At 36.5% G+C, this 121,896-nt stretch overlaps 8 protein-coding genes, 1 long non-coding RNA gene, 1 other non-coding gene and 2 pseudogenes across 16 annotated transcripts; 5 read left to right on the top strand and 7 right to left on the bottom strand.

Moving 5' to 3' along the window:
* The first annotated feature begins 2,513 nt into the window (after positions 1-2,513).
* On the top strand, positions 2,514-6,445 carry LOC110768159 (receptor-like cytoplasmic kinase 176). Of its 2 annotated transcripts, none has more exons than XM_088253906.1 (6): positions 2,514-2,783; positions 2,901-3,274; positions 3,671-3,806; positions 4,074-4,207; positions 4,326-4,449; positions 5,866-6,445. In XM_088253906.1, the coding sequence occupies exons 1-6, from the start codon at positions 2,732-2,734 to the stop codon at positions 6,312-6,314; spliced, it is 1,269 nt and encodes a 422-aa protein (XP_088110032.1). In that variant the 5' UTR covers positions 2,514-2,731; the 3' UTR covers positions 6,315-6,445. The 2 variants fall into 2 exon arrangements, with proteins under 2 accessions (XP_088110032.1, XP_021827534.2); XM_021971842.2 differs by having other exon boundaries at positions 2,516-2,783; positions 2,862-3,274.
* A 556-nt stretch (positions 6,446-7,001) lies between these two features.
* LOC110768160 (receptor-like cytoplasmic kinase 176) lies at positions 7,002-33,030 on the top strand (annotated as a pseudogene).
* LOC148294353 (small nucleolar RNA R71) lies at positions 18,309-18,415 on the bottom strand. Its single transcript, XR_015836153.1, has one exon. It is a non-coding gene; the product is annotated as a small nucleolar RNA R71 (small nucleolar RNA).
* Positions 33,031-33,570: 540 nt separating the features above from the next.
* On the top strand, positions 33,571-36,938 carry LOC110768135 (DUF2996 family protein). 2 transcript variants are annotated; one of them, XM_021971818.2, is made up of 7 exons: positions 33,571-33,841; positions 34,862-34,961; positions 35,627-35,705; positions 35,821-36,008; positions 36,115-36,187; positions 36,280-36,477; positions 36,648-36,938. In XM_021971818.2, the coding sequence occupies exons 1-6, from the start codon at positions 33,732-33,734 to the stop codon at positions 36,432-36,434; spliced, it is 705 nt and encodes a 234-aa protein (XP_021827510.2). In that variant the 5' UTR covers positions 33,571-33,731; the 3' UTR covers positions 36,435-36,477; positions 36,648-36,938. The 2 variants fall into 2 exon arrangements, with proteins under 2 accessions (XP_021827510.2, XP_088109046.1); XM_088252920.1 differs by lacking the exon at positions 36,648-36,938 and having other exon boundaries at positions 36,280-36,583.
* A 10,085-nt stretch (positions 36,939-47,023) lies between these two features.
* Positions 47,024-62,670, top strand: LOC110768161 (uncharacterized). Of its 2 annotated transcripts, XM_088253271.1 has the most exons (39): positions 47,027-47,407; positions 47,907-47,971; positions 48,494-48,593; positions 48,730-48,837; positions 48,975-49,091; positions 49,797-49,947; positions 50,395-50,642; positions 50,789-50,977; positions 51,732-51,808; positions 51,910-52,027; positions 52,472-52,555; positions 52,839-52,934; positions 53,126-53,227; positions 53,824-53,892; positions 54,666-54,761; positions 54,873-54,980; positions 55,155-55,268; positions 55,478-55,561; positions 55,703-55,831; positions 56,052-56,250; positions 56,371-56,511; positions 56,656-56,699; positions 57,065-57,148; positions 57,258-57,326; positions 57,420-57,496; positions 57,998-58,067; positions 58,806-58,955; positions 59,304-59,369; positions 59,462-59,606; positions 59,740-59,804; positions 59,917-59,982; positions 60,628-60,721; positions 60,927-60,963; positions 61,113-61,170; positions 61,256-61,366; positions 61,700-61,767; positions 62,009-62,075; positions 62,162-62,230; positions 62,407-62,670. In XM_088253271.1, the coding sequence occupies exons 1-39, from the start codon at positions 47,363-47,365 to the stop codon at positions 62,491-62,493; spliced, it is 3,867 nt and encodes a 1,288-aa protein (XP_088109397.1). In that variant the 5' UTR covers positions 47,027-47,362; the 3' UTR covers positions 62,494-62,670. The 2 variants fall into 2 exon arrangements, with proteins under 2 accessions (XP_088109398.1, XP_088109397.1); XM_088253272.1 differs by lacking the exon at positions 55,478-55,561 and having other exon boundaries at positions 47,024-47,407.
* A 1,099-nt stretch (positions 62,671-63,769) lies between these two features.
* Positions 63,770-69,802, bottom strand: LOC110768163 (protein NLP4). 3 transcript variants are annotated; one of them, XM_088253435.1, is made up of 5 exons: positions 69,213-69,802; positions 67,569-68,611; positions 66,471-66,518; positions 65,465-66,377; positions 63,770-65,087 (listed from the first exon to the last, which is right to left on the bottom strand). In XM_088253435.1, the coding sequence occupies exons 2-5, from the start codon at positions 68,460-68,462 to the stop codon at positions 64,201-64,203; spliced, it is 2,742 nt and encodes a 913-aa protein (XP_088109561.1). In that variant the 5' UTR covers positions 68,463-68,611; positions 69,213-69,802; the 3' UTR covers positions 63,770-64,200. The 3 variants fall into 3 exon arrangements, with proteins under 3 accessions (XP_088109561.1, XP_088109562.1, XP_088109563.1); XM_088253436.1 differs by having other exon boundaries at positions 67,569-68,551; XM_088253437.1 differs by having other exon boundaries at positions 65,465-66,374; positions 69,213-69,801.
* Positions 69,803-92,839: 23,037 nt separating this feature from the next.
* On the bottom strand, positions 92,840-96,670 carry LOC110768174 (catalase isozyme 1). Its single transcript, XM_021971860.2, has 8 exons — positions 96,394-96,670; positions 96,122-96,218; positions 95,159-95,436; positions 93,964-94,740; positions 93,720-93,809; positions 93,435-93,502; positions 93,262-93,355; positions 92,840-93,124 (listed from the first exon to the last, which is right to left on the bottom strand). Exons 1-8 carry the CDS (start codon positions 96,406-96,408, stop codon positions 93,065-93,067), a joined length of 1,479 nt encoding a protein of 492 aa, XP_021827552.1. The 5' UTR covers positions 96,409-96,670; the 3' UTR covers positions 92,840-93,064.
* Positions 96,671-98,047: 1,377 nt separating this feature from the next.
* LOC110768176 (uncharacterized) lies at positions 98,048-101,569 on the bottom strand (annotated as a pseudogene). The gene is made up of 3 exons (XR_015835779.1): positions 100,971-101,569; positions 100,776-100,859; positions 98,048-100,629 (listed from the first exon to the last, which is right to left on the bottom strand). The product of XR_015835779.1 is annotated as an uncharacterized LOC110768176 (transcript).
* A 142-nt stretch (positions 101,570-101,711) lies between these two features.
* On the bottom strand, positions 101,712-105,381 carry LOC110768173 (catalase isozyme 1). Its single transcript, XM_021971859.2, has 8 exons — positions 105,220-105,381; positions 104,948-105,044; positions 104,034-104,311; positions 102,984-103,760; positions 102,740-102,829; positions 102,453-102,520; positions 102,280-102,373; positions 101,712-102,142 (listed from the first exon to the last, which is right to left on the bottom strand). The coding sequence occupies exons 1-8, from the start codon at positions 105,232-105,234 to the stop codon at positions 102,083-102,085; spliced, it is 1,479 nt and encodes a 492-aa protein (XP_021827551.2). The 5' UTR covers positions 105,235-105,381; the 3' UTR covers positions 101,712-102,082.
* A 3,281-nt stretch (positions 105,382-108,662) lies between these two features.
* On the bottom strand, positions 108,663-110,856 carry LOC110768175 (uncharacterized). The gene is made up of 4 exons (XM_088253036.1): positions 110,746-110,856; positions 109,143-109,891; positions 108,948-109,031; positions 108,663-108,801 (listed from the first exon to the last, which is right to left on the bottom strand). The coding sequence occupies exons 2-4, from the start codon at positions 109,840-109,842 to the stop codon at positions 108,731-108,733; spliced, it is 855 nt and encodes a 284-aa protein (XP_088109162.1). The 5' UTR covers positions 109,843-109,891; positions 110,746-110,856; the 3' UTR covers positions 108,663-108,730.
* Positions 108,738-109,502, top strand: LOC148294352 (uncharacterized). The gene is made up of 2 exons (XR_015835780.1): positions 108,738-108,877; positions 108,985-109,502. It is a non-coding gene; the product is annotated as an uncharacterized LOC148294352 (long non-coding RNA).
* A 909-nt stretch (positions 110,857-111,765) lies between the features above and the next one.
* XEG113 (xyloglucanase 113) lies at positions 111,766-119,908 on the bottom strand. The gene is made up of 13 exons (XM_021971856.2): positions 119,473-119,908; positions 118,291-118,587; positions 117,935-118,140; positions 117,698-117,803; positions 117,046-117,302; positions 116,721-116,856; positions 116,067-116,161; positions 115,916-115,969; positions 114,861-114,974; positions 113,201-113,299; positions 112,967-113,086; positions 112,421-112,507; positions 111,766-112,315 (listed from the first exon to the last, which is right to left on the bottom strand). The coding sequence occupies exons 1-13, from the start codon at positions 119,624-119,626 to the stop codon at positions 112,148-112,150; spliced, it is 1,893 nt and encodes a 630-aa protein (XP_021827548.2). The 5' UTR covers positions 119,627-119,908; the 3' UTR covers positions 111,766-112,147.
* Positions 119,909-121,896: the final 1,988 nt, after the last annotated feature.

The raw sequence follows: 121,896 nt of genomic DNA, 5'->3' as shown, positions 1-121,896 counted from the left end.
AACTAAACATATAGTGATAAGAGCAACTTATAAGTGAGGTGGACAGTCGAGGGATCGGATGTGCCTATAGTAAGTACGTTCATCTTTGGCTGGCGGTGTTGGATTTTCGACGATGAGAGAAAATAGCATATGGGACCCAAGGCACCGGTGTAGTATCGGCCGAAGGTCCTCCGATGCTAAAGTTAGCTTAAGGGGAGGAGAGCAAGCTATCGACAATGCAAGAGCATAAGTGTCAAGTAGAAAGTCTTACCCTGTATCTAGGGTGAGAGGCTCTATTTATAAAGGGTGATGGGTGTTCTCTTGGTACTTAGTTTCGATGTGGGACTCGTGAGAGTGTCTTCCGAGGTTGACACGCATCCTAGCAAATATCTTAGCGAGGAATTCGAGAACGTCCTACAAGATGCCTTCTAAGGCACAGAATCAGCAAGGCATGCCAAATGCACTTGCCGGCCGTGGGCCATGTTGGGTGTAGAATCGGTCGTGGGTGCCGAAGGGACCTACCGATTCGTACGAATGGGCTCGCCAGAGCAGGCCATGGGGCCTTCCTTAGTATCATACCCCTTCCACGTGTCATGGCACAAGAGGCGGGTTAGATATGGTACAAACAGGAGTCCCCTAAGTTCCCGATTGAGAAGGGACTTCTTGGTTGGGGACTTGTACTTGTCTTTGGCATTCTGACCCAGACCCAGATATAGAGATTTAGCCATTTCTCCGTGATTGCCGATGATAGTCCTATAGTCCCCCAAGTCCCCGAATAAGGGGGAGCTTGGAATAGGGGATCATCTTATGGAAACTATTTGGCACTTCTTTGAATCATAGTAGTACCGCACATCCACAATCGGATGGACAAACGAAGGTTACCAATCAAACTCTAGGCGACATGGTTCGCAATATTTGTAGTGATAAACCAAAACAGTGTGACTTAGCCCTTATGCATATTGAATTTGTGTACAATAGTAACGTACACAGTGCATCCGGTAAATCCCCCTTTTCTTTGGTTTATACTATTATTCCAAAGCATGTGGTGGACCTCGTGAAACTTCCTAGGGGTCCTAGTTTGAGTGGTGGACCTCGTGAAACTTCCTAGGGGTCCTAGTTTGAGTGTAGCCACTGACCACATGGCGGAGAAAGTTCAAGCCGCTAAAGATGAAGTCCGAGAGCGCTTAGAGCAAACTAATGCAAAGTACAAGGCTGCGACAAACAAGCATAGGCACTCCAAGGTGTTCCAGGTCGATGATGTTGTCATGGTGTTTTTGCGGAAGCAGAGATTTCCCGTGAGGACTTACAATAAGCTCAAACCTCGCAAGTATGTTCCCTATAAAATCTTGCAGAAGCTTAACGATGAGGCATATGTCGTGGACTTGCCATCTTCTATGGGGATTTCTCGCACTTTCAATGTTGCTAACTTGTTTGAGTTTCATTCAGAGATGATAAGTTGTTGTATCCATATGATAACTCGAGGACGAGTTCTTTCCAAGAAGGGAAGACTGGCGTAGGGCTGGAAGAGGACGTTAGGAGGCTTCACAACAATGTTTAGTTATTTTACTTATCTTAGTTATTTTAATTATTTTAATAGTTCTTTCGTTAAAGCCACAAATCATTGAGTATATATCTTTTATTACATACAAATTATGCGTATGCAAAGTATTTCTTCATGTTAAGAACTACATGAAAAAAAATAAGTAACACAACAAAATAAAAGGAATGAAAATTCTTTAAATACCCTAATATGTTTCTCATTTTAACATTTCTTTTATTTATCCAACTTTGTTGTTGTTGATTAATTAAGGATCATTCTTCTTTACATTAGTCAATTGTATGGTATTACATTTAATTACATATGATTATAACATGGATGAGCTTTTCTGCGGGTCTGATTGGGCAGGACTGAACTGAGGGTTTATGGAGACTTCTAGGAGCTCCTAAATCTAAGAAAAGAGAAAGGACTCCTAGTGACTCCCTAAATTTTAATGCAGCTTTATTTTATAAATTTGTTAAAGCTTTAATTAATGCTAACTATTTCTTTTATAAAGATGGACCAATTAAAAAAGAGTTGCAGTATTTATGACTCCCTAAACTATGGAGTATGATTGGAGTTCAAATTTTATAGAGAGCTCTTAAAATAATTTTTGTGTATTTTTAGCTAAATTTTAACAAAAAAAATAGGAAGCATGACTGCTAATTGTGGAAAGACACTTAATGGATAAGCAATTAAGTAGCTTGAATTCAATTGTTCACATTCCCATTGTTGAATGAGCACGACAATGGGCCCCACCGCTGAAGAAATTCACGTATGGTAGTGATTCGTCTGTGTGACGCTGCCATTGACTTGCCTTTGTATTCCACTACTTGTTTATCATATTTTTGTAATAATTCGTTAACCTGCGCTTTCAGTCCACCTTTTGTTTCTCCTATCTAATAATTTAGCACAAATGTTGGGCAAGAAAGAGTATATTGATTAAGATGTGGGAATAAGAGAGTAAGCGACACAAAAAATATTGTAAGTGTGTATGTCTGTGAGTACAAGTCCAAAGCAAAAAAAGTCTCATATGCATACATGTTCTCTTCCTTGGCTATTTCTTCGTCGCTTCTCCCTCCCTTTCCAGGAACTTGACACACCCAGAACACCAAATAAATATCTGGATATCTGAATAGCAAGCTAGCCAACTTCAAGTTATCAACCTCACATCAGACAGAGGGAGAGTGATCATCAATCGATCCGTCGATCGCCATGGGAAATTGTTATGCAGCTCCTGTGACTAACCACAGCCCGTCTACCCCAGGTATATATATATTTACAAAGCCCTCTTGATTGATGCCTTTAATTGATCAATTAATTAATTGTGTCTATACATATGCAGCAACATCTAGAAATAATAGCAAGCAAAATGGATTGGCAGGAATCAAAAAGGCTGCCTGGAATATTAGTGGCAAAACAAGTAGTGGAATAACCGACAAAAATGCTAGCAAGGCATTAGGCAAAGGCAACAGCAATAATAATATTGAAGAAGAAAGTGCAGCTCCTGATGCAGCAGCTCCAAGTGAAAGTGTGGAAACTAAAGTACCAAAGTTGAAAGAGTTTAGTCTAGCGGAGCTGAAGAAGTGCACTCGAGATTTCAGACCAGACACAATACTGGGTGAGGGAGGTTTCGGTAGGGTTTTCAAGGGATGGGTAAACGAGGACACCTATGCTCCATCCAGGGTCGGCATCGGCATAGCTGTTGCCGTCAAGAAGTCCAACCCCGATAGCTATCAAGGCCACCAAGAATGGCAGGCAAGTTTTTATTAATTTATTTATTTCATTAGGGATGATGATGATAATATGGATACATATTTTATATAAAGCTATATATATTTTTGGCTACTAGCTAGAGTTAATTTGGCCGGCCAAGAAAAACTAATAATTTGTATTAGCATTAGTATGGCTTAATTAAGCGGTACATGGGAGTTTATTTTCTTTTTCTCTTGATCATTATAAAAAAAAAAGACATGGCCATAATAATTGAGCTCAAGAAGTCAATGTTGTTGACTAGTATAAAAACCCTAGCTAATATATATATATATATATAAGTGCATCGTGCACGTCTGACTTCAGTGATTGCATGCTTTAATTTTAAGGAAGCAAATGGGTCATGATTAACATTGTACATTGGTGTGCTGTGCTGTGCAGACGGAGGTGAATTTCTTGGGGAAGTATCGTCATCCAAATCTTGTTAAGCTGCTGGGATATTGCTGCGAAGAAAATCAATTCCTTCTTGTTTATGAATATATGCAAAAAGGAAGCTTGGAAAACCACCTTTTCAGAAGTAAGTAAATGATCTTAACTTGTAAACCAAATGTCTCATGTTCGAATCCCCACGACATCATAGTTGTGTTGTGTGTGAGAGAAATCTCTCTCTCCCATTTAGTTTAAACTATCGGTTCTAAAAAAAAAAATAATAATAATAACATTAATTGAATTGGGCATGCAAGTTTTTCGTCTATTGCATTTTCATTTGGAATTCAAAAAATTGCTAGCATTAATTAATAACACAATTAAGTTTTTATTTTTTGTTGATGCATGAATTCTGCAGAAGGTCAAGAACCACTTGGATGGGAATTAAGACTTAAGATAGCAATTGGAGCTGCACGAGGTCTTGCTTTTTTGCACACCTCAGAAAAAGTCATCTACCGTGACTTTAAGGCCTCCAATATTTTGCTGGATCCGGTACCCTCTCGTTGTCATTCTTCTTTTTTAATTTAATTTAATTTTTGTTAATTTTGTTTTGGTTGATTATTGATTTTTTTTCTTTTCTTTCTTTCTTGTTGGTAATTATGAAATCTAGGTCTACAATGCAAAACTTTCAGATTTTGGGCTGGCAAAGGTGGGCCCAATAAATGGCAACTCCCACGTAACCACACGCGTCATAGGAACTTATGGATATGCTGCTCCGGAATATGTCGCAACTGGTAATGTCACAACTTCTACCGTAAACGTTCTTAATCATTTGTTTTTTTTTTCTAGTTCCTTGATTCAATGGGAAAAGGAAACTCTACGTTGGCCTTGTCTTGGTCAACAATAGACGTTTTCCACACAAATATATTCAGACTTTAGGGATCACCTGATCTTATGGGTTAAGCAAGCAAGTCTTCTATTCTATTGCTGGCCAAGTAAAAGTCTTCAATTTTGTGACTTGACTTTCAAATGATTTTTAGTTGTACGAAAATGTCATACGAAAACCTCATGCATATCGTGTCCTGTCCACCATTACAACATTGAATTCACTCAAGTTCTTAACATTTTAATCCAAATTCATACCTATATCTACTCTTAAACTTATTTATTTTCAACAATTTTTGGATTCAAATAATCCAAATTCAAACTTCTTGGTAATATATATATATATATATATATACCTGGTGCAAAAATCTTGCAATGAATAATTCTTTGTGATATTAATGGCGTCATCCGTCTTATCACACAACTAGCCTATTGGCACACGCTAATGCGTTTGTTGATTGGCCTTTTTATAGTTTTTATTTCTTTTAATTGTTAAGTACATGAATATATATAAAGAGAGGAATGTGGAGTAGGGAGAGAGAGAGAGAGAGAGAGAGAGATATGAGGTGGAGTTATTTTTGTAATTCAGAAAATTGTTTATTTATTTATTATTATACCCTCATTATATTAGATTGTGGTATTTTAATATTTCTTTAAAATATGGACATTCTCGAAGTTTTTGAATGTTTTATTTTTAAGACCTTCTGCCTTTATATCTTTATATATAGAGATATAGATTAAAAGGGTCATTGAACATTGTTAAATATATACATCCCTCTATCATTTACTTTCATCTCAAGTAGTCAAAAATAAAAAAAGTATTATGTTATTGTACCTTAGTGGTTTATCGAAATTTCCTTCTTGCCCCATGTCAACCTGAAATTCTACGTACGTCAAGACTTTTTAAGTAACTATTTTTCTACAAGACTTTTCTTGGTCCAGAAATATGCGACAAGAAATAATTTCATCCATTGGCATAATTAAGATTAGGAAATTAAGAAAAGAGTTAATCTTCCTTAAATCTCATCACGCCCTCTTTCACATAAAGGCTAATTATCATTTTTAATTTATCAGAGGCTGATTATAATTTAAAAGCATGGAATGCCTATTGACCTTATATTGCTTAATATTATTGTCTTTAGTGTAGTTATTTTCTCTAATTTTTGTCCTTATTATTTTTCATCAAATCTTTCACGTTGGTTTTCGGATGTTGTCATCCCCTCCGTTGTATACTCTTATGGTGTTTGTTTAATAAAGCATCTTTCCAAACAACAACAAAAATTTAATTATTTTAGCTAACACAACACTTGTATGAAAATTGTCAGGTCACTTGTACGTAAAGAGTGACGTGTACGGTTTTGGTGTGGTATTATTGGAGATGCTAACAGGCTTAAGAGCCCTTGACAACAATCGACCCTCTCGTGAGCAAAGTTTGGTGGATTGGTTAAGGCCTTCTCTTCACAAGAAGAAGGAGCTAAAGAAAATAATGGATCCAGGGCTTGGAGATCAATACCCATTAAAAGCTGCCTGCCAAGCAGCTGAGCTCATTCTAAAATGCCTAGAATCTGATCCCAAAAACAGACCCTCCATGGAGGAAGTTCTCGTAACTCTAGAAAAGATAAATGCCATTAAGGAAAAGCCGAAAACTGCAAAACCCAATGGCAGAGGACGGCCAGAGGAACGTTCATCACCATCACCACATCATTATAACCATCATCTTCATAGGTCTCCAAATTACCAAAAGCATGTTGGCATTGGTCCACGAGGAATGTAGTGCCAGTGCCACCCCCGTCGAAATTTGTATCTCGTAATAAACTTTTATTTTTATTTTTTCTTTCTGGGCACTTTGTATACGGACCTATAGACGTTGAAATTTTAATGAAATAGAATTTCACAAATTTTTGTCAGCGGTAAGAAATTCAAGATTTGACTAGTCAAAGTTAACCCATTCAACTCTTGGGTCTCACATAAAATACATGTGGCGCATGACTCACAACGATAAAGATGAGTGCCGGAGATAGGGAGCATTTTTGCTCACCACTTTAACCATATGTATACCCTCACCACCAACCTCAATGCTTGACACGTGTCCATAGGTGTAATCATGATTCCATAAATACAAAGCAAAAGTTAACTATAGTTATGTCTATGGACACGTGTCAAGCATTGAGGATGGTGGTGAGGGTACACCTATGGTTAAAGTGGTGAGCAAAAATGCACCCCCGGAGATAATGCATGTCAACATCTAAGAGCTCTATCAACAAAACAAATTATTTGCCAAAAATGTCAAACCAATTGGCTCTTTGTTAGGCCATATAGGCCCATCCCGGCCCATTCAACTCTCAGGGCCAAAAATCCTGTTATTGGGTAGGATATAGGCCGACCGCTCTTTGCTGGCCCGGTTCGGCCCATTTTACAGATGACAAAGGGAGAGTGATCATCAATCGATCCGTCGATCGCCATGGGAAATTGTTATGCAGCTCCTGTGACTAACCATAGCCCGTCTACCCCAGGTATATATATTTACATAGCCCTCTTGATTGATGCCTTTAATTGATCAATTAATTAATTGTGTGTATACATTACATATGCAGCATCAGCTCCAAGTGAAAGTGTGGAAACTAAACCACCAAAGTTGAAAGAGTTTAGTTTAGCAGAGCTGAAGAAGTGCACTCGACGTTTCAGACCAGACATAGTAGCGGGTAAGGGAGGTTTCGGTAGGGTTTTCAAGGGCTGGGTAAACGAGGACACCTATGCTCCGTCCCGGTTCGGCATCGGCATGTCCGTTGCCGTCAAGAAGGCCAACCCCTGTCAAGGTCACCACCAAGAATGGCAGGCAAGTTTTTATTAATTTATTTATTTCATTAGGGATGATGATGATAATATGGATACATATTTTATATAAAGCTATATAGGTTAATTTGGCCGGCCAAGAAAAACTAATAATTTGCGTTAGCATTAGTATGGCTTAATTAAGCAGTACATGGGAGTTTATTTTCTTTTTCTCCTGATCATTATAAAAAAATACATGGCCATAATAGTTGAGCTCAAGAAGTCAATGTTGTTGACTAGTATAAAACCTTATATATATATATATATATATATAGGACATATAATCTAGAAGAACTAGACTAAAAAGGATTTTTAACTAGTTATAGACGGAGGACTTAGAGTTGGATTTGGCTTATGTGTATTTAATGACTTGAAGACTTTGCATGTGTATGAAAACTTTGCATGTGTATTGAATGGAGTGAAGACTTGGAAGAAGAAGGGAATTAGTTAGTTACGGAAGATGATAGAGGAGATGACTAAATAATTGACTTGGTAGATGACTTGGGCAACTAACAAATAAAAAATAGAGAAATAATGAATAAAATAAATTAATGAATAAATGCAAATTGAAATTAATAAATTAATCATAAACTTAAAAGAAAATTAACATAGGTGAATAAATTATACAAATAAAAAATTATGAGAGCACTAAGTTTAATTAAATAAAGAATATAGATTAATGAAAATAATTGGACTAACATAAATTAGAATTTGAAGGACTATAAAATAAACACAGAAAATAATATTAATTGGAAATATTATTAACTGTGGAAGCTTTGAAAACAAAGTAAGAACTTACAGAAATCTTAGTTCAGTGAAAGCAAGCAATGCCACGCAGGACACTCACACTCCACTCTCACTCACAACTATTGTAGTTGCCTCAGGTCTACAAACTCTGAGAGAACTTTGAAAACTGAAAGAAACTTACAATGCTTACTAAACAAAGCTTGAGCCAACTGAGAATGAAAACTCCTAACTTATAGCCTTGGCTTTCAAGAGAGGACAAAATAACTTTTGACTTTAACTTAAGTGAAAAACATTTAACTTAAACTTTGTCGGACAACTTTGACCGGAAGGAAAGGAAAGGCATCTGCTTTTACGAGGGTGAAAGGACTTTAACATCTGCTTTCGGCTACTTTGAATTGAAGGGCATGGGCAACTTTGAAAAACCTTTAACTTGTCAGGGCATCTTTTGACTGGAAGGAAAGGCATCTGCTTTCACATGGGTGAAAGGACTTTAACTCTGCTTTCGGCTAATTTAACTTTGGCAGAGGCATCTTTGACTTGGAGGGCTTCAATCTTCAGAGAGATCATAAGGATCTTGACTATCAGGCACATAATCGGACCATCTGGGCTTAGGCTTCTGACTAAATTGTTGACTGGGCATCTGGCTTGAAGAAGATTCAGACTTTGGACTGGCATCGTCTTCATCTTCATCCTTCATTTGAGAAACTTGAGCAAGGAGTTGTTCTGCTAATTCTGCTAATTCTTTCTTAGATTTCCCTTTGAGAGAGGCATTTGAACTGCTTGGAGAGGCTTCTTTGGCTTGAGTGACTGGCATCTGGATAGGTGGATAACTTGCATGGACTTCATTAATAATATTATTTAAAATGACTTTGTCCCACCATTTGACTACACAATGGCGGATTAAATGCTTAGAATCCCAATTGGCTTGATAACTCCATTTTAGAATCCATGGAATCTTGTATTTGGCAAAGAAATGAAGAAGCATGGGAAAGAATTTTTCTTGCTTAGTTAATTGGTGCTTTTGACTAAAATAATTAAATGTGGGTCGTAGGCCTTCTGGTATCAGAGCCGTAAGAGTTGAAAGAGTTGAGTCTAAGTTTGCTACTCATATCGCCCAAGTGGCTGATTTAAGTTTTCTGAGTTAGTGATCGGTTCATAATTGTATATCATTTTGTACCCTTCTAGCTTATGATTTGGTTATGTTTTTGAGTTAAACTTGTGCTTTTAATCCTTTTTGTGTTTATCTTTCAGCTTTAGGTAACAATGATGGCTTTTGATATGAAATGATGTAATCCATGCATGTTAAAGCCTGATTTGGATAAAGGGAAGAAGTGCTTAAAGACAAACTCATTTTGGCTACAGCCCCCTGCCAGTCCAGTTCCGTAGGTCATATTGCAAGCTTTGTTTCAGCAACCTACACAGCTCGGATGAGACAGAATTCTTCATGAAAGTTGTTCCAATGGGTGTGTACAATAACATATCCAAAATTCAGCCCCATTGGATAAATCTGGAGTCCATTACCTAGCAAACACAGAACCATGCTCAGGATGGATTTTGTCAGCGAGCAAAACGAGTTAGCAATTTGTTTTGGCCTTAACTTCCTCCTCCGACCTTGGATTGGCCCAAATGATATATGGCTGGAAAGAAGACATTCTGAAATTCAAGTTTGAGTGCTTAAAGTCTTAATTTTCTTAAGGGAAGCCCAATTAGTAAGCCCTTGAAGTTGCTGGTCATGCTGACCTCAGGATGAGCTATTGTTTCTGGTTGGAAGCTTGGTCATGGTGAGCTAGGCATGAGCTATTGAGCTTGTTGGAAGCTTGGTCATGGTGACATGAAGATGAGCTAGGGCTGCTGGTGGGATTTATTGGTGAAGTGCATCAACCAATTCAGATTTTATAATGCAAGTGTTGTATGCATTAGTGAAGTGCATCAACCAATTCATCTTTTATAATGCAAGTGTTGTATGCATTAGCCATATTGAATTCAGATTTATCACTCCCCTCTCCCTATAAATACCACATCCATTCCACATTCAAGACACAACAAATCCTGGAATTCACAACCCCACAATTCACTCCAGCCATCCTCAAACACTCTCAAAATCCCAAACACTCCAACAATCACCAAAACAACTCCAGCAAACCTCTCTTCCATTTCCCTACGAATTTCATCTTCCTTAGCCATCACCACTCACTCAAACTCATCCCAAATCACCTCCATATCCTTCATACATCTTTCTAGAAGTGGGGAAGCTCTTGGAGAAGCATTAGAAGTGGAGAAGCACTTGGAGAAGCCTTGGACACCACAAGAACTTCAGAAAAAGGGTTTTTCTACTCTTATTGCATTCATTATGTTTTCTCATTTCTGTTCAAGTCTCTTTTCCATTATGAGTAGCTAAATCCATAACTAGGGCTTCGATGTAACCTAACATGAATATTCTGGGTTTATAAGTTTGGAGTTTCAAGTTTGATTCATGATTCATGTTCTTATTCATTATGCTTATAAGTTAACATGCTTGTTTGAATGATTGATCACCATTAGAACTTGTTTGTTAACTATCTTGGTTTGAATTAAGAGTATACACCATGCTTTAATTCGAATTGAACTATGAATAGGAAGAGTATGTATGGACATTCGACAACAGGGATTAGATACATACTTGGTTGTTTAAAATGTTCTTCTATGCTTAATGGGTTCCTAATGCTTAATTTTAGGTTAGACAACAAATGATCAAATTAGGGAATTAGGAACACAAGGTTAGGACCAAACACCATGGCCTAATCATACTTTAGCTAGAATCAATCTTTGAATCTGAATTAGACTTGTTACTTGAATCTTTATAACCCAGAATTGAATTGTTATGGTGATTCGAATGCCCTAGTCTCAAAATCTGTTTTCCAACTCTTAAAACCACTCTTTGTTACATTTGTTTACTTGTTTTTGTTTGCAATTTCATTTTGCTTCTTTTGTTCAACAATCACAATCACTCTTGTTTTAAATTCTGTTTTAGACATAACCTCCTACTTTCTTGAATTTGGTAATCTAAGTACATAACTAGTTTTAACTTCTCAGTCTTCGTGGGTACGACCTCGTACTTGTCTTGCTATACTACTAATTGCCCCGTACAATTTCGAGTTAACATAATATTAACAACAGTTAGCAAGTCTCCCAAGTTTCTTTTAATTTAGTTAGTCTCCCAAGTTTCTTCCAAGTCTACTCCAAGTTATCTAATTCCTTAGGTTCCCCTCTCTCAAAAGTCCGTAAGGTGAGACCTTTTTACCAAACAGTAAGTCCCAGGTAGAGGCATGAGCGGTTAGGCACGAGAAGGTGAGAGAGAGAGTAGCCCATAGGTTCTTAGGTACCTTAGAGTCAGTCTTAGGAGTTACCCAAAAGTCTTTCTATTTTGGAAGTCATGTAAGAGTTTTTCTAATTTAGTCAATTAAAATTTTTCACGTAAGCAAAATGAGTCGTTTATTTAGAACCAATTCAATTAATTCTTCTAGTTCTAGAACCAGTTTAGGCCCAATTCCAGATATAGTTAATGAAGAAGTTTTAGAATTTGAGTCTTCTAGTTCAGAATTAAATTGTAATGATTGGAATATACCTAAAGTCCCTAATAAGGAAATTTATAAGCAAAAATGGTCAATTAATGCATTTAAGCAAACTATGCATATTAAGACAGTAGAACAAGTCTATGCCTTAGGAAAAGAACATGAAACATGCCAATTACTTAATCTTGATGCAATTAAGAAACATAGGCAAGAAGGCAATAATTTTCTACATATAGGATTAGTTCAAGTCGTTGTTAAGCCCTTAACTAAATTAGGACTTAAGTCTGCAATTTTATTAAGTTTAAGAGATGCTAGATTTAAAGATTTTGAAGAAGGAGTTTTAGGAAAAATTGAGTCAAGTCTATGTCATGGTCCAATACATTTTGATTGTTATCCAGATTTTACTGTAAGCCTTAGTGATCCGCATATTTTGAAAGTTTTAACTTTAACTATTAAAACACACGGTTATAATGTTTTACCAGGTACCCAACCTTTAGCTTTAATTTATAGAATTTATTACAAAGTCACAGGCACCAATATCAATTTCCAAGCTCTAAGCAAAAGCCCAAAAAATCAAACGCTTTTAATTCAGAGTCATACCCAAAATGCTAATATTATAGTTCCCAAAATGATTAGGTGGTCAGATGTCAATTTACCCAAAGAATGGTTTTTAACCACTGAATGCCCCCCTAAGCCAGTCCAACGCAGTTTAAATGATTTAGATTATATTCAGCCTTATTTAGATGGTACGATTAAAATTAGTTTTGATAGGCCAATTAAGTCAACAGTTCAATTAGAACAATTACCTACGCCTAGTCAATCTTTTAAGCCTCCAGCAAGACATTCTTCTGCAGAATCATCTTCAATTACAGAAAGAGATTTAGAAGCCGATAAAGCCTTAATTGATTTTAAAATTAATGAATTAAGAAAGGCCAAGCAAGTAGTTCAACCAAGTTACAACAAAGCCCCTACTGCACCTCTTGAGCCAGTACAGCCAGTACAACCAGAATCACCTACTAGGTCAGATATGCAAGATTCAGTTTTTGAAGCCTATGTTTGTGATGCCCAATTAAGAGTTCTTAATAAACCATTTAAAATTCATTGGTCAAAATTAGATGCCCATTTCCAAGCCCCTGAAAATGCCGAAAGAAAAGCCAAGTATCATGATTCTTTCCCCCAAGCTCAAAGAAAAGAAATTTTCAATGAGTGGAAAGAATATCTCAAAGCCACTAGGTCCGAGTCACCTTATTTAGATTTCGTAGAAGCCAAATATCTAAGTCAAAAGTTAATTACTTTAACCCAGGAAAAATGGGAAAAAGCCGATAATACTAAAGTTGTCAGTACTCACCCCCCAGTTGAAGCCATAGTAATCAATCATAGGAATGCCAAAATTACTGCAAGCCCTTACAAAGTTGCTGAGTCAAAAGATGAACCAGTCAAAAAGGTCATAGAACAAAATAATTATGCCAACACAAGCCTAATAGTAATAGGTAAACAATTAGATAAGATAGAAACAAAAGTTGATAAGTTAATTCCACAGGAAGTTACCCTTAAGCCAAAGAAAGAAAAGCCTTTAGTTCACTTTAACCTAAAGCCTGAGTCTGCACTTAAAGTCAGTCCAACAATGCGTAAAATAGAGGAAATGTTTCAAGAATTAACCCCAGTTAAACCCAAGCCCAATAAAGATAAAGATAAAGGAAGAGAAGAAGAAACCTCAGTTAAAGTTTTAAGTCTCGATGTTAATTCTGATAGTGAGTCAATTATGTCTTTAGAATCAAGCCAAAGCCTAGAGTCAGAAACTAGTAATATTTCTAAAATAGAAAAAGCCTTTAGCAATTTCCAAGTTAACCAAGATGCCCAGAGTCTTAAAGTCAGTCGTTTAACAGGCAAAGTTAATCCTACAAGTCTTACCAAAAATTGGTATCCTAAGCCTACGCCTCCAGATGTCTAGTTTGAAGAAAGAACCCAAAGCCAATTTTCAGTGTCTTCCGATAAGCTTTACGAATGGAATATAGATGGTTTATCCGAACAGGAAATACTTAATAAGTTACAACATATGTCTATGGTAGCCAATAGTTATGCCACTAATCATCAGTTAAGACAGTCATAAATAGTTTCCCTTTTTGAAACAAGTTTTACAGGAACACTTCGTTTCTGGTGGGATAAACATCTCACAGAAGCTGCCAAGCTTACAATAATTCATGCCTTTAAAACAGATGAAAATAATTACCCTATTTTAGATGAAAGAGTAGGAACAAGCATAGAAGACGGAGTCAATGTCCTTTTATATACAATAATTGAGCATTTCATAGGAACACCCAGTAGTACAACAGCCAGAATTCATGACCAGTTAAGTAATTTACGATGCCCTAAGCTAAGTGATTTTAGATGGTATAAAGATGTTTTCATTTCCAGAGTCATGCTTAGAGATGATAGTAATCAAGCCTTTTGGAAAGAAAAGTTTATTAATGGTCTCCCCAATTTATTTGCCCATAAAATTAGAACAGTCCTAAGCAATGAATCAGGTCAAATTAATTATGATGAGTTAACTTACGGTAATATAATCAGTACAATCAATCAAGTCGGTATGAAAATGTGTGTAGATTTAAAAACTGGAAAATCAATCCAAGCCGATAGTAAAAATGCCAAGTATGAATTAGGTAATTTTTGTGAACAATATGGTCTAGCACCGGTCCCGCCGTCTAGACAAGTCAAAAGAAGCCATGATAGACGCTTTAGTAAAAGACGCCATTATTCCCGAAGGAGAGATTCCTTCAAAGATGATAATGAATTTTATAGTAAAAGAAGGTTTACCCCTAGAAAAAGTAAATGGTCAAAAGGTTATTCGAAAGGTTTTAGGAAAAGCCCCCGACAAGGGAAAAAGAATTACCCTAGGAAAAGCACAGATAAAAGCAAAGTCAGATGTTACAAATGCAAAAAGCAAGGTCATTATGCTAATGAGTGTAAGGTAAAAGAAGCAATTAAGCAATTAAAGTTAGCATCTGAGGAAGAAGCCAAATTAATTAAAGTCCTAGAATTAGCCAACACTGAGTCAGATCCTATGCCTTCAGATAATTCACATGTCTATAGTTCAGATAGTCCCCAGTCTAGTGAGCCAGAAGTCCAATTAGGTTGTAAGGATAAATGTTGCAGAACTTTAAATAAATCAATTTGTGTCTTAACCAAGCAGGAAGAACAAGAAGAATTATTAATTGATTTAATTAGTAAAGTCCAGGATCCCGATTTAAAGTCTGAGTATCTTAAAAAACTTAGGAAAATCATAAGTCAAGAAGAGTCTAATTCCCCTACGCCTCCTAAGATAAGTTTTAATGCCACATTAGAAAGATTTAATAGAAAGAAAGAAGTCACCCTCCAGGATCTTCAGTTAGAAGTCAAATTAGTTAAAAAGGAAATTTTAGAGTTAAAGCAAATAAGCCAAAAATTAGAAACTGAGAATTATGCAATTAAACAGGATCTAATTAGTCTGTTAGAATCCAAAGCAGAGTCTAGTAATCCTTTCGGTAAGTCTAGTTCTGAGTCTGAGCCAGATTTATCCGATAAAGAAGAAAAGGTCATTAGTCTAATTAAGCAAATTAATTTTAGAAAATGGTACTCCAGAGTTAGTATTTTTATTAATGAATTTGAATTAAATACAATTGCTTTATTTGATTCAGGAGCCGATTTAAATTGTATTCAGGAAGGTTTAATTCCAACCCAGTTTTACAAAAAGTCAAAAGAAGTTCTAGGAACAGCGTCCGGTAAAGCCCTTAAGTTAAAGTATGAATTACTGTTCGGTTCATTTTTACACATGATTTTTCATGTTATTCACCCACTATTTTGAGTTAGTTCTTGACATTTTATAGCTTTTTACTCCTTTTTTGTGTTTTAATAGGTTTTACTTTGGTTTGTATGAAAATGAGCTAAAAGTGCATTATTTGATATAAATTCTGTTTTTGTTCATTTTCGTAGGTCAACTTCGTGGCCTTGGATCAGCATGTTCCGGTCCTTGGATGAGGTGATGATCTTCATAAGACTTGTTCCAATGGATGTTGACTACAACATATCCAAATTTGAGCTCCATTGGATAAGTATTGCCTATCCAACCAATCCAGCATGTTACCACAGCTCTGGAAATCCGAGTTGGCCAGTTTTCACCTCCACTTAGTGTGATCTTACTTCTACTTGTTACCATGCCTTTCGTAACAATATTTTACTTTAGTTAAGTGGAATTTTCTGAGAGTATATTTGTGAGGACAAAACTTCATCATGAGAGGAGACAAGAAAACAAAGGCAAAAGTGTGCCATGATGAAAAGGAGGAGAGAGAGGAGCATAGAGAGGAATCAATTGACTTTGGGGCAGCAGCTAGGCAACGGATCATTCATTCAGTTTTTATTACAATTTGCAGAGACTTTCTAAAAGCTGGGAGCTAGAGAGCTAGAGGAGGAAGACAAAGTCATCCAAGCAAGAAGTGGAAGAGATTTCCACCATTGAAGACCTTGAGCTTCCACCTTCACAAAAGCTGTAACTTCTTTCTAGTTTTATTTCGAATTTGTGTTTGAAATGATTATGAGGAACTAAACTCCATAGCTAGGGCTTAGGTTGAAGCCCTAAACATGAATACCTTATTGTTTTGATGCTTGAGTGTATGAATTTCTAGATATTGTTGATGAATTCCAATTCACCAAATTAATCTATCCTTGATGTATGTTCTTCTTTGATTGATCACCTTTGAAAGCATGCTTCTTGAGATTGTTGGGATTATGTGTATCCTCATGTTATCCTAAGCAATAAATGGATGAAGTAAGAATCATCCATGTGAATTGGTTTCTTGAATACCTAATGTAAACATCATGCTATTAGGATTCTTGTGATGTTCATATTCTCTTTGAACTTAATGGGTTCTCCTTGTAATTGAATCGAAGTACGAACCATACCTAGGTTCGGTTATGAGGAGGGCACAAGTATTGTAGCACGAACCATGCACTTTACGTATATTAGAGAGAATCAATGCGTCTTGAGCCACGACCCATGGTCTTGATTGCGAACATCTTCATCAACACGTTTAGAGTTCATCACTTGAGTATTCATGAACTTGGGTAGAATTGTTTAGGGTGGATTCCGAAACCCTAGTGTTTGTTACATTTTGATTTCACATCTTGATAATTCATCTCTTCCATTCTCATTTAAATTCGAAGTCCATTTACTTACATGCAATAGAAATAGATCACTTGAACCAAATCAAACCCCCCCCCCCCCCCAATGTGTGTGTGAGTTGCGTGTTAGACACGTTACGTGTCTTTGTTACTGAATTTTATTTCTTTCTGTAATTATTTTGGACTTTTGGTCCGCGCTGTGTTCTTCCATTTTCTGTGCTGAATCCAACCGTATAAAGAACGTGAATTTTGGACGTACGGTTGGAAAGTTATAGGCAAAACACTGGACAGAGGTCGAAACTGAAAAACAGAGAAAACGAATCTGCCCAAAAACGACCGGTCGCTTTTACCTGACGACCGGTCGCTTTTCAAGTCAAATTTTGAGTTTCGAATCTGCCCAAAAACGACCGGTCGCTTTTACCTGACGACCGGTCTCTTTAGCACTGTTCATAGGTGATAAATGGGTGATAAAAGGGTGATAGAAAATGCTGTTTGTGTTTTTGTTTAGTTTTCTTGTGTTGTTTCATTTCTTTTACACTTCTTTACTCATTTTTAGTTTCCATTTTGCATTTGTGCATTTGTGCATTTGTGGTGTGTCAATTAAGTGTTCTTTACGTACTCAAATTAGAACTTATAGGAAGCCGACAAGTTCTTCGTGGGATCGACCCCGTACTTACATAATCTATACTTCAATAGATTCGTGCACTTGCGGGTATTTTTAATTGGTTGTTTGCACATTAATTTGTGTCCTCTTAGGAGTGCAACAATTTTTGGCGCCGTTGCCGGGGAACTGGCACGGTTGCTTATATGTTTTGTTTGAGTATATTTAGAGTACTTAATTTTATTTTCATTTTTTTTCTTTGTTTGTCATTTCATTTTATTTGAGTTTGTTTTTGTTTTCTTCTTATTGCAGGAACATTTTGCTTATGTCCCTTCTGAATTTGGATATTTCATTAGATTGCACTGTAGAAGATATCCAAGCTCAAGCTTTGAGAGAAAGGAACATCCAACTAGCTGTGTCTACTCCATTGCCTTTTTCACTCTCGCCATTTTCATCATCACCAAGCTCACCAAAAGTCGAGTCACCTCCACCTTCACCAATGGCGGCAGCAGCTGCAAATGCGGAACTTACTATGCAAGAATACTCTTCACCGCCAACAACTGGACAACCATCTTGCATAGTATATCCCGCAAGCACTTTGGAAAACTTTGAGTTGAGATCGGGCATGATACACATATTGCCTAAGTTCTTGGGAAATCCTGGAGAAAATCCTAATGCACATATCCTAGACTTCGAGGAAGTGTGTTCCACAATAAAGATCGAAGGCATGAGTAGTGATGAGATAAGAATGAGACTTTTCTCATTTAGTTTAAAGGATACAGCAAAGGAATGGCTTCACTATCTACCTCCAAATTCCATCACAACATGGACGGATCTTGCTTCAAAGTTCTTACAACATTTTTTCCCAGCACAAAGGACAAATGAACTCCGAAGTCAGATTACAGGAATTCTGCAAAGGCCGGGAGAAAGCTTCCAGGATTATTGGGACCGTTTCAAGAAGCTTCTAATCACTTGTCCGCATCATAACATACAAGCTTGGCTTCTAATGCAACACTTCTATGAAGGACTTTTTGAAGCGGACCAAAATAATGTGAATGCAGCTGCAGGAGGAACTATAATGACCAAGACTCCAACAGAATTGCGAGCAATATTTGATCTTGTTGCTGCAAATGCTCGCCAATATAATTCAAGGCAAAGACCAGTCAGAAAAGGGGAATCCTATGATGTAAGTACCCTTTCTAGTATGGAAGCTCAGATTGCAAACCTAACCAACATGGTGAAGAAATTGGCACCGGGATCATCCAAGGTTTGTGCATTTTGCTCCACAATTGGTCATGACACTGAAGATTGTCCCTTGGCACATGAGGAAGCAAATGCAGTGGGCTCATTTCAGAGAAATCAGTGGCCTAAGAATGATCCTTTCTCACAAACATACAATCCGGGGTGGAGAAATCATCCAAATTTCAGGTGGAGTGACAATTCTAATGTTCAACAAGGGCCAACTCAACCACCTCAAGGGCCAACTCACCCACCTCATGGTCAACAACATACTCGCCCACCTCATGGTCAAATGCACTACTACAATCCACCACAACCACCACCTCAACCACAATCTACAGGAAAATCTTTGGAAGAACTTGTTGCTTCCATGGCTAGAAACACGGATAGTTTCATCACTGAGACAAAAAGCTACATGCAGAGGAATGACACCCACATGCAGAAAACGGATAAGGCCATTGCCAATCTAGAAAATCAAGTGGGGCAAATTGCTCAAGCTTTGAGTCAAAGGGAACCTGGTATGATGCCTAGCCAACCAGAGATTAATCCAACTGGGCGTGAGCATGTTCAAGCAGTTACCTTGAGAACTGGTAAGGTAATTGGTGAAATAAATGGTTCTAAAGATTTGATTCACAATGTTGATGACATGCAGGTTGAACAAGTGGCTGAGCCTAAAGAAAAGGATGAAAGCAACAAAGAGAGAGATAAGCAAGCAGCTTCTTCATCCGAGTGGATCCCAAAGCATGAACTTGCAAGAAGGGCAAGAAAGGAGAAGGTAAGTCGTGAACCTACTGACGAAGAAATCTTACGTGCTCCTTTTCCTCACAGGCTTATGAGTTCTAAAAAAATTCAACAAGCCAAGGAAATATTGGAAACCTTCAGAAAAGTGCAAGTCAATATTCCTCTCCTGAATGCAATCAAGCAAATTCCGAGTTATGCAAAGTTCTTGAAGGACCTTTGTACCAACAAGAGGAGATTCCAAGATCATGAAACGGTTGCACTAACGGAAGAAGCTTCTGCTGTTTTGCAAAGGAAGCTCCCTCCCAAATTAAAAGATCCAGGAAGTTTTACAATTCCTTGCATTATTGGAGATAAATTGTTTGACAAAGCTTTACTTGATTTAGGTGCTTCAATTAATCTGATGCCTTATTCTGTTTTTGAAGCCCTTAACTTAGGTGATCTTAAACCAACTTCTGTCAGCATTCAATTGGCGGACCGATCAGTGAGATATCCAAGAGGAATTTTGGAAGATGTACTTGTGAAAGTAAATGATCTCATTTTACCAGCTGACTTTTTGGTGCTAGAAATGGAAGAAGCTCCTATTCCGGGTGCGGATCTTCCATTGATTCTTGGCCGCCCTTTCATGGCCACTGCAGATACTGTGATCAATGTTCGACAAGGAACATTGACAATGACAGTTCAAGGGGAAACAATAAAGTTCAAAGTATATGATGCCTTCAAACTCCCCAATGATGAACATGAATGTTTTCGTATTGATACATTGTGTCATATTGTGCAAAATACATTTAATAGTACTCATGGTACAGATTCATTAGAAAAGGTGTTGACACAAAATCCTCAAGTTGCTGAAATTGTTGATAATGAGTTACTTGAGGCTGTGAAATTCCTTGATGCATGTCCAGCCATACCACGTAAGTACACTCCAAATTTTATACCTTTGCCAGTCAATACTGAAAAGCTTGTTCCTTCTCTTGACAGGGCACCCGAGTTAGAGCTCAAACCATTGCCATCCCACTTGAAGTATGTTTATTTAGGTAAAACAGAGACATTGCCCGTGATTATTGCTAGCAATCTCAATGTGGAAAATGAACAGAAGTTGATGCAAGTGTTAAGAGAACACAAGAGAGCAATTGGTTGGAGTATTGCGGACATCAAGGGCATAAGCCCAACAAGATGCATGCATAGAATTTTATTGGAAATTGATTCCAAACCCACAAAGGATGCTCAACGCAGGTTAAACCCAATCATGACAGAGGTAGTCCGAAAAGAAATTCTGAAGCTATTGGATGTGGGTATAATTTATCCTATTTCCGATAGCAAGTGGGTAAGCCCGGTCCAAGTGGTTCCTAAAAAGTCAGGAATAACTGTTGTAAGAAATGAGGAAAATGAACTTATTCCTTCTCGTGTCAAAACGGGATGGCGTGTTTGTATTGATTATAGAAAATTAAATACCGCCACCCGAAAAGATCATTTTCCATTACCATTTATTGACCAAATGCTTGAACGTCTTGCAGGTCACAGTTACTACTGCTTCTTGGATGGCTATTCAGGATACAACCAAATTGCCATCGCTCCTGAAGACCAACACAAGACGATGAAGTGCTCCACTTCATTGATGTACCTGCTGGGATGCAACACTGAGTTGGGAAGGTAAGTCCCTAAAAAAAAATAAAAATAAAAAAATTTAAAAAAAAAAAAAAAAAAAAAACGACCGGTCGTTCTTCCATCGCGACCGGTCGCTCTGCGCGAATTGCTGAAGATTTGATTCTGTATAAAAACGACCGGTCGCTTTTGCCTTGCGACCGGTCGCTCATTTGGTGTTTTAAAAAAAAATAATAAATAAATAAAAATTGAATCTGTGAAGAAACGACCGGTCGCTTTTCACAACGACCGGTCGCTTTTCGCGCAATTCTCTTATTTTGAATCTGTTTCAGAACGACCGGTCGCTTTGCACTTGCGACCGGTCGCTCGTTGCGTTTTTTTTATTTTATTTTATTTTTCTACAACCGCCTCTGTTTTTCTTCTTTTCCCTCTTGTCTCTTCTCACATTTTTCCCTCAAGTATTTCATCAATTCTTGAGAGATTTGCAGTTAGGGTTCCAAGCCGTCCAAGGTAAAGTTTCGTTTCGTTTTTTCTTGTTCTTCCTCTTTGATTTTCTAACTCTAATTGTTTTTCTTATTATTTTTTTTCTTGTTTCTAACTTGTTTTTCTTTTGAATTGTGGCATATTTGTGCATAATTGTGGTTAATTTTTTTGGGTATAATTGTGGCATATTATAAGTTTGGGAAGTGTTTTCAATTCATTAATGCACAATCAGAATTGGGCGTGAATGCTTCTTCTATTTCATAACATGTGATTACATACATACTAGTGAAAATGCGTACAGTAAATTCCTAATCACATGTTCATTGTTGCATTCTGCGCCCCCAGAGGCTTCTGCTAATTGCCTCTGTCTGTTCTTGCTTGTAGAATCTGCAGCAGCTCTACATGATCTTCGTTCCTTTTCTGCAGCATCTCTACATGCTGGTTGGCGCTGTAGAGCCGCTTCTGCAGGTCCGCCACCAGAGCTTTCAGGGCCGCCACTTCCTCACTCAGTGCCCCGCACTCCCGTGTTCTCGCCAGTAGGCGCATGCCCAAATTTGTGGCCGAGACCGCGTTGAGCACGGTTAGGTTGTGGGACTCGTCCACTGCCATCTGGTCAGACCTCTGCGCCACATGCAGATGATCTGCAACTGTAAGTCTGCTGACAGTCATGCCCTCCGGCATTACTGCCCTACGCGGCACCACCTCAGAGAAGTTTGAGGCCGAGCCATGGTGGTATGAGGAGTTTGGGAAGATATGGTTTGGAGGAGCCCGTATCTGGGCATTTGGTGGTGCAAGCGACAACTCAAGGTTAAGGTCATCAACAAGCATATCTGGGGATGCCATTGATTTTTCTGTCTGGGCTTTTTGATGGTTTTTCTTGAGTTTGCAGGTTGAAATGCAGGATGCTCCTTCTTTCAACCGAGAAGTGGTTTAAATAGCCATATGCTCATAAGGGAGCCGACACCACTTTGCATTTCCTGCGCAATTTGCGGTTGCGTCCGGTTAAAAGGGGAAGCATTTCTACTTTCGCTTTGCTTTCTTTTCCTCCCTGTTTTCTGGTGCATTATGTTTTGATTTCTTTTTAGTTTGTCGTTTTTGTTTTATTTCAGTTGGGGAAGTGTGATTTGTGTCTTTTTCGTTTGTCGCATTCCTTTTATTCCGGTTTGGGGAAGTGCGTTTTGTTTTTCTTCTTTGTCTTTTGCAACTTTCTTTTCTTTTATTTCCGGAAACGAGAAATTTAAAATTTAAAAAAAAAAAAACAAACAAATACACGGAAAGGGCAAAGACAACCAGGCACACCACTAATACATTAGAAATTATTCTTTCACCGTGCTCGGTGTCTCGACCATTGGACCTTTGAGTTTAGCCCTTTGGCTATCCACTTCCGGGGCTTCACGCACAGCCTCTTGGGGCTCATCACTCGAGCTCCCAAAGATTGCATTCTTAGCTTGAGCGTAACCACTCTCGCGGTCTGTTTTCTTGCGTTTTCCCGGTCGGTCTATGTCCTCCAGCTGCTTTCTCATGTCATGGGCGTAAACACTTACCATCTTTGAGAGATTTTTGTTCTCTTCCCGCAACGCCTCCAGCTGGTGTCGATTCACCTCTAGTATCCTTGCCCTTTCTGTTTTTAAACTTTTAATAATACTCTGGCACTCTTCCACCATACTTCGCTCCGCCGCCAACTGACCTCTTAGCACCTCCACCTCATGGGACTTCGCAATTAGGCGATGACCCACACTTGCGACTGTTGCCGAGCTTTGCACGCTTAGTGCCAGAGCATCGCTCACGACCCGGTTGTCATCCCTTGATCCCAGCACCCGTATATCCTTGGGAGTTACTAGATTTCTAGCAACTCCAAGGGCAACATCGTTGTCCAGCAGTATCGAGTCATTCACTGTCACGTGCCCCCGTGCAGAGGCAAAGTAAGGCATCCACACTGGTGCCACTGCTTGGCCCCGAGTCTGAGTCGGTGGAGCTAGGTTGAGGTCCAGCGAGAATGGGTAGGAAGAAGCCATTTGAACTTTCTTTTCTTTTGTTCTTTCTTTTCTCTGTTGTGTGTTTCTACGTTTGTGTGTTTTTCCCCAACTCTTTCTCTTCTTCTTTTATAGAGTTAGTTTCTACGTAACCCTAGACACGGCGCTTCTGCGTTTTGCGCGGCCCTTACGGCCTATCCCCTTAGGTCACCTCACCTGGTCCCCAACCCCTTTAATTACAGTTCCGCCTTTCAGCACTTTTGAGAAACGAAAGTCGTCACACCTTCCTATGAAGCCAATAATTCTGGCTTGGGACCGTGAGAGAGACCTCTGCTTGTCGACACGTCTCTCACTTTGTATCCCGTGACTCACAGGTGCCGAGACTTCAGGGCCCACTTTTTCTATTTTACTGAGTCCTCGCTCTTTGTGCTTCTGACTTGGTTTCTTTGTTTTATTTACTTTCTTCGTTTTTGGGCTTTCGTTTGGGTTGGGCTTTCTTTTGGTTTGTGCGTTTCTTTGGGTTGGATTTCTGCATGTGTAAGACTGTTGTTAGGGCTTACTGTTTTATTTGTTTCTGTTTGGTTTCGTTTTTGTTTTTGTTTTTGCAACCGTGTTGTAGTTGTTTTTCGTGTTTGTTCTTGTATTTACTTGCTTTATTCCCTTTAATTCTTGTTATAACGTTGTTGGTGCCTGAATTCTTTAACATTGAGGACAATGTTTGTTTCTAAGTTTGGGAAGGGATAGCAAGTCTTTTTCGTTTCACTTAAATTCTTACTTTCTTTTATTTTGTTTTCTTTTCTGTTTTGAGTCTTTTTTGTTCTTAAGTCACTTTCCGGACATATATGATGAGATTGTGATGAATGTTTAAATGACTTGATTGAAAATGCTTTAAAAAAAATAATAATAATTTGTTATTCACTAAATGGCATCGTTCTAGCATGATATGTTTGAAACCCTCTACGCACTTGCCATTTGTTTCATAATTCTCTAGTTGAGGGACTTGCATGATCCAAAGAATTGTATCAAGCATGAATTAGACTTGTATAACCATATAATGTGAGCTTTGAGCCTTGTGCTTCAATTCATGAGTGTTATACACATATTCTTACTTTTCTTGTCATCTGAGTTGTTGTTTGATCTCATTATTCATTGATTTGGTTGAGCACTTAAAAGTCACTCATTCTTGTGCAATTTGATTACATGACATTTGAGAAATGATATTAAGGCCCTCTTTGGACCGTTTGTGCCTTTCAAGCTAACCCTATGCATGCTTAAGCATGATTTTCCATTGTTAACCACCTTGAGCCTATATGTATGCCTTTTCTTTCAAGTAACCAATTATTACTTCTAGCCCTAGCCTGAAAAACAAGAATTTACCTTTCTAAGGAACTCGTGAGCTTTAATTTAGATGTGTTTTTCATGCTAAGTTTGGGAAGTTTGTTATTACATTTCGAAAAAAAAAAGAGAAAAAATAAAAATAAAAATGAGTACCTCACTCAAAGGGTGAAAGAAAAGAGAAAAATCGTGGTTAAGTGGCAATGGTTTCAAATTCAATTCCATGTTTCTTGGTTGTTCAAATGGAAGGAAGGAGTGTGAATCATAATTAGTGGAGGTATAAGGCTTTGTGGTCTAATTGATCACATATAAAAAATAATAATAAAAAAAAAAAAAAAGTGAAAATCTCAAGGGTGATGTTTCAAAGTCTTTTAGTCAACGATTATATGCTCTTACATTGTGAGTTCCTTGGACTTTGTTGTATCCATATCCTTCATTTTTTACTCACCTTACACCCTTAGCCCCATTACAACCTATAATAAAGACCTAAATTGATCCTAAATGTCATGTGGTTGATTTGCACACATTTTTCAGCTTTTAAGTGTTTAGCATCCTTCTTGAGATCATATTCATGCATGTTTTTCATCTTGCTAATTGTGAGTTAAGTCCCGTATGGTTTAACTCTATTCTCATATTTACTATTGAGTGATGCATTGTAACCCTCTTCCGAGTGATTCATTTGTGAGAGGACAACTTTGGTGAGATTTGAAGTTACATTTGTGCTTGGTATGATTTTTGAAGTTGTGTGAAAACTGAAATTGGAGAATGAGTTCCATTTGGCCATCACACTACTACACTTGAGCATGTTGTGTTCTGAACTTTGCTGCCTTGTGAATGATGTCTAAACTGAGTTTTTTCTTGTGAAAACTTTTGAGTCAGTTGCATAAGTCACTCTCTCTTTGGAAAGTGTTCGGAAAGTTTTGTTTCGAGTCTTGTTTTAATTTCTGTTTTGCTCGAGGACTAGCAAAAGATAAGTTTGGGAAGTTTGTTCGGTTCATTTTTACACATGATTTTTCATGTTATTCACCCACTATTTTGAGTTAGTTCTTGACATTTTATAGCTTTTTACTCCTTTTTTGTGTTTTAATAGGTTTTACTTTGGTTTGTATGAAAATGAGCTAAAAGTGCATTATTTGATATAAATTCTGTTTTTGTTCATTTTCGTAGGTCAGCTTCGTGGCCTTGGATCAGCATGTTCCGGTCCTTGGATGAGGTGATGATCTTCATAAGACTTGTTCCAATGGATGTTGACTACAACATATCCAAATTTGAGCTCCATTGGATAAGTATTGCCTATCCAACCAATCCAGCATGTTACCACAGCTCTGGAAATCCGAGTTGGCCAGTTTTCACCTCCACTTAGTGTGATCTTACTTCTACTTGTTACCATGCCTTTCGTAACAATATTTTACTTTAGTTAAGTGGAATTTTCTGAGAGTATATTTGTGAGGACAAAACTTCATCATGAGAGGAGACAAGAAAACAAAGGCAAAAGTGTGCCATGATGAAAAGGAGGAGAGAGAGAGGAGCATAGAGAGGAATCAATTGACTTTGGGGCAGCAGCTAGGAAACGGATCATTCATTCAGTTTTTATTACAATTTGCAGAGACTTTCTAAAAGCTGGGAGCTAGAGAGCTAGAGGAGGAAGACAAAGTCATCCAAGCAAGAAGTGGAAGAGATTTCCACCATTGAAGACCTTGAGCTTCCACCTTCACAAAAGCTGTAACTTCTTTCTAGTTTTATTTCGAATTTGTGTTTGAAATGATTATGAGGAACTAAACTCCATAGCTAGGGCTTAGGTTGAAGCCCTAAACATGAATACCTTATTGTTTTGATGCTTGAGTGTATGAATTTCTAGATATTGTTGATGAATTCCAATTCACCAAATTAATCTATCCTTGATGTATGTTCTTCTTTGATTGATCACCTTTGAAAGCATGCTTCTTGAGATTGTTGGGATTATGTGTATCCTCATGTTATCCTAAGCAATAAATGGATGAAGTAAGAATCATCCATGTGAATTGGTTTCTTGAATACCTAATGTAAACATCATGCTATTAGGATTCTTGTGATGTTCATATTCTCTTTGAACTTAATGGGTTCTCCTTGTAATTGAATCGAAGTACGAACCATACCTAGGTTCGGTTATGAGGAGGGCACAAGTATTGTAGCACGAACCAAATCAACCCCCCCCCCCCCAATGTGTGTGTGAGTTGCGTGTTAGACACGTTACGTGTCTTTGTTACTGAATTTTATTTCTTTCTGTAATTATTTTGGACTTTTGGTCCGCGCTGTGTTCTTCCATTTTCTGTGCTGAATCCAACCGTATAAAGAACGTGAATTTTGGACGTACGGTTGGAAAGTTATAGGCAAAACACTGGACAGAGGTCGAAACTGAAAAACAGAGAAAACGAATCTGCCCAAAAACGACCGGTCGCTTTTACCTGACGACCGGTCGCTTTTCAAGTCAAATTTTGAGTTTCGAATCTGCCCAAAAACGACCGGTCGCTTTTACCTGACGACCGGTCTCTTTAGCACTGTTCATATGTGATAAATGGGTGATAAAAGGGTGATAGAAAATGCTGTTTGTGTTTTTGTTTAGTTTTCTTGTGTTGTTTCATTTCTTTTACACTTCTTTACTCATTTTTAGTTTCCATTTTGCATTTGTGCATTTGTGGTGTGTCAATTAAGTGTTCTTTACGTACTCAAATTAGAACTTATAGGAAGCCGACAAGTTCTTCGTGGGATCGACCCCGTACTTACATAATCTATACTTCAATAGATTCGTGCACTTGCGGGTATTTTTAATTGGTTGTTTGCACATTAATTTGTGTCCTCTTAGGAATGCAACAATTACCAAAAGCCCATGTATGCCAAAATAAAATATGCTTTAAAACGTCTTTTGTCTTAATCCAAAATATCACAGATGAAGTAATTTTAGGTTTACCTTTTATCTCTTTGCTTTACCCCTTCCAGGTAGAATATGATGGAGTCACCTCAAGCCAATTAGGAGAAAAGGTTAAATTTGAATTTTTAACTAAGCCAGAATTACATAGTCTTAAGTCATTACAAAAGTTAGCTATTTCTAAGTCAGTTAAGTTAATTCAGAGTAAAACAAGCCAAGTTAACTTTTTAAAAGAAGAAATTAAATTTAAAAGGGTAGAACAACAGTTAACCGACAAGTCACTCCAGTTAGAAATAGGTAAATTTGAAGATAAGTTAAAAAATGAAGTTTGTTCTGATATGCCCAATGCCTTATGGCACCATAAACAACATGTCGTTTCTTTACCTTATGTCAAGTCATTTAGTGAAAAGAATATTCCAACCAAAGCCCGTCCAATTCAAATGAGCCAAGAATTAATGGAATTATGCAAAGCCGAAGTCACGGATCTAGTCAATAAAGGAATAGTTAGAAAAAGTAAGTCACCCTGGTCTTGTCCAGCTTTTTATGTCCAGAAAAATGCTGAGTTAGAAAGAGGAGCCCCACGCCTAGTTATCAATTATAAGCCCCTTAATTCAGTTTTAGAATGGATTAGGTACCCAATTCCTAATAAAAGAGATCTAGTTAACAGATTAGAAAAGGCAGTAATTTTTAGTAAATTTGATATGAAAAGTGGTTTTTGGCAAATTCAAATCAAGGAATCAGACAGATATAAGACTGCATTTGTTACCCCCTTTGGTCATTATGAATGGAATGTTATGCCTTTTGGATTAAAAAATGCCCCTAGTGAATTCCAGAATATTATGAATGAAATCTTTAATGCTTACAGTCATTTTTCCATAGTATACATAGATGATGTTCTTATCTTTTCCGAGTCAATAGAACAGCATTGGAAGCATTTACATAAGTTTTTCCAGATAGCTAAATCTAATGGTTTAGTCATTTCAGCTAAAAAGATCAAGTTATTCCAGGTTAATGTTAGGTTTCTAGGATTCAACATAAGCCAAGGCCAAATAAGCCCAATCAATCGAGTCATCCAGTTTGCTGATAAATTTCCAGATCAAATTCTTGAAAAAAGCCAACTTCAAAGGTTTTTAGGTTCTTTAAATTATGTTTCCGATTTTTATCAAAATTTAAGAAAGTTATGTAAGCCCCTGTTTGATCGTCTCCAGAACAATCCTCCTGCCTGGACCCCGAGTCATACAGAAATAATTAAACAAATCAAAGTTCATATCAAGTCTCTTCCATGCCTAGGTATTCCTTCAATTCATGCTTTTAAAATTGTTGAAACAGATGCCTCTGATATTGGTTATGGTGGTATTTTAAAACAAAGAATAAGCCTTGAGTCTCCTGAACAAATTGTTCCTTTTCATTTCGGTGCTTGGAATCAAGCTCAAAATAATTACAGTACTATTAAAAAAGAAATTTTATCTATTGTATTATGTATAAGCAAATTTCAAGATGATTTACTAAATCAAAAGTTTTTAGTTAGAGTTGATTGCAAGTCTGCAAAATATATTTTAGAAAAAGATGTTAAAAATATAGCTAGTAAGCAAATTTTTGCACGATGGCAAGCAATACTGAGTGTTTTTGATTTTGAGCTAGAATATTTGAGAGGTAGTGAAAACAGTATTCCAGATTTTCTTACAAGAGAGTTTTTACAGGATAAAAAGCCAGAGCCATGTCAAGTAAAGAAAAAGAAAAGAAAGACAAGCAAATAATGCAATACAGTCAATCAAGCCAACCAAGCCCAGGCCAGAATCAACCCAGAGTCCTGCCAGCAACCCTGATGCCCAAACAAGAAGCCAATGCCCAACTTGTGCCTTTTCCAGGTTATATGCCAATTCCAGTCAATAATAGATTTAATCCTTTAAGCCAGCCTTCTCTACGCCCTAATTATCAAGCAGTATTAACTTCTCAGTATGACCCTTTTATTGTCCATCCTCCTATGCCTTCCCAGAGTCAAAGTCCTCAAAGCCCAGTTCAAAGGTCCAAATATTTTCCTAAAAGTAATAGTAATCTTTTTTCTATTGAACCTTATTTAGAAAATTTGAATGACCCAATCAAAATAGCCAAGAAGTTTTTCCCTCCTAATCTTCATTATTTTCAAAGTCATCCTTCAAAGACTTTAAGATTTTATAGGGATATACTTTATGAAACCCAGTCAGCAGATATTAAGCCCATCAAAGATAAGCAAACAGATGCCACAATTTTTCATTCCCTTTACATACGTCAAATCATTAAGCCAGAACATTGGAGCAAAAATGTCTATGACCAGTTGCCACTTCAATCAGGCCTTACTTATAATTACGGAGATTACATTGATGCCTTTTATACAGTTTTATTTCATCAGCACGAAGATTTCAGTCATTCATGGTTTATGAATTTTGATGCCAAGTTCAAGCCCTATTTTCCATGCTGGTTTCTCCAATGGTGGAACATCAACGGACCCTGTTGGGAAATCATTATATATATATATATATATATATATATATATATATATATATATCAGTCCTAATCTCTTGGACCACAAGAGTCCAAGAGATTGTGGTCACCCACCGTTGAATATTAATCTAATGGTTCAAAAAAGTTTCTTAAAAGGAGTGCAAGAGTGAGTGAACCGTTGAATTTATATCCAACGGTGAGTGACCACAAATCTCTTGAACCCCTATAGTCCAAGAAATCGGGACTGATATATATATATATATATATATATATATATATATATATATATATAAGTGCATCGAGCACGTATGACTTAATGATTGCATGCCTTAATTTTAAGGTAGCAAATGGGTCATGATTAACATTGTTCATTGGTGTGGTGTGGTGTGCAGGCGGAGGTGAATTTCTTGGGGAAGTACCGTCATCCAAACCTTGTTAGGCTCCTGGGATATTGCTACAAAAAAAATCAATTCCTTCTTGTTTATGAATATATGCAAAAAGGAAGCTTGGAAAACCACCTGTTCATCAGGAGTAAGTAAACGGCCTTAACTTATAGACCAAATGTCTCAGATTCGAATCCCCAAGACATCATAGTTGTGTTGTGTGTGTGAAAAATCTCTCCCCCCTTTAATTTAAACTATCAATTCTACTATAAAAAAAATAATAATAATAATAACATTAATTTAATTCAACACACGTTACACATGGGCATGCAAGTTTTTCGTCTATTGCATTTTCATTTGGAAAGTCAAAAAATTGCTAGTATTAATTAATAACACAATTTTATTTTTTTGGTTGATGCATGAATTATACAGAAGGTCATGAACCACTTCGATGGGAATTAAGACTTAAGATAGCAATTGGAGCTGCTCGAAGTCTTGCTTTTTAGCACACAGAAAATGTCGTCTACCGTGACTTTAAGGCCTCCAATATTTTGCTGGATTCGGTACCCAGTCTTTGTCATTCTTCTTTTTTATTTTATTTTTATTTTTGTTACTTTTGTTTTGGTTGATTATTGATTTTTTTTTCTTTCTTTCTTTCTTGTTGGGAATTGTCGAAATCTAGGCCTACAATGCAAAACTTTCAAATTTTGGGCTGACAAAGGTGTGCCCGATAAATGTGAACTCATACGTCATAGGAACTATTGGATATGCAGCTCCGGAATATGTCGGAACTGGTAATGTCACAACTTCTACTATAAACGCTCTTAATCATTTGAATTACAAATTTTCTTCAAAGGAAAAGCTTATAAGTTTTACTTCAAAATTTTCCTAACAAGCAATAAGGCAGTCACTTTCAAATGATTTTTAGTTCTACGAAAATGCCATGAAGCTGTCAACATTCACTCTCTTTGACAATTTTCGTACGCAAACCTCTTGCATATGGTGTCCTGTCCACCATTACAAAATTCACCCAACTATTCCTAACATGTTAATCCAAATTCATACCTATATCTATTCTTAAACTTATTTATTTTCAACAATTTTTAGATTTAAATAATCCAAATACAAACTTCTTTGGTGTATTTATTTCTTTTTATTAGTTAAGTATATGAATATATAAAAAAGAGAGGAATGTGGGTGTAGTAGGGAGAGAGAGATATAGGGGTGGAGTTATTTTTGTAATTCCGCAAATTCGTTTTTTTTAAAATATGGGCATTCTCGAAATTTTGGAATATTTCATTTTTAAGGCCTTTCTCCAAAAATTAAAAAAAAGTAGTTGGGCACAATATAGTTCAACATTATTTATTGTACCTTAGTGGTTGATCGAAAACGAATAAATTGACTTTTGTTTCCTTCTTGCCCCATGTCAACCTGAAATTCTACGTACGTCAAGACTTTTTAAGTAACTATTTTCTACAAGACTTTTCTTGGTCCAGAAATATGCGACAAGAAATAATTTCATCCATTGGCATAATTAAGATTAGGAAATTAAGAAAAGAGTTAATCTTCCTTAAATCTCATCACGCCCTCTTGCAAATAAAGGCTAATTATCATTTTTAATTTATCAGAGGCTGATTATAATTTAAAAGCATGGAATGCCTATTGCCCTTATATTGCTTATTATTATTGTCTTTAGTATAGTTATTTTCTTTAATATTTGTTCTTATTATTTTTCATCAAATCTTTTACGTTGGTTTTCGGATGTTGTCAATCTCTCCGATGCATTCTCCTTGTTTAATAAAGCATTTTTCCCAACAACAACAAAAATTTAATTATTTTAGCTAACACAACATTTGCATGAAAATTGTCAGGTCACTTATACGTAAAGAGTGACGTGTACGTTTTTGGTGTGGTATTATTGGAGATGCTAACAGGCTTAAGAGCCGTTGACAACAATCGACCCTCTCGTGAGCAAAATTTGGTGGGTTGGTTATGGCCTTCTCTTCACAAGAAGGAGGAGCTAAAGAAAATAATGGATCCAGGGCTTGGAGATCAATACCCATTAAAAGCTGCCTGCCAAGCAGCTGAGCTCATTCTAAAATGCCTAGAATCTGATCCCGAAAACAGACCCTCCATGGAGGAAGTTCTCGTAACTCTAGAAAAGATAAATGCCATTAAGGAAAAGCCGAAAACTGCAAAACCTAATGGCAGAGGACAGCCAGAGGAACGTTCATCACCATCACCACATCATTATAACCATCATCTTCATAGGTCTCCAAATTACCAAAAGCATGGTGGCATTGGTCCCACGAGGAATGTAGTGCCAGTGCCAGTGCCACCCCCATCGAAATTTGTATCTCGTAATAAACTTTTATTTTTATTTTTTCTTTCTGGGGACTTTGTATACGGACCTATAGACGTTGAAATTTTAATGAAATAAAAACAAATTTTTATCAGCGGTAATAAATTCAAGATTTGACTAGTCAAAATTAACCCATTCAACTCTTGGAGAAATTTTTAAATGTTCCAGGTACACCACGTGTTTGGTGTACCATCCAATAAACATAGAAAATGTGGAATTATTATCCAACTTACTGCATTTCTTCTTATGATATGTGGCGGACTGCATTGGACATATTCCATATGTCTTCCGTCTATTGGATGGTACACCAACCACGTGGTGTACCGGGAACACTCAAAAATTACTCCAACTCTTGGTTCTGGCATAAAATACATGTGGCGCATGACTCACCAAGACAAAGATGGGCGCGGGAGATAACGCATGTCAACATCTAAGAGCTCCATCAACAAATCAAATTATTTGCCAAAAATATCATAACAATTGCCCCTTTGTTAGGCCATATAGGCCTAGCCCGGCCCATTCAACTCTCAGAGCCAAAAAATCCTGTTATTGGGTAGGATTTAGGCCGACTGCTCTTTGCTGGCCCGATCGGCCCATTTTACAGGCCTAGTTTCCCCAGGTGCTCAGTTCACTTGGACTAGAAGCTGAGGATTAGGAGGGTTATCCAAATTTAATCACTCGCACCTCGCGCCACACAGATCACCGACCCTTTCCACTTCCCACTTTCCACTGGCGGATTATCTCTCAACTGAATCCAATCCAACCTCTCAGAGGAAGAGGCAGAGGCAGAGGCAGAGCAGCAATGGCGGCCATAAGCTCTGTTGTAGGAACTGGAAGCGTGCCCCAAATCCAAAATCGTAGTGGCCTTGCACCTTTCACCCCTTTACATATCTCCTTATTGTCTCCAACCAGGTATTTTCTTCTTTCTAATTTCAACTTATTAATTCTGCCCTACTTAGAACAAGTATGATGCTTTTAAGAAGTTTTCTTGTTTTTAACTTTGAATTTCATTTGGGTTGGGCTAGCAAGCCAAGCCAAGCCAAGTTTGTTAAGTTCAGCCAACCAAATGCCTTGTACATGTTAGATTGTTTGAAATGAACATTATGCTTTTGTTCGACCCTGGTTGGCTAATCGAACCCAGAAAAGAAAAGAAAAATTGAAGCGATGTTAGTTGGTAGCAATGATCACACACCTGCACTGCACTTTGTTAAAAAGCTCCTAAACGATTATGAATATGCCAAGTTTGGGTTCTCCTTTGAAAATCAAATTATGTGTGAATGGGAAAATGATTAGTCAAAGATGACGGTTCAGAGTCAGGAATAGGTTGGGGAGATAGTTTCAAATCTAAAGAGTTGAGTTTTTGTGGGAATAGAGAGAAAATCAGATTCATAGTTTTAATTTCATGTCCTTAGTTTCCTTTTCTTCATAAAATTTCACGCAAGGGTAACTGATTATTATTTTTAAAATTAAATTAACTGAGTGAAAAATAGTTTCATATCTAAAAGGAAAAGAAAAAGAATCTGAAATAAGAACAGAGTGGTTACTGCCTTGGTAGTATTAGGCATGGATAACACAATTGTTAATACCTGTTAACAGATAGCAGAGTAGAAACTGGAGATGACTGTTTTTGACGAAACGTGATAACATAATTCGAAACCTACACAGTGTTAGCGGGCTTGTAACTTAGTGTCTATCATAATCATGTTCATGTCCAAATGGTGTTGAGTGTTTAACACGACTAATAAACTGGCTGTGTTTTAGTTCACCGGACTTAACCTGAACATAACATGTGTTGACTAGTTGCTGCTCGCTACCTATTTAACATGTTTAATAATTGTGTGGTGTTACTGTTGTGTAGAATGTTCCTTTATTATTCATTCAATTTAAATGATAACTTTCATTGATCTTCGGGCATTTTCTTGTCGGTGAAAGGCGTCTGCTTGAAGTTGGTGCTTGTAGGACATCTACGCCAAGTGCCATTGATGACAGAACTTCTTTTTCTTTATCCAAGCCTAAATTTGACAATGCCGGTGTAAGTAGGACACCTCAAATTTCCTTCTGTTGATGCATATTGTTTCTCAATCTTGCATTGTGTTTCCTGTGTTGCACAGTTAGCTGGTGTGTTTGGATTTTTTTGTACAGTTACAGTATGTCTATGAAGTTTGTGCATTTATGATAACATATGATACTAGCCTTGAAGCATCAAAAGAAAAAAGTAAATTGGCTTAATTCCCTAACCTTAGCACTTGTTGGATGTGGATCGAAGATGAACAATGCATTATCTCCTCTCCAAAACATTCTTGAAGAACTTTTGAATAGCCAACAAGAAAGAACAAGTTCCTCCTCTGAAAGCTCCTCTTCAAAATTGTTCTAATTTTGGTTGCTTTTGCTTTGGACCCTTGCTCAAAACAAAAGTACGAATTCCTAAATCCAACCATCCATTGACCCATCCAATCCACATTTAAATCTGAATCCTTTTATGCAACACATATTCTACCATCAGCCTTTACCCTTGTTGTTTATAGCCTTAATTTCGGGACCAACTAGTTTTTATTACCACAACCCTAACAAAAAGGAGGCAACAACATAACATAGTTTTCAATATGGGGTGATATTATTTAGTAAATTCCAAATCACTTGCCATAGAATGAAAGATTAGAAACTGTTTTTTCTCATGCTGTGTTTCATCTGCTTTAGCAGCACACGGTAAGTAAACTGGTCACATCTCAAAGAAATATTGTGTGCTCTGCTTTGCCAGAATCATCTACTTCTACTGGTAAGTTGTTCTATTTTCACAATTTATGGCAGGGATCATTGCCTTCTGATTATCTGACACATTATACGGCAGCTTTGGTAAAAAGTGAACTCTTTTTGCCCCTTTTACGTACTAGTTGCTGCTGATACAAAGGAGGTAAAAACAGCTCAAAAGGCGGCTCCAGCCAAGCCTAAAGTTGCAGCGAAAGCTCCTGTCAAGCCGTTGCCTCAAATGATGGAGGAGGATGTTATCCCGCAACTGAAAGCAATACTTGAAACTCAAGATGAACTCTCTGACATTGAGCTATCTTTTCAAGACAACAAGGTCAGCTATCTACTTCTCTGTCTTTACTAGCATTAAATGTAACCTAAAAGCCAATTATTACAAGTACACTACATTGATACTCGGGTTTGATTCGAAATGAATATAGCTGGAAGGTTTCTTTTTAAAAAAGGACATTCGGTATTCATTTTGGGCCTTCTTTCCCAGTGGAGTCCTCACAGGTACGTCTTGCAAAGTTTATTAAGGTTGTGTAGTGCACAATTAGAAAGAACGAAAAACCGGTAAAGTTACTGTCGCTTGGCAAAATGTGCAGGTCCAAAAGGGTTTTCTCTGTCTTCCTATGGCCAAGGAGCGAGTACTGTTGAGCCTTTTCTCGTTGATGAGAAGAAAATAACGGCAAAACATATTGTATTTTGGGTTGAAAAGCGTCTAGCAGCTCAAGGAATCATTCCGGTGTGGAAAGACTAAAACTCCTAAATGAGTTTTTGACATTCATTCCCGATGTTGTAAAGTAAATAAGCAATGCATCCCTTTTCTGTTTTTATGAAAAATGGATGAATAATTTCATTATTGGCTTAATTGTCACATTGGTATTTATGGGGATTGAGTATTCGGCATAGCTTGTGTAAACCATTTTTAATTCTGGCATTACTTAATTGTGACAATGATTATATATTGCAGATTGACGTCTTCCTGGATGCTGATTGACGTGATCTTCTTGTATTGGATATAGCTGATTCACTTGTTAACTTTTCATGTAAATCATTTTCTTGTTGTAAAGAGGTAGTGACCCTGTACAACTGTAATTCTAGTCCTTTGTATATGATCAGCAGCAAACTACTCAATTGAGGCAGACAAAACAAATTGTTCCCAGTTTCTACGAGTTATGACCTTGTATGCACTGCATGTAGATGTCTTGACATTTATTAATCGGCCCGAATGAAGGCCTTGGTTGATTGTAATTGAACGACTATCAATGTATGTTCTTCGTAACACGTTGAAAAATTTGGATTCAGTGACCAAAATGCAAATCGGGTACAAATTGATGGAAAGAAACCCTTTATAATTTCTCTTACAGTTGGAGTGCCAGTGCCACAAGCAAAAGTGAGAATGTTAAAAATATTATAACATTCAAAGCCCATGCTCCTCTTTACCCACGTGAAAGCTTAAGTAATGAAGTGAATCATTTAAATCCAGTAATTAAACATAATTAATTAAGAAATATGATTCCACATGCTGCACGCTCTTCTCCATGCTGGCCTGGCCGTGCTTTGCTTTGCTTTTGGAAAGACTGCAATGCATATGCATGCTCCCATTATATCATGCCTCAGTTTTCTTGTTTTTCTTTTCTTTATGAAATACGATTATAAAACTTCCCTTCCCTTGCCGTAGGCTATAGGCATAGGTCGGTGGTTTGTGTGTGATGGCTTGGCGCCGCATACACTAATCATTTCTATTATGATCAATAGTTTTCAAAGTGTTGATGTGAAATGTAATGAGATTTAGCATGTGGAGAAGTATACAATAAGAATTTAATGTAAAAAATAAAAAATCTCAGGTGTTTTGATTGGGTTCGGACTTTGAGGCGGTCTCTTTCTTTTATAAGCTTAGAGCAGTGTATGTCAAATAGGAGAGGGATAACTTTTCCACGTGTCATTGTGTTATTGGCTGAGAATAGCAAAACAATGCTATCCCTGTTATAGGTATAGGTCTTTAAGGTGGGCTAGTTTCATGAAAAGTGGATTGATCACTAGGGTTTGGTATTTTAATGGGATGGAGTCTTGAGATCCTTTTGGGATTAATTTTTAACATTTTAATTGCATTTACGTACCCTTATTTTATTATTATAATCAACGCAGAAATACATTCAAATTAGCTCTAAGTTACAACCCAAAATTCTGAACCTCTACGTGCTATTTAGTGGCTTCGTTAAAACTTTATTATAAAAAATTTGAAAACAAGAAAAATCTGGCCAAGAAAAAATAATACCACATGAAAAGTCCAAACATAAGCTCACATTTTATTACTTTATCATGTGAATGAGTTATTAGAATAATCACTCTGACTTTTGAAAAATAAAAAATAAAAAAATCACTCTGACTTTTGAAAAAAAAAAAAAAAAAAATCACTCTGACGTTATCAGTCTCATCTCATGGCCCAAGCACAAGATTCCAGTATTACTTCTTGGCACATCATCCACAAGTCCCATTCATTTTGGCCCATACAAAATAATACAAGTTTAACGTTTGTGTGGCATTCATTGTAGTTAATGTGAGCGGGTTGTTTCGTCCGTTTCTGAGGGCAGCTACTGTGATGGAGGTGGTGGGGTGCGAGTGTACGGTACGGTTCAGCCATCAACGTCGCTTGAATGAGATTGAGGGGTAGTGATGAGTATCGATAGTGACAAGTACACAGGGGAGCAATGGTGATCAAGTGATGCAGCACGGAAGCACGAGATCGACAAACATCTAAATCCAAAAAAAAAAAAACTGAAATTCATCATAGACTGGAATACACCAGAAAATAGAGAAAATTTCTAAATTTGATTATTAATATGAATAGACCGGTTAATACAATGTCATGAGTTGGCTTAAATAGAAAACCAAGAAATCCTAAAACCGTAGGAAACTTCTAGATTCCATAATATTTCTAAAACTTAACTAATAAGAAAAATAATTAAAATCATATCAGGAAAATAATATCATGATTGATAATTTATTCTAAAAATATAAATATAATATAAGTCTTCTCAAGAAATCAAGCAAACAGAAAATCTCAACGATACGCCTTCCTTCTTTTCCTAGCGTCATAATTGACGCTTAATTAGAATTTTCATCTCTTGCACGATTTCCTTCTAACTTTGAGGCACTTTATTTTAATTAATATTTCACACCATAAATGACCCATATTTCACGCGTGGACTGTTAAATTTTCGGCTGAACTAAACCTCAAAAACCTATATATTAACTATAAAACCTATTTAAAAAAACCTTAAAATCTATATACTATAAGGAAAATAATAATAATACTCCCACACTTCATGAGTCCGTCATGCTTTCAACATTGTGGAAGAAAAATATGACTAAAATAATGCGGGCTAATGTAGAATCTTTTTATTCTACATTTGTTAATGGAACTCTCATATGTTGCTTACATGAGAAATTATTTTTTTTGACACTGAAGTGACCGGACCCGTCCCGAATTCCTCGGAACTCGAGATGAATCATGTGGAATTTCGGAAGAGTTTCCCTTGAAAAACGAACATTTCCCAAAAGTTTTAACCTATCAAAACTCAGTTATAACTCAACCGGCAGCATGCACAAGTCAAAAACATGCAATTTACATAATAGGCCTCCGGCCTTCAAATAATTCGAAGGAGAATCACCAGCAATGTTCTTAAGTCAAATAATGCAGTTAAACGATGCCATTAATGAACTCAAACTAATTTTAGCATGCCCACCGTAATTAACATAAAATAACTTCCCAATTTCCATCAAGCGATGTTTAACAACCAAACACCATCGCAAGTAGATTAAGGACTTGGTCCAAATCGTACAACGATTCCAAAATGAGTTTCATATCTGTCTTGCCCACAATCACATTTTAACAACACTCACTTAGTCGAACGAGAAACAAATAATCAATCAATCAAGCCTCGTTTTCACACGAGCTTAAGGACCACCGACAAAGTTCCAAAAATAACTTTAGTTCACGGCTGCACCTAGGTAAGACCTCAGGCTACCTACGTACCCATTTGCGAGGGATCAAGCCACACGTAGTTCTAAATTACAAAAATCCAGGTTCAAATAACATACAATCAATTTCAACAATACTAATAAGTAAATTCTAGAATTATTCATCTCCCTTTACTTTAAATCATGTCATACCCATCATAATCTTTTTAAACATTAAACTTTCCCCGACATAATATAATAGTCCCTCTTTCCTCTCCCTGTTACTTTACTACACGCCGGAGAGTCCAACGTCACTCGTAGTAAAGTATCAGTAACCCAAGTATACGGATCCTTTATCACACGCCAGATAATCCAACGCTACGTGTGATAAGCTAATAACATAACCATACATGCCCACACATCGGATAATCCAACGCCACGTGTGGCAAGGTAACTAGTATTTCAATGAGCCCACACGATGGAAGATCCAACGCCACGTGTGGCCTAACCAAACCATGTTCTACACGCTCGGACTACTTTATCACACACCGGAAGATCCAGCATCATGTGTGATACTAACAACAAAGTCATATATGCCCACACGCCGGAAGTTCCAACGCCACGTGTGGGTACCATAACACTAAATCCCACGCGCGTAGACAACTTTATCACACGCCGGAAGATCCAACGCCATGTGTGATACTAACAAAAAAATCATATATGCCCACACGTTGGAAGTTCCAACGCCACGTGTGGGCCCAACAATCAAGGGAGGGTACTTAGTATAGTGCAACCACATATTCACATCATCATCACAAGGCCTCTTAACTCATATAAATCTTTTGCCCAATTATTTCATCAAAGAATGAATATCAATTTCTAAACATATATAATCAGTATTCCGAATAATTATAATCTCAAATATCAAAATAATAGAAATATTCACAATTTAGCGATCTGTTCTTGGAGGAGGTGACAATTGATATGTCGCTTTTCTTTTAAAATATTTCTCCATAATTGTTTTAAAATTAAATTTCAGAAATCAGATGATAAAGAAATCATATAAATATTATTGTTCTTGATTTGCGATAATAAATAAATAACTAATTAACTGACCACAAATACAATGAACTATAAAAATAAAAAAACTACACCAAAAAAAATTACACTATTAGGGTTAAAGACTTACTGGATTAGTCGTCACAATTCAGTGAAACAAAGTTGAATTCTTGCTGTAGCGTTGGAGAGAAAAAAAAGAATTGAATGATTGATGCAAACGAAGACTTGAAATAGAATAGGTTTAATTCACGCAGTGCAAAGTTGAAATAGAATAGGGTTAATTTAAGTAGTGCAAAAGGTTGTCTCCTTTAGCTTTTAGGTTAGTAGTTCTTTAATCAAGAAGTTATTAAAAAAGAGTACTGCTATTTCCACCCACCTGTCCTATTTCCCCACCCACCTTATCTTCAAAACTTTAAAGACAAATTTACCCCTTTGTAAATTGACTTCTCTATCCCTTAGCTAATTGTTGACACTTGGACTCATTTAACTCTAAGTTAATATTGCTAAGTCAAAAAAATAAAACTAAAAATAAAAACAAAAAAATTAGAAGAAAAAAAAATTACCCAGCAAACAACCACGAGACCACCTGCCCGACACCACGAAACCGACCTCCCCTCCTCACCTCACCACCAGCCACATATTCAACATTCTTCAAAACTTCAAAACTTCAAAACTTCAAAACCACGCAATCCCAATTCCACATGTTCAACCTTCTTCAAAACCACACCATCCCAATTTCATAAATTCAATATTTTAGAAAACCTCGAAAACCCAATTCCAAAAATTCCACTACTTTTTATAACCCAGCAGACCTAATTCGACAAATTCAATCATTTTCAAAACCCAGCAAGAGGGCCAACAATGAGAAGGAACATGTGCATAACATCCTTGTAGCACTTGAGCATGTCAGGGTTTAGGGTTTAGGTACATCACAGGTGGTTCTTGTTAGGTTTGGTGGAGTGTGCGGCAGCTACTGAACTGAAACTTTTCATTTTCTAATTTTTTTAAAAAAAATTTGGACTCAACAATGTTAAGTTAGGGTTAAAAGGTTTTAAGTGAATATCCAGGTGTCAATAATTAAAGGGTATTTTAGGAATAATGATGGGTGGAAAGATAATATTTTGTTTTTTTTAAATTTAAATGGTGGGTGGAAAAATAAGGTGGGTGGGAAAATAGAAAAAGAGGGTGGAAATAGCAGAACTCTTAAAAAAAGGTAAAGAAAAGAAAAAAGGAAAGCTGAGATTGAGAAGGGTCATATATTAATAATAATTTATATACAAAGGGTAAATAATATTGAATGGAGGTTAATTAAGGAATTTCAGGAGGGTCAGCTGACCCTTGTGGGCCTGCATTGGCTCCGCCACTGAAGAAGTTCCTCTCTGGTTGAAATCTTCTATCGAGGATGAAATGGTTGTACCCCTTGATTTCTTTCAATGAAGTTTTTATTCAGGAAAAAAGATGGTATACTAATTTCTGATAATGAACAAAAAAATAACTGCGAAGATCAACTTGGCATTAATAGTACTCAGTGATGTAGATTCAGGGTTCATTTGGAAGGAGTGACTACGAATCTAAGAATTTAGATACATTATAAGGTTAAATTGTAAGATTACAACACTAAAATCCATGTACGTCAAGATTTGAACAAGAAGGAAATGAAGAAAACAAATGGATTCCAAATGTGGCTCTTTGCATATAATCATTTCAAATCCATCCAAGTGTTTTACATCCAGTTATTTCAAATATAATGTTTTCTAGTTTTTGTTTTAACAAATTTAGCATTGTCGACAAATCTAAACCCTCCTTTCTTTTAATTACCTCCATCCAAATGGAGCCTAATCCTATATTTTGGGAGAGGTTTGAAACTAAATATGCTTATGGTTAAGTAAACTCTGAAGGCCATGTATAATTGTATATTTTATATGCATCTAATTACAAATTAGCGTGTGGCAATCTTTGCAATACTTTTGCATCATCAATCGAGGCATGCCGGTGCTGCGGAGGGTGATGATTATTTCCAATGAGTGCCAATCATGAACCTGAATGGCTCCTCTCTCTTTCTTTTTTCTTTTCTGTTCTTCTCAACTTAAACAGTAAAGCCTAATCTAGCTAAAAATCCCAAAAGGCCCCTATCTCCGCGAGTGTGATTCTCTCCCATTCATTAGCACTGCTGCGCTGACTGAGTGAGTGAGTGAGTGAGCCAACTCATCACCATCATTAGTCCCACCAACAGGACCTTTTTAATTTGGCCAACTCACTGTTAATTATGCATGCTTTACTTAACTAATACATATCTCTTTCTTATTAGATTCTTCATGAACGTGCAGCTCTATATATTTTACTCAGTTGTTCATTCATCCCAATTCTACTTCTATATTATTAAGCACACAATCATCACTAGTTACTGAGTTGACCGTATATATATATATATATATATCCATTTCTATAATAGTTAATGTACATCGACTTTAAATGATAAATTTACATACACATCAACGATTAATAAACGAGATGTATAGCTATTTTAAAGATACGTAAGCGCCTTCATATATGACTAAATGACCAACCTGTTTATATTTTTCGGTAATAGCCTATAAATGGAAGAACTCTAATTCTCTTTTTTTTATTCTTTTTTCTTTTTATAAAGTTACTTCCAAAGAGATTGGTCTATAAAAGACTAGCAAGCTAGAAATTGGTAAGCAGCAGCATTTTTCAAAGACTAAACTGGACTTGGTAATTCGTGATTCATGTTTTTCAACATCCTTATTCGAGTGCCTGCTGCATTAGGGAATTATAATTTTATATATCGTTACAACTAAGTGGTTCGTGTTTTTCAACATCCTTGTTTGAATGCCCGCTGCATCAGGGAATTATATATCGTTACAACTAAATGCAAAAGAATATAAAAGACACGCCATTGATGCCGACCCATCTTCAATTTCAACCACAAGAAGTAGTACTTGATTTGCTCATACATTACATAAGCAATTTTGTTTCTTTTCAATCATCTCTTTGCCATGTCTAGTTACAAGGAGGCTTTGCTTTAAGTGAAAGTTTTGACCTTTACATTTGCACAGGAAATTAAATTGCGTGCAGAAAGTTGCTTCCGGTACACCATCTTTATTTCATGCACATATTTTAGGAGAAAATGAGGTGCACTCGTAAAAAGTGCTTAGCTTATATATGATCATGAATTCATCAGTTCTAGTTCTAGTGAAATATAATATATACCCTCCCTCATCATCTCACTGTCCACATTTTACTTCGCATCATATACCCATATATCCCAAATCATGAAACGTTTTCTGATTTTTTCTCAAATTTAAAGGCTAAGAAATTTGTATTTACTTTGAATGATGCTATGTACGCAACAAAAACAACAAACCAACCAACGTTAACCCTAGCTCTAAAACAAAAATGAAAACGGAAATACCCGAATCTAAAATATTGAAAAAGGAAATGTCCATATGTCATGACATACATAGGGTTAAATTTTGTTCGTCTCATCGTTCCCTTCGAAACGATATATTATAGTCTCAAATCAGACACCAATTAAAACCCCAACTTCAGAAATTCAAAACTGGTTTTTTAGCTTGGGCTTTTTGCCTAGTGGTACATGAACTGAGCTGGTAATTACTATCGTACATCAGTATGCCATCATGAAAAGGATGACTTTAAACGTGCTTCATTACTACTATAGCACCCTTTTTAATTTATTTTAGATGACATTCATTTTGGTACTGGAGATTCAATTATATATAATTAGATTAATTCAATATATTACAAAGTACATTCTAAATGATGAAGCGTGTAAGGAATGTAAATTAGCTGAACTGGCAATTAGAGTAGGTAACATGGATTAGGAAGCACAAAAACTCTATGACCCCCTTATCAACGGAATCTGTTGTTAATAACTATATTATTTCTTGTCATTGTTACTAAATATAATTAATTAAACCCCAAACCCAAAGGCAAACCAAGAAAACAGTCAACGAAAATTCCTCTTTGTTTCAAATTTTGCACTAATAGTTTTTTGAGATATTTAATAATATACACATTCTTAGCACTAAAACTATAAACAAATCCTACACTATTTAATTTCTATAAACAAACCCAAAAAATGACAACTTGCCCTATTGAATTTAATTTTGATTATTAAATTACTTTTATGCCCTATTGAGTGTTTTGAGGTTTTTTTACGGAATTTTGGGGTTGGGTTTGTTTTAAGAAATCAATTATAGTTTTGTAATTTAAAGGAAGTTAAAAGCCTTTTTGTTATGTTGTAAATGAGTTTTGGGTGTATTTATAAAGTCCATTTCATATAGGGTTCTTTTTCTTTTTTTTTTATTTTAAAATTTTATAATTTAGGCTCCTATATTGGGTATAATAGTAAATCTCCTTAGTTTTTTATTTTTATTTTTATCATTGTTAACAAAGTGGACTTCATGGACTTCAGTCAAGAGGATTAGACGAGCTTCTCTACTCATAAGGGTGAAGTCGCCTGACTAACCGAGAATCAAGCTTGCTTTTAATGATAAGCAAAATGGACGAAATAAGTTATTTAATAATTCTATATATATATATATATATATATATATATATGTGCCCACTAAAACTAAAGGCTGATCAGTGGTTGAGATCCTGCAAATCCATGTATTGGATTGTTGATGGTAGTATGAATGCAAGAAGAAATAAATGGAAGACACTCGATGGCTCTTCAGGCTTTATATGTGATGAACTATAATAAGTCCAATTCTCCGGCAATATGTGTCAAATACAATTTTGTAGTCAAAACCCAATTAATAACGAAAATACAGCTATCCATTTTTAGGGTTTCTGGTCCCATCTCCATAATCGATCCACCTCTGCCGTGTACAATTCTAGTTGGTGCTAGGAGCCACAGTGGGGCGGTTCTGGATTTGAATGTGGTTCTTTGTTAATGCTACTTAACCTACCAATGCTCCTGTGATGTGACGTACTTAAATTGTAACCATGATCCTTGAATTATATTTTGAGTTGTATTTTTGCGTCTGAATTTCAATAATAGATGGGTCTGAAATTTAAAAGCCGGAAAAAAAGAGGTATTTAGTTATATACTCATTCTTAGCATTAGTGATATAGATAAATTCTACACTGTTTAATTTTTATAAACAAACCCGAAAAACAACAAAATAGCGAAACTCAAAAAAAAAAAAAGTGAAGCTCCTTGGAGCGTCAAAACTATTATGTTCAATATTCAACTCTTCTTCAGCTCCTTTGACCAATCTGACCGACTTCAATTGAATTTATTGAGACACGTTACTGAGCAACAAGTACATTAATGGGTATTAGTAGTTGGATTGGTTTAGCTCTTTAGTGTGCTCTCAAGTGGTCTTGCGTTTAAATCCTCATAGTATCCCGTGTGTATGAGTTTTCCCCTCTCTCCTTACTAATTGTGCAGCGAGAAAAAAAAGATCATTTTGAATTCACAAAAATAACTTTATTTATTAACTCTTCTAAATAAAATATTTTTCATGGCGGATGACAAAGAGATTCGATTTCGAAAAATACAAAAGAGAATTTAATTTTCAGTTAATCAATATTAGTTAAAAATTATTTATCATGGTTCAATATCAAATTCAATAAATTTCACAGTAAATGAAAACCCAATAAAATCAATACTAGTATGAAATCTACCAGAAAAGAGAAAAGAGAATATAAAGTATTTGTCATTGAATTTCTGACGCTTCAAAATTAATATTTTAAAAAGTTTCTACACTAATTTGGAAGTGAAAATACATGAAGCGAAAATAGAATGTGAATATTACTGGACTAACTTGTAAAAGAATCTTTCAAAAATGAAATAAAAATAAAAATAAAAATAAAACCAGCAAAAAATCACCATAATTTTTTTGAAAAAGGAAAATAAAATAAACTACATCACACATTGACAAAAAAATAAAATAAAATGAGATGCGTCTTTATCAGTTAACAACCGCACTCAATACAAAGCCACTGACACCTTACTTACTGCTGTGCGAAAGATTTGTGCACTTTCACACGCATTATTCAAACCCCTTCTGTTTTGTTTTGTTTCTTCTCTCACTCACTTCCAAAGTCCAATCCCAAACCACCCCCCCTTTCCAAAACGGACTTCTTTCCAAGTTGACCTCTCATCCCCAACGTAAATAAATAATTAATTTCCTTCGCCTCGCTCTAAACTTGAAACGTCAGCGTATCATCGACTTACTACAGCCACATCTACACTTTCGATTTCATCTGAATTTACCAAAACAACCTCGCCGCCCCCTCCATGCCCCCTTCCCCAAAGGGGGCCAAGTCCTTCCAAATCATTGTTAACACGACGCTCCGACAAACCAGCCGAAAGCAAGGTCATAATCGTAAATATAGGCTTTGGGGCCTTGGTTTAGCTGCCCCTTGAACATCGTGAGACTGAAGTAGTTTGCCAACGTCAAAGAGGACTGTTATCCCCACCCAGCCAGCAGTAGCTATAAATACTCTCTCTCTCTCTCTCTCTCTCTCTCTCTCACATACAAATACAAAATTAAACGCGCATATACGCATACACAGACGTTTTTGCGCGGATCGTCGTCTTCCACATTCGCTCTGAGCGGTACTGGACTGGACTGGACTGTACTGGATTGAGCTCGCACGCAGAGGAGAATGGCCCTCCGTCCAGGGCTTGTCCTATCCATTTCTCTTTTACAGGCATGAACTTCGTTTCTGCTCTGCTTTTTATGATAATGTCCAAAAGTCTTTCGCCAATTTTCTCGCTTGTTTCTCTACCTTTACTTTTCCTTTTTTCTTTCTGAATAAAGAGAGAGCATGAAAAGCTTCCCTTTTTCCGTTTGTTGCTCAGGAAGCAGAAAAAGAATTCAAGCTTTTTTTTTTTTCCACCTTTTTCTGTTTGATTTTATTTTGTTTTTGTTTAATTTCGGCAACTTTATTTTTCTAGAAAGAATTTCAAGTCTTTCTAACAGTGCTTCTCTCAGTCACCAAACAGACTTTTGATTTCGAAATTGAATTTATACTGGTGTGGTCATCCCGAAGAGTTCCACTATGTGTGCTGCTAATTATGTGGCAAAAACTTCTGTGAATCTCACAGTTAGGTTTAGGCACATTCGATTTCGTTTCAAGTATAAGCACTTTTTCACTTTGATTACTTTCACTGATCTCCCTCTCTCTGTATTCATGCATGTGGATGCAGGTGGTCTTATGTTTTCTCTCTCTAGCATATGCGCAGACGTCCGTAACGTCTAATGCTACAGCAGGGTGAGGCTTGCTTGATATTTTACGTGCACAACCAAACTACAATTTGCCCACATTAACAAATTTCTGAGGCTTAATTATTTTTTTTAATTCTGCTTACTTTTTGCAATTTTTGAGCTCATTGATGCATATGGTGGTCTACCTTGAATTTCACCCAAATTACTTGCCCTGCTTTTGATGTGCTGCTGATGCGGTGTGCATGCGGTCTGTCTGTCTATAATGTTGCCTGATTAGCAGTTTTTGAATTGCTCATATTGCCACTGTTAGCTTAATTTTATTCGAACGACATGCCCTGGTTCTGAATTATGTCCTGTTCATATGGTCTCTCTATGATAATTCAATTAACTTTCTTTTAGTTCCTGGAACTGTAACTTTTGTTAGAAGTTTGTGAATATTTCATATTGCTGATGAATCATAATAGGCGGGCCTATCTTGCGCTTGATTTTTGTTTTCCTCTGGCATATACTATATTTAACAAAAAAACAGTTGAGTACGTAACTTTTTTTTTTCCTTTCTATTTTTCAGGAAAAGGCATTCTGAAGAATATTGTGCCATGTATGGCATTTGTGGAAAACGTAGTGATGGAAAATACTTAAACTGTCCTTTTGGCTCCCCATCTGTGAAGGTACATGGTAGAAGAAGTTACTGCTCTTTTATGGATAACAGTTTAGCTTGAAGTCTACCTTTGCGCCTTATTCTATCAGAATGAAGGTTGTTAAGGTTTTTAATCACCCAATTATCACATATTTTATCTCTTCCAGCCAGATGATTTGCTTTCATCCAAGGTCCAAAGTTTGTGTCCAACAATTACTGGAAATGTTTGTTGTACAGAAACTCAATTTGACACACTACGGTCACAGGTCCAGCAAGTAAGTAATTTTTAGTTTTAGAGTTGGACGTGAACCCACTCTGCTAAGAAACTAGAGTTGTTCATTTTCTCTCCAAACGCTTTTCACCCTCACCCAAACATATAGCATTTATATTCTTTTAATTTCTATTTTTGCAGGCAATTCCCTTTCTTGTCGGTTGTCCGGCATGCTTAAGAAACTTTTTGAATTTGTTTTGTGAGCTTACCTGCTCTCCAAGTCAGAGTTTATTTATCAATGTGACTTCTGTAGCCAAGGTCAGGAAACCCTGTTCTTATTTCCTGTTTACCTATTAAAAAATTTCTGTGTTCCCACACCGTCCTGCACTCCAATCTTGTTATCAATAAATATTTGAATAAGAATGATACTGATATATATTATTATATTTTGCATTTACAAAATTTCCTGCCAATCAATATATGTCTGTTCGATTCTGCAACTCTTGGATTGCCAAAGAGACCTACTTAAGCCATTGTTATTTTATGATGTATGATGTTCTTTATAGACATTATATCTAAGCTCATATGGTATCAATTGTGCCCCTATATCTTTCATTCAGGACTATACTTGATATTCAATATAACCGTTTCATTAAAAAAAAATAAAAATTTGTTGTATCAAAGAAAAACAGAAATGACAGCTCTCAGTTATCTGGTTAAAAGATTTAAGTCCCCGGAAATCATTTAAAATTATTCCTCTATGTTCTGTTTACTTGATTTTTTAGCACATGAAACTTTTGAGTTTTATTTGCTGGATGAAAAATGGAAAAAGAAACAGAACATTCTTGAATTATTTGAGGTTGGTTGTTACCCGCTTAATTGATTGGGCAACAGTTTGAATTTTCTGTGATGAGTAAGATACTCTTTAGTCTTTTCCTTATAAACAAGTTTTTCTTTGAGAGAGACAAATACTGTTATTTAGAAGAGTATAGAGTTATTTAAGGAAGCTTTTTCCCTTTTCAGGTTAATAACAATTTGACCGTCGATGGGATTGACTTTTATATTACTGATGCTTATGGTGAAGGGTTATACGACTCCTGCAAGGATGTCAAGTTCGGTACCATGAATTCTCGAGCTATGGAATTTATTGGTGCTGGTGCTAAAAATTTTAAAGGTAACTTTATTCTTCTGAAATTGCAAATTAGGTCTCTCTCTCTCATGCACGCACATGCACAAATGTACACTAATATGGATTTCACCATTAAGCTGGTAATGATAATGGAAACACAAGCATATGAAATTGGTATTAATCAAGCCACATGGCTACTTTTGCAATAGCTGATAAGATGTAACTATGGCAATAATGCTGCACCTTTTCTTTTCTTTTCTTTTTTATTTATAAAAAGTGGGTCTCTTAGCCTCTGGGCTTTGCAAGTAGAGGGGGATGAGAACACCTAATTGGCAGAGATTAGAGAATTCCTAATTGGTGTTCCATTCCATGTTCTATAGAAATTATACAGTGGAAATATACATTTTTTAGCTAAGGCCAAGTGCTTGTATGTCAATATCTTGGTTTATGCTGTTGAATAACTAGTAGTGCTTTTACTGTGATTTATGGCAGAGTGGTTTACTTTTATCGGTAGACAAGCACCTTCTAATGTGCCAGGTTCACCATATGCCATTAGATTCTCTTCAAGTGTTACCGAGTCATCTGCTATGAAACCTATGAATGTCTCTACTTATTCATGCGGTGATAATTCACTGGGCTGTTCCTGCGGTGATTGCCCTTCATCTACAGTTTGTTCCAACACAGTTTCACCAGTTTCCCGGAAAGGAGGTTCATGCTCAGTGAGAATTGGGTCCGTTAAGGTGAGAGAGCATATTGTAGAATATTTGTAACTTCTGGCTCGCACATCAATTACCTTGTTCATATTGGAGGCAGATTCACGTAGGTAGTGTGAAATCAGGTACTATAGATGCTTTGTTTATATGATTTCCTCGTGTGAGAATTGCAGGCTAAATGTATTGACCTTGCTGTAGCGATTCTATATATCGTATTAGTTTCTGTGTTCTTCGGATGGGGTTTGTTTCATCGGACTAGAAAAGCCAACCCAGCTTCTGTGACAAAACCTTGGTGGACTGTAATGGATGACAGTGAAGTTCATTCTGTTAACAGGGAGAAGAATGAAAATCCTCCGATGCAGGTGAAAACCAATTTCGTTTCGAAGTATGTATATATCAATTATGTATGTTCGGAAATTTATATCAGTTATGTTATGTGTATGGTTTGAAAGTTTAAATTTACTTCTGTGTTTTATGATTTGATGGTATGTGTGCTTTTAGCTGGCCATCTGCATTCCATCTATCTGCTAAGATTTATGGATCATATATGTCATTTCTGAACTCACCGGCCACAGTCCTGGAATCATGTTTGGTTTTTTCCATTTTGTTGCCATTTTTATGACCATTGTAAGTTTTTGTTTTTTGGTCAAGTGTAAGTTTTTGTTTCTATGAAGAATTTCTTATACCATATCATATTACCTACCTACATTGATAAACTATGCACAGAATGGGGATATGCTTAGGAATTTATTTTTCATATGTTTCTTCATTTAGCAACAAAACAGGAATTATCACCAGAACTTTTGCTCAGTTCTACTAATATTGTCTTCCTCTTTAACTGTTTTATAAATTTTTAAGCCTTGTGAGATTGCTCTCTAGCTTGCATATGCTTAAAAAAATTACATTGCTTCTATATCTGCACAATTCTTTACCACAAAAAACTGTCTCTAAAATTTATGGTCAATTGTTCTACTAGTAGTATCTTCCTCTCTAGCTTCTGTGGTTTACTCGCTTCATGAATGTCATTTCTGTATTTGTGCTCAACTATAAATTACTGTTATACTCTCTAGCTGCTGTAGGCTGCTCTTATCACGTATTTAAAATTGTTGATAATAGGTGTTTGAAGATGCTCCTCACATTAGAAATAGTGTCCAACTTTCAATTGTGCAAGGATACATGTCAAAATTTTTCAGGTGACTGCTATTCCTTGTAGAATGATTACTACATATCAAATTTATATGTTAGTTAAGGCAGGAATGGTTTCTTACTTAAAAGATTACATTTTGATGTACAGGAGATATGGAACATGGGTTGCTAGGAATCCAATCATAGTGTTATGTTCATCATTGGCTTTAGTTCTTCTGCTTTGTCTGGGTCTTATCCGTTTCAAGGTGGAAACCAGGCCTGAGAAGGTTCGATTTTCTACTTGAATAGTTTCTTTTAAGTTGTGTTATTTATGTGTTAAATGAAGAAATGTGCTCGGATGCACTGTGAATGATTTTTATTTTATTTTATAGTTCTCTGTGTTATTTCATAAATTTATTTCGTTTTTGGCCTTTTGGAACCATTACTGGATGTATCATTGTAGAATGGAACACATCTGCATAACTTATGATCAGTTTCAAATGTTGTGAAGATATTTTACAGCTCATTTGTCGTAATTCAAAATTATGATCCCGTGCGTACTCTGATGTGGGTTTCTTGTTGAGATTTAGTATTCCAGACTCTACTATGCATGCCATGGTTTTTGAAGGTCACCAAAGTTTTTACATTTCAATTTGTTATGGCCTTGAAGAATTTTATGTTATCATCAGACTTTTACAATTCTGTTTGACTTAAATTGTGTAATGTTTCAGCTATGGGTAGGGCCTGGGAGTAAAGCAGCAGAAGAGAAGAATTTTTTTGATAGCCACCTAGCCCCTTTCTACAGAATTGAGCAGGTTCTACATTGTTACAATGTCTTCTTTTGGTAAATTATTTTTCATCTTACGAGCGGTTATACTTTACCATACGGGGAAGCAAGCTGGTTAACTTTCAAAGGTAGCAGAATTAGGACATAAAAAAGTATAGATCCAACAGACATTCTAGGCTAGGGAATGAGCTGCATCTTCTTTTTGTCTTGCCATTAATTTTCATCGTTAATTTGTTTTTGGTATGAGAAGCCTGTTTCCATTTAGCTTTAACTATGGGAGAAACTCATGTCACACCTTGTGTTTTTTGCAGCTTATATTAGCAACAATTCCAGAAGTTAAGCATGGTAGCTCACCTAGTATTGTGACAGAGGACAATATTAAGTTACTTTTTGAGATACAGAAGAAGGTATTTGATCCTTTACTCTAGTATTACTTTTCAGAATTAAGTGTTTATCTATTAAGATTGGTATGAGACTGGCGTTGTTCTTTGTTTTGAATTGTACTGCAGTTATTTATTTTCCTTTTTTTTTTCTTTTTCTGCATTTGACATGTGGTAAAAAGAAGTACTTCTAATACAACATTACTTGTATTTGACAGGTTGATGGAATTAAAGCAAATTATTCTGGCTCGGTGATATCTCTTGCTGATATTTGCATGAAGCCAATGGACAAAGATTGTGCCACTCAAAGTGTCCTACAGGTACAACTCTGCTTTAGTTGATGAATTTAGTGTTCCCATATTAAAATGGTAAATGAAATGAAACTAGTAATTTATTAAATTTATTTATATTTTAACCGTGTGTCACCCTTTTGAACATCTATTGCAATCATTCTTGTCAATATTTTAGCTACTTGTCATGAAGTGTGATTTGAGTCTCTTAAAGCCTGTATCTAAATATGTGCATTGATTAATAGCCCATCTGTAGCTGTTTCTCTTCCCTGTCAAACCCTTCTTTTTTGTTCCAGGTCGATGTACATAGAAAAACAAAGAGAACTATGTGTCTAGTATATGAATAGATGTGAACATGATAATAAACTTTTTTACAGTAGCCTTGTGGCTTGTTGAATGCCTTTTTTGCTTGATTGGCATATGCATCTTGCACTGTGATTTGAGTGTCAGTTTTCTTTTTCAAGTTGTTATACCAACAATTTATTCATTTGTAAAAATTTATTGCATTGTGACAAATGGATCCTTGAATTTCCTTTTGTTGTTATTATTTTTTTAACATAACTGTTGAATCTAGATATCTTTAAGATTTTGATTAATATTTTCTCTCGTGATATTCATGGTTCCAGTATTTCAAAATGAATCCTGCAAATTACGATGATTATGGTGGGGTTGAACACCTAAAGTATTGTTTTGAGGTATATTCTTATAATCTCCATTTACATATTATCTGAAGCGCGGATCTAGTTTATTGTCTAATGAGATTCTGTACAGTTGGATAAATTGTTATCGATATTTGTTGTTTCTTTTGGGGCCATCATTTCCAATATAAACTAATAGTGAAAGCACAATATCTACCAGATTGAACGTTACTTACTATCAACTGCGTGTTACTTTGGATAGAGCATGAATGGTTAAAATTAACATTTGTAATCTCAGGGGTTGTAAGACAAATTTGGGCCTGCGGTATAGTTTATAATATCATTTAAAGCTGTTTTGGGTAGTGGGTTGCATATGTTACGGGTCCTATTGCTTGATCTATGATATGTGCATCTTATCCTAGTATGCTTATCGGCATTATAATGCCAGGGTTGGTAAAAATGGGGCTGCAATATAGTTGTTTATAATTTCATTCAAAGGTGATGGATATATGAGGATACTGGTCCTATTGTTTGATCTATAATATGTGCATCTAATAACTGTAGTATGCTTAATTTGTAATATTTATTTTCTGCTGAATTTGTCAAATAATAAGAATGTAGAGCTCTGTCCATATTTGCTTTTTTCTAGATAAGCCGGAATCATCTGATCAGATGACCAACCTCATGTCTTAATACGCTTAGATTTCTCTCCAGCTTGTTCTATAGTCAGTTAGCTCGCTTATTTTTTACCATTCCAATTTTCTCAAAGAACATGGCAATAATGTCCTGGAAAGTAGATCCATTGACATTTGCGTTTTCTGTTTTTCAAGCACTATTCATCTGCTGACAAATGCATGAGTGCATTTAAAGGTCCTCTTGATCCTAGCACAGCCTTAGGAGGCTTCTCTGGGAAAAACTATTCGGAGGTAATGACTTTTCCATTTTTCCTGAACTAATTTACTTTTTCATCCTTTCCTGTTCAAAGTAAGATTGGATTCTTTTAGTTTTTCAGAACCATTAAGATTTTTCCAATGCAGGCAACAGCGTTTCTCGTAACTTATCCTGTAAACAATGCTATTAGTAAAGAAGAGAATGAGACTGAAAGAGCAGTGGCATGGGAGAAAGCCTTTATTAAGTTGGCAAAGGTTTACTCTATGTCTTGTGTAATTCTTGTGATTGTTTATTTTTTGCATTCTTGTTTGTGTTATCCTCCATGTTCTGCAGGAAAGCGAACAGATTTATCTTTACTTATTTTTCTTTTCTGAGGAAGATAGATTTATCCCTCTTAGACTCTAAGATTAGTATCTTGTTTGTGATAGGATGAGTTGTTGCAAATGGTGCAATCTAGAAATTTAACACTTTCTTTTTCATCGGAAAGTTCTGTTGAAGAAGAACTAAAAAGAGAAAGTTCTGCAGATGCCATTACTATATTGGTGAGTGTTTCTTTATTTCGTTTTAGTTGCATGTTTCCTTTCATAATCAAAGCTCAGAATATACTGTAATCCTGAAGTTCTGTACTTTATGCAGTTATGTCAATTCGATCTTTCTTATTCGTTATGTGTAACTGTGACAACTGACAAGTTCCATCATGCGAATCTTTTTAAATGCCTTTGTCCATTTATGGTTTTTTAATTCATTGCAGATAAGCTATCTAGTGATGTTTGCCTATATATCTCTTACTTTGGGTGACTCACCTCGTTTATCATCATTTTACATTTCGTCTAAGGTATGGTCTTGATTATTTTCATTTTGTTTCGACAGACTGGAAAATTGTGTTTATTTTTAAATTTTTTAAAATGTTAGTTTCTCTAGATTCAAAATTGAGACATTATTTATACCATTATAATTGTGTATGGTTGAATGCCAGGTATTGCTTGGTCTCTCTGGAGTTGTGCTTGTCATGCTGTCGGTTCTTGGATCAGTGGGTTTTTTCAGTGTAATTGGTGTAAAATCTACGCTAATCATTATGGAAGTTATCCCATTTCTTGTTTTAGCTGTAAGTTCCCCAACAATATATATATATATATTTTTTCTCCTACGGTATATTTTGAATTATATATGTGGCTGTCATGTTCTGACTGAAGCATGCATTCTCGCTTCAATCTAACTTTTAAAACCTTTGAAATTTTAGTTTTCCAGAATTGTTTCTTAATGTATATTGGTTACTGATTGTTTTGGTGTAGCTTATAATATTCTGGAGTTTCTCATCTTATCAGGTTGGGGTAGATAATATGTGTATACTAGTGAATGCTGTCAAACGGCAATCCTTGGAGTTGCCTTTGGAAGGGCGAATAAGCAATGCACTTGTGGAAGTTGGACCATCCATAACACTAGCTAGTCTGTCAGAGGTTTTAGCATTTGCAGTTGGAAGTTTTATTCCTATGCCAGCATGCCGTGTGTTCTCTATGTTTGCAGGTTGGAAATTTTGTTCCTTCTAACTTTTGTATCTGTGAAATAGTTTTAATACTTGGTTGTTGTCTTTCTGTCTTACCTCAGGCCTATTCTATAAACTTACTTTTGCGCATTCTTTTGCAGCACTAGCTGTTCTGTTGGACTTCCTGCTTCAAGTAACTGCTTTTGTAGCTTTGATTGTTTTTGATTTTCGGCGAACTGAAGATAAGAGGGTTGATTGTTTCCCATGCATGAAAATTTCATCATACACCAACTCTGACAAAGGTATCAGAATATTTTTACAACTTACGTCTGGTTGGTGCATTATCCTTATTGCTCACACTAATTTTCAGTATATGATATTCTTATCCATTATTTATTTATTTATCAAAATTTATATAATCTCGATTTGAATGCTGCCGTATTTAGGCATTGATCAGAGAAAACCTGGTTTGCTGACGCGCTATATGAAGGTGACTGCTTCTTTTCTTTTTCCATTTTTTTTTTTTTTTTTTGGATTTTTGTGCTGTTGTAGTAAATAGTCTGGATAGGGATGATACAGACAATCTGGAATTACCAGGGTTTTCATAATTTTCTATATTTTTAAGGCTGCAATGTCAAGAACATAAGTTACTTCAAATTCTACTGTAATGCATATGATCAAATGAACCTCTAAGGATTAGTATGTTGCCTTGGCAATTTAACACTTTTATGCTATTTTTGTACGTAGAAAATTCTGTGTGGTAACTTCTTTATGATTCACGTATGCTTTGCTGTGATAGTCTTTTGCTTTCTGCTTTAACTTTTAACTATGTTTGCTTTTGTTTTCCATTTTCAGGAGATCCATGCTCCAATTCTCAGTCTTTGGGGAGTTAAGATAGCTGTCATTTGCGTCTTTGTTGCATTTGCATTGGCTAGCATTGTGAGTTCTGAATTTTCCCCCCAATGTATCTTATATATGTGAACATCAATTTTTCCGTTTGTGCTCATCCCTCTCCTCAGTTAATCTCTGATTCTTTCAAACTTTGTAGGCATTGTGCACCAGAATTCAGCCTGGGTTGGAACAAAAAATTGTTCTTCCCCGAGATTCCTATCTTCAGGTCTATAAGCTGGTTACCTACTTATCAAATTCATAAAGGTGATCGATTATTCTGCTTTTTCTGTGAGGTAACACTGCCTTCTAAATATTGCAGGGGTATTTCAATAATGTTTCAGAGTACCTCCGAATTGGACCCCCATTATACTTTGTTGTGAAGAACTACAATTATAGGTATCATACTGTTATTCATGTTCGCTGTTTCCTGATTTATCATGAATATTTTCAAACTACCTATGAATGTCTAGTTCTTGAGTCAATATGTATATTGTAGAACAGAATCAGGTGTCCTTGAGATTGCTGCTGATACTCTAGCCAGAATCACATATAACCATTCTGATGAAAACTTTACCATATATGATGTCCTTCAGCATTTCATTTGCTTTTCCATGTACAAGCCCAAAAGTGGCTCTCTGGAACGAGAACTACTCTTTTGTTTAGAAATTGCATCACATGGACAGTTGGCATGGATAACGTCTTTATATGAAAGCAACCAAAATAAACTATCTATAAAAGGAATTTTCTCCATCTAACCTTTTCAAATCAGACAGTTCTTTTTGGAGTAATGTGAAGTTCTATTGGTATTTTGGATGGTAAATTTTTTTATGTAAACACCTATCTTAATGCTTCTATCATTGAAAAGCTTCTTCATGCTTATGTTGCTCTGCTCCTCAGTTCAGAATCAAGGCATACGAACCAATTATGCTCAATTAGCCAATGTGATTCAGATTCTCTTTTGAATGAGGTAAAACCTTCTTCCATTTTTCTTTGCTAATGGGCAAATTCCTAGCTTTTAGGTACAGTTTTAGAGAATTACGTGCCTCCTGCATTTTGCTTTCATTTTGATGTCTCTTGCTTGTTTCAGCTGGTTGTTTCCAATATTACTGCTAAACCCATTGATCAATGTGTTAAACTGAATTCATATATAGGGAGGAAAGTATTCATGTTTTCCCAATCTCTAATTATATACAGGGATTAATATATTTAATATAATATGTAATGCTAGAAAGTTATAGCTTTAATATCTGAGTTCTCTGTTCATTTGTTATATGAACATGATTGGAACTTATCTCTGTTGAGCTTTTATTTTACGACTTGCTATTAAATTTCAGTACGAAGGGTTGAGATGGTTGTACAGTTTGGTTTAGCAGTTCAACCTTTTTTTATTCATGACCTTCATTCTTCTGTCTGTCTATGTTCCTTTTGTATTCAATCAATATGCATGTGGCTTTTTCCATCCCTTATGTCTGGTTGCCCCATTTGTTTAATCCTCTTTTTAGGTGTGTATGAGTGTGTGTGTGTGTGTGTGTGAATTGTCCTTCTGTGTCCATAGAATGCTAGATCATCATTAATTCCAGAATGTATGTGTTTGAATTGTCTTCTTGTATATTAATTCTGCAGTGTATATGTCTGTATTGTCCTTCTGTATGCATATGAATTGTCCTTTTGTATGCATGTATTAATTGTCCTTTTGTTTCCGCAGATTGCAAGAGCATCCTTAACTCCAGAATCAAGTTACATCGCCAAGCCTGCTGCTTCATGGCTTGATGATTTTCTTGTGTGGATATCCCCAGAAGCATTTGGGTGCTGTCGGAAGTTTACAAATGGGGCGTACTGCCCTCCTGATGATCAGGTGATGATACATTTTTTCTTAGTATGAATGTTTGTATGGTAATGGAATCATGTTAGTATGATCTGATGTTTGGAATTTCTTTTAGTTTTGGAATCATGGAATCACTTTTATTTCAGTTGAGCATGTGAGTAACTCCACCATTTGGGAATTCAAAACTTGCTGGATGTTTTCAGTCCGATACCATTCTGAACTATGGATCATTACAGTTACTTGCAAGAATTTAAAATATAAAATTTGAAAGAAAATAATTCTTTTGCTGTCCTCTTATGCATCTTTTATACCACAATTCATCCTGTTTTGTTTTTGTCTCTGCAATCCACTTGATACTAAAATTAAGTTGTCTTCCAGCCTCCCTGCTGTTCTTCCAGTGATGGTTCCTGTAGCCTGGGTGGAGTGTGCAAAGATTGTACTACGGTAAAATAACTAATGATGGAGAAACGTTTTAACCAAATTTATGTTTCTAGTTACGCATGCATCAATTCTCGTTTTCAATTTTGCTGTGTCAGTGCTTTCGTCACTCAGATCTGCGCAATGGGCGTCCATCTACCACACAATTTGAAGAAAAACTTCCCTGGTTCCTCAGTGCTCTACCGTCTTCTGATTGTGCTAAAGGTGGCCATGGAGCTTACACTAGCAGTGTGGAATTCAAAGGTTTGTGGATTGGATATTGTGCCTTTATGATAACTTCCAAACTGATTATGTGCTTTCAGGTTAAACTGTCATCAGATGTGGCTTGTTATTTCAATTTACTTTTTTAATAGTTAATCATATTTTTGGCTATCAGGCAATGGAAGTGACATTATTCCAGCATCATCATTTCGTACATATCATACACCTCTCAACAAGCAGGTATCTCGTCTGTGATCAATACAAACAAAATTTTCATTTTTTATCTATTATCTCTTTTATTAAGTAATACTAAAGTGAGCCCCATAACTTAAATATCTACAATTTATTTTAGGTTGACTATGTAAATTCAATGAGGGCTGCTCGGGAGCTCAGTTCTAGACTTTCTGATTCTTTGAAGGTAAGATTTGAAGGCTACTTGCGAAGATGATTGATATATTTACAGTAGATCTTTAATATTATAAAGCCACATCAAAATCTGTATTTCCATAAATTCCCTTGATATATATATAGTATTAATTAGCTCATATATTTTTTTTATACAGGATTGCCATTGTAAATAATAAACTGTATGTATGTGTCCAAACAAAATGGCTATTATCATAACTAAGTTGAAAAAGTGTCAAAAGAAGAGGGGAGAGAATCTACCAAGTCAGTAAGCATTAACTGCTAGTTTATTATAATTTTAAACCATGAAACCCAACAGGAAAACTATGCAAAATGACTCCTTTTCTTAGGAGTTGAAAGCCATTTCCTTTTTGCATAGGTCGAGATGTGGGTAGAATAGTCTTTCTCTATGCAGAAAAGGGTTCATTTTTTTGACCTTCTGAAAAAGGGTCCACTTTTCAAAATGGGTTCTTTTTGGGTCCTTGGACCAAATACCCACTTTTTCCCAGTTAGATTGAGTACAGCAGTCTTGTCTTGCCCATTTCCCTAAGCCACTGGTTTATCATTCCATTATGTCATGAAAATAAATTAACTTATTGATTCACTTATGTGTTAGTCGTGGTATGTCTATTGAACTGATATTTCTTTTCTGATGCAGATTGAGATATTCCCATATTCAGTATTCTATATGTTCTTTGAGCAATACCTTGATATTTGGAGAACAGCACTGATCAACCTTTCTATAGCCATTGGTCAGTTATTTTTTCACAGCACTGAACAAAAAGATAGCAGATAACTTAACCAAAAAAAAAAAAAAAAAAGAATCCGTAAAATGTTACCTCTCTGGAACTCAGATTTTACTGTGAACTTGTATCTATTTACTATAGATGTGCATAATGGTAAATGTGGTTTCATTTATTAAAAGGAATAACCTGGATGTATATTATGTTGTACCAGGTGCTGTATTTATTGTTTGTCTAGCTATCACTTGCAGGTCAGTATTGATATACTTAGCCCTTAATTCAATTGCAGACAAGACTACTTGTGGTGTTCAGCTTCTTTAATTTAGAAACTAAATTTTGCAAGAAGGTGTTTGTTTTGAATGAATGATGTATTGATATTTCCTTCAAATTTGTTTTGTAGTTTATGGAGTTCATCAATTATTCTATTGGTGTTGGCAATGATTGTAGTGGATCTCATGGTGATCTTTCTTCCTTAAAAATTCTCTTTTAAAACAAAACACTTCCATCAGCTCTCATGTTTGCTCACAAGATACTATTCTACAGGGTGTGATGGCAATTCTTAACATCCAATTGAATGCAGTCTCTGTTGTTAATCTTGTAATGGCAGTGGGCATTTCTGTTGAGTTTTGCGTGCATATGACACATGCTTTCTCGGTCAGTATCACTCTTTTAAACATTTATCTCAATATTTACTTTTTTCTTCAGGTTAGAGATTTGATCCATCAATTGTTCCATTTCAATTTTTTTTCAAAGAAAAGATAAAAAGATACTTAGTAGTCAAATTTTCAGAAAAACAAAATGCTTTCAATGTAATGCTTTAATGACTTTAAATGGTTTTAAAATTCTTTATAAGGTATTTGTAGTTTCTCAGCTCATGGTCACTTCAAATCTTGGTTTGGTTATGACTTCAAGTAACCTTTGGTGTCAATGTGTCACGCTACCCTTTTCTTTTTCTGCAAGTGCGTGTATCTAAGACTTTCTGTACAGGTTAGCACAGGAGATAAAGATCAGCGCACCAAGGAGGCTTTGGCTACAATGGGAGCCTCTGTCTTCAGGTACTTATCCCAATGGCCGATCCACTTTCCTAAAAAAAAGGAGGGCACTAACTCCTGTTTATTTCACTATGTTTGGTACATCTCAGAGCATCATACGCAATAGATCATGCTTCATTAAAGAGCTGAAATGTTAAGTCCAATGCCAATGGGCTCTTGTGTGATACAGATGTAGAACTTTTCTCCGAGCTAACTTGCATCCCCAATTTTGTATAATATCTTCTTTGTTGACATGCTTTTGCAGTGGAATCACATTGACAAAGTTAGTTGGGGTCATCGTGCTTTGTTTCTCAAGGACGGAAGTCTTTGTGGTACTAAATCGTTTACTTCATTGTCCGATTACACTGGCCAGTACTGTCAGCAGCCTCTAATATATTTCCATCCTTTGCTCTTATAGGTATATTACTTTCAAATGTACCTAGCATTGGTTCTTCTTGGTTTCTTGCACGGGCTCGTGTTCTTGCCGGTAAGTTAGTACACTTTTCGTAGCACGTATCCTTACCATCCTTGATGCAAATCATAGAACTCATGAACACAATAATTAACAGCCGAAAAAAGCCAAATATGTTTGAATAATGATGGAAACCATGGATCGGGTTGCTGTGTTTGGATTGACAGTACTCAACGTTGTGTTGTTTGCAGGTTGTCTTGAGCATGTTTGGTCCGCCTTCGAGACGCGTGCTCATTGAACAGCGACAAGATCGGGCACCTGTTCCACCACAACTATAAAGAAGCAGATTGCCAGAACAGTTCTTTTTCTAGGGTTCGCCTTTTTCTTTTGTAGCTGAAATTTTATGTATGACAAGAATAACAGAAATATCTAAAATAGCTCAACATGTAAATTATGTAGCTGCTACTGACAAGAAGAAAAGAAAAAGGTTTTTAAGAATTTGTTCTTTTGACTCACATCAAGTTCCTTGGCATCAAGTTCATAAACATGGATCATACCTTAATGTGGATAGTTCTATAAAGAAATTTTGACAAGCAAGAGTCAAGAAGTCGGAATTTAAAAGCAATGAATGTTTCGAATTTAGGATACATCCAATTGCAGAATTATTAAAAACATTAATTATCGAAAAAATAAAATTTTAGCAATTTCTTGATGGTTGTTGAAGTTGTCTTGTGATGTCTCTTGCCAAAACACAACATGGTTGCAATTGCAGAGAAGGTTGTGAACCACCATCACCAACTAGCTCTTAGTTTACTAGTACTTTCACTTTTCCAATACTTAGAGATTTTAAGTTCGAAACCCGTGTTAAGAACCACTACACCAACTAGCTCATAGTTTATTGATATTTCTCTTTTCAATATTAAAAGAGGTTCAAGTTTGAATCCCCCTCTCTAATTGATTTATTTTTAAAAAAAAATGAGCACAACGACCAATTTGATTCACAAGAGAAAACTCCTCGGAATGGATAGCATCTGATCATAGAGGGTTGTTCTTTTCATTTTTCTAGTTGACTGCAGTTGTGGGGTGGTCCTTGCAGTAGGAGATAGTGGACCGTATCTCTATATCAAACCTATCCATTAATCTATTTCATTTCCCACCACGTTCTCCCTGCATCACATATCATAGAAACAAACACTCTATTATCCAAAGATATGCTGCTGAGATCTCAAAAATTCAAACTCAAATTCCTCATTTGAAGTCCTTCCATCCAAAATTCAAAGTACACTAATTATTTAAAGAATGGGCTTTCTTGAAGCTCAAGGAATATCAAGAAAAGTCACCAAAACATTTTTACCAAGCAAATATCTTATAATTAAAAAAGAAGGCTAAAACGGCCTCAATATACTTCAAGTCCTTGAGGTAAAATGTAATTTCAGAATAGTAATTTCATGTTAATTTCAACCGAAAAACTCTACATCAATTTATTTGACGTAGTTCACGATTTAACCAAACTCTTTTACAGGATTAAAATTGTTAAACTTAAAAGACATGAATCAAAATGAAAAATGATTCAAACTAGGAGAACAAAGATGATTGTATGACAAAGTTCAAGTATTGGTTAGTCAAACTTCGAAAATTGGCCTACTTTATTATTGAAAAAGAATTATGTTCATTCACTAAATATACAGACAACTATCAACAACTAGCTTGTAATTAAAAGAGCTGAAAGCAAACACTATCAACTAGCTAATAGACCAACATAGTACACTTTAACCAATGGCTTAAGCTCGACATCCCCAAATAACTGCAGCTTAACATGGAGCACCCAAATAGTTATTTTCCAGTATCCTTGCTTTCAGTTCTGTGAGACACAAAACTTGCATTTTTCTTTTACATTACTGTTCGTACATTGCGAAGATTTCACACTCCAATCTGTGCAGCGGAGGCTTCAACATCCCTCCCTACTAAAATTAATAAAGGAAGGTGTGCCTCCATTTTTGTAGAAGGAAATACTCTGCTACCTCAGTTTTGCAACTCAGGGAGCATCATGACGGGCCATCGATACCTATAAACCTTCTCAAATGATGACGAGAAAGATGGAGAGAGAGCTTAATTGTGTGGCTCTGTGACGATCTGCATACATCAATACACTCCTCTAAATCAGCATCACATGTTAGTAAGACCCACTCTGAGTCATCATCCAAGTATTTGATATCAAATATACTCATGTCTTCAATACTAAATCGCTTTGCGATTTCTTGCACCAAATCTTCATATCTCCAATCACTTCGCATGCGAAACCGGGTTTTCTCATCTCCATATGCGACTTTTACTCTTTGAACCTCCCCTTCTTGAGCTACCCCATTATTCTTCAGTGAAGGTGGAATAGGCTGCAATTTTTGCAACTCGTTGAGAATTTTATGGCTCTGGGATCTTGGCAGTAGCTGTGTTCGATCTTGACCAAAGGCATGCAACTCTGCTTCACTTCTGACCCTCTTTAGCACACCATCGCCAGAGTTATCCCCAACAATTGGATCATCATCACCAGTGACATTACATGTGGGAGGATGCTGCTGTGTCCTGCTGGAACAGCATTGGCTTGAACTGGAACTCTGACTGCATGAAGATGAGGGTGATTTTGATGCAGTAGCCTGGGGGCTGACAACACCACCTTCAGGTGACAAGTTTGTTGGCTTTGGCTGATCACTCAGCTTTGAGGTTGAAAATGGGCTTGTCCCCGATAAATTCGGAGATGTTAACTCTGGGAAGTTTGTATAGAAAGAGTTGATTTGGAAAGCACCAGATGCGCCTTCGACTGAGTCAATTACAAGTTGGAGTTTCTGTAAAGAGTGACCAACCTTCTTAATTTTTCGAGATGGCCAACGTTTAATCCCGTGTTGTCTGCATATCCTTTTCAAGGTTGTGGAGCAAACTAAATACGATAAAATTGACAAAGGAAGAAAAACCAATGACAAAAGAAATACATTAAAATGTTGACAGTAGAAAGTTTAACATAATCCACATAAATATTGAAAACAGCAGATGCTAAAGTGTGCTAGTATTGTGGAACTTGTGTAATTCACTTCAAATTTAGGAGGTGTAACAGAAAATACTAACATGAGAAACCTTATTTTGGAAGACTACAACACACATATGTAGATTATACAATCCGTACATACAAAACAACCATTAAATTGCAGAAAGTATACAAACAGTCCCATTAGTCTGAAGGCTAGCAAAATGCCATACAAGCATTCACAAGAACTAAAACGTGAAATAGGAACCAGGTCTATTGCAAGAAATGCTTACCTCCAATACTATTTGCAGCATCTTTTAGGCTGCCGGAAAAATATTTTCTAAGAACTTCCAAGGTGATAGCTTTTTCTGCCTTGGTACGTCTTTTCTCTCTTGTCTTGCTCACACCAACACTTGAGAAGCTACCCTCGCCCAAAGTAGAACACTCTCTCCCACACTCGACACCACCCTTTAGGTTCGAATCTGGTTGATGTTGCCTTAACTTTGAGGATTTCACACCCAGCACCTCCCTTGGATTTTCCATTGGGAATATTGAGACATCATTACCGCTCAGTTGGACCTCTGTGAAACTGGCAATACCACTAGGTCTGGGATCCGAAGAGACTAGCATCTCACTGACAGGAAAATCAGATTCCTCCTCTAGTTCCTTGTCTGTGACAACCCGTAAGCTCCGGCAAATCTGTTGTATAATTAAGGACAGTGAATTTAGCATCTTTTTCTGTTCTTCTGGATCCCTGCACTCCACTGGCAAGAAGAACTCCAGAACATAATCAGTTGAACCAGTTTTCATGCTCCTTAGACGTATTGCAACAGCTGCATGCAATCCGAACATCCTGGCATGGTGAGATAGAGGATACTCTGTCTTGACACAGGAGGTTATGTCATCTGAGAAGCATGGTTGATTGGTCATAAAAGCTTTCCCAACAATGCCTTGGCCTTTTAACAAGTGATGCTCAGAGCAAGCTTCATGAAAGTCCTCGATATAAGGATCAGTCACATGGAAAGCATGATCCAGAGTTGAAACACAGTGAATGTAGTTGTCATCAGAATGTCTGCACCCATCTTTGCCTTGTTGGATGCATGACACCCAAGTTTGTGCCAAAGGCAATTTGTGTGTCTCGCATGCAGATCTCAAGACCTCTTGGATCTCAGGTAATGCAGCTTGATAGGGCTTGACACACCCCTGCTAAAATAATCCCACGAAATGACCTTAAAAGAAAATTGGAATAACGTGAATATCTAATAAATCAATTTTTCTTCAGGGAAATTATCCGTTTACCTTTATGTTTTGAGTTCTCCAATTTCTAGAACTTTGAAGATCAACATCCTGCGAATGATAAAACTTGTCCAGATCAGAAAAAAATATTCATGTGAATAGCCTGCGAAGAATTACAAGTCATTATATGCTTGTGATATGAATCTCAAAAGTCCTTATTAAAGGAATATGGATCTAAGAAAGTTTCATATCACAAGCTTACAATAGTTTGTAACTTACACTGTATTTGGAATTTTGACCCAAAAAGAAAACACTGTATTTGGAATTCAATTACTTGTATCTTTAGAAGCTATAATCACAGACATCAAAGAAAAAATACTAGCTGATGAAGAAAAAAAAGCATTCTTCTTTTTTAAATGAAAGACAGGAAGAGACATACAGGACCAAACTATTATGAATAAAATATAAAGGGACGTTTATCTGCTAAGATATAAGATAAAGTTGTCACTCTTATTCTCAGTAACTTGAATGAAAGTAAACATGGGGACAAAAGATAGGTCATTTCTAATCATATGTCCATCATTAAGTTGGATTTTATATGCACCGATTCAGAAAGCTCATACTGATAAGCATCAGAATTAAGTTTCCAAATTTTCGACCAAAAAAAGAAACAATTAAGTTTCCCATTCATCAGGTGTGAATGAATATCTGTTAAAAGATCATGGGTTGCTTTCCTTCTCGTAATTTAAGTTTGAATTCATTACTTATCCTCTCAATTTGGGAAACAAGATTAGAGGATTAACAAAAGAACCTTAGTTATTAATATGAAAGCATAAGAAAATAAAGCAAGAAGTTTTACAATGTTAAGATCAAATGGCCACACTTTAATTTAACATGGGGATTCTCCAAAAAGAACTAATAGTTACCGAAAAATGAAAGACATAATATGTTTAGACAACATGATTATCAGTTATTACATCTCTAAGGACTGATGGGACTTCGATTGATGTCAACTTTTGTAAAATTATCTTTTAATATTCATAACAATACTAATAAGCTCCAACTGCCTCTTGCACCAGTTTACACTGCTTTCACTGACCTGATTGAAAGGAAAAAACCGAAATGAAGAATGAAATTCTGATTCAAGGAAAGAGTACAGACCTCAAGTGCCTTGCAAACACTTTCAAGCTCAAGTTGATACTTTGTCTTTTGGGTGGTTGTAACAACCTCAATCACACCCAAGCAAGTCCTACTACCTTGTTCAAAGATAGGAAGAGCTAGAGTTCCACGTACATCATAACGTTGAGCATAGTCAACCCGTGGGTACTCATCACTTCTGAAGAATCGAACATCAGGAGTCCACTCAGGAACCTGACCTGAGAAAACCCGGCCGGGCAACCCCTTAACCAACTCTGTAGTATCCTCTCCAGTTGAGAATTGATAATTAACAGAGATGTCTCGATATTTGGAAAGCCTGGGACAGCTAGAATCAAGCGAGAAAAGGTCATCATTAGTAGTTAAAACATTTCTACCCCCTTTATTTACAGGCACCCATACTTGTACAAGAACATTTTTGTCTCTCATGACATCTCGAATGCACACAAGAGCCCTCGTTAGTCTCTCCATCACAGATGATGCAGGACCTTGATTTTCTAAGGGACCAATCCACCACCTTCTGTTCAATTCATAACTTTTAATTGTAGGATCTGCTGAGTGACCAGAGTACCCATCAACATCTATCATATTCTGGCTTGGAAACTGAGGATTCACAGGACCTTTATGGAGTTGTTTGAAGAATGGTGTTTGTATCACTTCTTGATTACTGTTTTCAGATGGGTTCATGGTCAAATTGCCATTCGCCTCCAACGTATGCCAAAAAACTGAGGGGTTTAAATGGGCACCAGAATTGGCGTGGCTTTGATTAGGAAATTCAGGTCCATCTGTGGTTTCCAACCAGCATCCCTCTAAGAACAGTTCATCCATGAAGTCTAAATCCGTAGCAGAATCAGGTTGAGCTCCCATCATGGTAGCTGGTGATAAAACATCATCGTCCATGATGACCCTTGTGCAGAAGCCCCACTTTCTAGATTATGCTCAGCTGTATTCTAGAACCTTTAGGTCCCAAAAATCAACGTGTCTGTGAGCTATAAAAAATGAAGATATCTTAGGAACAATTTAAGCCTTTAGCGTCCTGCCTTCAAGTCCTAGTTTGTCCAAATTCCCCAAAATCATAAACAAGAATCTTTTGAGTTTTGAGTAAAAAAATAACAGAAGAAATTGCAAACAAATTTTCATAGACAATTAAGGAATGTAAAGTTAACAAATAAAAACTAAAACACAATCATACGTCATTGCAGGAAGATTATATTCTCCTTTTTTCTTTTCTTTTCTGGTACAGGATTATATTCTCAACGTAGCAAAAACTAATCAAATCACCACCAGTATCTAACACAGTAATAGTATAATAGAATAGAATTTCAACGGAGAACCTTGGCCTCCCATATCCATCAGAATTGCAAATATCAATGATTCAAGTTCAAAAGGGGAAGACAGAACAAAATATAATAAATAAACATAAAAACACACTTTCTACATCTTCTTCGAAAATACTCTACAAGTCTTCTACCAACTTGCGTTCAAGATTCCAATTTTAGCAGAAGAAAGTGAAAGAAATAGTTCCATCAAGGAAGAGAGACTGTAATCAAGCATTTCATAATACCAGAACTAATCTAGTTTCTGACCCCAGGACAAATAAATCCAGAACAGAACAAAAAAAGAAGATAAAAAGGAATAAGAATAACTCACTGTGTGAGGATTCTTGTGGATACCCAAGTGGGTAGTTTTCTTGTATCATTCATATACTTTTTTCTGCAATCCCCATAAAAATTGTCTTCAAGACAAGGAACAGAAGCAACAGAAAACCTTATAAAGAGCTTTCAAGAGGCTGTTTCCTTGTCCTAGTTCCTTGTGATATCTCCCCACAATTCCAAAGTTTCAATCTGGGCCTCTTCTCCATAGAAAACATGACTTATTCTGATTCCAGGCTATTGTTGTGTGAGAAAGATTCTCACTTCTGCATGTGGACCCCACATACACGTACGCCAAAAACCCATCGAGGGCATTGTACTTCTCGCTTTAAAGTCAACCAATGGCTTAGGAAAGCGAACACAAAAAGAGAGAGAGAGTGAGCTTGAAAGAGATTGAGAGAATCGTAATATAAGAAATTTAAAAGAAAACAAAAAGAAAAAGAGATTGAGAGAATCAGACAGCTGATTCTTAAATGGTGATGACGCCATAATTTGAAGCAGTGGAAGCGGTGGGAATCAAAATTCCTTCAACATTGAGTAAAATATGGAAGGATCGTGCCCCGGCACTCGCTATCTCCAGTTTAGATGCTCTACTACGCCTCTTTGACTCACTCTCCCTGTTTATTTTATTCACTTTAAAATTTTCTTTATTCCTTTTTCTTTCCTGTTGTTTCACCGATAAAAAACAAACTATTTTAGTCCATGAGTTTTACGAAATTATCACATTTCGTCCCTAACTTTTTTTTTGTGACACTAAGGGTCCTTAAGGTTACCATTCACACATCAAAATAGTCCATGTCGTTAGCTTCCGTCAAATTTTCTGTTAAATTACTGATGTGGCACATGTGTGGAGCCCACACATCCAATGGTATAGAAGCACATGATTTTAAATATAATATAATATATTTTTAATATTTTTAAAACTTAAAGATTTTCTTTGACTCACTCTCCCTGTTTATTTTATTCACTTTAAGATTTTCTTTCTTCCTTTTTCTTTCCTGCTGTTTCACCAATAAAAAATAGAGTATTTTAGTAAAAATTAAAAATAAGAATTTACTACATTGAACACCCCAATTATGACCATTTTTTAAGTTCATACACGATTTGTTGGACATTTATGAAGTCATACACAAATTCTCGAAAAAATCTACAGTAAACTCACAATTGTCAATGCATGCGTTATCTGCTTACGTGGCGCTGAAAAGGATCTTATACGCTCTTATGCGAAAAACTTTAAAAGGGTATTTTCGTCATGAACCCACATAGTCCCCCACTATCTCCAAATGAGGACCTAAATCAACCCAATTTGAAAGTATTGGGATGGCAATTTTCCTCACTGGCTACGGTCTTTACGAGGATTCGCCCTTAATAATGGGTCAGGTATGAAGCACAAAAATCGGGTATGGGGACATGATTCCTCCTCCCCCACCCCAAGCCCAATTTAGCATGACATATTATACAAAAACTCATATAGAGCTGGAGGGAAAAACGCAAAACGAACCACTTGTTACTTTCTAATTGTTTATTAGACAATTGTAACGTACTAAGAACCAATTAGAAAGTGACAAGTGATTAGTTTTGGGTTTTTCTCTCCAAATAGTCTCTACTAGAGTTTTTGTATAATATGTCATGTTATAATAGGCCTACTTCTGAAAAGCACTATATATATACAGTCCCTTGAGGGATCCCTGAAATAATTTTATAATTGAGATCGTTAACACTCAACAAATATGGGCTAAAGAAACCCTTCTATAGTGCACTTTGCTCTCAAACATTGACTCACTTAAGCATCGGAGGGTCCTTGGCCGACACCACATCGGTGTCACCCACTGTTAGCTTTTCTATTTTGTAGGTTTCAGAGGACGACTTTGTTGGTTACACAGACATAGTCTAGATGAATTGTCGACCTCGATCTTGAAGAGGTCATCTTGATGTTGAACCAAATTTAGGCATAAACAGTTTGGCGTCGTCTATGAGAATCGACTTCTTGTTGATTTTCACCTAAATTTTTTGACAACAACCACTTGCTCGATACCATGAGTCGTGAGCCTAGCCCGGAGGAAATGGTCACGCCTGCTACGTCGAAGAAAGGAAAGAAGAAATCTAATTGTCTATCTAACATTAAGACATTCCTGAAGGATATGAGGAAATACATCCTTGAGTTCAAGTTCACAAAGGATTTCACACAGCCCAAGATGCAACTCTTTGATGAGACTAGTGACTTGGTGGACTTTTTGAATGACTTCGGGTACTGGATGAATGTGAAATATGTTGCCATGAAGTGTCGAGCTTTCCCTTTGCACCTAGATGGATCATCTAAGGATTGGTTCAAGTCTTTGATAATCTCCATTAGGTTTCTCTCAAATCCCATTAGCTCGTTTGATCAACTTAAATAGAGCTTCGTCAATCCATTTCTATCTACCTCAAAAAAGAGGTATCCATCTAACTACCTCATTAGCGAGTTAAGAAGTAATTAGCATCTCGAGTTGCTCCAAGGGTATGGCATATACTGCCCTTCTAGTTGGGTTTTGAATGGGACATTTCCTCTTCCACGTCAACAAGTTCCCACCTAATAGCTATGAAGACCTGGTGTTCGAGGCATATCGTCATGCCATTGCTAAGGAGATGACATATGACACACTAGAAAAGAAACATCGATCACGGACTAATGTAGAGGATAAACGAAGAGAAGCGCGAAATTAGGATGAGAGGTCCAAGCTCAATATTTGTTGAGCTCATAAGGACAAAAGATCCAACCTTAATTTTTGAAGAGCTCATAATGACGAAAGATCCACGCTATATTTTTTGCCCAGCTCCGATGGACAAAAGGTCTAGGCCCAAGTTTTTTATCGAGCTCTAATGGATGAAAGGTCCCAACTCAACTTATGTCGAGCTTTGATGGATGAAAGGTCCAAGCTCAATTTTCGTTGAGCTTAGATGGAAGAAAATTCCAAGCTCAATCTTTGCCGAGCTTAAGCTCAGGTTGGCAAGGAACTAACCTCGAATTGCCAAGCTTAAGCTTAGGTTGGAAAGAGTCCAACCTCTACGTTTGCCAAGCTTAGGGCTAGGTTTTAGAACTAACCTTGAATTTCCAAGCTCAAGCCTAAGTTGGCAAAAGTCCAACCTCAATTTACCAAGCTCGGGCTCAGGTTGGCGAAGGACCGTACCTGAAGACTTGCCAAGGTCAACCTCGAGGGAAAAGAAGGATGTTTGTCGAGCTTCGGTAGGCAAAATCTTACCTTAAAATTTGTCAAGTTTAGATGAAGAACAACCACCTAGTTTCTAAGTTATATCAAAATATGTGAAGATTGATGCATACATGCATAACACAACAAAGATCAATATTCAACAAAAATACACAAAGCCAATTCCATGATAACAGAGTGACGCAAGAATACACAAAATACAATATAACAAAATGAGTTCTCACTCCAAAACTCCATGGATGATTGTCACGCTAATATTCAACTGAGTGCATACAAGAAGGCCAACTTAGCCCGATAAAGTCATAGAGGCATCATTAGGGGTGTAAGTTGAATTGGAAAATCTGGTTTCGGTCCGAAAATTTCCACAAAAAAAATCTGATTCTGATAAATCCAATATTCGAAAATGCTGAATTCGATATTTCCGATAAATTCCAAAAATTCTGATCCAAAAAATTTCGAAGTTCTCCGAACCCATTCCAATCCAATTTTTATAGTGTATAGGTCATATATATGTTTCATTTCTTATTTGTTATATTTTAGTACCCACATACAAATATTCATATATACTAACATAGGCTCGACTAAAAATAGTATACTACTCATAGTAGTATTAGTATATAACTTTAAGACTATTTTTAAAAAATTTAAACTAAATGTATGTATTTTTTTTTTATAAATATAGTTGTATTCTAAACGGAGTTGTATTCTATGTAGACCTGTTAAACGGGTCGTGTTAACGGGTTTCGGGTCGTGTTCATGTCAACCTATTAATTTAACGGGTTGACATGACACGACCCATTAACTTAACGGGTGAAAAATACCAGACCCAAACACGACCCATTACAATTCGCAAATGAACTGAGACAACCCGTTAAGAATAAACCGGAAAAAAAAAAAGGAAAAAAAACACACAACTAGCAACCACTCTCTCTGTCCTTTTTCCCCCAATTTCCATCTCATAAACACCATCCATAAATCTTTCATGAAAATTGTTGTACTTTGGGATTAGACTTACATAAAAAAAAAAAAAACAAGAAGAGAAAATAAATGGTGATTAGATTAGATTAGATATTATATATATATATATATATATATATTATATAGAGGAAGAGACGAGAGATGCAAATAAGAAGAGAAGAAAAAAAAAAGAGATGGAGAATGACGGAAAGAGAAAGAAGAAAAGGGGAAAAAAAAAAAACTGGACAGAAGAAGAAGAGGAAAAGAAAGAGTGGGAGGTCACAAGAAGAGAAAAAAAAAAGGTTGATTAGATTAGATTAGATTATTTATAATAATAAAAAAATACAAAGAGGAAGAGATGAGAGATGCATATAAGAAGAGAAGAAAAAAAAAAAAAGGAGAGATGGATTATAGAGAATGATGGAAAGAGGAAGAAGAAAAGGAAAAAAAAAGATGGAGAGAAGAAGAAGAAGAAAAGAGAAAGTGGGGATAGCAAACGGAGAGACGAAGAGGAAAGATGGGAAAGGAATATAAAAAAAAGAGTGAGAGAGGGAGAGATAGAGAGAGAAGGATAAGAACAAATAATAAAAAAAGAGGAATGGTGTTGGGGACTTGGGATATTTAAAAAAAAACACATTTAGCAAAATTACCAAATTACCCTCTTAACGAGTTGATACAAAATATTCGTGAATTGACCCGACCCAACCCGTTAGCTTAACAGGTGGCTAACGGGTTCACATGTTTTCAATTCAATCCATTAAGCTTAACCTAAATACTGATAATTCCGTGTGAATTCGCGTCGTGTTAACGGGTCATGTGTAATAATGTCAAGTCTAATTCTATGTATGTATGTATGTATTTTTAAAATATCTTCAATTTAAAGTTTTAATTATAAAATCATTTTATACATAAAACACCATATATAAGATAAGTATATTCATTGGAGTACCACTGAGACAAGGTTCACTTCATAATCTAAAACTCTTTACACATGTTCATTGGAGCAAGACCAAGATATTAAATGCAAGTCTAACACTCTTTACACATATATAACATGTATGACAAACTACTTTGATTAAGAATGAAAGCACCATATTCTTTGAAAGGATAAGTAATCTTCAAATCAATTTTTTTTCCCCAAAAAATTGCAAGACATGTTTTATGAAGGTGAATTAAGGCACCAAATTGGAAAACAATTTCAGAAAATAAAAACAGTGAAAACATGTCTGGTAGATATTGTACAAAATAATTACCCAAATCAAATATCATAAGTAATATTATAATTTTAATGGTATATAACTTATAATTATAATTATAATGAAATAAATAAACTAACATAACTAATATTATAAGAAAAAAAAACGATGTACTACTTATCATTTTTTCGAGAAACAATTTTTTTTTTACTTGCCTCTATCTCTTTCTCTGTTGGGTTCATTTTTATACATGATTTATCACGTCGTTCACCCAATGTTTTGAGTTAGTTCTTGACATTTTATAGCTTTTTTCTTCCTTTTTGTGTTTTCATAGATTTTACCTTGGTTGGAATAAATGTGAGTTAAAAGTGCATTATGGAATATAAATTCTGGTTTTTCGTAGGTCAACTTTTTTTACTGTGGATCACCATGCTCCAGTGCTCGGATGAGGTTAAGCGCTTCATAAAACTTGTTTCAATGGATGTTGACGACAACATAGCCAAATTTGAGATCCATTGAACAAGTATAGCCTAGAAAACCAATCTAGTATTGATCATCCCTCTGGAATTGTGGTTTGTACCACCTTTACCTCCATTGGATGGAACCCTCCCTTTTCTACTTGTTACCAGACCACTTGGTAACAATAGTTTACCTAGGTAAGCTGGGATATCATTCTAGCTAGTTGGATCCCTCTTAAGGTGTTAAAAGTCAAAGAAATGATGAAAGGGGGACATTAGCCTAACTAGCTTTAGGAAAAACGGAAGTATCCTATGGATTGGTGAGTTGGCAAGGGAGAGAGGGCAGCTAGGGGGAGGAAATTAGCTGATCTTTCGAGACACACTTGCATTTTCTGAAACAAGAGAGAGAGAGAGAGAGAGAGAGAGAGAGAGGAGAGCAAGGAGCAGCAAAGCAAAGAAGGCTACCAAAGAGGAGAAGAAACCATTCCACCATTGAAGGCTTTTGTGCCTTCACTTTCACAATATATGTAACTTTTTTCTAGTTTTATTTCAAGTTGTAATTACTATGAACATGAGGAACTAAACTCCATACCTATGGCTTAGGTTGAAGCCCTTAACATGAATACTCTATTGTTTTGATGCTTGGGTTTATGGATTTCTAGATGTTGTTGATGAACTTCTCTTCACTAAATTAATCTATCCTTGATGTGTGTTTTCTTTGGTTGATCACCCTTGAAAGCATGCTTCTTGAGATTTTTGAGATTATATGTATCTTCATGTTTTTTCTAAGCAACTAATGGATGAAGTAAGAATCATTCATGTGAATTGGTTTCTTGAATGCCTAATGTAAACATCATACTATTAGGGTTCTTGTGATGTTCATATTCTCTTCAAACTTAATGGGTTTCTCTATATGATTAAATCGAAGTACTAAACACACTTAGATTGATTGTGTAGGAAACACAAGTATTGTAGCACTAAACACACAATTTACTTATCTTAGAGAGAATCAATGCGTATTGAGCCACTAAACTCGGTCTTGATTGCGAACATCTTCATCAATGTATCTAAAATTCATAACTTGAGTATCCATAAACATGAGTAGAATTGTTTAGGGTGGATTCCGAAAACCCTAGTGTTTGTCACCATATTAAGTTACACTTGGATAATCACATTTGTTAATCTTGTTAAAATTAGAGTTCAGTTACATTTAAGCATTATAATTAGGTGATCCCCTTCCACCCCCCCCTTTTTGTTTTGTTTTGTATGTGTGTTGTTCGAAGTCTTGAGTGTTCTTTTCACTGAATTATGCTCACTTTTGTATATGTTTTTTTTTACCATATAAAGAATGTAAAATGTGGATTAACGGTTGGAAAGTTACATGTCAAAACTGGGATAGAGGTCAAAATTGGAAAACAGAGGAAGTTCATAAATTCGTCTCTGACCTAAATGAGAAAAAATGGTGATATCCTAATGATAATGCAGTGATACAGTGGTGATACAGGAGTGATACAAAATGTTAATTGTGTTTAGGCCTGGGCACGGTCCGGTTTGGATCGGTTCTCAGGTAAAATTAGAACCGAAACTGTACTGTTCATCCGGTCCGGTTCGGTCCGGTTCTGACAAAAACTCATAAACAAAACCGACCCAATCCAGACCTACCAGTTCCGGCTCGGTTCTTGCGGTTCCCGGTTTTGAAGCTTCAAAACAGAAAATAACACAAAATAATAAAATCAAAGAAAAAAAGACTACAAAAACAAAAGAAAATATCTTATCTTCAAAAATCATATAGCTCGTTTTCACAATAACAACTTAAAAAGAATCCCCAGATCTACAAGATCTTAATCAAAATATACAAACTTAAAAAGAATCTTCAGATCTACAAGATCTTAATCAAAATATACAAACTTAAAAAGAATCCCCATATCTACAAGATCTTAATCAAAATATACAAGAACTTAATACATTATGTACCAGAAAGAGGAAGAAGAAGAAAAAGAAGAAAGAGAAAGAGGAATGAGAAAAAAAAAAAATCAGAACCACCATAAGCGGTATGAAGAAGAAGAAGATAGGAAAAAAAAAAATCAGAACCACCATAAGGGGTATGAAGAAGAAAAAGATAGAAAAAAAAAAAATCGAAAGCAGCAGAAATGGGAAGAAGAAAGAGAGATAGGGAAAAAAAAATCGAAACCAGCAAAAAGGGGAAGAAAGGGGAAGAAGAAGAAACAGAAAGAAGAAAAAGCAAAAGGGATAGGGGAAAAAAAAAAGGAACCAGCATAAAGGGAAAAAGAAAGAGGAAGAGAGAAAGGGGAAGAAAAAGAAAGAGAAAGAAGAAGAAGACGAAAGAGGGATAGAAAATAAAAATTGGAACCAGCAGAAAGGGGAAGAGAGAAGGGGTTGAAGAAGAAGACGAAAGGAAGAATGAGAGAGAAAGAAGAGGAAAGAAAGAAAAAATCAGAGAAAAGTTGAGAGAAATGAGAGGAATAAACAAAACAAAAAGTATGAAAATTTTCATTAAAAAAATAAGAAAGAGCCGTTCTCTTCTCTCTGCCCAAGGCATCATCAACACTATGAATTCTCACCCCACTTGCTTTTTAATCACGTCTCTCTGTTTATGGTTCCAAGGTGGGCATTAAAATAGTATAGAATTGATTGTGTTCTCTCTCCTCTTTTTGGTATTCTTTATTGTTTATTCTTTGTTTTTTAGACAACCAATAAAAAAACATGTTAAATTATATATAAAATATATAATATAAAAATATATAAAAATTAATTTTATTGGACCGGTTCTTTTGGATGGAAAATCGGAACTGGAACCGGTCTGAACCGGTTCGGTTTGGATTTGACTCGGTTGTTGACTTTTTCGGTCAACACGGTTTTTTTCGGTTTTTTCCGGATTGGTTTGATTCGGTTTTACGGTTTTGCGGTTTCAATGCCCACCCCTAATTGTGTTTATCTTTGGTTTTTGTTTTGTTTCATTTTGTTTACTTTTCTTTACTCATTTCTAGTATCTGATTTGTATCTTACTTGTGTGATTCTTTTAAATAAGTGTTCTATACATACTCAAACTAGACCTTTGTATAAGCCTCCAATTCCTTGTAGGAATGATCTCATATTTACAAATCTATACTCTAATAGATTCGTACACTTGCAGATATTTGTAATTGGATGATTAGCACATAAATTTGTGCCAATTATTGGTACAACACTCTCTCTCTCTCTCTCTCTCTCTCTGGTCCCCTCTTCTTTTATCTTTCTTAGTTTTTTTTTTCCAGCACTTTTATCTATCTTTTACTGATTAATGGTCAATTATAGTTCAATTGGGTGGTCTACCTCTCAATCTCTCTTAAGTTTCCATTCTTTCTCTCATCCTCCTCATCTCTCTTTTGTTCTCTCCCTATGGTTCCCTATTCTTTTCTCTCTCTTATTCCCTCTTCTGGTTCCATTGATTAATGGTTAGTTATGGTTCAATTGGGTGGTAGTGGTGGTTCGAATGACACTGGATTTATGGTAGTTGTTGTGATTCGACTGGGTTATAGGTGTTGTAATTTGAGACGATGGTATTTGAACATGGTGGTTGTGGAGTAGCTCTGGTCTCTGTTGGTGGTTCTGTTGGATTTTTCCATGACTAGGTTTAACTTATGGGATGTTTTTTAGATGTTGAATCCTTAGATGCTTTTCAGAAGAAATCAGTGGGATATCCTTTCAAAACCTTTCCTAGCTATCTAAGCCTCTAGCTAAAATGGAAATGTAATTTAGTCCAAAAAATAGGGGAGAGAGAAATTCAGTCCATTTCTGCAATTTGCGGTCCCACATCGACTGCAAACAACAACTTCATGTTTTTTCTCCTTCATAAATATCTTAACCCCAATCATTTTTCACACAAACTTAAGTTTAGCCTACTTATCTACATGGGCCTGAAAAGTCAATGTTTAGTTGTGATTTTTACAAAATGCCTACTTTGGCATTGAAGTTTCTTAATAATTTTAATGAAGAATTATAATCTTCCGGAATCGGAAAGTTCTGAATTTTTCAGAATTTTTTCGGAATCAGAATCGGAAGTACATATTGAATTCCGAAAGGTTTTGGATTGGAATTGGAATGGCTGTTTTTGATTCGATCCTGCTGAATTACACCCTTAGGCGTCACCTTAATCATCACCTCTGATCACGGCTATGCATGCTAAACTCAAAAGCGCCTGTCTCCACTTCATTTAGTATAAGATCTCTCTTATCTGGGCTGGGGGTACAATCTTCTCCAACGTCACTAAGTTCAAGCTCACCTCGTGCAAGAACATCTTCTAAGATCGTCCAATCAAGAGCGAGTTAGCATTTCTTCATGGCTTTCGTGGAGCACTAAAAGCCCTCATCTGAGCAAGTTGGCTTGATCCCCTCGAACTCCTCAGAAGACTTGAAGTCTTCGATCACCTTTTCCTTGATCGACCTCGACTGCCACTTCCTTTGTAATCTTGGTCCTGGATGACATAAACATCCTTAGCATGCTTATCAGCCATGCATTTCATCTCGCACTTGCCCTCACTGACTTTTTTCTTCTTGAGGTCTATCATTGACCTTAGCTTGGTGATTAGAAGGTCACTGTTCGGTTCATTTTTACACATGATTTTTCATGTTATTCACCCACTATTTTGAGTTAGTTCTTGACATTTTATAGCTTTTTACTTCCTTTTTGTGTTTTCTTAGATTTTACCTTGGTTGGAATGAAAATGAGCTAAAAGTGCACTATTTGTTATAATTTCTGTTTTTGTTCATTTTCGTAGGTCAACTTCTTGGCCTGGGATCAACATGCTCCGGTGCTCGGATGAGGTCATGATCTTCACGAGACTTGTTCCAATGGATGTTAACTACAACATATCCAAATTTGAGCTCCATTGGACAAGTATTGCCCATCCAACCAATCCAGCATGTTACCACAGCTCTGAAAATCCGAACTTGGCCAGCTTTTACCTCCTTTGTGTTATTTTGATTTTCTTGTTACCATAACTCTTGGTAACAAGAAGTTACCTTAGCTTTGAGATAATTTCTGAAGCAATTGGCATCTTTGTGAGGACAAAGCTTCATGATGGCAAGGGGACAATGGGCTAAGGCTTTATCAAAGGTGGTAGTTTTATATTAAAAGGTAAAAGCTGGAAAGGAGGAGAGAGGGAGGAGAAGTCAAAGGGCAATCTGATTTGGGGGAGCTTTGCAACGGGAGAGATAGGCTATTCCATCAGTCTACACAATTGAGAGCATTTTTTGGAGAGTTTGGAGCTAGGAGAAAGCCAAGGTGCAGCCAAGCAAAGTGGAGAAGAAAGCTTCCACCATTGATGACCTTGAAGCTTTCACAATTTTCTCAAAATCTGTAAACTCTTTCTAATTTTATTTTGAGTTTGTATTTGGAATAAGTATGAGCAACTAAACTCCATAGCTAGGGCTTAGGTTGAAGCCCTAAACATGATTACCTTATTGTTTTGATGCTTGAGTGTATGAATTTCTAAATATTGTTGATGAATTCCAATTCACCAAATTAATCTATCCTTGATGTGTGTTTTTCCTTGGTTGGCCATCTTTGAAAGCATGCCTCTTGAGATTGTTGGGATTATGTGTATCTTCATGTTTTCCTAAGCAATAGATGGATGGAGTAAGAACCATCCATGTGAATTGGTTTCTTGAATACCTAATGTAAACACCATGCTATTAGGATTCTTGTGATGTTCATATTCTCTTTGAACTTAATGGGTTTTCCTTGTAATCGAATCGAAGTACGAACCATACCTAGGTTCGGTTATGAGGAGAGCACAAGTATTGTAGCACGAACCATGCACTTTACGTATATTAGAGAGAATCAATGCGTCTTGAGCCACGACCCATGGTCTTGATTGCGAACATTTTCATCAACACGTTTAGAGTTCATCACTTGAGTATTCATGAACTTTGGTAGAATTGTTTAGGGTGGATTCCGAAACCCTAGTGTGTGTTACATTTTAATTTCACATCTTGATAATTCATCTATGCCATTCTTGTTAAATTTAGAGTTCATTTACATTCATGCAATAGAAATAGGTCACTTGAAACAAATCAAAACCCCCCCCCAAAATGTGTGTGTGAGTTGCGTGTTTGACACGTTTTGTGTCTTTGTTACTGAATTTTATTTGTTTCTGTAATTGTTTTGGACTTTTGGTCCGCGTTGTGTTCTTGCATTTTCTGTGCTGAATCCAACCGTATAAAGAACGTGAAATTTAGATAAACGGTTGGAAAGTTATATGCAAAACACTGGACAGAGGTCGAAACTGGAAAAACAGAGAAACAAATCTGCCCAAAAACGACCGGTCGTTACTGTTCAGCGACCGGTCGGCACTGTTCACTGTTCACGGCACTGTTCACTGTTCACGGCACTGTTCACAGGTGATAAAGTGGTGATAAAATGGCGATAGAAAATGCTGTTTGTGTTTTTGTTTAGTTTTCTTGTGTTGTTTCATTTCTTTTACACTTCTTTACTCATTTTTAGTTTCCATTTTGCATTTGTGCATTTGTGGTGTGTCAATTAAGTGTTCTTTATGTACTCAAATTAGAACTTATAGGAAGCCGACAAGTTCTTCGTGAGATCGACCCCGTACTTACATAATCTATACTTCAATAGATTCGTGCACTTGCGGGTATTTGAAGGATGCTAATTGTCTCCAATTGAGCATGATAGTGAAGCTTTGCCTACAAAAAAACAAACAATAAATGAGTGGAAGTGAACATTAATCCGGTAAGGTGTCATGCCTCCAAATCCATATGCCAATATTATAAAAATATGACACGTAAATTTGCGGCGCGAGTTTGAGAAAGTAAAATTTCCCGTTTTAAAATATAAAGCACACAATTGTGACTTTTAAATACTTTTTTTTTTTTATTGATGATCAAGAGCAGAATATTTGTACATAATTTTTACCTTACCCAAATGATAGTACATGTATAGTTGCATTTTTGTAATGTAAAGATAAGTACTGATACTATAGGTTTTATTTTTATAATAAGTAGTGATCATCCAATCCCCATGAATTCTACTCACCACCTGAAAATAGCAAATGTGTAGCATCATGAGTCACACTAACCATGACTTACTGGATTGTTTTGAAGCTTAAAAGTACAGTGGTATTCAATTAGTATTTTTAAGTAATCAATAAAAGTCTGGTGGTATTCAATTAGGAGTTTTAAATAATCAATACAAATCCGGTGGTATTCAATTAGTAATTTTAACAGATAAGAAAAAGTACCGTTGTGTTAAAAAAAAACTTACTTATTTTAATATATTTCAATAAATGGTGTATTGTGTGAGACTTTTGAGTGTGTGATATAAATACCAAACCACATAACAAATCCCACCCTCCTATGCATGATTCTCATATATATATGCTCTCATAATTTTTTTTTTCCACTATTTTTTCATGCTTTCTACTATACAAAAAATTAAAAAAAAACTTTTTATGAGAGAGATGATAAAGAAACATTAACAAGAGAGAAGATATTGCCTCTTCTGGAGTTAATGGGCATTTTCCAATGGCTCTTCTTTCGTTTTAGACAAGCTTCTTTGGAGCAAAATTATCTTTTCGATACTTTTTTCAAAATCTCCTGCTCTTTGGGGATGAAAATATCAAAAGCACAAATCTTAAGAAGTTGTCACATAACATTAGTTTTTCAAAATCTGAACTCATGAACTATTTCAAAATCTGAACCGATGAAACAAACAGTTGTCAAAGTGATTTTTCAAGAACGCCTGGTGTAAAAGCATAACTACTTGGGTGGCACTCTAGACCACTTTACATATATTCATGATGATTTTCTATCTACATTCTTGAGTCTGCTCTGACTTGCTCTCATGCCACAATCATGATATTTCCTTGTATATAATGTAATGGTATGTACCTTCATGTTATGTATTTATGTAAATGATGTTGGGTGATGCTGTGTGATAGAGTTCAAGCTTGTATATAAATATAAGTAAAATCCTATAATTGCAATCTATTGAAATCATAAGTAAAATCCTAAGTGAATTAACATCATAAGTAAAATCATGCAATTGCAATCTATTAAAATCATAAGTAGAATCATATAATTATAAATCCGGCTGAAATCCATTAAATTAAAATCATGTTATTACAATCTATTAAAATCTCAATTGAATATACCCCCTTAAATCTAAGGGAAGTCATAACTGGAGCCAATGACTCCACCTTTGCTTCGAAAAACCCACTTTTCCCATGTTTGCTAAGCTTTTAGGGGCACATGGCATCCAAACAGAAGAAGCAATACACAAAAAACAAGTGCTAAGCTTTTAGGAGCACTGCCCAAGTCCTTTTTTATGGAGACTTGGAGGACGAATGGTGCCACTATGTGACTTACAAGGAAAATACTTTTTTATTTTACAATTTAATATTGATAGCTTGGCCAAATATTATAAATGCAACTCCCCACACAAAACTCTCTTGTCTGGGGAATTTTGTTTGTGAGGTAAAATACCTCTAGGACGAGCTGGGCAAAAACACAAGTGACCAAGCTAAGCTCGGGTCTAGGTGGTCAGGTTAAGCTCGATATGGAGTGGTCGAGCTTGGTTGCCATATATTTTTCCCCACCTTAGCTCAGGTGGGCTTGTAAGCCCATTGGTCTATGAGGTTGGGCTCAATGTGGGTGAGGTTGATGTCAGCTTAATTTACGTGGTGTTCACTAAAAGGACTTCTAATCCTAAGGGAATCCTAGTTCGAGGAGGACTACGTCATTCTCGAGTTTTACTCCCATAAGGATTAGGTTGTCTAAGATGATATAAAGTCTGAAGAGACCCTTCCTCGATGGCATGCAATTCTAAGCACCCTAATCTATTGTGTACTTTGCTCTCAAACACTCAACTAACTTCAGAAACGGAAGGTCCTTGGCCGACACCACATCAGTGTCCTTCACTATTACTTTTCTATTTTGCAGGCTCTGGAGGACAACTTGGTTTCACGCCAATATAGTCTAGACAAATTGCCGACCTTGATCTCGATGCTCGAAGACGTCATCTTGCTGTTGAACCAAATTTAGGCATCAACAAAGGTTATCGACATGAAAGCGACGCAATTGTCAATTTAATTTGGTGCATCACAGTTGTTCGAAGATGCTAAAACTCAATTCATTTTATGTCATTTTTCTCTTTTAGGAAAACTTAGGAACATCATGTTATAGGTCTAGAGGGCATGAGTCATTATTCCATGTGGTTTTGTCACTTCTTCAGCTTCTCACTTACAACTTTTGGATTCCAATACGGGACGCAATGCCACCTCCTTGGGATCAAGTTTCTTTTTTCTTTTCTTGCTTTTCCATTTGCTAGTAATCTCCCTTTTCCCTTTGAAATTGTGAAATTACTCACAACATATGATGATGTTAACGTATTCAATGAAATGCAGGTACAGTTATTTAGAAATTATCTCATGTCACATTAGTATCGAACTTAATCTTTTTTTAATTTCTTTTTTTGCCAAAGTTAAGAAGAGGAAGCGGGGATTTTCTCCCCCACACACTGTCAAGAGATGCCATGAGAGTTTGAACCTAAAACCACTTGTTTGCAAATCAAGGGCTTTTTTTACTGGGCTAGACCATGTTGGCAACCTTTTATTTTGATTTAATACACTCATATTGAATCAAACTTAAAAACATGCAAAACTTATCTCCATAGCTCCATGGATGTGTGGATGCCAATAGAGCTTACAAGTGTAGGCGTTTATAGGAGATTGTATGAATGCAATAGATTAACGAGAAAGAAAACGTTGAGGGCTCGTTTGGTACATCGGACTGTACTGACTAATTTCAGTCGGATAATATTAATTTATTCTGGAGAGTAATGACTGTTTATCCATAATATTATAAGGCATTTGGTGTTGTTTCGGATAAATAGTCTGACTAAGTTATACTGTGTTTGGTGCTCCGTCGGATAACAGTGGATCGAACTCCATAAATAAAAAAGAAAAATTCACTTAGTTTAATTTAATTGAGGTATTGATATCCTATACCTGCTACGTACAATGCTTGATTTACCCCAAAAAAAAAATTGAAACTACAGTGCGATTCGACCACAAAAAAAAAAAATCATCAACTGGATCTTCAATGCCATTCCATCATCAAGATGTATACAATTATGTTTCGCTTGGGAGGGCCTATCCTGTTGATTGGGAGCATTGAACCACAACCAAGAACCATAGAAATTAATGTTTCTCTGTTATCAATAACTCAACCGAAGAACAGAAATCCAATTTTTGAACCTCTACTATCAAATTCACCAAATTCTACTATAAGGTCTTTTGCTTCAGGAGCAACTTTTGATTTCTTTCAATCGTAGTCCATCCCCAAATCTTCTCAACACACCCAACCCCCAATCTGGAACATGAGCAGCCCCCACCCCACGCCCACACCAACCGTCCACCAAATCTATCAAAAATCTGTCAATTTGTGTAGCAAATAATTTCCTACACAATCGAATATCCAAATATGAATTTCTTTAACACTGAACAACACATACTTGAAACTAAGATGGGCATCAATCAAAACTGAAAGGGAACCAAAATTGTGAGAATCTATGGTTTGAGTGCAGGGGACTTGATTGAGTCTATGTAAATGGCACAATGGATTATTTCGTTAATTAGGGGCTGGAGGAAGAGCCGACCTGCTAGGTTTAGAGGTTCGTCGGAGTAGTCATTAGCTACTGATCAACCCATGAGAGAGAGAGAGAGAGATATCCGAGGAGAAGATAGCAAAGAAGAAATGTAGAGCGTGTTTTTTTTACTAATTTTATAATTAAGCGCATATTATCAAAATCGGAGTGTGTGAGTTGTATTAGTTAGTCAAGTAAGGAGAGTATTAAAAACTTAATTCGTTTAATATAGTCCCACATTTAAATAATACAAGTTGACACCAAACAGCTAACATGGACTATTTACTTCTATCCAGAGTCTAATACGACATACCAAACATACCTTGAGAGCTTTTGCCACATGACTCATCTGGCTTGGGTAAGAGCATCCACAATCATGCTCCCTATTTCTTAGCTAAAATTTAGCTAAAAACCCAAAAAAAGCTATTTTAGGAGCTCTTTAAAAAATTTCAACTTCAATCATACTCTCTAATTTGGAGTCATAAACGCTTTACTTCTTTTTGTCATAAATACTTCATACTCTCTAATTTGTTTTTGTGTTTTAAAAGTGTTTGTGTTTTTCAAAATACCTATAGGGAAACAAATTGAGTATCTAAAAGGGTTTTCTCTCTCCCCCTTTCGAAGTGAGAGCAAAGGTACCTGGTGGTTGCTAGGCTTGTGTATTTCCCTTGTGGTTTTCACAAGATCTGTTATTCTCTTGTGTTTTTCACAAGATCTGTTCCTAGTTCTTTTACTAGGGATAACCTAAGGTGCTGATTCAGTCTTGCTCCTCCACGGTGGAAACTCAAAGCTTCAAATTTTGGAGCAATTTCAAATGGAGGAAGTGCAAACAAGTTTTGACAAAATCCTGACTTTGACAGCTGAGGAAGCTGATCTGTTGGTGATTGAAGAAGAAGATGATGGTGTAGCTCAAGATATCCTTGAGAGAAGTTTAGTGGCAAAGATCTACTCACCAAAACCAGTTCATAAGAAGTCTTTTAAGCACAGAATGTTGGAGATCTGGGATCCGGTGGGTGAAGTTAATATCAAAGAACTCCCAGGTAATCATTTCTTATTCACTTTTGAATGTAGGGAGGATAAACAAAAGGTTTTAAAGTTTGCTCCATGGAAATTTGATAGAAAGCTTGTTGTGTTAGAAGAACCTGATGGTACAGTGGCACCCTCTAAGATGAACTTAAAATTTGCTGATTTCTGGGTTCAAATCCGGAATGTTCCCCTCTTAAAAATGACTGAGAAGCTTGCTAGATCAATTGGAGATAGAATTGGTAAATGTATAGACATTTCTCGATGTGAAGGGGTTGAGCTGGTGGGAGGTTTCATGAGGATCAGAGTTTGAATAGATATTACTAAACCTCTATGGAGGGGATTGAGGATAACCTTTCCTGGAGGTAGTACTGATCTGGTCGAATTTGTTTATGAAAAATTACCCAAATTCTGTTTTGGATGTGGAAGAATTGGGCATATACTCCAGGATTGCAATCACGTGCCAGAGCAACAGAAAAGAGCTAAAGATCAGCCATATGGAAGATTTCTTACCCCAAGAGGCTATGGCCAGGCCCAATCATCAAATAGCCAGTCTTATGATTCTAGTTCAGAGGAGGAGGAAGAAAATAGAGGAAATAGGAAAAGTCTGGGTGAAGGAAAACAGAAAAATGTCTCACGAGAATTTTCAGATGCTATCAGCTCTCCAACAAAGAAAAAACAAAAGGGTAGTCTTGAAGTCAGTAACAAGATGCAAGCTGCTTCTTCACAATCACAGGCATTGAATGCAAGAAGATTACAGATGAAAGAATTGTCCAGAGAAGGTTCTAAAGGAAAAGAAATGGGACACTCGACTTCAAAGTCATTGAGTTCTCAACGAATATCTAGAGGGTCTGAGCAAAGGGATGAAAATGGGAAAAGCAAGGAGGAAAATGGAAAAGCTAATCTCACAGAGACAAAGAAGGTTAGTGAAGGGGGCTGCTCAACCTCCTCTGTTTCCACAAGAAGTGTTGAACCGAATTGTCAAGGGGGAATGAAAGAACAAGAGATTTGTGCCATATCCCATTCTGAAGCTGATAAAGCTTTATTTGGGGATTTTGAGGTGGTAATTCAGTCAGGGGTTGGTCTTGATTCACAGAGTGGCACTCTAGCTGGCAAAGAACCAAAGGGCGTGCAGACCAAAACAGGGCGGAATTGGAAAAGGTTAGCAAGAGAGAGTGGTTCAAATAATTCCTCCCATGATCAAACAACTCCCTGGGTGCAGATTGGTGAGAAAAGGAGTGGGGAACCAATTATGGAAGGGGAAGCTTCAAAGCACAAGAAAGTGGATGAGGAAAAAAGCACTGAGATTGCCATGTATGAATCCGTGGTAGGCCCGGGGATGATGGCCCACCACGAGAAATGAATATCTTAAGTTGGAATGTCCGAGGTTTGGGGAATCCTCGGACATTTAGAGCTCTCAATGATCTATTGAGAGAGAAAAATCCCCAATTAATTTTCCTTATAGAGACTAAGTGTACTAGTGTGCAGTTGAAAGAGAAGGTGTTGAAATGGGGAAATTATAATTATTTTGATGTAGAAAGAATTGGAAAGGGCGGGGGTCTTGCAATGCTGTGGAGGAAAGAAGTTCAAGTGAGTGTGTTGTCTGCATCAGCTAGCCATATAGACTGTTGGGTGAATAATCATCTCATACAACCATTCAGAGTGACTGGATTTTATGGTAACCCTGAAACATCCTTAAGAATTTTCTCTTGGGAATTGCTAAGAAGATTGGGGAGTTCTTGTATAAGCCCTTGGGTTTGCTTGGGTGATTTTAATGAGCTGCTTTCGGAAAGAGATTCAAATGGTGTTAGAAGGAGACCAATGTACCAAATGGAAAATTTCCAGAAGTCTCTAGAGGATAGTGGCCTGAGTGATATCGGTTTTGAAGGTTTTTCTTTCACTTGGTGTTGGAAGAATGGTAATGGGAATGTTCTTTGGGAAAGACTTGATTGAGTTGTTGCAAATGCAGAGTTTAGGCTCCTATGGCACCAAATAAAGGTTCATCACCTGAATAGTACTGTTTCTGATCACAGGCCAGTTCTTTTAACTCTTATTGCCCAAAAGAGTAATGATGATGGAAGTCCAGCAAGGAAACGCAGATTTCAGTTTGAAAAGATGTGGTTGAAAGAAGAGGGATTTGAAGATGTTGTGAGGATTGCCTGGGAACATAGTGGAGCTGATCGCATTTCCGTGAAAGAAAAGATCAAAAAGTGTGCCTCTTCTTTTAAAAAATAGGAAAAAGATGTTTTTGGGAGTGTCAAGACCCAATTAAAGGAGTGCAAAGAAGAGCTGGAATTATTGCAATGTATTAATCCTTCGAAACAACAGAGTCAGAGGAAGGAGTTTCTTGAAAGGAAGATTGATGATTTGTTGGAAAAACAAGAAATTATGTGGCAGCAGTGGTCAAGGGTGGAGTGGCTGAAAGAAGGGGATAAAAATACGAGTTATTTCCATGAAAAGGCAAAGGAGAGGACAAAGACTAATTTCATAGCAGGGGTGTATAATTCAAAGGGGAAATGGTGTACGGACAGAAGATTGGTAACAAAAAATTTTAGTAGTTATTTTTAGTCTATCTTTGCAAAAACAGGAGGGCATAATATGGAGTGGATCACTGACAAGGTTAGTCCAAAAGTGCCTGATCAGATGAAGCATTTTCTAATTAAGCCTTACAACAAAAATGAGGTTGAGTTTGCTTTGAAGCAAATGCCTCCTTCAAAGGCTCCTGGAATTGATGGAATGTCTGCTGTTTTTTTCCAGAAATATTGGCACATTCTTGGGGACGAAGTTGCTGAGGTATGTCTAAAAATTCTGAATGGGCAGGAAAGTGTGAGAAGCCTGAACAAGACTTTGATAGCTCTCATCCCTAAAGTTGAAAAACCGGAATATGTGACTCAGTACAGGCCAATATCTCTTTGCAATGTGATTTATAAAATCATTTCGAAGACCATAGCTAATAGATTAAAGTGTCTGCTCCCAATGATTATATCTGAAAGTCAGAGTGCTTTTGTTCCAAAGAGGCAAATTTCAGATAACATCATTCTGGCTTTTGAAACAATCCATGCCATGAAATGTAGAAGGGGGAGAAAAGTCCCAAGATTTTCTTTGAAGCTAGACATGGCAAAAGCGTATGATAGAGTTGAGTGGAATTTCATTTGTAAAATGATGGAGAAATTGGGTTTCCCTGATGAGTTTATTAAGCTGGTCTTTGAGTGTATATCTACTGTCTCATATTCTTTGTTAAGGCATGGAGCTGTGGAAGGTAATATTATCCCACAAAGGGGGATTAGACAAGGAGATCTCTTATCTCCCTATCTTTTTCTCATTTGTGCAGAGGGTTTCTCTACACTTCTTAAACAGGCATAGCTCTCTGGTGATATAAAAGGGATTGAAGTTGTAAGAGGGGCCCCTCCAATTTCTCATTTGTTTTTTGCAGATGACAGCTTGCTCTTTCTTGAAGCAACACCACAAGCCTGTAGAACCCTTAAGAGGGTGTTCGAGATTTATGAGATGGTAGCAGGGCAACAAATAAATTTGGCTAAGTCTGCAATTGCTTTCAGTCCTAACACTCCTGTGCAATTAAGGAATGAGGTGAGTAGCAATTTAGCGATCCCAATTGTTGAGTTTCATGGGAAATATTTGGGATTGCCAATTGTGATTGGTAGGAAAAAGAAGGAGTGCTTTAATGGAATAAAAGAAAGATTGAGAAAGAAGCTTAATGGATGGAAAGAGAAACTACTTTCAAAAGCGGGAAAGGCTCTCCTTATCAAAGCGGTGGCTCAGAGCATTCCAAATTATGCTATGGGAGTCTTTAAACTTCCTGTAACATTCTGCTCAAACCTAAACTCAATGATTTCTAAATTTTGGTGGAAGAACTCATAGTGTAGTAGAGGTATTAGCTGGGCAAAGTGGGTGCATTTGTGTTTTGCAAAAGATGAAGGTGGAATGGGGTTTAGAGACCTAGAATCTTTTAACAAAGCGCTTGTGGCTAAGCAATGCTGGAGACTTCTTACCAATGAACATACAATGATTCATAAGGTGTTAAAAGCGCGATACTTCCCAAAGTGTAATTTCTTGGTAGTGGGTAAAGGAAGAGCTTCTTCTTATATTTGGAGGTCTTTGATTTGGGGTCGTGAGTTGCTCTTGAGTGGGTTAAGGAAGAGGATTGAAGATGGACAAGAAACACTAGTCTATGGTGATGCTTGGATTCCTAGACCCAACTCTTTCCGCCCTATTTCCCCTCAAGTGTTGGATCAAGAAACTAAAGTAAGTGACTTTATTTTTCCTTTTGGGAATTGGAATGTTGATTTATTAAATTTGTGTTTTCATGAGGATGATGTTAAGGCTATTACATCTATTACTTTTTTGAGTGTTAATTATCACAAAGATAGATGGATTTGGCATTATACTACAAATGGAACTTATTCTGTGAAGAGTGGTTATAGGCTGGAGATGTCTAAGAAAAAGGAATGCAGTGGGGCTGTTGGATCTTCTTCGGAACCAAGAATACGAAGTGCTTTCTGGAGAAAAGTTTGGTCCCAAGAGGTACCACAAAAACTTTTATATTTTAATTGGAGAGCTATTAAAAATTATCTTCCTTGTAGATCTAATCTATGGAAAAGAAAGATAATTTCTGATGACTCTTGCCCCATTTGTAATGTGAATTATGAGATTGTAATTCATGCTTTGTGGAGCTGTCCTAATGCCCAAAAAGTTTGGAAAAAAGTGTTGTTCAGGGAGGTCTTTACAGGGTTACATTTTTTCAACTATGGGGATCTGTTTGAAATTGCCACTATGTATCTTTCGAAGTATGAAATGCGCTTGTTTTTATATATCTGCTGGAATCTGTGGCAAAACAGAAATAAAGCTGTTATTGAAGGTCGCACTAGTGCACAAAATGTGATTTTCAACAGAGCTCTCTTTTTGGCTAATGAATATGAAAGTCTTGTGAAAGGGGAACCTAAGTTAATTGCAGAGAAACCAACCAAATGGTCTCCTCCTCCTGTTGGTAGATATAAACTGAATGTTGATGCTGCTTTTATTCCTGAAACAGGTGTGAGTGGAATTGGTGCTATTGTTAGAAATGACAAAGGGGAAGTGATGGCGGCTATGACCCTTCCTCTTGCCAATGCCACCTCATCTAAACATGCAGAGATCATGGCGCTTCATTTCGGGATGAATTTTGCTCGAGATGCTGGCTTTTCTTCTTTTTTAATGGAGTCTGATTCACAAGGGGTGGTAATTGATGTAAAGAATGATGAGGAAGAGTTGTGGGCATCAGACGGGCATCTTATTGATGATATTAAGAGGAGTCTACAACTTTTTGAAGAAGTTACTATCTCTTTTAGTCCAAGAGGGTGTAACCAAGTAGTTCATTTTCTAGCAAGGCATGCTCTTAATTGTGATACTATGGTAACCTGGATTGAAGAGGTTCCCTTCTGGCTGGAATCAGTTGTAAATGATGACATTGTTGTATCCTCTTAATTTTATCAATGAGTTCTTCTTTCCCACCAAAAAAAAAAAAAAAAAAAAAAAAAAAAAACCTATAGGGAAAAGAACTATTTTAAAATTAAAAAAAAAAGTGTTTGTGTGCTGCAAAATGTCTACAATGAAAAGAATTGAAAAAAAAAATTGCTTGTGCGCTGCAAAACACCTACATCAAAAAGAATAGAAAACATAAAAAGCTGCAAAACACCTACATCAAAAAGAATAGAAAACATAAAAAGTGTGCTGCAAAATACTATAGCGAAAAGAATTGATAAAATTGTTAAAAATATATGCTTGTGTTTTGCAACGTGAAAAGGTGATTAAAAATATAAAATGCAGAAAAACTTGAAGACATCATTAAATAAATGTTTTAAATAATAATAAAATATAGTAGCGTTTAATTATAGGGAGTCAATAGGAGCCCCTTCTCTCTTAGGAGCTCCTAGAGGTCTTCCTATTTTAGGAGCTGGATAGGGAGCATGATTGGAGGTAGGATTTTTCAATTCCTCCATAAATTTTAGCTAAGGAGGTGGTTTAGGGAGTCTATTGTGGATGTTAATACTAAAACCATAATCTAACATGACAATCCAAGTCCAGAAACACAAGCATGCACACTAAGACAGGACATTAACATGCAAGTGAAGTATAAGTACGACTGCACAATATCTTGTATAGAAACAAGAGAAAATCGGCACATACAACCGGTGCTTATTACATTGGAACTACAGGTCACATTGCATACCAAATTTAGTATAACACTTTCTAAGGATAAACAATTTAACATGTGATATCCTCCCATATTGTCCATTTACTATGTCTTCTTGCCCACTGCTGGGTACTCAAACATTTGACTGGGCATAACCCTCAAATGCTTGGCCTCACATTGAGACGGGATGCGAGCTTTTGACCCAGAGATTTACACGCCTGCATTGCCAATACAAGCACATAACATCAGAACAACATGGCTTATTCTAAAACTAATCCTTCATATTCCAGTATCACATCATCAAGTTGCTTAACTGTACAAATTCACAAATGCAATAATTTATAAATAGACTCACCTGAGACCAGTATGAGATCCAGATGCTGCGAATCTCATGGGTGACACGTGGGTCTGATAGGGCATCCACCCATCGGCGGATGAATCGCTCTTGCCTGCATGAAGGTACAAGATTAAGAACAATGTTTAAATACAATTATTTTCACACAAAGACATCATAGGGTTGCCAGGTACCTGTCTGGCGCCCAAGATCTGTATCTCTCTCCAGGTTGCTTAAAGTTGTTCTCCTTCTCAATGATGCTCTGAATAACCAAAAAAGAGTTCCCATATGAATTATTATGTGCAGAAAACTAGGAAAATCCAGAAATGCTATCGGTACATATGTATACACCTACACTATTGTATGCGCCCAGGTGACAGAAAAAAGGACACAGCTGGAAGAAAAGATAATGTACAGACAAGATGGGGAAACTAAGGTATATTATTTAAAGCAATATTCCTCAATTGATAGAAACTGACCTTCTCACGCTTTCCAGTGAGGATATTAGAAGGAATGGGGAAGCGCTCAGCATGACGAACAGGATCATACCTTGAAGGGAAGTAATTAACCTGAAGATAACAGTATAGCAACTCATCAGAGAAAACTCAAATAAATAAACACACATACAATTGGAGTTGTCCTCCCAGAATATTGAGCAATCTAAGTATACAAGGGCCAAAGGGATTCCATAAGAGACATAACAATTGAGTAAAATAATAATACCTCCTCATCCCTGTGCATGAAATTCATGAATCCCTCATGATGATTGTTATGATGAGAATTCTTGGGAGCATTCACTGGGAGCTGCAGATAGTTCGGGCCAAGACGGTGCCTCTGAGTATCAGAATATGAGAAGATTCGAGTTTGGAGCAACTTATCATCTGAATAGTAGACACCAGGGACAACAATGGCAGGGCAAAACGCAAGTTGTTCATTCTCTGCAAAGAAGTTATCAATGTTTTTATTCAGAACCAAACGGCCAACTGGCTGCAGAGGAAGAATATCTTCAGGCCAGGTCTTAGTTACGTCAAGTGGGTCAAAGTCAAATCTGTCCTCATGATCAGGATCAATTGTCTGAATATAAAGTTTCCACTCAGGGTAGTTGCCAGCTGCAATGGAGTCATAGAGATCCTGGGTAGCATGGCTGTGATTAGCTCCTCCAACCTTAATAGCTTCATCCTCCAACAAACACTTGACTCCACAAGTAGGTTTCCAATGAAATTTCACATACAGTGCTTTCCCTGCCTTATTGATAAGGGTATAGGTGTTAACACCAGAGCCTTCCATGTGCCTGTAATCTTGTGGAACTCCCAGATCATCAAATAGGAAGGTGAACATGTGCAGGCTTTCTGGATGGTGGGAGAAGAAGTCAAGGATCCTCCAAGCCTCTTGGATGTGTGACTTGGGGTTCGGTTTGAGAGCATGGACCATGTCCGGGAATTTCATTCCATCACGGACAAAAAAGACGGGGAAATTGTTTCCAACCAGGTCAAAATTACCCTGTGTTTATGAACAAATTCACCACATGAGTAATCACTACACAGCAAAACAAACCCAAATAAATTCGTACATAGTGAATAATAATGTTACCAAGAAATCAACCATCTGTATATGCAAAAACAAAATGCAATATGGTATGCTACATGAGCAATCTATCACAGCCAAGCGACTACCCCCATAATTTAAAGGAAAATGAAAAGGGAAAGCTAAGAAAGGAATGAATGCAATCTTTCATTAAAGTCATGAGACTGAATGATTTCCAAGAACTATAATTAGTCAAATATGACTTGAGTACTTCATATTTTGTCACCACAGCCACCTCAGCTGCCACTACAGACACCAATACATATCCATTAAATATGCCTATGCTATTGAGAAAATAAATAAAACATTGATAATATATAGGTAAAAACCTCACCTCTCTGGTGTAAAACTTCACTGCAAAACCACGAGGATCCCTCAGGGTTTCAGGGCTGCCACGCTCATGGATAACAGTGGAGAAACGCACAATGACAGGTGTCTGAACACCAGGGGCTCGAAGGAAGTCAGCACAAGTAAGCTGAGAAATATCATGAGTGACCTCAAAGAATCCCTTTGCACTGGCTCCCCTAGCATGGACAACACGCTCTGGGATTCGTTCTCTATCAAAGTTGGCAAGTTTCTCCACCAGATGATAGTCCTCAAGGAGAATTGGACCTGGAAAATAGAAACAGAAGTTTAATTCGGAACTGCACCGACTCAACTCATCATATTTAATCATCTAGATTACATGCAAAAATAGCATAAAAATGAAATTAGTTGTTATGCATTCCAGAACATAAAATAAAGATGACTGTTGCTCAGTTGCAAATATTTGTAATTTTTATTTACATTTAGAAGGTAGGGTTTCAGACAACCAGATTATCTTGACAACCCAACCCAAAAGGAGGCTGGAGGAATTAAACGAGAACCAACAGAGCGAGAGTCATTTTTCAACTAAAGTAAGCATAAAATTTTAAAATAAATGTCAATAGGAAAAGGATCAGCTTCAAATACAAGATATACAAGTATATATATACATATCTTAAATCCCACAAGCGTTTCCAAAGATTAATTATCCTCAACATGGTAGTGGGTGGGAATAACATCCAAAAAGCAGTTTACAGCTCATAATCACATGAATATCAAAATCTTGTTCAGAAAAGTTGAGAAAACCATCACAAAAATTCAAAACCCAGGTAAGCGAAGAACCAATGATAACAAAGATAAATATATACACACAAATAGTGAACAGCATCATAAGATAGATTGATGATGAAGCGCAACTATAAAAAAAAAAAAAAAAAAACTGTGTTGCAATTGAAAACCCAGCATCAATCAACGAAGAGTTGTGATGAATTACCTCTAGATCCAACAGTCAAAGAAGAGTTGTTGTTCCAAACTGGAGCACCGGAGTTTGTGGTCCAGAATGGGGAATCAAAAGCACTTGAAGGGCGGTACTGCAACATACACAACGAAAACGAAACAAGACCATGATGAGCTAAAAGAACAACAAACACAAAATTTCGAGCTACGCTTAAATGACCAGTCTGATTGATCAAGAAGATTAATTCATCAAGAAATCAAACTTAAACAAATCAAGAAATATTGAGATTAGGACAGGGAAATGAGTACCTTGTAAGGATCCATGGAGAGAGAGAGGGGGAAGAAGAAGAAGGGAGTTTGATATGAAGGTGAGAGAGCAGAGCTAAGCCGCTCAAAGGTTGGGTCGTTTGGCAAATGAGAATCGAAGAGGGAAATATGAAATTGGGGAATTTATAAACACTTGTGGGTCGTGGGCGTGGCTCGCGCTTCTGTGCAAATTACCAATCTCAGCAGGTTATCTTTATCCCCACACACACTGGGAGGTCAAGAGAAGAGAAGACATATCTTTGCCAACTTAGCGTCGCGAGTCAGAACGATTCTCGCCAAACCTGTCAACGAAACATTCTTGTGTACACAATTGTGGCAAAACGTGCTTCACTCACTTCAAATCTTTTACGACCAATTTTATGAGGAGGGCTTTTTTTACAACAAAAAAAATTATACAATTTTATGAGGAGATTGTATGCAAAAAAAACAAATGGGATTCGGATTTTTTTTTAATGGGAATTATTGTCCAAAGACAAAAGAAATATTACAGAAATTAAGAGTTCAATTGAAAAGTAAAAGAAATTAAAATGCGTAAAAAGGACTAGAAACACCATAATTGACTGTGTAATTATAAAATATATGGAATCGTCTTTTTATTGTTCAAAGATTGTGAACATATTATCCCTAAATAATGAACACAAAAATTGATTTAAATATAATGTTGGTGTTGATTGCAATTAATAGCTAACTATAGAGATTTGATTGAAACAGTTAAAACATTTCACCACGAACAACAATGGCAGGGCAAAATGCAAGTTGTTAATCTTACTCTAATTGAATTATTAATTTTTGTTAATATTTTATTTTACTTAAGAAGAAAAAAAAAGTCATTCGTGTATCTCACATTATCATTGAATTGGTTTCAAGATGATCAGTTTAACAACAAATCCCGAGCCTATGAATTTATCCGTATTTTGTAAAACCTAAGCTTCTCAAAAAATCTAACCATTTAACATATGACACATCATCAATTTTTAACCTAAGATTTGTTTTTTCAAAATTGAAGTTAACTTTAAAGTTAACGTGCTTGAGGGGTTTTTTTTTTCATCATGCTTCCTTCCTCCTTGAGAAAACTGTGAATAAAATTGATGCATTGCTCTTTATCTCCAGCTTATATATTGAACCCTAAAGCACAAAGCGACCTTCAAAACTTAGATTTTTTGGCCACACAAACTTGAGCAAAGCATGTCTTATCTTTTTCACAAGATTATTCACTCTCATGCTAAATTCATCATCATGTGTAATTAAGAAATAACAAGTTTCACGATGAACTAAAAAAAAAAAAACTCTCAACCACGTTAACTTTAACGTTAGCATCAGTTTTTTAAAAGAAAAAAAAAAGACCTTTACTTAAAGATTGATGATGTGTCATATGAGTGGTTAGATTATTTAGTTTAAATTTTACGAAATACACGGATTCTAAATGTAGAAATTTGGTATTCATATGCGATAAATATCACTTTATGAGTGAAATTTGGTATTCATATGCGATAAATATCACTTTATGAGTAAAAATTGCATCTAAACATGAGGATAAAATGATGTTCATCCGCACATTGAACAAGCACAATATATCGTGAAGATATTCGATATATTGAAAACCTCGCAGATATTCATGTAGGCAGGCTAAACGACGGGACCAACAAAGAAATATTTTTATGGCAAAAACTTCAACAACAACAAAAAATAAATAAATAAAAAAGGAGGCCTGGAAAAGTATTGCCTATTATCATAATCGTGGTGGGAGTTTCCAAAATTGAAATTAATTGAGAACGTCATGTATTCATCGTTCCTTATCCAGGTCTTGGAGCTTTGCTAACACTTAGGCGCAACCAACCACCTACGGCAGTGGCGGGTATGGGTGACGTGGTCCACTCACAAGACGCCACGACTACCAAAGTGTACCTTGAAACGTGTGCTATAAATAGCTCAGAGATTCTCTCTCAAGGGATATGCTTGAAATTTATTATAAAAGAAAAACTGGAAGAGGCTGTTTTTGGTGTTGTTTGTGTGAAAGCTGCCAAAACAGCAAATATGCTGATAAGGTTAGAATGGGCCGTGAGCTCAGATTAGCCACAAAGACTGTTCCTCTCTGGGCCCACTTCAGATTTGGTGTTGTTTTTCTACAGGATTTCTTCTTTTTTATTTATCAATATTAACATTTTTTTTTAATGGAACTCCGAAATGAACAAATTTTGAAGGTGATTGTCATGGTAATTGATATGTTCATAATTTCACATAATTTTATATCTTTATACTTAGTTTTGTGAATTAATTTGGATTAAAGATGCTGATTTCAGTTATTTTTTGGTTTTTCAACTTATGAGTAACGAAATGTATAAATTCGCCAAATATTCCTCATAATAGAGTTTGACATGATTCCAATTGGAGATGGAAGACAGAATCTTGAAGTTTGTCCATGAATATTTTCATAATTTTTGAAGACTGCTAAGGTGCCCATATTTAATTAGACAATTTAGCCTAAACCAATTCCTGGAGAATACTGAGTCAGCAGGGGTATTTTGGCCATAACTCACTCATACGACATCGGATTGAGGCATATGACATATGGCTGAAAAGAAGACATCCAGAGATTTCCAATGAGTGGTCGTACGCAATTTTTGGAGGTCAGGAAGGTGTTCAAATCACATTCACAAAGAGGATCACGTGCAGTTTCCTGGAAGTTTTAGGAAACTTAGCTTAATTACCTTTTCTAGTTAGGAATTGACTTGGAAATCAAGTCTTTGTGTAAGGCCACGTATTCAAGCCCATTCTAACTAGGTTTTAGGTTCTTTTAAGAGGAGAGGTCTTGGGAACTAAGGAGACACACCAGAAATTTCAGACTTCAACCGTGGAGCAAGGAAGAGCGACCGTGCCTCTAAACTCTAAGGGTTTTTCTTATCTCTTTCTCAATGTTTTATTTTTGCGTTGTTACCATGATTATGAGTAACTAATTTTCTTTTACTAAGACACAATGTAACCCTTTTCTAATTATTCAAAGCTTAGTTATGTCACGCTATTAAAATTTTCATGTTGTTGAAATTTAATCACTGTGCTTATTTTCTTAACTAATGATCTTGATGCTTAGCTACTATTTAGGTTTTTGGTTAAGTAATTTGATGTATGTTAGGGTATACGCCATGCCTAATATGGGTTTTGCTTCTTGTGATTAAATTCATGAATATGCCTAAGGTAAACACCGTACTCTTAGGGGTTTGTGTGATTGTGTGAAGTTCTCATTGAACCTAAGGTCTTTTTATATGTTTATATTTATGCCTCACGCCAAGGATAAATTGCGTGTAAGAAGAAGTGGTTAATTGTTGTGAAAAGAGTTAATCATAATTTTGGAGAACTAATCATCAACATAACTTGGGAATTTTGATAGTATGCATGCTAAGGTTTGGATAAGAGGAATTGTGGTGAAATTATTGTCTTGGTAACCATTTAGTTCATGTTTTTCTTTATTATCTTGTCTTTTCATTTTCTTGTTTCAACGTTCTTTTAAAGAAAATCTTTCAAAACCAACTTTCAAAACTCCTTGATTAAGTCTTAGTTGAGTCTTTAGTTTTAAGTTTATTAGTTAGGGTGTCTAGAGTAGTTTAGAATTCATAACCACTTGAGAATTTATTCGGTCTCTGTGGGAACGACCTTGTACTTGTCTTGGCTATATAGCATTAACCTTGTGTGCTTGCAAGTTTATTTCTTGAATTTAACTATCTAATTTTCAGGTAGTAAAATTATACATCAGTAATTACTTGATGTTAGTTAGAGAACCTCTACGTCTAGGGGAACTATGAGTTCAAGGAAGCTTTGAACTCAATTATACATCAGTAATTACTTGTTCTTTATGCATAAACATATTCAAGTTCCATGTTCAAGACTTGACATCTAATCATTACAGCGATCATCTATTAAAAAAAAACTATGTGACTGGGCCTTGATTCAATAAGAACTTAAGCGTTAGCTTCATGTATGTAGGAAAAGCACACAAAACATAAAAAGAAAAATTAAAAAGAGAGAGAACAAATTATACTGGTAAGAGTAGACTACCTCCTGTTGCTCAAGTTCCATCACCAAAAACAGCATATCAATGTATTTTGAATCTTTAATCGCTTTCCACTTGTTGGACTGAACACACTCAAATTGCCTATAAAAAATTGCTTGTCATTGAAGACTTCCCCAATATATTTAGAGCCATCATCCTTTGGATCTCTTTTGCTGCATGATCATTGAGCACTAGAGTTAAATAAATCAATGACACAGCCATAAAATGAACACAGGGTTTGTGAAAAAGGTGATATTTTCAATGATTATATTAATAAATATTTATTCTTTGAGTAGTTAGATTTTTGCATAAGGCTTACCTTCCTCAACTGATAGCTGCATTGATATTTTCTCTAGCTCAACGGCATGTCTGCTAAGCTCAGATGGCGATAAATGACGAAGCGCTGATAACATGATGAACAAAGAGCATTTTCAGTGCTGACAAAATTAAAGGCAGAAAAATTGGTATGAAATTTTTTAAATTGAAACAGCAGTGCCATAATACAATGACCTACTCTGGATGTATTCTCTCTGATCAGAATCATCAAATTGCTTCAAGAGGTTCTGCAAATGTAGAAACCCTTCTGTCCTTTGCTCATCATGGTTCTTCTCAGAACCAACCAAGTGAGGAACCAGAGATTCAGGAGTGAATCTAAGTTGCCTGGAATGAGCAGCTGGCAATCCATTACTGGCCTTTCCAAGAAACATTGGAACAGGTGGTTTACCAGGTGAAAAATTTACCGGAGAAGCCAAGGGCATTGGTGCGAACGCAGATGTCTCATGTTCCTGCTTCTTAGTTCTGTCTTTAGGTAGGTCTTGCGGCTTTTGTGAAACTATATCGTTTGAAATTGAGAGAGTAAGTATTTTGTTCTGTCACACCTTGAACTCTTCGCTTGCCTAAAGCTGAATCTAACTTCCTCGCACCACCACCATGCATGAGCTGATCACTTGCACCGTTGTTGTCGTCGGATCAGCTGCACCAAAATGGATTCAGCTGCATCCTCAACTTGTGATACTCGCAAGTGCACGAGCCGTTCGGTAGTTTAGCATATGTAAGTGCGAGGTCCGTCGGAGTAGTCATTAGCTGCTAATCAACCCGAGAGAGAGAGAGAGAGAGAGAGAGAGAGAGAGAGAGAGAGAGATCCGAGGAGAAGATAGCAAAGAAGAAATGTAGAGCGTATTTTTTTTCCTAATCTTATAATTAAGTGTGTATTATTTAAATCGGGGTATGTGAGTTGTATTAGTTAGTCGGGTAATGAGAGTATTAAAAACTTAATCCGTTTAATATAGTCCAGTAATTAAATAATACAAGTTGACATCAAACAACTAACATTGACTATTTACTCATATCCAGAGTCTAATACCATGTACCAAACATACCCTACGAGCTTTTGCCACATGACTCATCTAACATGACAATCCAAGTCCACAAACACAAGCATACACACTAAGACAGGACACTGATATGAATGTGAACTACAAGAACGACTGCATAATATCTTGTATAGAAACAAGAGAATATCGGCACATACAACCGGCGCTTATTACATTGGAACTGCAGTTCACATTACATACCAAATTTAGTATAACACTGCTAGGAATTCAAACATTTGACTTGGCATAACCCTCAAATGCTTGGCCTCACATTGAGACGGGTTGCGATCTTTTGACCCAGAGACTTATCTGCCTGCATTGCCAATACAAGCACATAACATCAGAACAACATGGCTTATTCTAAAACTAACCCTTCATATTCCAGCATCACATCATCAAGTTGCTTAACTGTACAAATTCACAAATTCAATCATTCATAAATAGACTCACCTGAGACCAGTATGAGATCCAAATACTGCGAATCTCATGGGAGACACGTGGGTCTGATAGGGCATCCACGCATCGGCGGATGAATCGCTCTTGCCTGCATGAAGATGCAAGATTAAGAACAATGTTTAAATACAATTATTTTCATACAGAGACATCATAGGGTTGCCAGGTACCTGTCTGGCGCCCAAGATCTGTATCTCTCTCCAGGTTGCTTAAAGTTGTTCTCCTTCTCAATGACGCGCTGAATAACCAAAACAAAGTTCCCATATGAATTATTATGTGCAGAAAACAAGGAAAATCCAGAAATGCAATCGGTACATATGTATACACACCTACACTAGTGTATGTGCCCAGGTGACAGAAAAAGGAACACAGCTGGAAGAAAAGATGATGTACAGACGAGACGGGGAAACTAAGGTATATTATTTAAAGCAATATTCCTCAATTGATAGAAACTTACCCTCTCACGCTTTCCAGTGAGGATATTAGAAGGAATGGGGAAGCGCTCAGCATGACGAACAGGATCATACCTTGAAGGGAAGTAATTAACCTGAAGATAACAGTATAGCAACACATCAGAGAAAACTCAAATGAATAAACAAGCATACAATTGGAGTTGTCCTCCCAGAATATTGAGCAATCTAAGTATACAAGGGCCAAAGGGATTCCATATGAGACATAACAATTAAGTAAAATAATAATACCTCCTCATCCCTGTGCATGAAATTCATGAATCCGTCCTGATGATTGTTATGATGAGGACACTTGGGAGCATTCACTGGGAGCTGCATATAGTTCGGGCCAAGACGGTGCCTCTGAGTATCAGAATATGCGAAGATTCGAGTTTGAAGCATCTTATCATCTGAATAGTAGATACCAGGGACAACAAATGCAGGGTTAAACGCAAGTTGTTCATTCTCTGCAAAGAAGTTATCGACGTTTTTATTCAGAACCAAACGGCCAACTGGCTGCAGGGGAAGAATATCTTCAGGCCAGGTCTTAGTTAAGTCAAGAGGGTCAAAGTCAAATCTGTCCTCGTGATCAGGATCCATTGTCTGAATATAAAGTTTCCACTCAGGGTAGTTGCCAGCTGCAATGGAGTCATAGAGGTCCTTGGTAGCATGGCTGTGATTAGCTCCTCCAACCTTAATAGCTTCATCCTCCAACAAACACTTGACTCCACAAGTAGGTTTCCAATGAAATTTCACATAGTGTACTTTCCCTGCCTTACTGATGAGGGTATAGGCGTGAACACTAGAGCCTTCCATGTGCCTGTAATCTTGTGGAATTCCCAGATCATCATAAAAGAAGGCGAACGTGTGCAGGCTTTCTGGAAGGTGGGAGAAGAAGTCAAGGATCCTCCAATTCTCTTGGATGTGCGACTTGGGATTCGGTTTGAAAGCACGGATCGCGTCTGGGAATTTCATTGCATCACGGACAAAAAAGACGGGGAAATTGTTTCCAACCAGGTCAAAATTACCCTGCGTTTAAGAAGAACAAAGTCACCACATGAGTAATTACTACACAGCAAAATAAACCCGAATAAATTCGTATATGGTGAATAATGCTACATGAGCAATCTATTACAGCCAGAAGACTACCCCCCATAATTTAAAGGAAAATGAAAAGGCAAAGCTAACAAAGGAATGAGTGCAATCTTTCATTAAAGTCACGAGACTGCAAGATTTCCAAGAACTATAATTAGTCAAATATGACTTGAGTACTGCAAGATAATATATAGGTAAAAACCTCACCTCTCTGGTGTAAAACTTCACTGCAAAACCACGAGGATCCCTCAGGGTTTCAGGGCTGCCACGCTCATGGATAACAGTGGAGAAACGCACAATGACAGGTGTCTGAACACCAGGGGCTCGAAGGAAGTCAGCACAAGTAAGCTGAGAAATATCATGAGTGACCTCAAAGAATCCCTTTGCACTGGCTCCCCTAGCATGGACAACACGCTCTGGGATTCGTTCTCTATCGAAGGTTGCAAGTTTCTCCACCAGATGATAGTCCTCAAGGAGAACTGGACCTGAAAAATAGAAACAGAAATTTAATTCGGAACTGCACCGACTCAACTCATCATATTTAATCATCTAGATTACATGCAAAAATAGCATAAAAATGAAATTAATTGTTATGCATTCCAGAACATAAAATAAAGATGACTGTTGCTCGGTTGCAAATATTTGTAATTTTTATTTACATATCTTGACAACCCAAAAGGAGGCTGGAGGAATTAAACGGGAACCAACAGAGCGGGACAATCATTTTTCAACTTAAGTAAGCAGAAAATTTTAAAATAAATGTCAATAGGAAAAGGATCAGCTTCAAATACAAGATATATCTTAAATCCCACAAGCGTTTCCAAAGATTAATCATCCTCAACCTGGTAGTGGGTGGGAATAACATCCAAAAAGCAGTTTACATCTCATAATCACATGAATATCAAAATCTTGTTCAGAAAAGTTGAGAAAACCATCACAAAAATTCAAAACCCAGGTCAGCAAAGAACCTATATGATAACAAAGATAAATATATGCACACAAATAGTGAACATCATCATAAGATAGATAGATGATGAAGCGCAACTAAAAAAAAAGAAGAAAAAAACCTGTGTTGCAATTGAAAGCCCAGGATCAATCAACGAAGAGTTGTGATGAATTACCTCTAGATCCAACAGTCAAAGAAGAGTCGTTGTTCCAAACTGGAGCACCGGAGTTTGTGGTCCAGAATGGGGTATCAAAAGCACTTGAAGGGCGGTGCTGCAACATACACAACGAAAACGAAACAAGACCATGATGAGCTAAAAGAACAACAAACACAAAATTTCGAGCTACGCTTAAATGACCAATCTGATTGATCAAGAAGATTAATTCACCAAGAAATCAAACTTAAACAAATCAAGAAATATTGAGATTAGGACAGGGAAATGAGTACCTTGTAAGGATCCATGGAGAGAGAGATGGGGAGAAGAAGAAGGGAGTTTGATAAGAAGGTGAGAGAGCAGAGATTAGCCACTCAAAGGGAGGGTCGTGTGGCAAATGAGAATTGAAGAGTGAAATGACATTGGGGAATTTATAAACACTTGTGGGTCGTGGGCGTGGCTCGTGCTTCTTCTGTGCAAATTACCAATCTCAGCTGGTTATCTTTATCCAAACACACAGTGGAAGTTCAAGAGAAGAGAAGACATATCTTTGCCAATTTAGCGTCGCGAGTCAGAACGATTCCCGCCAAACCTTTTTTGTATTTTTAAATTGTTAATCTGACTATTGTTCTTAATTGAATTATTAATTTTTGTTAATATTTTATTTTACTTAAGATAAAAAAAAGTCATTCGTATATCTCACATTATCATTGAACTGGTTTCAAGACAACCAATTTAACAACAAATTCCGAAGCTCTATATTTAGGATCCGCGCATTTACCCGTATTTTGTAAAATCTAAGCCGCTCAAATAATCTAACCATTTAATATATGACACATCATCAATCTTTAACATAAGATTTTTTTTTTTTCAACATTGAAGCTAACTTTCAAGGTAACATGCTTGAGGGAGATATTTTTTTTCATCATGCTTCCTCCTTGAAAAAACTGTAAATAAAATTAATTTGTTGCTATTTACCTCCAGTTTATAGATCGAACCCTAAAGCACAAAGTGAACTTCAGAACTTTGATTTTCTAGTCACAAAAATCAAGCAAATCATGTAATTAAGAAATAACAGATTCTACGATGAACTAAAAAAAAAACCCTCAAGCAGGTTTACTTTAATGTTAGCATCAATTTTTGGAAAGAAAAAAAAAGGATTTTAACTTAAAGATTGATAATGTGTCATATAAGTGGTTAGATATTTAGTTTAAATTTCACGAAATGCGGATAAATGCACGGATTTTAAATGTAGAAATTCGATATTCACATGCCATAAATATCACTTTATGATTGAAAATCCAGAATACTAAACTAAAATTATATTTCTTGACAAAAATTGCATCTAAACATGAGGATAAAATGATGTTCATCTGTACATTGAACAAGCACAATATATCGTGAAGATATTCGATATATTGAAAACCTCCCCCATATTCATGTAAGAAGGCTAACCGATGGGACCAACAAATAATTATTTTTAGGATCATGTTAGGGAGATCAACTTTAGATACCAACTTGTGTACAATCTCTCTAATAGAGGTGGAACCCACCAATACAATGGATCTCATAATCTATTAGAGAGATGGTATACAAGTTGGTATTTAAAGTTGATCTCTCTAATATTTTCCTTATTTTTAATGGCAAAAATTTCTACGTTAGAAAAATTAAATAAACAAACAATAAAGGAGGCCTGGAAAATTATTATTATCATAATCGTGGTGGAACCAAAATTGAAAATAATTGAGATCGTGATGCATTCATCATTCCTTATCCAGGTCTTGGAGCTTTGCTAACACTTAGGCGCAATCACTTATGGCAAGCGGTGGGTATGGGTGACGTGGTCCACTCACAAGACGCCACGACTACCAAAGTGTACCTTGAAACGTGTGCTATTAGTTTATAGCACAGAGACTCTCTCTCAGGGGATATACTTGAAGTTAATGCTATTTGGACACACAACATTGACACACTTAGTGATATCCGCTAATGAGTCAATGTATCATTTACTCTTCTTTTCTCCTCGTTTTCTGTTCAGCGAATGATATATTGATACATCAGCGAGTGTTAACTAAGTGTGTCAATGTTGTGTGTCCAAATAGCATTACTCTATAAAAAAACAGAACAAAAAAAACAAAGAACCTGGAAGAGGCTATTTTTGGGTGTCGTTTGTATGAAAGCTGGCGAAAGAGGAAAAATGCTGATAAGGTTAGAATGGGCCCGAGCTCAGATTAGCCACAAAGAGTGCCACTCTCTGGGCCCACTTCAAATTTGGATACATAAAAAACGAAAAATAAAAATACCCCGTGAACTCTGGGCTCGCTCAATGTCTTTTTCTACAGGATTGTTACTTGTCAATAATAATGTTGTAAAGTCAAGAACGTGGAGCAGAAAAATTGATTGAACAAGAATAATGGTAAAGCTTGTCTGCCAACACCCACGTGAAGCCAAAGAAATATGAGTAAGCAGCCACTCAATTCTGCCTACAAATAATGCTTCCCCCTTCCTTCGACCGACACACCATCTGAGAAGAAATGAGAGCAGGTAGAGAGTAAAGAAAGGAAGGAAAGAAAGAGGGTGAATGAAGAAATGAGAGCAGGTAGAGAGTAAAGAAAGGAAAGAAAGAAAGAGGGTGAATGAATGGAGAGAAAATGAGAGTAGAGAGATATTCTACAAGAGAGAAGCCAGATATATTTTAAACACTAAAATTGTAGCCTTATTCTTTTACATAGTGGAAAAGTTACTGCTGTTGCTCTTCGAGAACATAGACAAGGTCGAACCTCATTAAATATTGTGTCTCATTTACTTTACACGCAGCTCAATATTCTAACATATCCCGTTCATTTTGCAACAACTAACAATTTTTTTTATATTTTTAACGGAGCTCCACAAAGAACAAATTTTGAAGGTGATTGTCATGGTAATTACTTGATGTTAGAGAACCTCTATGTCCAGGGGAACTATGAGTTCAAGGAAGCTTCGAGTTATACTCATATGACCCTACTTCTTGTTCTTTATGCATAAACATATTCAAGTTCCATGTTCAAGACTTGACATCTAATCATTCTAGTGATAATCTATTAAAAAAACAAATTAAAAAAAAAACTACGTAACTGGGACTTGATGCAATAAGAACTTTAGCATTAGCTTCAAGTATGTAGGAAAAGTAGCAAATAATTTCAATTGTAAATTTAATGTGGAAGCGTAGGAACGAGTACAAACATTTGGAAGTAAACACGTTAGCATAATAATGTTGGTGTAACAACAATTAGAAGGGTTGCAATTATATAGGCTTGCTAGAAAATTCTAACATCTGTTATAATGGATAAAAATGATTGCATAGGTCAGTTGACAAGAACAGTGTGTACCCTCGTTATACTCAAGTTTGAATCTTCCTCTAGTTTTATTACTTGTAAAAATAAATAAATAAACAAACAAACAAAATGGTTTGTCTAAAATAACTGGTCTCACCAAAATTAAAGCAATTACATTACAACATCTTCTGCCGTGGAAAAAACACACAAAACATAAAAGAAAAATAACAAAAAGAGAGAGATAACAAATTATACTGGTAAGAGTAGACTACCTCCTGTTGCTCTTGTTGGAGGGAAAAAAGCAATGAGGAGCATATTACAGTAGAAGAAGAGTCAGCATCAACTTCACAGCTAACAATTCCCGAGCTGTAAAGTAAGCTCAAGGAATTTGGGAGAGTTCATTCTGCTGGCCATCACCAAAACCAGCATATCAATGTATTTTGAATCTTTAATCGCTTTCCACTTGTTGGACTGAACACACTCAAATTGCCTATAAAAAATTGCTTGTCATTGAAGACTTCCCCAATATATTTAGAGCCATCATCCTTTGGATCTCTTTTGCTGCATGATCATTGAGCACTAGAGTTAAATAAATCAATGACACAGCCATAAAATGAACACAGGGTTTGTGAAAAAGGTGATATTTTCAATGATTATATTAATAAATATTTATTCTTTGAGTAGTTAGATTTTTGCATAAGGCTTACCTTCCTCAACTGATAGCTGCATTGATCTTTTCTCTAGCTCAACGGCATGTCTGCTAAGCTCAGATGGCGATAAATGACGAAGCGCTGATAACATGATGAACAAAGAGCATTTTCAGTGCTGACAAAATTAAGGGCAGAAAAATTGGTATGAAAATTTTTAAATTGAAACAGCAATGCCATAATACAATGACCTACTCTGGATGTATTCTCTCTGATCAGAATCATCAAATTGCTTCAAGAGGTTCTGCAAATGTAGAAACCCTTCTGTCCTTTGCTCATCATGGTTCTTCTCAGAACCAACCAAGTGAGGAACCAGAGATTCAGGAGTGAATCTAAGGTGCCTGGAATGAGCAGCTGGCAATCCATTACTGGCCTTTCCAAGAAACATTGGAACAGGTGGTTTACCAGGTGAAAATTTAACCGGAGAAGCCAAGGGCATTGGTGCGAACGCAGATGTCTCATGTTCCTGCTTCTTAGTTCTGTCTTTAGGTAGGTCTTGCTGCTTTTGTGAACAATATCGTTTGAAATTGAGAGAGTAAGTATTTTGTTCTGTCACACCTTGAACTCTTCGCTTGCCTAGTGCTGAATCTAACTTCCTTGCACCACCACCATGCATGAGCTGATCACTTGCACTGCTGATGCTCGTGAATTGGTGACAAGAGGAGCTCCGTGGCAACTCAGGGTTGAGTATCTTAGTTCCCAAAACCTTAATGGGATCCACGACTGGTCGTCCTAGAAAAACATTCTCAGGATAATTCGGCATAAAGCTCCTATTATCATTCTGTACATCTCTCAATGCTATCTTTTTCATCGGTAGTGTTGACTGCTTATGGCACACAGTTGAACCAACCACACTGTTTCCCAGTGCATTGTTGTTGAGGTTAGAGCTCACCATTTGAAGGGCTAGAACAACTAACTTGGCTAAGAGGATCCTAAGGTCCTGGCTGCATTGGCATTAGCAGAAAAAAAAGATAAAATCAATAAAGATATCCTTGAGCGAAAACAACAGCCCCAATATAACTATCATGCTAAAACACATTTAGCTTAAACAAATAGCGGATACAACAAACATTTTCTTCCTGCTGCCCTACTTGAATGAAAAGAATCACACAACTTGAGGTGATTTAACTTTTTACAGGAGGGAAGCCACAATCTATGTCGAAAATGTAGTCATTATAACATGGAGTCACCATAAATGGCATGTTATCATAGGGAGATAAAGTTTAATTACTCAAGAAAATAGGAGCACTTTGCCAGTTTCTGAAAATGGCCTCCATCCTGAAAGCAATCTCAAATTTTAAAGAACCACCTAGAGAGTGTTTAAAGCTGGTCACTTTATCAAATCACATAGTAGGGAAATATTTCAACCATCCAATCTCAACAATTGGTAACAAGAAAAACAAATTTGACGAGCCAGTGAGTCCAATTTCAACAACATATAAACATCGCCCGCCTTTTTCAAAACCCATTTGCAAAAAATAATTAGAAAAAGAAGAAACTTAATCAACTCTGCTCTAAACTGAGAGTATCAGTACAAATCTATGGTGGGTACTCATCAACTGTTTTGCAGACAAAAGTTGCAGTCTAAATGGAGCTGCTACTATTCATAAACCCTATAAAGAAGAACTTCCAGAGCCAAAGGAAATTAAATTGAACAAGATTCAATTATATAATAAATATTTGTGCGTGCGTGCGTGTGAGAGAGAGAGAGAGGGGGGGGGGGGGGGGGGGGGGGGGCGCGATGCTCAAACTTGTGATAGGGAGAGAGCAGAGATTCATAGAGTGGAGAAAGAATTACCGTTTGGAATTGGAGTTGGAGTTGGGGGATCTGCAAGTGTTTGGAATGGATCTGAGGGTGAGGGAGGGAGACTGCTCACAAAAGGAAATTTGGCTCCAAAGGAGGCGGAGAGGTTTAAACTTGGTTTAAAATATAGGCGGGCCCCACGCTACGTAGATTGGGCCCATCGGCCTATGCAGGAAGGTGGCTTTTTGATCCACCAACTTCCATTTTGTGCGTTTACTGAATTTTTTTGTATTTTCACAAAAACTCGTGAAGTTTTTAAAATTGCATTAACCTCCTCTTTGTTTTCAATTTATTTACACTGATACTCATCGAAATTTTTGTTGTTCATACTTTCACAAAACTTATGAGGTTTTCAACGGAATTAATTTTGTAAAAAAAATTTGAAATTCCAAAGGACATTAGTGTAATTTTCGAAATCTCAGGAGTTCAGTGAAAATACTAACAATCTTACAAGGTGTCAATGTAAAAAATTCTATCTACTACCCGCCAATAAGTTACCTGAGCAAATATTAGGTAAGTAGTTCATTGTAAACAGGTATAAAAATGTTGACTATATTTTACCTTTCAATGATTTACTTACGTTGTATAGGTAAATTAAAAGACGAATTGGACAACCAAGGTACGTACAATATTTTACACCAACAAAACCACTCATTAATCAAAGAACATAAGCAGCCAGCCGAGTCCTTAACTCGGCATTTATCTACAAATCATTAGTCTCATATTCGAAATTCAATGTCACCTCTCCTCCCCTCCCCCTCACAAACTTTGACAAAAATAAAATAAAATAAAAGACCATAAGCATATGTCCCCAACAAAAGGACAGAAAAAACCAAACCAAAGAACCCAAAGACAGACCAACCCCCATCTATCCCCACACTTTGATTCCCCAAATGCAAGTGAACATGCCCAACATAGAGTGTGTAGAAAGACACTATTGTAGTAGATCATGTTATGGGGTGATCCTACTATGTTTTTTTTTTCAAGCGAAATAAATAGACTCTAGTCACATGGTAAAAAGAAAATAATAATTCTAGTTAGTTTATTGATAACGGAAAAAACCTATATTTCCAAAAAATAAAGGATTCCATTTCAAAATTTACAAAATAAATAAGAAACGTGTAAATAAAAAGTTTCCGTTTTCCTTTTATTTGAGCTATGGGAATATTGATACACGTCAAAAAAGATTTCTTTACTGATACACAACATGATGGCATTTCAGCATCAAATTACCTTCTTAAGGTGGACACAGCCTCTCCATGTACAAATGTGGATGCAGTCCTCTTCGTTGGATATAATTATAAGTTAGGAACTAATTCGTGTGAGATATTTCTTTCCGTATTTCTCCCATGCTCTGCTTGTGTGTTGACAAACATACCCGCGTGTAGCTAGGGTTTTATGGTGGCGGGTGATCATCCTCTGGTGTTTGAGGTGGGATAGGTTTCCAACCTGGTTTCTCATCCCAGTACATGTCATAGTATATGTGACCAGGAGTGTGTTCCGCCACACAACACCATATACCAACATACCGCTTCACGCGGTTCTTGAATTTCTCTTCCCTTGCCTGAGCATAAATTCATATATCATCAGAACATGATAAATACGCATGTACCAACGGTTCAACCATTAATATGAGACCAAAGAAAAAAAAAAAATCGAAAAGACTTGCCTTGTCAGTGAAACCTGGGAAGGAATCTTGCATAGAAGAAAACTGAATTACTTTTACATCCTTGAATGAGGAGAATATTGTCTTGAACTGCATATACAAGTGAAATACAATATGGTAAGAACATTAGAGTTAATAGAAACATTGCTAGACAGAGTTAGAGAAAAAAAAACATTCTAGAATATTATATCTCAAAAGTCGGTCTGAGTCCTGACCACCTATATCTTGTCACAGTACTTATCCCCTTTAAAGGCCACTTAAACTCTGACCATTTCATGAGCCAATGATGAATAAAGTTTGATTAACTGATAATGTTTGAACAAACTGGCCCAGTTTCAGCTTCATAATAAATTAGAGATCATTATAGATGCCGGCCCTACAAGGGTGTCCCTCAAATAAGTTATTTGAGGGATCCCTCAACTGAAGCTCTGTATACAAAGTGCCAAAAATGACAGATAACCTTTCACTAAACGGTATATGTATATATTAATAGATGTATAGTCTTTTCACGAAAATAAGTGCGTACACACACGCACACATTCAGAATACCGTTTCTTCATTGCTTCTCTTTGGAAATCTCAGCACTCCTGATGGGCTGGTAGTATTTGAAGCAACGCAGTCTTGGGTTCCTTCTTGACAAAGCTGGACCTCAAGCCATGATTCTTTCACCTGAAAAAAAGATTCATAAATGTATAAGTTGTACTCTAAGAGAGGGGGGTTGGGGGGTGGGGGTAGAGAAGAAAAGTGCTACTTTTGAGTTAAGTTTCACTGATACTCATTTACCTGTTTTGGCATCAATGGATTGTCAAAAAATGAGTATTCTCTTATATTGATCTGGGGCCCAAATATCTCCTCTGGCAATTCCTTGAGCATGACATTTACCTGCGTTCACAGTAGTCTTTCCTTAGCTTCCAGAGGGGACTCATAATAGGAAAACCAGAGTAAAATGTGACTTTGAGATCCCTTAATATTCCTATGATTCATATGTTCAACCTGTAGGAAGCTTCACTCAGTACAAACAGACCCATTATTCTGAACAATGGATTTCAATTCGGTTTAAACAAAATAGGCTTTGACAAATGATGGAAAATAGCTATAAAGTAAACAACAATTTTAGAAATAAATATTAAGAACTACTAATTTCAAAGAGAGATTGGTATGTATTAAAGAAAAAGGGGTTAAACAAAAGCAAAAAAGAGAAAATCAACTGTTCTGAGGTAGCTGTAGGGAAAACAATAAAACCGACATCCTCTTCTTACCGCCTCTTTTTCTCTCGGCAAACCTTTTTCCAGTATATAATGTATTTTAGCTTATCTACTACAGTGAATGAAGTTCATTGAAACTTTTCATATTCTGTTAATCAAGGATCAGAGAAAAAGTATTAAGAAGCCGCTTATGGTCGCCCAAAACCTTTATAATAACAAAGGGTCCATAGATAGGATAGAGAAAGAAAAGAAAAGGAAAATTATGCACACAATCCTTGTGGTTAGATCGTAAAATTCGTATTGTCCTAGGGGTTTGCTTCACGACACTTATTCTTTCCTTTATGTGGTTTCCTCAGTAACAAAAACTCATTAATTTTTAGAGAAAATGAAGCATTTGCATGCAGCATGATGATTTTTTAGGATTCCATGAAAAATAATTTGTGAAAATTCCATAAAAAATAATTTGCGAAAATACCATAGAGCCCTCATATTGTGGTTTCCTCCATAAAAGTGGAGATTAAGAATGAAAAAAACAAGGGTCACATCGTCTATTTAGCACCCATTTTCAGGGAATCATACCAAAAATCATGTGGCCATGCTTAGTTTCCTATTGGAGTCAAATTTTTGTGTAATTGAGGAAAATCCAAGGGAAGCATAACCCCTAAACCATCATGGGGGTGCCGGACTACATCCAACAAGACACAAATAACAAGGAAAAGGCACTTCCAGAAACCATAACCTCTAGGATAACCCCCTTTGCAATTAATCATGCTCAAGAATGGCGAATGGAAGATCATAATCAGTTTCAATGAGAAAATTTAACTGACATTTCTAGTAATCCAAATAATCAGCACAGATACTGGTCCACAGACTCCATCAGAAATTTAAATAGTGGAGAGGGGAAAAGGTTTATTTGGAAGGCTAAATTTCTAATTGAGACCATAGCAAGGATGACCAAGTTAATATTATGATCACTATTTTTCTCCAATGACATTATACTTCGCTCATTACTTCAAAAACTAAACTCTTGTGGCAAAAGCCATGAATTTGTCTGTTAGTTGTCTTGATGTCGAGAATGAAACTGATATCCTGCTGTTTTAAGTACAAAGGCTGCTTTAATAGGAACTTGTCCAAAGGATGGCAACCTCTTACAATGAAAATTTTCTGAGCAATCTTGTCTATTGAGGAAGCAAAGAAAACAAAACTACATAAAATTAGCTCCGACAAACAGGACATACCTCAAATACATGGTCAAGAGGGCAAATAAAAGGTTGTCGAGTGATAGATCCCTCAAGGACGCCAGGGTGGGGAAACCACAGCCTATCCAACCTGCACCACAGTGGAGGCATGACCTGAAAATCACAAATACAAAATATGAAGATTAAAATATGAACTCCATATGCATTAGTTCAGCAACAATTATGGATTTCAAACCCGGTATGTAATATTGGCACAATGTTGAATGATTATCTTAGCGGACAGATTCTAGAGCCTTATCCTTATGACCAAACCAATAAGCAAAACAGCACGGTATATAGGCTATAAGACCAATTTGATGTAAGTGACCAATTTGATTGCACTTTGTTAAAGTTGATGCATCCAACCTAAGACCAATTGGCTACTAGTGGAGAGGCCTAAGAGTTTGTATAACACCCCCTCGTGTGGCTGGACTAAGCCAAACTGATAGGTTAATTATGTAGGGTGACATGAAGCATGTGAGGCCAACTGGGCCTAAAACATGGATAAATTGCCCACTCTGATACCATGTTGAAGCTGGAGCATCCAACCAAAGTGGGCAATTAGTGGAGAAGCACATTATTTTGTTTATTGAGCTGCAAGGCATAGAGTGCCTCATGTGCAATTTCTATATTCTCATAGAAGAAACAACTATTTACTTATGATTATGAAAGTCAGGATCTTGCTACATGTCAAACTTGCAGGACCCTACAAAATTTACCCTAAACCTTGTATGTGATAGTAAATGAGACATGCACAATAGAACCTGTTGAATAAGTCCACAATTTCCATCCCTTCATAATTCTGTTAACAGCTATCAGGGTCATGAGAAGCATTTTCAGGTGAAGAGAAGCTAAATACACTAAAATAGCAACAATTGATTGTGACAATGGTGAATCAAAATTTGCAATATCACCCAGATATGTATAAATAAAACAAACTCAAATTCCTTCAATAATCCCACACTAAAATTCATTCACTCATTTATCACTGAAGCATTCCAGTCCAACAAAAATGTGCTGTGAAATAAAAGACAAAATGATAGATATTTTCTCACCAAGGTGCGATTCAACAAGGAAGCAATAGCAAGTGCCATCCTTATCTGCTTTATCTGAACAAAGCCATTTAGGATATAAATTATATGATGCAACACTGTAATATCCAGATCATTGCTAAAAGTTAATGGAAGCAGGTTAGTACATACATACTTGGTAATTAATAAGAGAAAAATGTGATTTGACGTTATGCTCCCCATCTAGTAACAAGGTCTTTGGAATAGATGGCTTAAATGACAAAAACCCTCCTGCATAAATTTCCAAAGATGTCAAGCAGCATTAGTATGAGAAAAGTCATCAGTACAATATGAACAAATGCCAGAGTAGTGCATCCAGATATTCAAGTGGTCAAATTTTCAGTTCTATGCAAACTTTTTTATTGCTGATGAGGTGGCAAGTTTTGAAGAAAATTCAGACTCAGGCAGTGTTTTGGTTATTGGAATGAACAGAGGAATGGGCTGGCTTTCCTATAAGATGTCCAATCCCCCAAAATGATACCAATTTTCAATTCTTCCTACTTTACCCTCTAGCTCTCAGCATTCTATTCTAATTCTAATTCCATTATGTTCTAATGGTTAAATATACCAATCAAAGAGTACCTTAGTTTCTTTAGTGCAAGAGATAATTTCAGAAATGTAAATGAGCATGAAAGATCAAGCTCCATGAGATTGGAAGTAAACTTAACTGAGAAGATGCAAAGAAAATGATACACATTCACTTTCACAGAAGCAAGAAAAATGCATCCTAAGAAGATCAAGAAGATGTGCAATGCATGGCACAAATATTGGTGATATTTTCTGTTAGTACCTGGTGCATCATAGTATTCTGGTGGGTCATAGAAAACCATGCCTTCGCGTAGTCGGTGGCGCTTTCCTTCAGTACCAGCATACTGGAATGTGGTATGCACTGCGTATGGCTCCAACCTCAATTGCTGATACGTGGCCTGCCATTAAAGCATTAAAGAGCTTAGGACTTGTGTGATACACAACCTTTTATAGCTTATATGGACTACGTTCATGCAAGAAACCTAAGTTTGAGGGTGCAATTGAGGAAAAGATGGAAGAAAACTATAAATCCATTAACTAAGAATATACAATGTGAAAACTACCAAAGAAAAACTATACAACCCTACCTGGACAAAATATGTATGCCCGCTACAAAATATGCTTGCAGGCAAAACTCCAAGCTTGAGATTTCCATCAAAAGCATACACAAGTCCACTCTCTCCATCAACAGGTGGTCCTAACTGCTTCCGTACGAGATCATTAAACCCATTCTGATCCCATATCTTTTCATCAGCTAGAAGCATATCTTTCCATTCCTTAGCCAATCTTTTAGCAGCGTCTGTTGGCCGCCAGTGGAAAATTCCAATATTGTAGGCAGCACCAACTGTTAAAGGGAAGACACTACATCCTTATTAAATCCTAATATATGAGATAACTATAAAATCATTGTTCATGAATCAGCAAAATTATCGAAGCAATAACTTTAACATAAACAATCAACAAGGGTAACAGATACTATGCGGGAGTCAAAATTGAAGAACAGTAATGAAGGTTTCAACAGAAACAGGGAAAGTTCCAGATCCTATACTAGTATCCCCAAGGGGTAGACCCCTCCCAAAGTGTTAGCATAGTTATAATTTGTGGCTGGACACAAATTCATGTCACCAGATCTTGTGCAAGTTATTACAGAGATCCAGCACATGGAATAGCTGCAAACATTTTATGCACGTATAGGATAGTGGAGATGAAAAAAGAAGTATTTTTACACAAAATCTTCACCTTGTTGCCAAATGTCCAACCTGTCATCGGTGACTGTTGGTACAACTTGATCACTGGAAGTCAAGACATCTGCTTCAGGATAGCGAGCAAGATATGGAAGTGGGTCCTGTTCCAGAAAAAAGAAAATAATGTGTAAGAAATATGAAAACTCATATTCGTCAAACGAAACAAACTAAACAAGTAAGCATTCTTGACAAAAAAAAAAATTAAGAATTAAAGTACTAGCTGAAAAACTACCTTTAACCAAACCATGTCTGTATCGCACATCAAGAGCTCATAGCCATAAGGGAGGATTGAGTCTATCAGTATAACCTTTTCTCTCCCCATCTTGTGGAATGTTGGTGATCCCCATCCAACATCTATTGTGCTCATATGGCTGCCCATATCAAATACTGGAACACCCTTCCAGTACAAAGCCTCCAACAGTTTGGTGTCCATTGCACCTAAGCCATCAATTTCAAACTCAGAGGTGCAGGCATAAATAGAAATACAAAACATACATTACCTTGCAGGGAAATGGAATAGATATGTAAAGAAATTGAAAAGGCCAAAACGACATAAAACTTCACAACCGAGAATGCGAGGTAGCTTACCAATGAGAAGGTTAGAAAGCCCCAGATCAGTCAAGTGTTTAACCCAAGTCAGGATAAAATCCATGAATGCATAGTTCCCAAAGGTCACAATAATGATGTTATCCTTCACTCTTTCCTGAACCAGTTCTTTGCTCAGTCTAAATTTCTTCAAGGGTGGCATTTTATTTGTGTGTAGAGGAGCTTCCCAAATGGGTCTTGTTGACATGCTTCGAGGCTCTAGTGAAGGTGTGGGAACTGCTTGAACTATTCCTGGTTGAGAAACATTGGGTGCTTGCTCTACAGGAGGAGAACCTACATCTGTAGCAATTTGTGAATTCACAAAAATAAAACACATGCAGGGAGAGGGAGACAACTGAAATCACAGACAGAAAGCTTACGGAATGAACACCAAATATTGGAAGAAAGGGTGCATTGACAAAAAGAAAATGGCTTGAGTTCTACAATATTACTGACGGCAGCATGAAAAATGAAATTTCTTACTTTTCTATGTAGGAATCGCATGCAGTGTAATCATTAATAGAGTGAAAATATTTTTTATATATATACAAAATTTGGAGCAGATATCCAAATCTCATTTCATAATAGCTCAATCAACTCTTATGCAAACTCCAGAATGCCAATATGAGGACATGAAAATATGAAGAAATGATATACAAAGGCAGGTACCAAATGTTTAAAGCTTGAAACTTTTGGTGTGTAACAACAAACAAGAACTACATAATTGATCATCTTTCTTTTCTACCCAATCAAAAACACACAAAAACTAAACTAAACCAAACTAAAGCATCAAAAGTCGGACTTTTGATCACAGGACTAGAGTAAAGTTGAGTTTTGTTTCTAAATGAGCTTATGCTGTCATAGTCGAATCAGTTAGATCACTTAGCAATATAAGTTAGTAGTTGTCATTAGTTAGAGATGTGGCGGGAAGAGTGAAATGGATCTTGTATAAACAAGAGCACCATTGCGACTCCACAAGAATAAAAGAAGATGAAAATACAATTTCCAGCGCTAAAGCACATAAGCGTTGAATTATTCAACGGGCAACTAAAATCTCAAAAACCCATTTCCAATATGTAATGAAAGTGATAGAAATTGGAGGATAAGCGTAAGAAACAATAACAAAATCAATGGGCTAGGAAACCCCAAAGGAAAAAGCAGAGAGAGAGAGAGAGAGAAACTGACGGGAAAGCCAGGAGGTGGTGGAATCTGCAGCAGACTTGCCAGAGTAAATGGCCGATATCACATACAAAGACGAGAAGATGATCCCAATTATTACAGTGGCGTATATAGTCACGAACACTGGCTTCGCATTGTCAAACGCATTCCTCCACCCCATTGTTTCGCTTTTGGGATTGTTTGCTTGTTTGATTATCCTTCCCACGCCATTAACATCATCTTCTTTCTTCTTTCTTCTTTCTTCGGGGGAAGAAGAAGAAAGAAAACCCTAAATCCAAATGGAACCAATCTGAATCTGAGAGGTTTATTTCACTTGTTTCTCTCTCTGCAGCTCTCAGGCTCCCAACTGCTAAAGGTCAACTCCAAGCTGAGCCTCCATATTTGTCTCCTTTATTTCTCTCATTCTTTAATCTCTTTGCCTAATTTTTTACCAGGAAGAGATAGTTTGGTTCAGTTTAATGTGAATCTGTTATCCGTGGCGAAAAAGTTATTTTCATATGGGAAGGGAGGATTCTAACATAATTGATTGAACAGTTGATTATGAAATAATTGATTAATTAGGGTTAATGATCTAAATGGTCCTCAAATTATTGCCCCATTATCATTTTGGTCCATCAACTAAATTTTTTAATTCAAACGTCTTTAAATTTTTTATTTTGTACTAAGATAATCCTACCGTCAAAGTCTGTCAAATATTCTATTAAATTGAGGGGCGAAAAAGTAAAATCTTATTTAAAAAATTAAAAACTGAAATAACCTATTATCTAAAACCCAAAAAAAATAAAAATAAAAATATGACTTTCCCTTCCTCAGCAAGCACGAACAGTGGCTTCCATAGCTTCCACCAAAAAATCTAACTCAAACCCATCAGTCTTCTACCCATTCACTCCCGCTCAAATCAAACCCATGTTCGCCTCCTTATCTCTCTACCACCATCTCTTGCTACTACTGCGATTTCAAGTTTTGGGCTTTCAACCAACCCCTCTTCAATTCAGCAGAACCCACTCCCAAATTCTCATAGCATGATTATTGTGAAGCAAAACGTAGGCTTGATTGAAAGCAGTGAGTGAGTGCAAATGGAGTATGTTGTCGTGTTTGTTGCGTGATGTGATTAATTGCAAGTGGACAATATCGCTCAAATTAATATAATAGTAAATAGAGTATCGTTCCAACAGGGATCAAGTTAATCTATTAAATACTAGAGTGATTTATTTCTAATTATATTTGAATTAAACGAAAAGAGAATTATGATGATTAAAATCTAATTAAGCAAGTAAAATAAATTGAGATTAAGGAAATAAAGTAAAAGATGAAAACAAAGATGATAAAGCACTAGGGCACCGATTTCACCTAGCTAATCCCACCCAAATCCTTCTAGCTTGCTAATTCTAATTAGCTAACATGTTGATAATCGTTTTCCCTTACCTCACCAATACTCTCTTCCGAGTTATATTAGTTGTGTTCCTTACCATCAACTCACTCTATTTCTAGTTATGGATTTAGATAGCTAAGAACCCATTAAGATTTGTGGAAAACAATGAAGATTACACAAACCATAACCTAATCTTCCGAGTCGGCTATGTAATTTATGGTACTTGTTTCTAGAAGCTTTTTACTAGGAATCTCCTTCCGGTCTCAACCTAATTCTTCCAATCATGCAATTAGTGGCTAATTAATTGAAAGCATTAAGAACGGTAACAAGCACTCAACATGTATAGATAAATAAAATTAACAATATCAAAGAATTTGAGTATTCATAGCTAGGCTACATCGTAGCCCTAGTAAAAGGAATTAGTTCATGAAGGACTTATTAAGAATCTTGATGGTTGATGAAGACATGGAAGGCATCGAATTCTGCAAGTAGAATGTCAAGGTTGCACAAGCTCTTCGCATTCTCCTTTGGGTGTTTCGGCTATGAGTATGAATGTGTAGGAATTTGATGGTGTAGGATGGAGGATGATGGATCCTTTAAACAATAACCTAAACTCCCTATTTATAATACTCCTACAAATCCAACCTATCTAAGGTATAATTACAATTATTATAAAAGTAGGAATCCTTCTAAAATAGGGTCTTCTTTATTTCTCCTTGCTTGACTTGATGAGACTTGAAACATCTTGAATTAGGAAATTTGACAACATTCCTTGCGACAAAAGGAATGACTTGGCTTCTTAACTTGATTAATCTCCAATCTTCATCTTCTTGCCTCTTTTTACCTCAATTTCTCAAATTTCACAATTCCTTCACAAATCTCACAAAACTAATTAAAACAACCAATTTAATCCAAGGAAATTAACAAATAGATAAGTAAATGAGGCATAAAATATATATATAAAATGTTGGCACTAAAACTGAACAGATAGAGATGAGTGCAACTCACAAGTGGTGAGGACGATCTAGCAGATCGATTGAATGACAGATTCTTCTTGT

This window comes from Prunus avium, chromosome 5 (genome assembly GCF_965620075.1).
Source record: "Prunus avium chromosome 5, drPruAviu1.hap1.1, whole genome shotgun sequence".
NCBI lineage: Eukaryota > Viridiplantae > Streptophyta > Magnoliopsida > Rosales > Rosaceae > Prunus > Prunus avium.
This window is presented reverse-complemented; position numbering and strand designations above follow the sequence as displayed.

Excerpts from the sequence above, each read along its gene's own strand:
- LOC110768135 (XM_021971818.2), top strand. The coding sequence starts at position 33,732 with ATGGCGGCCATAAGCTCTGTTGTAGGAACTGGAAGCGTGCCCCAAATC. Across the intron at positions 33,842-34,861 it reads TCCTTATTGTCTCCAACCAG|GCGTCTGCTTGAAGTTGGTG; the intron begins GTATTTTCTTCT and ends TGTCGGTGAAAG. Across the intron at positions 36,188-36,279 it reads TCCCAGTGGAGTCCTCACAG|GTCCAAAAGGGTTTTCTCTG; the intron begins GTACGTCTTGCA and ends CAAAATGTGCAG.
- LOC110768175 (XM_088253036.1), bottom strand. The coding sequence starts at position 109,842 with ATGGTGAGCTCTAACCTCAACAACAATGCACTGGGAAACAGTGTGGTT. Across the intron at positions 109,032-109,142 it reads TCAGAGAGAATACATCCAGA|CGCTTCGTCATTTATCGCCA; the intron begins GTAGGTCATTGT and ends TCATGTTATCAG. Across the intron at positions 108,802-108,947 it reads GCAGCTATCAGTTGAGGAAG|CAAAAGAGATCCAAAGGATG; the intron begins GTAAGCCTTATG and ends ATGATCATGCAG.
- LOC110768161 (XM_088253271.1), top strand. The coding sequence starts at position 47,363 with ATGGCCCTCCGTCCAGGGCTTGTCCTATCCATTTCTCTTTTACAG. Across the intron at positions 58,956-59,303 it reads ACTGCCCTCCTGATGATCAG|CCTCCCTGCTGTTCTTCCAG; the intron begins GTGATGATACAT and ends GTTGTCTTCCAG. Across the intron at positions 62,076-62,161 it reads CAAGGACGGAAGTCTTTGTG|GTATATTACTTTCAAATGTA; the intron begins GTACTAAATCGT and ends TTGCTCTTATAG.
- XEG113 (XM_021971856.2), bottom strand. The coding sequence starts at position 119,626 with ATGGGGTGGAGGAATGCGTTTGACAATGCGAAGCCAGTGTTCGTGACT. Across the intron at positions 116,162-116,720 it reads AGAATACTATGATGCACCAG|GAGGGTTTTTGTCATTTAAG; the intron begins GTACTAACAGAA and ends AAATTTATGCAG. Across the intron at positions 112,508-112,966 it reads AGAGAAGCAATGAAGAAACG|TTCAAGACAATATTCTCCTC; the intron begins GTATTCTGAATG and ends TTGTATATGCAG.
- LOC110768159 (XM_021971842.2), top strand. The coding sequence starts at position 2,732 with ATGGGAAATTGTTATGCAGCTCCTGTGACTAACCACAGCCCGTCTACC. Across the intron at positions 2,784-2,861 it reads CCACAGCCCGTCTACCCCAG|CAACATCTAGAAATAATAGC; the intron begins GTATATATATAT and ends ATACATATGCAG. Across the intron at positions 4,450-5,865 it reads TCCGGAATATGTCGCAACTG|GTCACTTGTACGTAAAGAGT; the intron begins GTAATGTCACAA and ends GAAAATTGTCAG.
- LOC110768173 (XM_021971859.2), bottom strand. Across the intron at positions 102,374-102,452 it reads AGATCTTGGGCGCCAGACAG|GCAAGAGCGATTCATCCGCC; the intron begins GTACCTGGCAAC and ends ATCTTCATGCAG. Across the intron at positions 102,143-102,279 it reads GGATCTCATACTGGTCTCAG|GCAGATAAGTCTCTGGGTCA; the intron begins GTGAGTCTATTT and ends TTGGCAATGCAG.
- LOC110768174 (XM_021971860.2), bottom strand. Across the intron at positions 95,437-96,121 it reads TTTGACTGTTGGATCTAGAG|GTCCAATTCTCCTTGAGGAC; the intron begins GTAATTCATCAC and ends TCTATTTTCCAG. Across the intron at positions 93,810-93,963 it reads TCATGCACAGGGATGAGGAG|GTTAATTACTTCCCTTCAAG; the intron begins GTATTATTATTT and ends TGTTATCTTCAG.
- LOC110768163 (XM_088253435.1), bottom strand. The coding sequence starts at position 68,462 with ATGGACGATGATGTTTTATCACCAGCTACCATGATGGGAGCTCAACCT. Across the intron at positions 66,519-67,568 it reads GTGTTTGCAAGGCACTTGAG|GATGTTGATCTTCAAAGTTC; the intron begins GTCTGTACTCTT and ends TATCATTCGCAG. Across the intron at positions 65,088-65,464 it reads TGCTGCAAATAGTATTGGAG|TTTGCTCCACAACCTTGAAA; the intron begins GTAAGCATTTCT and ends TATCGTATTTAG.